General features: G+C 33.9%; 7 protein-coding genes, 1 long non-coding RNA gene and 1 pseudogene across 13 annotated transcripts; 3 read left to right on the top strand and 6 right to left on the bottom strand.

The window, feature by feature from the left end:
* Nucleotides 1-3,403: 3,403 nt before the first annotated feature.
* LOC148606592 (uncharacterized) lies at nucleotides 3,404-9,678 on the bottom strand. Its single transcript, XM_088546131.1, has 8 exons — nucleotides 9,578-9,678; nucleotides 8,580-8,754; nucleotides 6,418-6,515; nucleotides 5,910-5,992; nucleotides 5,354-5,365; nucleotides 5,132-5,143; nucleotides 4,688-4,699; nucleotides 3,404-3,550 (listed from the first exon to the last, which is right to left on the bottom strand). Exons 1-8 carry the CDS (start codon nucleotides 9,636-9,638, stop codon nucleotides 3,437-3,439), a joined length of 567 nt encoding a protein of 188 aa, XP_088402257.1. The 5' UTR covers nucleotides 9,639-9,678; the 3' UTR covers nucleotides 3,404-3,436.
* A 34,074-nt stretch (nucleotides 9,679-43,752) lies between these two features.
* LOC148606591 (lissencephaly-1 homolog) lies at nucleotides 43,753-64,306 on the bottom strand. Its single transcript, XM_088547146.1, has 13 exons — nucleotides 64,178-64,306; nucleotides 59,425-59,544; nucleotides 58,415-58,493; nucleotides 57,584-57,658; nucleotides 56,144-56,350; nucleotides 54,740-54,836; nucleotides 54,278-54,349; nucleotides 53,258-53,360; nucleotides 52,362-52,458; nucleotides 50,796-50,927; nucleotides 49,699-49,809; nucleotides 49,180-49,336; nucleotides 43,753-48,175 (listed from the first exon to the last, which is right to left on the bottom strand). Exons 2-13 carry the CDS (start codon nucleotides 59,454-59,456, stop codon nucleotides 48,102-48,104), a joined length of 1,236 nt encoding a protein of 411 aa, XP_088403272.1. The 5' UTR covers nucleotides 59,457-59,544; nucleotides 64,178-64,306; the 3' UTR covers nucleotides 43,753-48,101.
* On the top strand, nucleotides 64,281-71,571 carry LOC148606590 (RNA N(6)-adenosine-methyltransferase mettl16-like). Of its 3 annotated transcripts, none has more exons than XM_088547141.1 (8): nucleotides 64,281-64,340; nucleotides 65,810-66,145; nucleotides 66,919-67,059; nucleotides 67,630-67,888; nucleotides 68,261-68,330; nucleotides 69,530-69,619; nucleotides 70,038-70,172; nucleotides 70,719-71,571. In XM_088547141.1, the coding sequence occupies exons 2-8, from the start codon at nucleotides 65,824-65,826 to the stop codon at nucleotides 71,436-71,438; spliced, it is 1,737 nt and encodes a 578-aa protein (XP_088403267.1). In that variant the 5' UTR covers nucleotides 64,281-64,340; nucleotides 65,810-65,823; the 3' UTR covers nucleotides 71,439-71,571. The 3 variants fall into 3 exon arrangements, with proteins under 3 accessions (XP_088403267.1, XP_088403266.1, XP_088403268.1); XM_088547140.1 differs by having other exon boundaries at nucleotides 64,289-64,429; XM_088547142.1 differs by lacking the exon at nucleotides 64,281-64,340 and adding an exon at nucleotides 64,672-64,779.
* Nucleotides 71,572-73,406: 1,835 nt separating this feature from the next.
* On the bottom strand, nucleotides 73,407-88,926 carry LOC148606589 (uncharacterized). 3 transcript variants are annotated; one of them, XM_088547155.1, is made up of 8 exons: nucleotides 88,859-88,926; nucleotides 87,456-87,520; nucleotides 84,510-84,821; nucleotides 81,772-81,942; nucleotides 80,879-80,977; nucleotides 80,156-80,245; nucleotides 78,935-78,977; nucleotides 73,407-77,677 (listed from the first exon to the last, which is right to left on the bottom strand). In XM_088547155.1, exons 3-8 carry the CDS (start codon nucleotides 84,802-84,804, stop codon nucleotides 77,617-77,619), a joined length of 759 nt encoding a protein of 252 aa, XP_088403281.1. In that variant the 5' UTR covers nucleotides 84,805-84,821; nucleotides 87,456-87,520; nucleotides 88,859-88,926; the 3' UTR covers nucleotides 73,407-77,616. The 3 variants fall into 3 exon arrangements, with proteins under 3 accessions (XP_088403281.1, XP_088403280.1, XP_088403282.1); XM_088547154.1 differs by lacking the exon at nucleotides 87,456-87,520; XM_088547156.1 differs by lacking the exons at nucleotides 81,772-81,942; nucleotides 87,456-87,520.
* A 270-nt stretch (nucleotides 88,927-89,196) lies between these two features.
* LOC148606588 (uncharacterized) lies at nucleotides 89,197-95,488 on the top strand. Its single transcript, XR_015915567.1, has 3 exons — nucleotides 89,197-89,268; nucleotides 91,812-91,832; nucleotides 95,385-95,488. It is a non-coding gene; the product is annotated as an uncharacterized LOC148606588 (long non-coding RNA).
* Nucleotides 91,757-101,674, bottom strand: LOC148606587 (sn-1-specific diacylglycerol lipase ABHD11-like). Of its 2 annotated transcripts, none has more exons than XM_088547150.1 (6): nucleotides 101,459-101,674; nucleotides 97,982-98,129; nucleotides 96,561-96,734; nucleotides 95,383-95,565; nucleotides 94,477-94,661; nucleotides 91,757-92,455 (listed from the first exon to the last, which is right to left on the bottom strand). In XM_088547150.1, exons 1-6 carry the CDS (start codon nucleotides 101,536-101,538, stop codon nucleotides 92,293-92,295), a joined length of 933 nt encoding a protein of 310 aa, XP_088403276.1. In that variant the 5' UTR covers nucleotides 101,539-101,674; the 3' UTR covers nucleotides 91,757-92,292. The 2 variants fall into 2 exon arrangements, with proteins under 2 accessions (XP_088403276.1, XP_088403277.1); XM_088547151.1 differs by having other exon boundaries at nucleotides 92,283-92,455; nucleotides 94,477-94,543.
* A 31-nt stretch (nucleotides 101,675-101,705) lies between these two features.
* Nucleotides 101,706-120,692, top strand: LOC148606585 (ras-related protein Rab-35-like). The gene is made up of 6 exons (XM_088547177.1): nucleotides 101,706-101,861; nucleotides 104,655-104,705; nucleotides 104,976-105,099; nucleotides 106,043-106,167; nucleotides 109,655-109,779; nucleotides 114,020-120,692. The coding sequence occupies exons 1-6, from the start codon at nucleotides 101,810-101,812 to the stop codon at nucleotides 114,158-114,160; spliced, it is 618 nt and encodes a 205-aa protein (XP_088403303.1). The 5' UTR covers nucleotides 101,706-101,809; the 3' UTR covers nucleotides 114,161-120,692.
* Nucleotides 110,421-111,972, bottom strand: LOC148606586 (innexin unc-9 pseudogene; annotated as a pseudogene).
* Nucleotides 120,693-123,046: 2,354 nt separating the features above from the next.
* On the bottom strand, nucleotides 123,047-136,207 carry LOC148606584 (AH receptor-interacting protein-like). Its single transcript, XM_088547148.1, has 6 exons — nucleotides 136,049-136,207; nucleotides 133,032-133,211; nucleotides 132,379-132,559; nucleotides 130,736-130,922; nucleotides 127,926-128,068; nucleotides 123,047-127,150 (listed from the first exon to the last, which is right to left on the bottom strand). Exons 1-6 carry the CDS (start codon nucleotides 136,145-136,147, stop codon nucleotides 126,948-126,950), a joined length of 993 nt encoding a protein of 330 aa, XP_088403274.1. The 5' UTR covers nucleotides 136,148-136,207; the 3' UTR covers nucleotides 123,047-126,947.
* Nucleotides 136,208-144,179: the final 7,972 nt, after the last annotated feature.

Here is a 144,179-nt window from a genome sequence, read left to right as displayed (position 1 = left end):
CATGGGATCTGCTATATGTCGAAAAATATTTCTTGAATGAATATAGTGAAAACATTCTGGCGGGAAATTACCCGTCCTTTTCTGTAGTGAAATTCTCCAGTGACCAACCATAGCGTTACATGCACTATTATTGTCGAATACAGCTTCTATGAGGCCGACTTAAGGATACTATACAGGCATCTGAATATCACTTGTCATGTTGATACATGATTTGCTTCTATGTTTGAACCTAAGTAGGAACCCTTGTTTGTTAGTTAGCTTGTTCGTTCGTTTGTTAGTATGCTTTTTTTTGTTGCTGTTGTTTTCGTTTTTGTTTTTGTTTTTTTGGGTTTTTTTTTGGGGGGGGGGGGTTTGTTTTTTTGTGTTTTTTGTTTTTTTTTACCACAATTTACTCAAAAGGTTAGTTTATTTTGCATTAAACAGTTTTTTTGTAGGTTTAAACTGGTGTGGAAGTGATATGTCAGTAAATTGGTAGCCACCCACATATTTTGAACTGATTTGTAGGTATGTTTTTATTGTGTAATATTTTTCATAAAGGCCAGATTCATATGGGGAAGTTTTTTTTGTTTGTTTGTTTGTTGGGGTTTAACGTCCGAGCAGCAATATTTCAGCTATATTCAGACGATGAACATAAAATTGATGATAAAATGAACATGAAATGATGATGAAATGAAAAAGGGATGGGACACAAAGAACAATGGGATCAACAAAATGTGATTGCCACTGGAAATAGGAAGAGGTGGGTAGGGTCGGGCAATTTAGCCTCCTGTGGCGGAGCCCTATGGTTCCTACTCCGGGAGAATACCACAGTAGGGTTCTTTAACGTGCGAGGAACGTGGCATCTTTCCCAACACGGTGCACCACTATGGTTTTTTTACGCGGTTAGGTTTTCCGTATTATAGCCTGACAACCCCAGCATGTAACATGCCAGGAGTACCCCATTCAACCACCTGGGGCACACATCCCAGTTGCTCTGTGGGCAAAGTGCCCTAGCCCCCGGCTAGGGTTCTGAGCACTATTTAGTCGCCTTTTACGACAAGCTTAGGGCTGCTGCAGGCCTATTCTTCTAACACCCGGACCTGCGCGAGGCGGGAAGTTTTGTGATCACGCCATAGTACTTTAACCCTGCCGCATTTTTGCTCCTGTTCCAAGTCAGGAATTTGTAGTCTCTCGTTTAAATTTCAGGTTTACTTGTATGTCCCTGTAGTTGTGTGAAATATTGCTTTGGAGCCATTTGCATGTGGTGTAAAGGTTTCCACATAAATGTACCACCCTGTGGTGTAAAGGTTTCCTGGTTGTCCACTGAAGACCCATGGATGACCTTGAACTGACATTTTTCATCTCTGTGGGGTTTTTGTTCCTTCGTAACATCCACTATATCCATTCTTGTTATATTGTATAATTTATGCCAGCTCGATACTCCGGTTATTATTTCACTATTGATAATCATGCTATTTGTAATGTGCCGATATCAATTATTTTACCACATTACCGATTTGGTTGGTTAATTAAATAATTGTCATCAAAATAAGAATCGATTTCTGTGTATCCAAATTAATGCAATAGTATGTATAATTATAAACGTGTCCTTAGTTCTGTTTTTGTAATCAGAAAAGTATCTTCATCTAAGTCCTCTTGGTTTACAAATTTAATATTTTTAACTATGTATGAATTAAAACGATTTCAAGTTTCAAATGAATCTAGATGACGCATTTATGGATATTCTTGTTTAATTTCAGATTGAAGAGGGGAAACATAATTCGTTTCAAAGTTAAGCGATTGGAAATGTGTTGCATGTTATTTATCAACTTCTGTATTATCAAACTTTCAAACATTTAAATGAAGCAGTCATATAAATTAAAAAATATATTAAATTTCTACTAATATACTGTCTAATCAAATTACGTCTAATTTATTATGGGAATACTTTTTCCATGGGTGGCTGCAGTGACACTTAGATTCTAAAAGGTCTGAATTTCTAAAACAAAATAACATATTTACTTAATTAAACACTTTTAATTTTCATAATTTCCTGCAATGATTGTTAAATATGCTAATGCTAGAATCAACTCATGTTTCTCGTGTATGAAAGAATTCCGTTTAGCAAGATCATTTAATCTCAGTTTCCGCTAAAAAGATAACGTATTATCTTTAAACAATCCTAATTTCGGAGATTTGAATAATTGCATCTACCCCAAAGAACTTGAGAAAGAAGATACTACAGACAGTGTGAGGTCAGCCTCATACCTTGACCTATACTTAGAAATGGATTGTAAGGAAGACTATTGACCAAACCTGACGACAAACGTGATGACTTTTCATTCAGAATTGTAAATTTTCTTTCATCTGTGGCAACATCCCTTCAGCACCAGTGTATGGAGTGTTCAAATTACAGCTTGTACGTTATGCCAGAGCTTGCCGAAACTACGCAGACTTTTTGTATCGCGCTAGAATTCTAACAAATAGGCTTCTGGAACAGGGTTATGTTGCGACAAGATTGAAGTCATCACTACAGAGATTTTACTGTCCTCATCATGAATTCGTGGATCTCTACGGAGTATCCATCTGCGCCATGAAAACTAATTTGTTCAAAGTGTCATAGTTTTCCTTTCCTTTTTCCTCTACCCCGGACTTTTTATGAGCAACTCGGCGGGTATTTCTAGAAAAGCAGAGGACGCTTACCCTACCGGTGCACATGGCTTATGCTCCGAGTTTTTTTATGGAATCCGAGTTGCTCATTTTATCTTTGTTACCTTGTATGTATTATTTAAGAAACTTTATGTTCTTTGTTGTGTATGTCTGTTTTCCATGTCTGGTCTTTGTCCCTGGATTGCGTTTTTTTGATTTCCTGAATATCTTATTCATAGTCCACGTTCCCCATTCCCCATGTCCCATTGCCCCATACCCCATAACATGGGAAGTTTATCCCATTCATGTACTGTAGTTTCATCGATATATATTCAGGGAAAGTACACTATCCTTCGGATTTTGTCTAAGACATTCATATTTTTGTTTATGTTTAGGCCATATATTAGGATTTTTACGTATTTGAATCATCCCACTGCCAGCGCTTAGGATTTTTTTGTGCCGATATATAGCCAGTATCCAAAATAAAACAAAGTATATCTTTACCCTAACAAATATGATATACCAAAGATGTAGATTACTGCTCTATACAATCCATATGGAGTTATAATAAAATTATTACATTTAAATGTTACTGTGACGGGAGTTCTGAATCACTAACCAGAATCTTTGCTTGTTTAGAATGGTATCGAGTACTTACAATACCCGCACTTTGTTTTCTCTACATACCTCAAACACTACGATGTATAATCAATTCTGACGCAGTAAATAAGAATATAAAACTGCAAAAAGTATGTTTTTGTTTTTACTTTTTTTTCTAACAGTTTTTTCATGACATATACTTGGTATTTTAACAGCAACACAATCCATCATCCTGTTCGTACTTTTCACATGTGGTACAGCGGGTCTGCTTTGTTGGATCAGTTACAGGACACATCCATGGAATATTGCAACCAAGTGCTAAAGTATGTTAAAAGATAAAGGAAAAGGTAAAAGTAAAGGAATATTTACTTTAATGTCGGTAAATTGATTTGTAGATGGGAGGTATCAGGGTTTCTTACTTTCATATTGGGGTTAATGAGAGGGTTAAACGAGGGTTATCTTAACCCACGTACTCTGAGGAAAAGGTAAGATTAAGGAGTAATCAAGGGAACCAAGGTTATAGCGATAATCAAAAGAATGTAATATGGGGACAAAGACCAGACATGGAAAACAGAAATACACAACAAAGAACATAAAATAACTAAAATCATGCATACTAAGTTACAAAAGCAAATGAGCAACTCGTACTCCTCAAAATTTGTTTTATTTGATGTTGGTAAATGCGCATCGATGTTCTAGTCAACAATTAGCATAACCTATAAAGCCCTTTTTACCTTCCAACGCCCTAACCACAGGAGAATCCTGCCCCCTATGGTCAATTAAATTTGGATGAAGATATATTAAGCAAAATGCATTTCTTCTTTCAACAGAACTAAAGGTAAGCGATAATTTTATACCAGATTTACCAAAAATTTCTTTAAAATTTAAATTATGCCGGTTTGTATGTTTGTATATCTTATTTGTCTTTTTTATTCCTCAAAGCCCGTGCGGATATGGATGTCAAAAGAAAAGGCCCACAGCAGCATCCAGCTTGTCGCAGAAGGCGACTAAATAGTGCTAAGAACCCTGACCAGAGACTATGGCCCACTGCTCAAAGAGCAACTGGGTTGTGTGTCCCAGCTGGTGAAATGGAATAACCCTGACATAATCCATGCTGGGGTCGTCATGCCATAATACGGAAGATCTGACCGTAAACCCTAGTGGTGCAACGTGTTACGAAAGATGCCCCATTATTCCTCGCACGTTAAAGAACCCTGTTGTGGTATTGGTCGACCCTATTATCCTTGTGTCCCATCCCATTTTTTTATTTCGTCTTTATTCTCCATGCTCATTTTATCAACCATTACATGTTCATTGCCTGTGTATAGCTGAAATATTGCTGCTTGGGCGTTAAACACCAACAATCAATCATTCATTCAATTATTCGTCATATTACAGTGCTAAAAAGCAATAACTGTATAAATCTATGAATACCATAAATAAAGTACGTCTGACCTACCTTTTGGTATAACTAAAACAAAAACACATTAAAATTCGTTACAATAATCCTAATTCATACACGTGACATATAAATATTGCATTAGATGGTACTCTTTGTATAACGTCTCGGCTCATTTGGCTTCATATTTCGATATTTGTTGTTTTAGTACGTCTTTTTTAAAATATATCTTTTATATATACAATATATCTACGGTTAGTACTTTTGTATGTACTAAACCTATGGATGCAATGAATTTTATATTGTGATTGACATTATTATTTATATGTAGAGACACCTTGGTTTATAAATAATGAATATCAGACTTTGAAACATCATTAATATGGTCTACAGAACTTTTTTAAGACAATAAGAAATATACAAGTCTTCTTCAATTCTCATTCAAACAAAGCGATGTTCAAATACACCTTTGAAGAAGTACTCCTAGTCAAGTGTTTTACTTACCAATTCTACACTCTACAATAGAAAAAAAGTATGACAGTTTTAATTCTTTTTTACATTCGTGTCATGGATTCATTGTCGTGTCAAAAGATTAGGCGATATCAAAACAATTTACGGCATGACTTGTACATACAGATTTATTTGACGTCGATAAAAAAGAGGTGTGGTTTATCAAATATTGGTCTTCGTGAAACGAAGACTAATGTGTATTTACAGTGTACTTACCTTCTGCCTCAACTGAAAACAGAAAACAGTATAAAATTTTCGCCATTTGATAAAACACAATAACAAAGTTCAAACGACTTTGATGATAGTAGTGATTTAACGACCAATTGCATAAATGGCGGACAAAATGTTAAAGATTTTAAGAAAATTCACAATGAGGCAAAATATATGCGTTCAAAGCTTATTTTTTGTCCTTTCACATATTGTAACCATGCATGCAGAAAAGAGAAGGTATGATTGTTGCAACATATTCGATGATCCCCGAAACTAAGGTGGTTTTTGGAATAGATTGATCGAAAGAAATTAAAAATTACACTTAACTGTATTGTCTACGATGGCTCTCCTTACACTCAGCATTATCTATGATAAAAACTATGGTTTCATTCCTTACCATTTGTATTGCCTTTCTTATATATTTACCATTGACAATTCCTATAATTGCCTTACTTGCAAGTAATCAACATCGTAGGCTATAATAGTCAACTTACTGTCAGAATTGCCCTAGATAGTTTCTTTACCATTGCCTATGGTGTGCATACCGTATTGTTGCCTATTATGACTTACCATCGATATTGCCTACAACTGAGAAACCTCCACCGTTACATACATCACAAATAGTTGGCCTGGGATAATAATGTTCTGTAAATTCAAAATATACATACGGGATTAAATGTTCGTCCTCACAATTGGATGAATAATTTTTTCTATATCAGGTGTTACCTGATATCTTAAGCACCTGAATTACTCTTGGTTTTCAATATTTACATCAATTCTGCACAATCTAAAGCATCAATTCATTTACATGCAAAATTATAGATAATAAATTAAGACCTAAATAACTGCCCGGACGCTTCTTTTTTTACATAGTTCATTCAACTTTAACAGAAGTTCTATTTTTCACTAATCAGGGTGTCTGGCATTGTATTGTTACATGACAATGGTTTAAAAATTGATAAAAAAAATATAATATGTTTTCGCAAGCGCAACTAATACAAAGAGAGTTTCAGATTTTTATTTCAAAATATGCAAAAGTTTACATTTTGTAGCAATTGCTTATTACTCACGGTACTTAGTTGAGTACATAATTCTTATTGTATCATCCGTTTCGTTGTATATTGTATCCTTTATACAAACGTACTCCGTTTTCCCGTCGATAACACGCCTTTAAAAGATAAAATTCATATTTGCCCTTCCTATTCCGATTTTTTTATTTTATTAATGAACGGCTTTACCTGTTCATCTTTCTTTGAAGTATTATGTTTAATAAATTCATTTGGCACTGATACATGCTTTCTAATTAAATGTCAGTCCATGTGCGAATCAGGCAGTTGGTGAAACATGATATGAAAAAAAAATATCATTTATAAAGTTTAATGTTTAAATATGTTTTGCACTTTCAAAATTAAGGAAAAAACAATATTTTCCAAATCACTTTGATTGATTGAGCTATAACTTCATTGAAATGCACTGTAAATGACCATTTCAAGAACAGATAACTCTGTAAAAAGCCTCATTTTTCTAACATTTATTGGAAAATTACCGAGCATATCCAGTGATCTTTTCAAAAACAGAAAGCATTCTTCAATGAGGTTTTATTGTCGAATCGGTGTAGTTTTGAAATGCACGTTTCTGATTTTCCCATTTTGCTTGATTCTTACAATGACTTACTCTTAATTAATCCATACACCAATATTCGGTTTTTTCATTCGGTAGTTGTGTTTTTTTTGTTTTTTTTTGTAATGAAAAAAAATCCACCTCTGTAGATTAAGGTATATGATATTTATGCTTTGATGGAGTGTATAATTCTCTCGAATATAAAACAGAATGATACACAAATATGCCGTTTGCACAGACGGGTATTTGGGTTATTACTGGATTTTTTTTTCAATAACAGTTTCCTGTACGATTTCTTCGCATCCATTGTACTTTCATAGTTTACATAGTTTTGTTTTATAGCACTTCCCATTCTCAATCCCATATACTATAGACTGAATTAACCCCACACAAGTGCTATAAGTAATATAAATTTTTCCAACAATTGCCATGCCTTTTTTAATTATTGACATTCTTCTAGAGATTCGAATTATAAGCCCGTGCAGGTCCGGGTGTTTAAAGAATAGGCCTACAGCAGCGCTAAGCTTGTCGTTAAAGGCAACTAAACAGTGCTCAGAAACCTAGCCGGAGCTAAGCGCTCTGCCCACAGAGCAACTGGGATGTGTGCTTCAGGCGGTGGAATGGGGTACCCCTGGCGTGTTACATGCTGCGGCTATAATACGGAAAACCTGACCACAAACTATAGTGGTGCACCGTGTTGTGGAAGATGTCACGTTCCTCGCACGTTAAAGTGTTCATATAGAGTGTTCATTTCACAACTCATACGTTATGCCAGAGTTTGCCGAAACTACGCAGACTTTGTGTATCGCGCTAGAACTCTGACAAATAGGCTTCTGGAACAGGGTTGTGTTGCGACAAGATTGAAGTCATCACTACAGAAGTTTTATGGTCGTCATCATGAACTTGTGGATCGTTATGGTGTATCCATCTGCACCATGAAAACTGATTTATTCAATGGGTCATGGTTTTCCTTTCCTCGTTTGTGTACCCCGGACTTGACTTTTTATGAGCAACTCGGCGGGTGTTATAAGAAAAGCAGAGGACGCTTACCATACCGGTGCACCGGGTTCATGCGTCCAGTTTTTAGTGGAGTCTGAGTTGCTCATTTGCTTTTGTTACTTTGTATGTATGATTTTGGTTACTTTGTGTTCTTTGTTGTGTGTGTCTGTTTCCATGTCTGGTCTTTGTCCCTGGATTGCATTCTTTTGATTACCGCTATAACCCATTGGTTCCTTTGATTACTCTTAAAGAACCTTGCTATGGTATTCGATAGGAGTAGGAACATTTGCGCTCCGCCATATGAGGCTAAAGTGCCCGACCCTGCCCATCCCTCCCTTTAATCTTGTGGAGATCGAGGTTTGTCGACGCTATTATCCTTATGTCCCATCCCTTTTTCCATTTCATCATCATCATTTCATATTCATTTTATCATCCCTTTCATGTTCATCACCTGAATATAGCTGAAATATTGCTGCTCGGGCGTTAAACCCCAATAATCAATCAATCAATCGAATTGTAAAATGTCGTTTGAAGATTACAGAAACAAATTTAAGTTAAGCAGTCTCATAGTAAAGTTAAACAAATGAATATCTTAAAATAGATGTTAACATACTCCAAAAAATAAAACGGTCCTGCTCTTTCCAGACATATGATTTCAAACGTTAGTCCTCCTAGAGTAGCTGTCATTATACTTTGATTAGTAGAAGAGAAGTTCCACGTAGCACTACCATCAAAACTTTGAAATGCTCTCCCTTGCCTAATACACGGGAAAGCACATATTGAGAATACTGCAAATAATCACAAAGTCCTTGGCTTAGAAGACAATCCGAATAAACCAAAATAAATACAGTAATGGACCACAACGTTATAGGATTATGAAATTACAATTGTAAAGTTATCACTCAAATGTCATACAAATACTTTGACAAATCCCAAACTAACTGGTAATAGAGTCAGTTTGATTCGAAACTTCGGATCGCTGACTCGTATTGCCTTTTTAGCTTTTGAGAAAATTTAGAAGTGTATGAACGCCGAATTTCTAATTTGTATCTATCATATGCATCATTCATATGTTTAATATTAGTATTTCGGTTTGATAAATTGCAATATTATTGTCCATGCAAATTTCGAATTAAATATACTAGCATTGCCATATCGAAAGTGAAACACATTAAAAAATGGTAAAACTTCCATAACGCTTTTTATTACGAGTTTACCACGTGCATATACTTGGGTGGAACTATATTATAGCAATACGTTCGTAATTCAACTATAGTATTTCTTCCTTTTCAGATTGATATCGTTCCTTGTGTAGTTGTTAAATTTTGGTTGTTAATATAAAATTACGAGAAAAAGACCGTGCCATATATCCATGTATATGCACGGAATCATTTAAATGGTTGTTTTAAAAGCTAATTATCATGATTCTTTACCAAATGAATTTGGGAAAAGAATAAAAAAAACGCGTAAAGATTATAAAAAATATTGATTACGAAAGGGTTATTGCATGTATACCAGTAAATATTATCCCTAGCAGAGCTCGTGCAACTTATATGCACAGGGAAACCCTTACCAATATAAACGTTAAAAAAAACATGTTATCATTCTTACCTGTATTGATACAAATTATGACAACCAAGCCAGTAATATTGTAATGTATGATCAGCTTCATTGCATAAACCAACAGTAGTCATTTCAGAATAATGTTTTCTTATTTTGAAACACAATGACGAGACGAAAATACCACAACTTGTAAAAATAATGTTATAGAAAGTATTACAAATACACCTTAAGTTCAAAATAATGATATTTAACTTAATACCCATTTAATTTTTCACTTCAATGAATTCCTAAGTAATCATTTTTTTCAATGTCGAATTCGATGTGATAAACGTACTTCTAATAAAATAACAATCTTTTGAAATAGTTAAAACAGAATATTACCATTGGTTTTCAAAAACATTGAGATTATGTAAATGTTTGTTTTATAATAATTAAATGATAATGCATCGTAAAGACGAAAAAACAAATGAATTACGTTACCATCGATATAGAACTATATTACCTTATCACATGTTGTATATCATTTGTTAAAAACAAATTAGCGAAATGAAAAAAAACAAGGTAACTCTGAAAAGTTCTTGTTATCTGTTTTGAGTTACATGTATGTTCAGGTTACGTAAAGGTTAGTCTCTTAAAGTTACCTGAAGTCTATCTTTCTCACGACAGAAAAACAAGAGATATTGAAAATTTAACAAACTACTCCTCGATGTGTTTCCTACGATAGCCGTTTTACAAGTGACCATCAGACTTCTGGCGATCGATAATATGATTAAATTAGCATGCAGTGAGCAAATTTGAAGTGCAAATATAACTATAACATCAGAAAGAACTGTCCGAATTAGCTGTTTCGAATAAATTGAAAAAAAATGGTTTTGTGGAGTAGGAATGGACTACATAATCTATTTATTCATTGTTTTAGGATTTATTGTTGTTCCTTTACTAAATCTGGCTTGTATACTTATGAAAAAGGGCGGTTTTGTGTGTTTCAGAATTTGTTATTTTTTTTTTCTAATGTCATTCTGAGTTTGAATGGTATGGCTCTAGCACGTACTATAGACAGAATATTTTATACTTATTTTTAATACCTGTCTTAGATTTTCCGTTCTGAATTTTGCTATATTTATATTTTTTTAATACATAGTCCTATTAAATATTTTTTAAGCTTCCGGAAATTCTAAAACTGGAACCACTCCATGTTTGTGGAATAACTGGCACCAGATGCAACCTCTTAATGAAAGAATGATGACGTCTAAATGCAAATAAGTATGTTAAGTATAAGTTTAATACATGGCTCTAATTGTTCGTTCTTTTACAAACATCCGAACTCGGAGTGTAGTTATCTTACTTCGATGATTTGATAACTTACAGTAGTATCACGTGAACTTTATTACAGTTTATTTGAACAAATGAAATGCAGTCGAGGTCATATGAGAACAAAGTTAAAATATTCTGCGGGGTACAGATTTACCAAGTGTATCAATATATGTTGTACTTAAGTATGATTCGTAGTAGTTATCATATATAATATATTATGTAAGTCAATTGACGTACGTCACTAAAATATGTGTAGTTTTAGCCACCATGTCTCCAGTTCGTCGGGAGCTTTATGTTTGAAAGTATTTCATTGATGATAATGAACAAAACATATGCGATTGCTTCTATGTAAAAGTGTATTGGTTGTCATATTTACCTATGATAATACTTACTGCCATTTACCGAAAGAAACTCAACTAACTCGGGGTCATCTGTAGGAAACCAGACAAAATCATAATTTGAAAGATAAGGTTTGTTATGCCCAGAAATCAACAAAGATTAGCATCCGACTTCTTTCGGATTGGGATTTCTTAAACTTAACATTGTTTTCCTAGTATTGTTTATAGGTTCATTTCATACGTGAAACCAATTCCATCCTGCTGATTAATTTTTAAACCGTTCCTTGCACTACCCATTCGGTATAATTTTCCTGCTAGATTTGATTGAAGGATACCCATTTCTTTTCCTTCATTGATTGTTTTCATCTTTTCCATCTCTGGGTCAATTTTACTCCTTTTCGATTGCTATATAAGCAGTACGCTATCGCTCAAGGTAAAACAATGCGGCATAAATGGTCAGCCCGTGGTAAAACAATGATAAACTGGAGTTTTCGTGATTTATTATTTAAACAACTTCCGACATTTAATTGTATTAGAGTCATAGGTGTGTATTATTGCACACTAATTTACACACAATTATAGATTCATGTAATTCATCCATGGAATGGAATTAATCTAAGGAGCAAAGACGAGATCAATTGGAGCATCAATACGTAAACAATACAAACTCGAAAAATTAAAATTAACTATCAACTTCGTTAATATAGCGTCATTGAGACAAATAAGGAACTTTAGATTACTTAATTTAAGTTTCTGTTTTGTTTTATGTTTTCTTTGTGTTTTCTTGACGCGGTTAATAGTTATTGCTTTTTCGTCCCAATAAATATATATATATATATATTGTGGAATGGTGAAGGAATTTGTTTTATGCTTTTTGGTTATTGTAAATCCGTTTGTTTGTTGGGGTTTAACGTCCGAGCAGCAATATTTCAGCCTACACCGATTTTACTATTCTAAGGGCGGAGCTTCAATGTATCATGACAACAGTACAATAACTGTCTGTATCTCCAGTTATTGTACAGATATTCTGAAAATGTCTAGCTGCAATAAATTGAGAACGTGAAATGACTATTTTATCAAGAAAAAAACATGAACATTTAAACATCTGAATTACTAAAAGAAAATTAGTTTTAATGTTTTTAACCTGCTGTCCGTCACTGGGTTTTGTAATCTAGATTTATCGAAATCCGATTCTTGTTTCGGAACTTCTGGAAGAAACAATTTAAACGTTACACCAAGCGCTTCGTCAACAAATTGATTGTTTGACTTATTGAGATGTACTGAATCCCAATAAATACAGAATGTTAATTCTCAATTGTTTCGGTTATTTGGGATAATGTTGCAGGTTAATGGTGCAGTGCATTGTTTCACACATTTTTTCTTCCACCTCCGACATCATGAGGAAATATACATCGGCAAGCTTCTAAAACACTGTGTACCTGTGGAAAAAAATATTGCAATTTGATTGGACCATTCCACAAATCATTTACAACACTCGTGACATTCTGTATTTTTGACAACAACGGGGCGGGGATATGATCTCATCCTAACGGACTTTACCATAGCCATGCCCCTTATTTGCAAATTAGATACAGGCTGTCACTCCTACTATAAATAATACATTTCGTGTTACTTGCGCATTTATGTATGTTTGTCGAATTTTTAACTTAAATCAAAACACGTGCTATCGATTTGTTTCCCTTTTTTTCTTTTTTGTTTTTTTTTGTTTTTTTTTTGTTTTGTTTTTGCTTTTGTTTTAAAATAATTTAACAGATTAAATTATTTCCATGACATTCTTCACTAAAATGATCTTGTGCATACTTTTGTAGAATTTATATATGAAAATTATTTGGATGATAAAAAGTGATATTGTTACTTTTCTGTCATGATCATGTATTTTCATGTTCACCGTGAAGATTTTTAACAACTCCTTTTGTCTGTAAAATACTTAAAATATTACCTTTTTGTGGGGGGGGGGGTATTTTATCCATAGAATGCGTTCGAGTTTTATTCATATTAAGAATTATTGGTCTATTTATTCTGTTAGTTTTGAAGTTTCTACTTTTTTAAATTTTTAGCAAAGTGACGTAACCTTCCAAATCGACATACTGGTGTACTATCCGATTGGAGAAACGGTCAGCAGTAGACTTTAAATTCCTATATTTGACAGCTGTGGTAAATACTTAGTTACTTCTGTATAATTTTCAAGCCATTTAGCTTATTACCGGAGTGTAAATAGTTTAAGTTTCAAAGAAAAATGTTAAATGTCTTTTCTTTCCCGAATGTGACCGCCACCCAGGGTGTTCGTGTGTTTCGTCCCTGTGAAACACTTGCTAGAATGAAATTGCGTAAATATGAAAAACGACTATTCAGGGGATATTATATGACATGTATTATGATGTATTGCATGGATGAAGTTAAATGTGTCTCATAGGGTGCATTGTATTGTGTGTTTGTTGCTTCAGTTCGTATTTTTCTTACATTGAAGGGGTAATTCAAGACCCTACAAACTATAAAAAAAACATTGATGTGTCTTTATGTCTTTAAAGTACTTTTTAGTTTGTGATAATAAATTGCCATTGTTGTAGTTCCATGGATTTATTACTCTTGCTGTCGTAGCCTTTCTGGTGGCTTCCCTAACGCTTGGAAGTGTGTTTGCACCTGGTGATGACCTTATGGTGACCTCTGAAGGTATTTACTGTTTATGATTTAATACGATTGGGGATTTGCAGTGTTTCGTCATATCCGTTGTCCTCCCTTTGCAATAAAATTGCACGTTTCAATATGGAATGTGCCGATATCCAAATCAAATTACTTATATGGATTTTTTTTTAAATAATGTACATGAGAACTTATATTAACATATACGGAGAACTGTTTATTTAATCTTCAAGAAACCAAATTAAAGCAAAAATGTGTTTTATGTCAGAATTGTGCTTAGTTTTGTTTTGGTAATCAAATGGGTATCCTCATTTAAGTCATCTTCGTTGTTCACCACTAAGTTTATGTTTTTCTTACACCTGCCGACGCAGTTTTCAACAAACTGACGACTCTACTTATTCCATCATCTAACGTTAGCCTTCTAGTTGTGCGACTGTATTTTGCCCTCATAAAATGGCTTGCTAGCTCCACATTTTTCTTGTTTAACGGCCTCGTGAAGGTCAAAATAGAATTTTTCGTGTATTAATGTTTTTTATACGTTGGTATTAAATTGTTTCGTCCTGGTCATGAGATTGCTCTAATGAAATTTCTAATATTTCACACAGACTTATTTGGTCGATCCTTTCAGTATCATCTGATGGTTGAGGCAGTAATTTTTACCTTGGTTCAAGCGTATTCCTTATAACGTTACCTTTTTGTGTTGGTACAACAAGGCATGTCGCCTGATTTACGGACATAATCAAATCATTAATTACCATATAGATAGCTACTACAAGATCAAGAATATCATGTCATAGCCTCCCCTCATTAGCATCTAACGCCATGCGCGTCACGACTATCTTCTTAATACAAACGATGGAATGTATTAGTAGCATCCTATATTTTCGTGTGCATCTTCAAACGTTGCGAAGTGAGAATTACTTGCAATGTGAGTAACCTCATCCAGATGTAGCAGCATTGTCATGACAAAATCATTCATCTCAGTGCTGTTTACTCTTTTGTTGCCCTCATGGCGTCTGTGTTCTACAATTCTTTCCGTTACAATTTTTGACAAATATTTTGGTGATGACAATTTTAGCATGCTGTGTAATGCCTTACAAACACGTATCAGTACTTTAGCAGTAGATTTGTGAGGGTATTTTTGGAGCCGTTCTTCCTTGGAGACTGTTTGATTCACTTTTAAAGGTACTACGTTCTAAATGGAAATACACGTAACCATTTCTGTCTAAAAACTCGTTAACTATATCTTCAGATTTCAATCTCACGTCTTCAGGCAGTTTTAGAACCGGGACAAAATCAACAGAAACTATAATCGGTGTGATTTCTCATAGAGCTGGTAGACAAACTGGAGTAAAAATGCAGGAAATGTGTAGTCTAATTCCACTGAAGTATAGTTAGTTGTAACCTCCATGTCTCCGATGTGCAGGAAATTATATTTTTGGAATAACCTCATCAACCACATTAAACAAACCATACGCAATTGATTCTGTGTTGAGCATATATATATCGCTCTGCTTTACAGTAGCATTTATATCAACGTACATCTTTACTACCATTCAATGGTAGAATCCGCTCTAATTCAGGATTGTCTGATGGGAATTGTACGAAATCAAACTTGGAAAGATCAGGAGACTCTCCACCAAAATCAACATGTATTGCCATAAGATTACTTTCAGATTTTAAATCGGTCAGCATTGCATTTTTTCCAAATATTGTTTGAGTGTTGATTTCATATGTAAAGTCTTTTTCAACTGGTTTATCAATTTTCAAGCCAATATGAGCGCTTCCCATTTTATACATTGTGCCGGCCAAACTTATTTGGCAAAATGAAACATTCCCGGCACGTTAAATAAACCTGTTGTACAAGAGTAGGAGCATTGACTTCGCTACGGGAGGCTAAATTGCCCAACCCTTCCCAACTCTTCCTATTTTGAATTCATCATTGTTTCATATTCATCGACCGGATATAGTTGGAATAGTTTTTTAATCATTTTCATTTTTTTTTTTTTTTTGTTTTTTGTTTGTTTTTTTTTGGTTTGGTTTTGTTTTGTTTTGTTTTTTTTTTTTTTTTGGTTGGTTTGTTTTTTGTTTGTTTAATATATATTTTTTGTTTTTTGTTGTTTTTTTTTTGGTTTTGTTTTGTTTTTTGTTTTTTGTTTTTTTTTGGTTGGTTTGTTTTTTGTTTGTTTAATATATTTATAGATATGTTTTGAGTTTTTTAAACATCATTTATTTAACTCCTCTATTAATCTTATTGTCCAGTTTAATGATGTAATGAATGTTTTTTCTTTATAGAACACATGCAAATTTTGCAGATGTTCACGTGAAAATCACGAGGTATGAATTTCATGTGAAAAGCTAAAATGAAGTTCACGTGAAAGATCGTTTCACACGAATTCCTCGTCAACTAGATCATTGTATTTGCTCATTTAATGTGAAAATCATGTGAATATTTTTTGGTCTGTGTACTGGTAGTCATGAAAAGCCATATTCAGCGAATGATCCCGAGAAAATAAGACAATGCAAAATCACATATACAAGTTTCTTTATGGTCCAGGGTGTAATCAAGGTAACCGACATTGTATCGGTTATCACAAGAATGTGCTCTAAGGGTAAAAATTCACAGGAAGAATATTCTTAAATTTGAACATTTAAAATAGCCTAAGAAAAGCAAATAGTCAACCCAGACTGGAACAGACACACCAGTAGGATACGCGTCCTTTGCCTTTGCTTCAAACGTCCACAGAATTACTCATATTATGTCAGATCTCTGGTAGATGAAAGAGGAAGAGAAACTGAAACAGTAAACAGATTCAAGTGGGATAAATCTGAACAATTGGGATTTGTAAATGAAATTTTGCTGCCTTTTTTAAAACTATTTCAAAACTATTTTGCATATTCAACACAAAACATTCAACACAACACTCAATATGGCATCGTGCAGGTCTGGGTATCAAAATAAGAGGCCGGGAGCAGCGCTAAGCTCGTCGTAAAAGACGATTAAATAGTGCTCAGAACCCTAGCCGGAGGAAAGGCGCTCTACCCACAGAGTAACTAGGATGTGTGCCCCAGGCTATAATACGGAAAACCTAACCGCAAACCATAGTGGTGCACCGTGTTGGGAATGATGCCACGTTCCTCACGCGCTAAAGAACTATGCTGTGATATTCAATAGGAGTAGGAACCTTTGCGCTCCGCCACAGGAGGTTAAGTTACCCGACCCTACCCATCCCTCCCGTTTTCTAGTGGCACTCTAAATCTGTCGACCTTATTGCCCTTGTGTCCCATCCCCTTTCCATTTTATCATCACTATCATCATTTTATATTCATTTTATCATCATTTCATGTTCATCGCTTGAATATAGCTGAAATATTGCTGTTCTGGCGTTAAACACCAACAATCAATCAATCAATCATTCAAAACTCAGTATGAAATAATCTTCTTAAACAAAAGACTGTTTAGGCCCTTGCACCATCGTTTTTATGGACCGATGCACCTTGTCCATGCTCTCAGTTTTTAGTGGAGTCCGAATTACGTATTTTCTTTTTTACTTTGATTTTAGTTACTTTATGTTCTTTGTTGTGTATGTCTGTTTTCAGGGTCTGGTCTTTGTCCCTGGATTATATTCTATGGATTACCACTAGAACATTGGTTCCCTTGATTACTCGTTTATGGTTGTCCTAAGAGAACAAAAAATATGACATGAAAAATTCAGAGGATTCAATCAAACGTTTAATTCACATCTCCTGTCCTACCTACTTGATATTTTCTCCACCAGAAAATCTGTTTTATTTTAGCACCATATTTTCAAATGTGTTCCCTTTGACCCTTTTTAAATCAAAACCCTTACAAAAATATTAAATTTCATTGAAAAATGCAGACAGGGGTTTTTATGATATATCCAAGAAACAAACTCTTAGAAATCCTATTTGGTGTTGCTCAACTTTGAGCCCCTTTACTTGAAAATTGTCCAAAACACATAAAATCTACTGACATATTTGTTTACTATAATTATATAAAGAACACGATAGAGAGAGAATAATTAAAATCGAAACAAAACAAATAATATACTTGGGTTCTGATATAATACCTTTTTACCACTTTTTACTTATTTTGCAGTAGGGCCACAAAATCCAATTAAATATGAACCTTACTTTAGTGTAAGTAAATCATATAATTTCAAAATAATTCAGTCAACCGCAACTAAATTTATAGCATGGAAACAAAAAGTCCGCAGACTACGACTGCACAATAACATTATACGACCGCATTTTTTTGCGGTCATAAAAAACAGTTTATTGACCAGGTAGGTTATTATTGGGACAAGAAACATATTATTCGTCCATTGGATATATTTATTTATTGACAGATATAACAATCAGATCAAAATTTAAATTGAAATAAAAGTTACAAAGATGTACAAGCCTTCTGATTAGTAATACATAAACAAGGGAAAATAAAGAAAAGAGCAACAACCCAAATTACGTAAAAAAATGATAACTTCTTCAAAACCTGAAATTCAAACATAAATACAACCAGAAATCAGTTCAAATAACAAATTGATAAACAAAAGTATAAAAACAGAAAAAAAAAACCATAAAATTAATACATATTTGCATGCTAGAAGGGACTTATTTGTCCAATAATATTAATCATGCATTACTGGATTCTGGAAAGACGAATTGATACTTAAGCAAAACACAGCGAAACATTGCTAGAACTACAATAAAAAAATTCATAACTAAATGATAGGTACTTAAGTACTGTGGAGCTATTTTCGTTCGTGGATAAGGCAAGAACCACAAACTCGTGGAATATTGAATCGTGGTTTTGAGGATTTCAGTATACACATCAATGGAAATCTACTTTTTGCTGGGTACCAAATTTTGTAGTTTAGTCTGCCAACGAAAACCACGAAAATTGGTTCCCCACGAACAATAGTACTTCAACAGTATTCAACTTAAGAATATCACTGATACTTCAAGGAAGCCATGTTGAAATTAAGATCTAAATGTCAGCTTTTATAAAAGCAGTAGATGATCATTTCTTCACACCATTTTGCTCGTTCAGCTTGAGGGGGCAGAATTTGGACTTTTTTCTTTCTTTTTTTTTGTCACCTAGACAGTAAAACAAATTATTATTATTAAGGATCAGTGGCATGGATTTACTTTTATATAATATTTCCCATTTCATTTGCCATATACTATAAATATCATTGCTCTTATAATTGCTGATTTTTTTTATCTCATTTTAAACACTAATTAAATGCTAGTAATGTATAAAAATAACTAAATAAATATTGACAAAATAACTACAACACAATATAATCTGAAATGGCAAGTTTGGGTTCAAAGTGCATCAAAATTTCTACTGAATATGTGCTAGAGAGTAATATATCAACTCAGCAAGAACAAGTGTGATATTCAATAAACTTATGAGATGTGCAATTTCTGAATGGAAAATAAATTTCAGACAATTGTTTGCAGAGGAAATTCTTTTTATCATTTTCTGCTTTGAAAATGACTTCGAGTACCATTTGTATTGTTTAATACATCACCAAAATCGTGACGATAGCTGTTACCCAACAAGGTCAAAAATATTGTGTATTGAAAAATAGCTACTGAACACACAATACACTGACCAAACAAAAAATGTTGACTTTAAAAAAGCTAAGAAATAAAGAGACGTTAAGTCCAAAATTTCCTTTTTAATCTTTCATCTTCACCTCAAGCTCTTATTTAGTACAATTTATTAAAGAAATATTTCGGAGTTTCTTGATGAATCTAAGAGACAATGCAAAATTTTCATGGTTCCAAACTTTTTGAAAGTTGTTTTTTAGATACATAAAAGTTAAACAAACTGATTGTTTCTGAATAAAACAATTAACTTGTATTTGTAAATAAAAGCTTCAAGCTTCAAGCTTCAAATATAAGGACCAATTTATGATAAATGCACTCATTTACAATATTAAGGGAATGACAGATAAAGAAAATAGATAAGGGGATGAGAAATGACGTTAACGAAAGTAACTGAACGAAATTCGCACTAATAGAACCTAATGTGAAAAACCCTGAAAGAAGGAATAAATGATTAAAAATAGTACAGGTGAGAATAATATAACCATTAAGATCTATATCACCGTTCAAATCGTCTTTAGATTTATTGATTGTTGGGGTTAAACGCCCAAGCAGCAATATTTCAGCTATGGATGATAAAATGAACATAAAATGATGATGAAATGAAAACTGTGTAATGGGGTCGACAAATTGTGATTGCCACTAGAAATAGGGATGGATGGATTGGGTCGGGCAACTTAGCATCCTGTGGTGGAGTGCGCAAAGGTTCATACTCTTACTCGAATACCGCATCCGAGTTCTTTAAAGTGCAAGGAACGTGGCATCTTTCCCAATACGGTGCACCACTATGGTTTGCGGTCACGCTTGTCGTATTATAGCTTGACTACCCCGGTATGTAACACGCCAGGAGTACGCCATTCCACTACCTGGGGCACACAAACCAGTTGCTCTATGGGCAGAGCGCTCTAAACCCCGGCTAGGGTTCTGAGCACTATTTATTCGCCTTTTACGATAAGCTTAGCGCTGCTACGTGCATTTTCTTTTGACACCCGGACCCGCACGAGGCTATCTTCTTTAGAGATTAACAACATTAACACGACATTTGCAACCTGTGTTTGCATTGTATTATATAAAATACAGATATCATACTTTGTGCAATATTCCCGTTAAGCAAAGAGTAATAAAGGGAACCAAGACTCTAGCAGAAAACAAAGAATGTAATCCATGGACAAAGACCAAAAGGATAATAAACACGACAAAGAACACAGAGTGACTAAAACAATCCATACAAAGTAACAACAGTAAATGAGCAACTCGGACTCCACTAAAAACTGGGAGCATGGAATAAATGAAACAGCAGGGGCGGTTCTAAAACGGAGAAAATGATTGGCAAGGCTATTATTAGCTCGGGTTACGTCAAATTAGTGAAAATCTCTAGTATACATTTGTTTTAGCCCCGTGCAGGTCCGGTTGTTAAAAGAATAGGCCTGCAGCAGCGCTAAGCTTGTCGTAAAAGGCGACTAAATAGTGCTCAGAAACCTAGCCGGGGGCTAGGCGCTCTGCCCACAGAGCAACTGGGATGTGTGCCCCAGGTGGTGGAATGGGGTACCCCTGGCGTGTTACATGCTGGGGTTGTCAGGCTATAATACGGAAAACCTGACCGCAAACCATAGTGGTGCACCGTGTTGGGAAAAATGCCACGTTCCTCGCACGTTAAAGACCCCTGCTGTGGTATTCGATAGGAGTAGGAACCTTTGCGCTCCGCCACAGGAGGCTAAATTGCCCGACCTTACCCATCCCCCTTTTTCCAGTGGCAATCAAAATTTGTCGACCCTATTATCCTTGTGACCCATCCTCTTTTTTCATTTCATGTTCATTTTATCATCCATTTCATGTTCATTGTCTGAATATAGCTGAAATATTGCTGCTCGGACGTTAAACCCCAACAAACAAACAAACAAACATTTGTTTTATTAATTTTTTTTTTTGGTGCTATACAATATGTGGAATTAATATATTAAATATAAGGTATTTTAATGACAGTATATACATAATTCTTATATTTACATGAACCGATCATCAGTCATTTTACATAACAAAGCTGCGATCAGATCGGTCACCGGTCATCAGTTATCGATCCATCAACGATCAATCAGTAAACAGATTGGAAACAAATTATCATGGGAGTTCAAATGCTAGATTCAAAACCATAGACTGTTTTCTCATTTCTGATAAAATACTTAATTATTTATAAATGAAATTGTCCAACAAAAAAATAGGAGAAATTTAATCATATCATATAATGTACCATAATCTTAATGTCTTGTCACAAGATGGACCCAGGATTTACTACCCACCTTCATGAAATATTAGCTTGTACCCAATTATAATGGCCTATCTATAACAGATTTCTCAGAGATCTGTTAATATTAAGGAATATTTTTTTCATTATTTGTCTATAGGTACGATGATCACAAATGTATAATAACTTATTCAAAAGAAACACAAGTCATATTAGACAATATCCGTTTATATACATAATCTACGAATTTTTTTGTAAAAGAGAAATGGCCCTAGTGTATTTCATTGACCAATTAATATGAGTTCCTGTTTACAGTGTAAGTTACACACTTTACGACAATAAATGGCTATTCTGTATTAGCAAAAACAATGTCTTGTATACACTAAGAATATGAGGCAGGAATATATATGCACAGACATTTAGAGGTTTAAACTTGCCTCTCCTCTTGTTTACATTATTACAATATGACTAAATAGTGCTCAGAAACCTAGCCGGGGGATAGGCGCTCTGCCCAGAGAAACTGGGATGTGTGCCCCAGGTGGTGGAACGGGGTACCCTTGGCATGTTACATATTGGGTTGTCAGGCTATAATACGGAAGTTCTATGCAGGATACCCAAGGAATATTCATACTTAGTTTGATTCCAATGGGTCAACTAGTGTCAGAGGAAAAGATTTTGAAAAATAACATTAAAAATAGCAAAAAATAAAGCATTGAAAAAGTAATAACTCTAACATGGCTCAAGAGATTAAAATGAAAATTTGACTACAAATAGATCTCATCATGCTGAACACTTTACCACTAACGGTTTTAGAGATATATGCGAAAAACTACTGTCTGACCACTTTGTTCTATTTTAGTTACAGATGCCATATTTTTATTACCAATCCAATCCAAAATCAAAAACGGTCCTTTGTTCAGGATACCCTAAAATCTAAAAAAACAAATATCAATTTTCATTGAATTATGTACAGTAGTTTCTGAGACGAAGATTTTTTAGAGTATAAGCATCAAAAACAGCAAAAAAACGTACAAAAAAGGCAATAACTCCAACATGGGTCATCAGATTTTCACCAAAATTTGACTAGAGACAGATTTCACCGGCGGCCATGTTTTTCGACAGTTCAAAAATCCCCACATCAGTTCTATGCACAATACTCCAAGGAACATTCATACCAAGTTTGGTTTCAAGTGGTCAAGTGGTGTCAGAGGAGAGGATTTTTGAAAGAAATAACATTAAAAATAGCAAAAAACGTCGAAAAAGCGCAATAACTTCAACATGGCAAAACAGATTCAAATGAAAAAATGATCACAGATAGATCTCATCATGTTGAACATTTTGTCTAGTCAGAATTTGGCTTAACATAACGGTTTTGGAGATATACGGGAAAACTACTGCCTGACCCCTATGTTCTATTTTTAGTAATGGCAGCCATGTTTTTCAACGGATCAAAAATCCCCACATCAGTTCTATGCAAGATACCCCAAGGAATATTCATACCAAGGTTGGTTCAAATTGGCCTTCGGCCAGATGGGCTAATAAAAAGTTTCATACTGCAGTTTCAAGCAACTGTTTGTATTTTTAAGGATCATTGTCTATCCGATTAAGAATATTTTGCACTTTTTTATTATATCTATTAATAGCATACTAGAAACAATAGATTGTTTTGTCAAAATCGTTAGTCCTAAAATGTAAAGATCATAGAATGGACGACTTTTCAAAGTATATTAAAAGATATTTAAGGAATGACTGTTATATTTTTTCGGTCTACAAAGAAATAACCTCAATCATGTGGTGCACTAAATAATCTGCGAAACATAATCAAGTTTGTACCACAGGCATTGATGTTATTTAAATCGATTAAAAACATATAACAATCATTTCTTATTATTTAATTTTAGTGTCAAAATTTAAGAAATAAGCCGATGAAAGAGGTCGATGAAGTAACAGTCATACAAAATTTGGTCTAGGACAGTAATCAAGGGAACCAAGGTTATAGCGGTAATCAAAAGAATGCACTCCAGGAACAAAGACCCGACATGGAAAACAGACATACACAACAAAGAACATAAAGTAACTAAAATCATACATACAAAGTAACAAAAGCAAATGAGCAACTCGGACTCCACCAAAAATTGGGAGCATGGACCAGGTGCACCGGTAGGGTAAACGTCCTCTGCTTTTCTAGAAACACCCGCCGAGTTGCTCATAAATGTCAAGTGCGGGGTAGACAAACGAGGAAAGGAAAACTATGAATCGTTGAATAAATCAATTTTCAAGGGCCTCGTGCAGGTCCGGGTGCTAAAAGAATAGGCCTGCAGCAGCGCTAAGCTTGTCGTAAAAGGCGACTAAATAGTGCTCAGAAACCTAGCCGGGGGATAGGCGCTCACAGAGCAATTGGGATGTGTTCCCAGGTGGTGGAACGGGGTACCCCTGGCATGTTACATGCTGGATTGTCAGGCTATAATACGGAAAACTTGACCGCAAACCATAGTGGTGCACGTTCCTCACACGTTAAAGAACCCTGCTGTAGTATTCGATAGAAGTAGGAACCTTTGCTCTCCGCCACATGAGGCTAAATTGCCCGACCTTACCCACCCACCCCCTTTTTCTAGTGGCAATCAAAATTTGTCGACCCTATTGTCCTTGTGTCCCATCCTTTTCTATCATTTCATATTTATTTGATCATCCATTTCATATTCATCGTCTGAATATAGCTGAAATATTGCTGCTCGGACTTTAAACCCCAACAAACAAACAAACAAACAAACAGTTTTCATAGTGCAGATGGATACACAGTAACGATCCACGAGTTCATGGTGACGACCATAAAACTTCTGTAGTGATGACTTCAATCTTTTAGCAACATAACCCTTTCCCAGAAGCCTATTTGTTAGAGTTCTAGCGCGATACAAAATGTCTGCGTAGTTTTGGCAAGCTCTGGCATAACGTATGAGTTGTGATATGAACACTCCATACGCAGGTGCTGAAGGAATGTTGCCTCAGATGAAAGGAAAGTTGACAATTTTGAAATGAAAAGTCATCACGTTTGTCGTAAAGCTTGGTCAATAGTTTTCCTTTACCATCCATTTCTAAGTGTGGGTCAAGATATGAGGCTGTAGTGTCTGTAGTATCCTTTATCTCAAGTTCTTTGGAGTAGATGCGATGTATCGAATCCCGGAAATTATGATTATTTAAAGATAATACATCATCTACATAGCAGAAACTGAGATTAAAGGATCTAGCCAAACGCCACTCTTTCTTTCGGATCAAATCAGCTATTAAGTCAGCCTCATATGAGTGAAGGAAAACGTCAGCAAGTAAAGGAGCACAATTTGTTCCCATTGGAATGCCGACCATTTGTTAATATAACACGTCCACTACACTGGACAAATATGTTGCCGATTAAAAATTCTAGCATTTTGTAAACATATTCCTCTGTATATTTGGAAGATGATTTGGAATTATTTCTTACCAAGTATGAGGAATCTCTACCAAGAGCTATATATTTGTATCTATCTGTCTTTGGAGAAACAACGATGTATAATGTTTTAAGTCGGGATTTTAACTGAGTATGGGGAATAGAAGTATACATTGTTGAAAAATCATGTTTTAATGGTATTATATTCAGATACTAGTCTTGAACTGATTGTCTCCAAAAGATCTTTCGAATTTTTCCGGATCCACATTGAATTAATACCACTACGGGATTAACAAGTGTTGTGGTGAGACTGTACACCCTCTTTGACAGTTGTGAGTATTGAAGTTAAGTTTTGAAAGAGGTTTGGTGGTACATTTTGCAGATCCAGCTAAGAAAAGTTGTTTGTATGGATTCTTGTGAAGTTTAGGAATCCAGTACATAGACGGTAAATTACCATCATCGTCCTTGGTAGAGAGACCAAAAGAGGATAGCACAGATTTATGGTTTTCCACAATCTCTTTTTTGGAGGTGTGGTAGCAGTATAGGTCTTATCACTGTTATTATTTTCTACGTCTACCTCTGATAGTAAACATTTAATGTAAAACTTTTTGCAGACAACAACAATGTCGTTTTGGGCTTTGTCTGCTGGTACGACAACATATTTGTCATGTATAGTAGACAATGTTTTTGCTACATCGGGGTCTTTGTAAACTGATGTAGCTTTGGCACTCATTGACCTACTTAAAACTTTCATTCGTTCCAAAACAAAATTAAAGACCTCACGGCCTTTAACCACTCTGACAGAGAATCAATGTTTTCTTGTTCTCGTTTTATCCATTTTCTTGCATAGTGCTCGACGGCATCCATAAGAACTTTAAAGTTATAATTCCAATTTATGGAGCGTGGTTCACGGTACTTGGGACATTTACAAAGGATTTTACGCAGAGATTCGTTTTCGATTATAGTTAAATCTCCCGTAACGACGTGACCAGAAGGACCATATTTGAATGGAGAGTTTTGCAAGAACAGTCAGGTGGTTTAGGCTTGATGTCCACAATCTCGAGGTTCTGCAATAGCCTTTTATAATTGAAAATTTTTGATGCAATGGGTGAAGTATAGGAATATGAAATAATTGCTATGGATTTGTCTTTGAAATACGGGGAAATTTTGTTGGTGACGTTTTTATGATGGAGGATGTTAACCAAATTAATAGCATCTATACCTTTGTTGACAAAAGGTAGTGAAAGAAATTGTCGTTTTTCTTCATCTTGACTTTTCACACAAACTGGTTTAAAGAGTCTGTGGAAACAAATATCCAAAATGATGGCAACAAGTCTGTATAATGATGAGGTGGGGTCAGAAACAGGAGTGTCAAGTCTTGTTTTGTAAAGGGAGTGTAGTAGAGTGAGAGGTATAGAATAAAAGTTTGGTTCTAATGTGATGAAGTCCAAGAGGTTTTTGTATGAAAGGAAGGAGACCATCTATGGAGACATCATGTAACTTAGGTGACGTATAGTGGAGATGGCCATGACTCCTTTCCCGTCTTGGATTTTTGTCAAATAAATTCATCACATTTATGTTATTGTTATATTGGCTTGAAAGGTTTCCTATACTTTTGATATTGTCATTGCATCCGTAAGGTATTGCAGTACCTAGTCGTAGAATGGTCATATGTTTCTAAAGAGAGGATTGAATGATCTTGTTGATTAAAGTGTTGATAAACTGTCGGGAATTAGGCGGTGTCAATTCCCGAACGATGACCGCACATTCTGTTGTTTAATCGTTCTTGCGTTTCTCCGACATATACTAAACCACATAAGTTGCATTCTAATCCATATATTAAGTTTGTTGATTTGCAACTTAAGTCATCGTGACTTCTTGCATGGAAGGTTTTGTTTGTAAGGGAAATGGAGAAGAGTCGGTTATAAGAATGTTGAAAGTTTTGCAATTTTTAATTCCACATTTTGAAATGGTACAATGCGGTTCGTCACCGTTGTTGTCAAATATATCATTTAAAGTGATGGAACATGGTTTGATAATTTTGAAATAGTCAGAATATTTGTACTGGAATATATGGTCTGCAGACTGAACGTGTGATCGGGTACTTTTAGTTGAATTGATCGGGGCACTTTCCATACCAGATGTGAGTGTACTAAGATTCCCATCTGGGGACACCACATTCTTACAAGACAACAGAGTGTCCGATCTGCTGTCAGGTTTGGACCTTTTTATACTAGGCGACGTCCGAGCCAGTTTTTCTTCCATTCCTCTTGTTAAAACCATTAATTTTAAAAATTGTATTACTGGGTTGATGATACTCCCAGGGACAAAATCCACCAGCAGAGGAGATAATGGACACAAATTTTCGTCAAATTAGAAGACATGTATATAATATAATTCCATGTGCTTTAAAACACATTGAGACAAACATTAAGGACCAACATGTTCTGTACCTGTTCAATCACACGAAAACAAATTTTGCTATCATCACGTGATCGCAATACTTTACTTTTTGTCATGTATTTAATCTAAATTGTCATGACAATACCATCTTTATCAATTTTTTTATGAATCAATTTGTCAGTTCATATATTTTTTTATGTTTTCTTAGGAAGTCTTTCGCCGAGATTAGGTATAGAACAATAAACCAACTTAAACGGTTTGTATATAAAGCGTTCATTTTATTTGTTTATACACATGCAAATATTGACACTTCGGCGATATTCAACATGGACATTGCATAAGGTTTTGTTAAGACCAACTTTATAAACCGCCCTAACAATACATTGTCACACAATATTTCAATATCTTGTCCATTATATCCTGGTCCAGTAAAGTGAGCACAAAACCTCAGTTGTGTCGTTGTGAGTCCAACAGTGATATCTAAGTCCTGCATTCTTTCACCTGAAGGAAAATTAGGGACATAAGCTAAGTAATAAACAACAAATACTTAGATACCAACAGAAAAAACAAAGATTGTAACACGCAACACATAGAGGAAGGCAACCAGATAAACATCTAAATTTGTGGTTATTTGTGTTTTGCACATATATAATGATTATAAATATTTGGTAAGATATAAACATGTAAAAGAGCGTTTAAAAAAGTACGGTATGTTAACAGATTATAATGATATACTTCTTAATAATCGTAACCAGGGTCCATTGAAAGTAAAAATGAACTCACTTTCCAAAACCCGATAAACGACAAATATTCAACTGAATTAAATGTATTTCAACTCACTTTGATTGATCACGTTATCAGGGAAACACAAATTGCAAACTTTTTCTTTGGGAGTTACGCAAGCAACTAAGCATTAGCATTTTAAGAGTAGCTTCAGTACAGCGAGTTGAGCCGACATGACCGTCTGTAACTTAGTACACGTACCATACATCGTGTACTAAGTTACAGCCCTAGATTAATCCTACGAGGAGGAATGACCCGGCCAGCGAAAGCTATATTTTATATAGCCTAGCTGGCCGAGTGGTCTAGGGCGCTGGACTTGGTGCAGGCGGTGTTGCCATAGATGTCACAGCGGTACGAGTTCGAGTCCCGCGGAGGGAACGACCTAAAAGTTGCATCGCAAATTTGACAGTTCTAACATCGTTGGGAATTTTTCAGACCTATATATATATATATATATATATATATATATATGTTATGGTTTTTATACATGTAGCAAAAAATACCAACTACATATCATAGTTTTTTAACTAAGTTATTGAAGAATTACGTACAAACAGATAGATACATACCACAACAGTCGACCCTGGTGGTAATGATAATTTTTTTAACTAGAACGTCATGCAGAAGATCAATCATCCAATAAGGGTTTTCATTGTGAATGGTCTCGTTAAATGGATTTGTTTCGGTAAAGGTGTCCCGATTTCCATCAATTGCATATTTGGATTTATACAGTCCTGACATCAGCATTTCATCGTAAGGATATTGAGATGTTGGTTTTCCGCGGGCGATATTTTGAAGCTCTGGAAGATATCTTTAATTTAAAAAGTATTTGTATGTGTGACACAGGCTTTTTATAAATAGATAATTGCTTGTCACTTTGGATATTCGTATTTTAAAATGATTTTTATTGAGTCCATGAACTACATATAGCTTTCTTTATTAAAGACCATTCCCAAAAATACCGAACCACTTTTACTGATAAAACTTTGTGTTGACTTTTTTTTTAACTTCATAAATAAAAAAGTGTTAAATCAGATAAGGAAATGTAAATGTAAGAATTTAATGTTCCATTTTTGTCCTTTCTCTGGCGTGTGAAAGCGTTATAGGCCGCAAATTTTCTCAAAGGACCTCGACGATTAATGTCTAAAATAGGTGACCGGTCAATGCTTTTTCTTGCCGACGAAACAACAGAAATGAAACATCAATTTTTTTTTTAAATGTTGAGAAAAAAACTTACGCCTTTCTACAATGATGATATCAATCTTATCTTGCGTCAATGAGGAATCTACATGAAGTGATTTTAAAATATCATAAACATAAAAAACACACTTACAGTATATGTTTACAAAGCAAAACTCTTAAAGCAAATAAAAAGATTTTGCCATACTTATTTGTAATTAACATTTTAAATACTTATCATGACTGCAGTACTTAGAATAAGATAACCGTTTGATATACCAACATATTTTCTATAGAAGGGATTTACTTTGATTTTGTATTCTACATTTTATTAACTTTTTCCTGTGTTTGAATTTTTCAGATAATTGATTTTTTCGTCAGGGATATTGGTCTTGTTTCCAATTATACGGATTTTGCCTTATATTATCACTTGTTATATGGATATTCCATCTTTTGACATTACTAGTGTTGATGATGTTGGAAATTTTATATCTTTTTGAAAATTAATGATAAAACATACCAACATTAATACAGACGCGATTCATTGACTTTGAATTAACGCATTTCTGTCCTTGAAAACATGGGTTCGGCCAACACACATCATTATTCTAAAATATACAAATCACAATTATAATGACAAGAAAAAATGTTCTGATTGTTTAAAAACAAATCATATATATGATAACAAAAATTCGACATTTTGCCGAGCCAAAGTAATGCATTCATAATTTCTATCTTTTAATTTTATAAAATACCGCAAATCGTTTTTGACGTTTATTAGTCACTTGATTATTATATTGAATTGAAAAGAACAAAAAAGAACATTTTGAATATGCATTTTTATACTTTATATTTCGAGCACAAGAAGAAATTCAAACAAACCAGACTGTTATTACTCATATTTGTTCGAAGTGGGTTAGACGAAAATGGTATTTAACAATGATATAAATGAGTGTCGGTGTCTCTGTTTTGCGCCTTTTAAATCTTAACAACAACAACTGTCTCTCAAATTCTCATGATACATTGAGTAAGTTTTGATGTTACTTATATATCGAAATGTACTAAAATACTGTTGCGTTAATTTTTGGAGAAGGCAAATCTAAATAAGTTCTACTGAAACTTGCCTGTGTGCTGTTATTAAAGTGTCCTTTTCATAAAAACAATCTCGTAGTATCGTTTGTTTTCAACTTATACATTTAGATAGTGTTGAAATAAAAACTGAGGATGTTGATCTATTGAAAATAGCTCTTTTGGTTCTAAAATTACTGATAGTATATATATGATTAATCACAAAAACAAAATGATTAAAAACAACAACAGTAATACTGGTTTGAATATAAATTACGGTTATAGATTCTTCTAATTGTTCCTGATACACAATTGTTGAATTGATAATTAAAATAATGAAACACCAAATTAAATCAAATGGTATATACTACTTACTAGCTTAAAATCCGTCAAATTAAAAAATTCGAAGTTCTTATCTTCAACAAATTGTGCTGACGATATGTCTTTTATCAATTCGCAATATAAACTTCGCCGTTTAAATGAAATCGCCTCGCAATCGGAATGTACAATACATCTTTTTTCACATATTTTTGGTCCAATGTTTTGAAATACTGCAATAACGTTTGACAAGGTGCTCCTACTCCTTTCATTAAAAATTTGCCCATTCGATATACTAATGGAAGACAAACATATGTTGTAGATCAAAATTGTTAATGACCCCATTTGTTTTGGAATAATTGGTTTTATTTTCTCAGCCTCCCTTCCCTCAGGTGATCAAGAAAGTTATTGGAATAGCATAACACAATTCTGTTTTATTTAAACTATGAACAAAAACAAAATCATCAACTGTTGAACGCTTTTGTAACTCAACGAGTCAACCACGGTGATCATTAACGTTATTAAAAAACGAAGAATTGAATTTTAAATCAACACTTATAGTTAATTAACAAATTACAGATGCTTAACCAACTTTTACTAATAAGTATTTTGACCCACATTCTTAAGTTCATTTTTTTTTTATCAAATTCATTGCAATGTTTGGTCAATGTAAGGCGTTGAAAGTTCATACATTTAGATTTGCCTACACAGAACCCCCTTTTGGCCTGGCGTACTTTATGTTGTCTTGTTAAGACAGTATTTGGTTCACAGAAATTTAAACTTCAATGACCCGAATCAGAAATGGTATTTCACTCCTGGATTGCTATTTATCACGACGCTTCTCCTTGGTCAAGACGTATTTTACGAGGAAGCTGCAACAACGAGGCCGGAAATTAAATTTCTGAATTGATCAATGGAATATGTTGTCAATGACTGTAAATGTCTTGTTAAGGCTGTTCTCCATTCTCCAATGGCGGCTACTGTTTATACCGAAAGCCGACTTATTTTCACTAAATTCGCAATAGCCGTCAATCCATATATAACATCGCTATGAAAAAAATCTTTTCTGATTGAAAATATGTTAGAGTGAATGTCGTATTAATGTGTACCATTTGAATTAGACATATATCTTTAAACGCAAAATTAAGTTAGTTTAGAGTAATAACATAATTATGATAGCATAGTCACATTGTATCTCCTCATTTCTTTGTGGATATAAACCAACAACTTCGGCCTATTGGTATTTATATTTCAAAATAGTTCCGTTACTGCCGAGTCTGTGATCTTCATTTTGTGTAGAGCGTGGAAATTGCTAGATAATCTTATTAATCAGGGGTATATCCAGTAATGTTGCGGTCGAAATCACAATTCGATTGGCAAATATGGGTTTTTTTATCTCGCAGATAAGAGAATACATCTTCAATTAGATCCCACGTTTCAACTGCATCGGGACATGTAGGAGGAGCTAGATCATAAGATTCAATACAGAATTATCTCAGTTACAGTAAAAAAATCACAGTACCGTCGTATAAGTACGATACAATTCCATAGGAATGTAACTAATAACTGAAAATATAATATTGTATAAGGAACTTTGCTCGATTTACACATAGCAAAAACAGTAAATCGAACCAAATTTTTTATACAAATGATATATTTATATATTACAATTCTTATTTAATATTTTGGCAAAAACTATGATAAATTCATATTCATTCCTATACACAAACCTTTTTTCAGGCAGGATTATTTCATTGTTAAAAGTAGTCCGGTTAAAAGGGCGTGGTTTAAGTCCAAACCTTGTTTATTGATAATTTCGTATCCAAGATAAAAAATAAAAACGACGGCATCTTTTCTAACAGTAAAATGGTTATATTATATTATACAGTTATACAAGAATGGTTATGATAAATATGTCAACGAGACAACATGGTTAACTCCATTGGCATGCAAATATTAGCTCAAAGCCACTTATGGGTCTTCAATGAATGACGAGGAAACCCTCACACCACAGGGCAGCATGACCCTAACCCCAAACCCAAGTATACACAAGCACAGCGAAATAGTTGCCCTTATATACTCGAGTATCATAAAAAAAAGTATAGATGAGAACGAAACAAGTCATACAGAGACCAGAAAATCCAAACTTTGGAAGGTGCAAACAATGCGACGGAGTTACAGGTACTTTGGCGTGATCACAACAATCCCCCCTTAAATATGGCTTAAATATGTGGGAAAAACACAGTTAAGTATATCTAAAAATCAGTTCAAAAAGGTCTAAGTCTCTCGTTACAACGGCAATAAGGAAACCGATTAAAAGTTACACAATTGCACAAACTAGCTAACTGACATGCAAGCCAGCTTTAAACCTACAAAAAGTTCCCATGGTAACGGTATGTTTAACCAGACTCTTCCCTTGTGTGTTTCAGAAACATGGTACATTTTAAGTCATACAATAAGCATACAATCCATGTCAAAAGTGCTTTAAAATATAGTGTTTTGATTTCTATGTGAAAAACACTTTGAGCGAATTGCTCAAAAATGTTATTCTTACCAATTTATAACAATATCATAATTATGATTACGAATGGGCTTATTCAACGGTTTTCTTCACTTATTGGATGAGTCTTAAGCTTTACGTGCTTTGTGTTGGATATTACAAATAAAGGGTGAGGTATACACGCAAGTGTACACACATGTACATCTGTATTTGAGAATGATATGGATATGAGAGTGATATGGCCCTGGTCGCCGAAACGACAATAAAAAAGAACTATCAATCAATCTTGTATCGGTTGGCAAAATTATGTGAATATTTTCACGATCTTGTGATTTCGAAAACCTTTATATGGTAATATCTAGGTTATATAAAGATTTCTTTCGTTAAAATCCGAAACATTGTTCCAAATATGAGCAAATCAAACCAACTGTGATATGTAATCACTAAAAAACGGATAGTTATCAATAGGGAATGACAAATCGTCCCTTTATCGTAAATTTAGTTTTAAGTTTATCATTATCGATATGAATACCAAGATCAAGAAACGGACAAAGCTTAATCATCATGCAATATTTGGATTAATAGACAGTTATACAGGACATATATCTTTATTATAAATAATGAAAACATCGTTGTGCAGAGCCAAAAAATCATCCAAATATCTAAAGGTGTTAATAAATTTTTCTACCAAATATTGTTTGCAAAGGTTTTTATTACTACTAGTCATTAATTGTTTTTTTTTTGTTTTTTTGTTTTGTTTTTTTAGTATTGAATTTACCATTATTGATATAATTTTTTAGATCTTCTGAAATCTTGATTTTATTTTTGCAGGATGTCAATTATTTTTATCATGATTAATTGCTATTGATATATAAAAATCAAGATCTATCCTCGGCGATTTTTCTTAATATTAAAGTATTGTAATTTTATGACGTGTTATTGTGAACTTTAATTACTTATTAACTTACATCATGGTATTTTGCTGAAACGAGTTATATTGCCAAAGTGAGAATTTCTGAGTTGTGAATCGCGATGAGGAGCTACAATATTGTTCAACAACTATTACCGGACTGGCAAGGCAGAACATGTTCATCCCTCTAGATACAATATACCTTATGTCACTCCAGGTTTTTCGTTTGTGTTGATATTGCTGATGCATCAGTTAAGTGTTAGTTTTCAAGATATTGGCTGAAAACTAAAATAAAAGTCATTTTACAACTCTCAAGGGCAATAACTCTTACATAGAGTCGTCTGACAACTTTGATCCCATGAAGACTTTTGTAGGCCTCATGATAAGGATCATTTCAGCAATTGAAAGGTATTGGCTAAACATAACGGTTTCGGAGATATATGCAAAAACTACTGTCTGACACCTATGTTCTATTTTAGTAACCGAGACCATCTTTTTATTACCAATCCAAAATCAAAACGGTCATTTGTTCAGGATACCCTAAAAACAAAAAAAACAAAAATATAAATTTTCATTGAATTATGTTCAGTAGTTTCTGAGACGAAGATGTTTAGATTAGTAACATCAAAAACAGCAAAATACGTACAAAAAGGGCTATAACTCCAACATGTAGTGATCAGATTTTTATCAAAATTTGACCACAGATAGATTTCATCTTAGTTAATACATTTTTACCCGATGTCAAGATTTGGTTAAAACTAACGCTTTCAGAGATATATGCCAAAATCTGCTGTCTAGCCCGTATGTTCTATTTTCAGTAGCGGCAGTCATATCTTTAACCCATCGAATATCCAGACGGTCATTTTGTGCAGTGTACTCAATTAAACAATTATTTTAAGATTCATCCAAATCCATTCAGCCGTTTTAGAAGAGAAGATGTTCGACCAAATTGTTAACGACGACGACGGACGCCAAGTGACGGCAATGGCTCACATGGCCTACGGCCAGGTGAGTTAAAAATGAATGTTATTCTTCTTTTTCGAACGGTTTGATAGTTACAAATAAGTTTTAAAATAAAAAAAGATTACCAAATGAATTGAATAGAAAGCAACTATTTAAATAAAAATAAACGTATCTCTCCACATTGTTTTAAATGTTTAATAATGCATAGGCTGGTTTTGAAACTTGTATTCATAATTTAGGTAAAGTTTAGTTGGGTCTGGTTTGAAAACTATCTCATAATACATTATTCATGCCTACCCGAACAATATCGCAATGATCATTAACATTCATCTTATTAACAAACTTCAATAGCTTAGAGCTTAACTCATGTTACATGTAATTAACTGCTTAATGAATATTATTACACTTATAAAGGTAAACCGAATAATTCTTTTTTTTTTAATTGAATTTCAAATGATAAAAATATGAAAGCCTAGATGTAAACAAAAAGAAAACCATTGACGCATTTATTTTTTCTCTAATTCTCATCAATAAATAATGGAGCTCTACTGTGAAATAGTGTAACAAGTATCCCTTGAAACCATGAAATAAACGGAAAATAAATATCAATACAATTAATATTTATAAAAAGTAGAAATAAAGGACATATCAATGGTTCATCATTGTGGTACAAAGTAACAGTTTTTGTAAGAATCTTGAATTCTGTAATATGTGATACACCCCATTTTTATTTTTGTTATTAAGTGGCTTTTATGTGTCGAAGTGTATAATTATTCGTTCCAATCTGTCTGCTCTTGGTAAATAATCCACATTGAAAAATCTAATAGTTTCTGTTGTATTTTACTTTCATTTACAGAGTTATCTCCCTTAATTTTTAATTCTACAGTACATTCTATATAATTTTTACCTCCTAAGAGCATGGGTCAGATGTAAAATCACGTGTCTATTTCTGTTTATGATAACATTTGATACAAAATATCAAAATAAAAATATGTAGGCTTTTCAACCAATATCACATTTTGCATTATTCTTAGCTGTTTGTTTGTTGGGGTTTAACGTCCGAGCAGCAATATTTCAGCTATATTCAGACGATGAACATGAAATTGATGATAAAATGAATATGAAATGATGATGAAATGAAAAAGGGATGGGACACAAGGACAATGGGGTCGACAAATTTTGATTGCCACTGAAAATAGGGAGAGGTGGGTAGGGTCGGGCAATTTAGACTCCTGTGGCGGAGCCCTTTGGTTCCTATTCCGGGAGAACACCACAGTAGGGTTCTTTAACGTGCGAGGAACGTGGCATCTTTCCCAACACGGTGCACCACTATGGTTTGCGGTCAGGTTTTCCGTATTATAGCCTGACAACCCCAGCATGTAACACGCCAGGGGTACCCCATTCCACCACCTGGGGCACACATCCCAGTTGCTCTGTGGGCAGAGCGCCCTAGTCCCGGCTTCGGTTCTGAGCACTATTTAGTCGCCTTTTACGACAAGCTTAGCGCTGCTGCAGGCCTATTCCTTTGACACCCGGACCTGCACGGGGCTAGTTTTTAATTTTTAGTTTTTAACTTTTAAATTGCAATGTTGAATCAGCATTGAGTTGAGGTTTATATGATTAGCGTTGAATATACAATGTTGAATTAAAATGGAATTGAAGTTTATACTTTCAACCTTGAATTAGCAACGTTGATTCAACGTTGAATTAAAGTGAGGAAAATTTGTCGGCTAAAAGAAATAAGCATTGAAGTTCGGTTAATGCTACCAACGTTTAAACACGGTGTTGAAATCAATGTTCATTTAACTTGATTATCAATGTTTATTTGAGTGTGCAATGTTAAATCAATGGTGTATATATATTAGTGTATCAATGCCGCAGTTATAAAAGTTTCAAATTAAGATTGAAATTCCTGTGTGATCGGAGAGTCCGATACCGGATCAATTTAGCTTTTGAGTCTTGAAGCTCATTAAATTTAATCTCTTTATTTTTAGTATTTTAGTAACTCTTATACATGTTCTCTTACTGTTATATCGTTTAGATAAATACGTATTATAATCAACTCATTCAAGTCTAAAGGAATCTGCCAACCAGCAAACTTAATGGTAATCGGATCGTCCAGTCATGACGATGCAGCACAAACAAAAATAATTATATCAGTCTAAAGGATTGTACAACGATACCGATAAAGATGTTAACACACTATATTAAGTATATAATGGGCAAAATTTTCAGTCAACAAATGACCTTCTTCAGTGCCTTAAATAAACTGAGTGTGTAACGATGTTAGAACTGTCAAATTTGCGAAGCAAATTTTTGTTCGTTTCCTCGGCGGGACTCGAACTCGTACCGCTGTGACATCTATGGCAACACCGCCTGCACCAAGTCCAGCGCCCTAGACCACTCGGCCATATAAAATATAGCTTTCGCTGGCCGGGTCATTCCTCTTCGTAGGATTAATCTAGGACTGTAACTTAGTACACGATGTATGGTAGTACGGGACAGTTCATCTAGGTGTTATTATGTAGGATAGAGGATCAAATTAATGATGCATGTCACCACAAATCAATATTATACAACGTCTCAGAGTCCCGCGGAGAGAACGACCAAAAATTTGCTTCGCAAATTTGACAGTTCTAACATCGTTGGGAATCTTTGAGACCCTTCTATAAGTTTACTTTATCTTCCCTGTATCAATTTGATCCGATGGAGCATTTCTGAGACGTTGTATAATATTGATTTATTGTGACATGCATCATTAATTTAATCCTCTTAAAAATGCAGGGATGTGTAGTCTAATTCCACTGTAGTATAGATAGTTATAACCTCCGTGGCTCCAAAGTGCAGGGAATATTTTTTGGAATAATCTCATCAAGCACTTTAAACAAACCATACGCAATGGCTTCTGTTTTGAGAATGTACATATCGCCCTGCTTTTCAACAGCGCATTTGTATCTATTTAAATCTGTACAACCATTCAATGACAAAATCATCTCTAATTCAGGATTGTTTGATGGAAACTGTACGTAATCAAACTTGGAAAGAGCTGTAGAATCATCACAGAAGTCAACATATATTAACTACTTTCAGATTTGAAATCAGTTATCATTACATTTTCTCCTAACATTGTTTGAATGTTCATTTCATATGTAAAATCTACCTCATTAGGTTTATCAATTTTCAGCCTATTATAAGCGCTTCCCATTTTATAAACTTTGCCGGCTTAACTTGGTTTAATTTTCACTACCTCTTTAGCGATAGATTCCATTATTTGAGATATTCCTTCATTGATAGCATTTGCTGACATATCATCAGGGTCAACTTTTGTTTCCTTGTCCAACTGTAACATGAACTCTTGCAATCTTTTTAGGCCTTAAATCAAGATCTGAATACCACTGGAAATTGGGTAAAGAGTATTGGCTTAAGTCTGGTAACTGACTAAGTGATCCTTTAGCAAAACGTTGTGTATTGCACCATTAAATGACAATGTTCTATGTCGAAATATGTTGAGATCCATTGGTCAACTTAAATGAAGCTTGTCAAAAAATCGCCTCAGTAACCAAAAAACAGCTTAATTACCATCTGGAAAAAGCCAATTCATGAAACACAGTAGAAAATAGCTTTGACAGATATACCCCATCTATTTATATTGATGTTCTAAATTCCTTAACGTACCGTTGCACCGTTTTACTAATGCCATTCTGTTAGTTTTATTAGTCTGAAATGCGTTTTTCGTTTGGTTTTGGTGTGTTTATAATTGGTGTTTTAATGTATGATTTCTTGTTTTTTTAATTTGTGTCTGTTTGTTTTGTTACCCATTATTTCACGTGATAACGTTGTACATAGAAATATTTCTTTAATATAAACTACTTTATCGTACTTTCTTTTTTTAAATTTCTCATACAGATTAAACAAAAACTTTTTTAGTTTTAAAAAAGAACAAAGTCAATGTCAATGGTCACACGTGCACGCTGGTGCATCAGATTAATTGTGTTTCACCATATTCGTTCTTTTTTCCACTATTTCAACCCATGAACGTCAACTTCTTGAAATGAGTAGTTATCATCTTCTGATCAACGAAATATAATTCATTAATGACAACAATTAAAACTGTCTAGGTGTTCAAATCATGTAAACATACAAATTATCAATATTTTTAGACAGCGTAAGAATTCCGACATCCGAAAAAATGGCCATACACCATAACACTTGCAAATTAATTATAGAGCGTGGTCTACACGTCTGATATATAAGCAGTTTGTAGGCTGGACTTGGGTAGTACATGACAGACTGCCAGCCATATGGTGTTTGTCTTTGACCTATAGCTCAGATACCACTGCTAATCATTCCATCAACATCGGTTCACTTCAACTTCCAGTTGAAAGATAGAAACACTATCTTAAATGCCCTAATCCCATACAAGAAAATAAATAAACAACATAAATAAAATACGTGTATACAATACTTCCTGCATGCATACAAAACAACTATTGTACCAACTAAATATGTGATACGGCGGAGCACTCAATAGCTTTTTAGAACACTAAAACTTGTAGGACTTTTAATTTCCTTTTATTTCGGAGTCCATTGAGTTAAATATATTCGTGCGCAACGTTATCTGCTCTTTTGGTAACATTTAAGGAGGTAGAGCTAGGGTAAAGGATACAACTTTTAAAAATCATTCGAACGTTTGTATTCAGCATTTTACATCAATCTCATGTAAGCATCACAGTAACTTAGACTGATTTCCTTCTGTTTCAAAGGAAAGCTTGATAGGCTTTGGTGAATTGATTATGATGCAAACATATAACTGATTTCAAGAGTTATGTCTCTTACCCTAGGTCTACCTCCTTAACCGCTTTCATAATTCCTGTGGCATCATTTAGTTTTATTGTTGAAGCTTTATTTTCCCTCCTGACGGATATTCTAATGTTTGAAATCCACTTCATCGCGCAGGCAATTTTGAACCTTTTCCGATTTTCAATGCTGTTTACTATATATTATATTTCTTTCTTTATTTGATTGTTTTTTTTTATTTGTAGTTAGTATTGTTGATATTTGTTTTTATTTTATTCTCTTTTTTTTTTTGGTTTTGAGGTTTGTATTTCTTATTTTTGTTGAATGGTTATAATTGTCTAGTTTAATCTTATAACTATATAATATGCATTGTCCAATTCAATGGTGTTTCACTTTAAGTGTAAGTTTTTTGTAAGAATCAAGCAAATGGGAAAAAATCAGAAGCATGCATGTCAAAAACTCACCGATCTGAGAGTGCGGTTTCGTCCAAGGATGTGCTTCTTTATTTGAAAAGACTTAATCTTCGCATCACTGGATTTGCTCAGAAATTGTTAATAAAATTTTAGAAAGATGAAATTTTAACACTTCTGAAATGTCATTTTCAGTTCATTTCAATGAAATCATTACTCAGTTTACCAAAATGATATGGAAAATCTTGTCTTATTTCCTTGATTATGATGGTGCAAATGGTCAAAGAGTAATCAAGAGAACCAAGATTCTAGCGGAAGTCAAAATAATGTAATCCAGCGACATAGACCAGACATGGAAAAATGATACACACACAACAAAGAAAATAAATTAACCAACATAATATAAAATAACAAAAGTAAATGAGCAACTCGGACCCCACTAAATCTGCCAAAATGTTCGGTATCATAGTTTGAAATACGCAAGATCTACGGTATATGTTTTTAATTTTCTTTCTTTTTTTCTGTTAACCAAAACATTATTTTCATCTAAGAGCACTTTCTTAGCCACACTTCAATAAGATTATTTTTCTAAAATCGCAAAAAATGAAAACCCATATCGTTGAAAAAGTGCTTCTTTCAAAATTCCCCTCTGAGATAGTTTAAGAACAAACGTGTCGAAAGCGCATTTAAAACGATTTTTGTTGCTGAAATTGTGCTTTCCTTCATTCTGTGTCTATTCAAATTTTCATTTTTATTATCAATAAGGAATTTTGTGAATGTGCTTTTCTACCTTGAAAAGATATTTATTTCAATCGGCATTGAAACAACTGGATGTGCAAAATCATCACGTATACAAGTTTCTTTTTTTTTCGAGTGAACATTTAGTGTGACATGGTAGATTTGGTCCAGAGAGAGCCGAGGTTCGAACGGTAATAAAAAGAATATATTTAAAGGAAAAATACTAAACAGGGAAATTGGTATACAAAACAAAGAACATGCAGAAATTCCCCGACTCCCTACAGAATGTGGAACATGGACCATAAGGATAAGCGTCCTCTGCTTTTTTCCGACGCAGTCGGTATAGCTTCGCTGTTTACCCTTTGACCTTAATGACGCTTTTCTATGGAAACGCTAGTCACCTGATCGCAGTTCTTTTTCCCGATTGGCCAAATACTGATAACTTAGTGGGGTTCGAAAAAGGAAATTGATATTGCGTGACATACGTTATTTCCTGATGAAAATTATAAGTAAAAAGAACGAATTTTACTGCATCGGCTACCTTTTTTTAAGATAGTACTTGTTTCAAATACCCGCAGAATTACTCATAAAATATGACGTCCCTGGTAGATGTAGGAGGAAGGGGATGTAGGAGGAAGGGAAAACAGAAACAGTGAACAGGCGAGCTAAATGGGTTTGTTGTTTCTTTATTTGTATGGATAACCTGAAGTTAATGTATTCAGTACAAAACAAAACATCACAATCATCTCCTTACCAACCAGGAGAAACTCATGAAATTATTTTAAAATCTTAATAGCCTAACAATTTTTATGATCTTTTAAACAGAATAAAATCTAACCAATTGGGATTTGTAAATGAGATTTTGTTGCCTTTATTTCAAAACTATTCTTTATTTTGCATATTCAACACAAAACTCGACATGAAATTATATTCTTTAACGAAAGACTTGCATGCCTTTGCACCATCTTTTTAATGATGTCCTAGAATGAGGTAAAATTCTTAGATAATCAAAAATATAACATGAGAATCAAAAGATTCAATCGATCGTTTAATTTAGAGCACCTGCCCATGGTACATCACCCAGTTAATTATTTTTCACCAGAAAATACGTTTAAATGTAGCGTCGATTTCTCACTTTGTTTCAGATAACACAGTCATTTTAAATAGTATCGCTTACGTAGAAAAATAAGACGCTCCACCAAAGGAAGCAGTGGTCTAATCCCGAACAGTTGTGGAAAGTGTGGACACACTATTAGTTTTTGACACACTTAAGCATATGCATGGATACAACAAATGGTTTGGGCACTATATTGCATAAAATATAACATTCAATTCAAAATTTTCAAAATCAGACAAAAAATAAACGAGAGGCTCCCAGGAGCCTGAATCGCTCACCTGGTTGATTTTTGCCTTTCAAAGGCAATAAGTTTAACAAGAAGTTGTCCAAACATTTTGACTCAAGAAGACTTTGGTAGGACTTATCATAAGAATCATTTCAGCAATTGAATGTTTCTTTTTGTCTATCATAGTTTTCAAGATATTGGCTAAAAACTGTAAAGAAACCAAAAAACCCGTCATTTTTGCCCTTTCCAGGGCAATAACTCTTACAAGGAGTTGTCCGGCATCTTTCATCCCTGACAACTTTTGTATTTCTAATAAGGATCATTTCAGCTACTGAAAGAATTTGGCTAAACCTAATGGTTTTGGAGATATGTGTGACCCCTATGTTCTATTTTTAGTAATGGCTATGTTTTACAACGGATCAAAAATTCGAACACGGCTTCTATGCAAAATATCCCAAGGAACATTCATACCAAGTTTAGTTCCAATTGGTCAAGTAGTGTCAGAGGAGAAGATTCTTGAAAAATTGATTCTAAGCAGGATACCCCCATGGAATTCATACATGTACCAAGTTTGGTTCCAATTGGTCAAGTAGTGTCAGAGCAAAAGATTTTTGAAAAATTGTTAACGACGACGATATCGGACACCAACTGATGGCAATAGCTCATTTGGCCATTGGCAAGGTGAGCTAAAAAGTCATTTTTTCGGGTGACACCCTTATAACTGGAAACCGTAAGAGATATCTGAAATCTGATTGAAAAATGCTGGCAAGGTTTTCAAAGATATATCCAATTTTAAAAATCACCTAATTTGACCCCCTATAACTTGAAAACAGTCCAAAACACACAAAATCTGCTGATACATTTGTTTACTATAATCAAATAAGGAACACAATAGAAAAAAGAATAATTAAAATCTACTTGGGATCTGATAAAACACCTATTTCACCCTTTTTAACCTATTTTTCTTAAACAGTAGGGGCAACAAAGTCCCAATTACATCGGAATCTTACTTTATTGGTTACTAAAATCATATCATAATTTCAGAACAATTGGTCAACCACAACTAACTTTACAGCTCAGAGACAAAGTGTCTGCAGACTAAGATGACTTCCCCATAAAATAATACCCCAGCTGCAGTTTTTTTGCCCTGTGTAAAAACAGCTAATCGGGCCAAAAATTACAAGAAACACATTATTCGTCCATTGGATATATTTATTTATTGACAGACATAACAATCAGATCAAAATTTAAATTCTCTGAAATAAAAGCTACAAAGATACACAAGCCTTCTGATAAATAATTGACAGACAAGCTGCTAAAAAAGGCCATTTCTGGAATGATTCTAATACATGTACATGTATGAAAAAATTGCCCAATTTGTGGGCAATGATCTTTATTAACTCCCCTTGTACTTATTTAAATATTTACTTGGACGATTCTTGGACAAGATCTCCGTATACATGAACATTGGGGAAAAAAATTCTATTTAATTTATTTTCTTCATTCCTTTTGTTCAAAGGTACATTATCCAAAATCTAGCCATAATAGGAAGGAGATTTATTTTCCTACAGTAGTATATTGCAGCTTGTTCATCTAAGAGAGATGTTTTGTGACAACAGATGATTTAAACCTAACCCATCTTAGCACTTATATTGAAAATACATGCAATTACTTAATAGCTATTTATAGCAAAATTCTGTACACACTGAAAATAATTTTATCAAATCTTACTTCTCTTTTTTTTTAATATTTTCCTTAACACTTATAATAATTTTTAATATAAAATCTTTTTTTAATTTTTCTCTCTAGCTTTTTTTTCTTACTCTTTTCCTTTGATTTTGTAAGAAAAGAAAATTTACAACTTGCTAGAAAATTCCCTAATTTCAGTTCTAACAGCAACATTATAACAATGGTGTTGATAGAAAAAAATTGAAAAGAAGGATTTTTCTGCAACAGAGATATGCCAATTTTCTGACCCTGTAGCATGCCTTTGAATTTCTACTAGCTCTTCTAGTACAACTACATAATACAAAATTGAATTATTTTTCAATTCATTCTACCCGAAATGTTATATTCCATGCTACAAAATTCAGGAAAATTGACATATAACCAGCACTCAACAACACAAGCATTAATATATATATATATTACATCCATCTATCATTTGTTTAAGTGTTCTGAAGTGTTAAATGAAACAGCTTAAAGAGGGTCATACAATCCTCTACGAAAAAATAGTTTGTTCCATTCTCTACACTTCTGGATAAATGTCGAGAATAAACACCACCCCCCTTTTTAAATCTGAAGGAAAAAAACAACATATATATTTATCTTTGGTTTCCATCAACGAGCTCATAAGACATGCAAATATAACTCATTTGCAATACCAACATTTTGCAAAAGATCAAAAACCATTTGGTTTACACATCCAATTAAAATCTTCAGAACCAATTTTGTAGAAGGCATTAGTTGAATCTATAGGCGAAATAAGAATTTCATCTCCATTGTAAAATGGGTGCCAGTCTAAAGTGAGACGTCTCGGATTTCAACCATTGGCAGGTTATAGCTTAAAATGTCATGAATTTTGTGTCTGTCAATTTGGAAAGCCATAAAGTATATTCAAATTTAATGCAATCATTGCAAATTAGAGAAAAAATATATAAAAATCACAACACGATGAAGGCTAGCATGTTATTATAGTGAACAAATCGAAAGTAACAAGTCAACAAATGTTTTGAACAACATGTAATGGTTCTTGGCACAAAGTGGTTTTGTCAATGCATATTCAATTATTAAAACAAAACAGCTTGGCTGCAAAAAAACAAAAACTAAATAAAAATTGCAATTACATGGGGGCTACTTGACTAGAAACAGGGGAAGGGGGTTCCAGCACTATAAATCATATTTTTGTCAGAAATGAAATCAACATTAACATGTATGAGATATACATATCACAGATCAGCTTCAAGCGAGGCTCAAAAGGGGAAATAAAAAGGAAAAAAATAAAGGGGCAACAACCCAAATTACGTAAAAAATGAAAACTTCTTTCCAAAACCTGAGATTCAAACATAAATGCAATCTAACAAAAAGGCCTAATTTCATCACAAAAGTTCACATAACAAATTGATAAACAAAAGTATAAAAACAGAGAAAATAGTCATCCCTACAAGCATGCAAGTACATTCCGATTTATAACTGAGACATATTTGCATACCAGTAGGACTCTATATGCATGTACATGTGAATGTATAAACATTCAATTACATGTAAACAAATTTCTTGTGTACCTGAAGAGATCCTACAAATATACAATTAATACATATTTGCATGCTAGAAGGGACTTATTTCTACAATAATATCATGGGTTACTGGATTCTTTAAAGACAGATTGATACTGTGGGCAAAATTGTGCTAGAACTACAATAAAAATTCATAACTAAATGATAGCTACTAAAGTATTCAACTAAAGAATGTGACTGATATATCAAGGAAGCCATGTTGAAATAGAGATCTAAATTTCAGCTTTTATAAAAGCAAGAGATGATCATTTCTTCACACCATTTTTCTCTTTCAGCTTGAGGAGGCAGAATGTGGACTTCCTCATTTGTCACCTAGTCAGTAAAACAAATTGACATGATTAAGGACCAGACTCACCAGTATCATGGAGTCACTTTAACATAATATTGCACATTTCATTCCACTATAAATACAATTGCTCTTACAATTGCTGAAATTTTTATCTCCACTTCAACCCCAATAAAATGTCGACAGTTTATGAAAATAACTAAATAAATATTGACAAAATAACTACAACATAATATAATGTGAATTGGCAAGTTTAGGTTTATAAGTGCATCAAAATTGCTATTGATTATGTGTTAGAGGGTTGAATTGCAAATCTGGACAAGAGCATGAGTGATATTTAATAAACTTGTGAGATGTGCAGTAAAAACTACAGACTATTGTTTGCAGAGGAGGCTAGTTTTCACAGAAGAATTTCTCTCTTAATGCAAAATAAATTATCATTTTTCGCTATCTTCAAATTTGAAAATGACATTGAGTACGCTCTGCATTGTTCAACACATCACTGAAATTGTTACGATAGTTGTTACACACCGGGAGTAAAAATATTGTGTAGTGAAAAATAGCTAATGAACACAGAATAAACTGGTCTAACAAAAAAAAGGACCTTAAAAACTTTTAAAGAGACTTTAGGTAAAAACTTTTCCTCTTACATTTTCTCACCTTCAGCATCAAACACTTCTTGTACTATAATTCATTAAATCAAAGAAAGCTACCAGAACTTTTTGGTGAGTGTAACAGATGATGTAAATTTTCATGAATTCCAAAACTTTTTGAATAATTATATTGATACAATGTACACAAAGGAACACAAAGGTTCAGCAAACTGACTGTTTCTGAATCAAAAATTTGAACTTGCATTTGTAAATAGAAGCTAAAAGCTTCAAGCTTCAAATATAAGGACCAATACATGATAAATGCACTCATTTACAACATCAAGGGAATGACAGATAAAGAGAATAGATAAGGGAGATAAGAAAAGAGAAAAGATAGATCAGAAAGAAATGTATGGAAACAGGAATTGGGGATAACAAAAAATATATATATTCTTTGATATCATGTAATACTGTTATTTTCTTTCAAAAACATTTGTGCCTGATGCTCTGCATCACATCACGGATGGTACAAGCAGGATCAGAAGCTTCACAATTCTGAACGTGATGACTATGAAAAAACATTCTACTAATGTTAAAATGATGTGCATGGATTCTTGAATAGTTTGCTGACACTAACGAAAATGAAAGAACCTTCCTACAAGTATATCTTCCTCTATAAAACATTTACTGTAACAGCATCCCATCCCCTTAATATGATGATACAGAAAAAAAATGCTAGAAGAGTTCATTTGATGTGCATTATGGAAGTATTCTGTGTGTGGTGTGACATCTTTCACATGTACAACAAAAATTTGTATTTAGTCTACTACATACCAATACATCAATATTATAAATATCCTAAGGAATAAATGGACCATTGATTTAAGATACCATCCTTCTAATTCAATAAGCATTATAACAATACATTACTTCTCGTCATGTACAAATGAAGTTTCTGTGACAATTGAATATTGTCAACATCACCATGGTAACAGTTGTCAAGGAGAGCCATTTCTTTATTTTTCCTAGCAACCATTTTACTTCAGTAATCATCCATAGAAGTTGATCATTACAAGACAACATCAGCACTGGAAGCGAGCGATTGAGTGTAGAAATGTATTCCATTCAGGGGCAATAACCCTTAACGCTAGTCATGCATATGCATGAGATTGATATATGATGCCAGCAAATGTTGAGATGAAAGAATTAGCAATGATGACACATAAATTGGTCAAATGTTTTATGAAAACAAACAACGCAGAGCTGTAATGGTTTCCACAAACATCACAGTGAGGGGCACACTTAGTGCCCGAAGGAACAGCGCTATATTGGTGTTGTCACTAAGAATTTTGTAGACTAATTATCCACGTCATTAACGACACTCCCAGACTTTCACACTCTGATCAACAGAGCCGGTTATCACAAATGGTGCTGTCCTATGCATGTCTGGAAAATATTTAAATTAAAGAGAAGTTTGAACCCAAAACTCTGACATTAAAAAAAAAGAACACATTGAAAGATTCCATTAAATAATAATGTAGTTCAACAGATATTACATACACCCGTGATGATAAATACTTATAAGATTCTTTGATTCCATTACAAGCATGGCAAATCTGTTCACCCAATTATATCATGTTTGAACTTGTAAACATATAATTTTTTCACCGTATTTAAAGGTAGAAAATCACTCTAGTAGTTGAAATGCAAGATTCAAAGCCCACAAACATGAAAGTTTTTTCCTGCTGATAAAATACTTACTTGTTAATGACTGATTATGTAAAAAAAACTTAAGACAGGAGTTACTGGATCATGATTTAACTATGAAAATATTGTATGTTTAAAGGTTTGCATTCCTTGTATTTAAGTTTAAAAAATATTTCTAGTTTTGTAACTGAAGTTCAGTTTGCTTAAAACTTAAGCATTTTCATGTTATGTTGTGTCATTGCCAAAGCTTTTTTGAGATGTATGACCAAAATACTGTGAAAGGACTATTGTTCCTGGGGTACCAATTTTCTTGGTTTTGTGGGTAGGCCAAACCATGAAATTCGGTTCCAAAAGAATAGTAGATTCCCCTGAAAATTGGTATCCACGAATTAAAGTACTTTCACAGTAATAGAAACAGAGCTTCAGTGACATATTTCAGAAATAAAGTATGTAGTAAAGGAGTGATTGTTTGAAACTATTAATGCAGGTGAAAAGCCTGTCTTACAAGCAGTCTTGCATATTCCTGTTTGTGGAGACATCAGCGATATATCAACATAGTTTGGTATCATTAACAGTCTCAGTGGTTTTTTATTTTTTGTACAAAAAGCCCTGTACCTCAAAGGCAAAGCCTAAAATCATGTAAGTACACAAATCCAAACTGATAGGAGGGCAAGTCATCAATGTCACTCATACATAAAAATTGTGAAATTGGGTACTCATAACTAAATTCCGATATACACTACCTAAAGATGTGACAAAATGTGTGTGGGCTTCCAGTGTCTTGTGGTTTCTCTTGTTCTTAATGTCCCATATTCTTAATGTCTTGTCATCAGATGCACTCAGGATGTACTTCCCACCAGGATGAAAGATAAGTCCTCGTACCCAATTATCATGGCCAATCTATAAATACAGCAATGTACTTAGTAAAATAACTATATATAAAATGGCTGTTTTCTAAAGCACTCTATGGTTATATATTAGAAGTTCACATAGAAAAGACACATGAAATTTATTGAAATTAAGATCAAGAATAAAAAATATCTGTGTTTCAGCTAACATACTTTAAAATACTAATGGTTGGTTGGTAGGCAAATTTCTTTAATTTTAATCTTTTTTACTGGTTTGTGTTGTAGACACATTCAGACTTTAAAAGTGCTTGTCAAAAAATAGCAAAAAGACTTAAGGGTAATCACAAAAACAATAGGGTCAGTAAGGTTAGTGGAAACATAGGTAATTTTTTTTAAGCTTCAACAACCACTTACCAAAGTGAATAGACAAAGTCCTACACTGATGTCCCACATTTTGATGGTCTTGTCTCTGGATCCAGAAATAAGGAATGGTCCACTTCTGTTGCTACCTTTCCCCTTCTTGGACTGACAAACAAAATGACAAGTCAAATCAGTTCGAATTTAAAAAAATGTAACAAACAATAATTTTCAGCACATCTGATTATATATGTATACCTGTAATATCTTTCGTGGCTGTAGTGATTATCATTTTGTTTTTCAAAACTTTAAATTGATTATTCCAAAAAGCTGGGTTTTTTTTAAATTTTTGTTGCATGGGGAAATCATTTTGTTTTATCAATGCAAGTCCTAAACTGACCGTGAAAATATTAGGGCTGGAAGAAAAAAACTTGGCAAGTAAAGAAACCCAACACACATACTAAAAACCTATTTTAATACTTCCATGGCTACTTGTCATCACATTTCAGACCATCAGGGTATCCTTTTGAAATTCTAATGCAACTTTCATTGTACCAAAGAAGTTTAATGGAATTTCAGGACGTAAATTCCACATTTCATTGAATAAGATTTTCAAGGCATGCACAGTTTTATTGTATTATTAATTCAGATAATCTTATTGCATTAGAAAATCTAGTTTGACACCTTCAATTCTTTCAATACAATACATTTTTATCTCCTAATTGCTAAAATTCATTTTTGGGACTACCAATCCGATTACAATATTTTCTGTAACAAAAACATAATCACTGGAATTTATTTTCAAGCTTTTTTTCCTACTTGTGCAGTGATTAGGATTAGAGGGGCCATGCACCATTCAACACATTCAAATTGAAAATGTCTCATATAAATTTGAAATTTTTACAATCAATGTTAAAAGAATATCCCATTGAAAAATCTGAATTTAATAAAAAATGTCCCACTCTCAAAATTCTAATCCCAATCACTGGTTGTGTCAACAATGAAAATTAAGTTGCTTGCCAAAATAATTGGGTTTACAGTATACAACCCACATTTCTACACTGCAAACTTCTACCATAAAAAAGTTTCAAAGTAAATATACTAAAAATACAATGTGTTATATTGATTGCTTGCTCATCTTAAAAGGTACTTACATCACTATTAACAGCATCATTGATCTCTGGATGGGCTATTTCTGGGGCCCATGCAATACATTCTACAACATGCTCATGCTCTCTCAACTCAGCTTTACATTCTTTGGTTGCTGTCACCCAGACTCTGACAGTCTAAAAATAATCAACAGGTACACTGTAGAAGTGTGTAACTTGTGTTAAAAATTTTCACAGAATCGGGTGATGTATGTTATGAATATTAAAAATTCAAGAATTTTAAATTTAAACATCAAGGACATAGGTCATACAGAGGTCATGCACCAATAATGGTATGCCTATGTTAAAGAACAAAGATGTTATGGCCCAGACCCAAATCTGCACAGACAGACAGATTCCTATATAACCCACTGAATTTTGTTACCAGGGGTATAATCAACAGTTCAAAATAAGATGTCAAATAAAAGGGTTGTACAGTCCATGAACCGATCCACGCAACTATTTGATGGATCGATGACCGTTGACTGATTGATCGCTGAAGGATCGATGACTGATGACCAGTGACCAATCTGATCGCAGTTTTGTTATGTAAAATGATGCAGGATCTGTTTTGAACAAAAGCAATGTAAAATAAAAGTATAAATTGATGTTTAAATGTATTACATTATATAAATATGTGTAAAACTGACAAAGAAAACAACAGAATCGTAAAATACATTGACCGCTCTGTGGTCACGTGATGCAATCACCAGTTAAATGGATCGGTTTGACAGATCAATGACCGACCAGAAACTGATCGGTGATCAATGACCGCTCGCAATTTTTGTTGCACGGATTGGTTCAGGTGCTGTATGCCTAGAACCCATGAAAATAGTCATCATTTAATTTATTAGTGGAATTCATGTTGTCCTGTGTGTACTTTTATGGAGAATTTGTTTTTAAATATCCTTTTGGTGCTGTTTTTTACAAGAACTTGCCAGTGTTTGTACTTCTGAATGAGGTACTTTAAAGGTACAACTATGGGTGTTTGAAGCTTCTTAAATTTACCCAAATTTTAGTTTCCTTATACTCAGTTCAAAAATACAGGTACTTGTATATATATAATAAATGCAAAAACAAAGAAAAATATCAACTGAAAGTTATACTTACAGTCCGACAAAGCAGATTCTGATAAGTTTATATTTTTAAAGCAAAATTAAACAAGAGGCTCAAAGTAGCTGAAATCCCTCTCAGGACCGGGTACAAGCAATCTTTATTTACTACAGTTAATATCAGGTAAGAATTTACAGAGAAAGCAACCAAAAAGTGTTTTGAAACTGGCTTTTGATAGAAACTAAGTGACCACAGCCAAAAATAAGATTGGCAGAGGGTTTCCAATTGTAGAGGGTTAAGGTTAAAGATCAAAGTCATTAGCCTGAATGGTGTCAGAGATTCTGGTAGTCATTATGTTTAATTATGCAGAACCCAAAGTAAACCATGAGTAGAAGTAATCCTGATCAACATTTCTACAACACGTCACAGTACAATACCAGCTTATACAAAACAAACTAGTACCAGCTAGTCTGAAAGCTTCAAATTAAGTTATTTTCCTGTGTACAATCTATTCTTTACCTGGTCATTAGAAGCTGTTGCTAGTAAAGATCCATCATGGTAAACCCTTACCATCCTCACCCACTCTCTATGTCCAGTGAAAGTCTTCACACAGTACCTGTAATATAAATACAAAGTAGGAAATGCCCCAAGGGCATCAAGTTGACTTTTTAGGAGTGGAAATTCCAGTACTTCTCCAAGTTTCAAATCAAGTTCAAGCACCCTGGTAAATGAAATTGCACCTCTGGCGATCGCTAATTTAAACCCCTGCCTTCAAAACATCAGTGGGTCATCAATACCTGAATTACTTAATTTATCATTTACCGACTCTACATATCATGCAAGCTTATTATAACATAACTTCCTGTAGCAGATCATCAACCCTGCATGCTGCAAGTTTATTTGATACTTTCCTTATGAATCCTCAAAGCTTCAAAGACTAAAGGTAAGGAAATGTGGAAGAATAAAAGCAATAAAAGGGAAATGTTGAGTTTGTCCAGCATTTTCTTAAAAGGTCTGGGGCCAAGCAGTTGATCATTGTTATGTTCATTTATCTTGGTCTGTTTCCACAAAGGTCTGTATCTGCAGGATCAAATGTACAGTCCAAAGCAGTGACTGTCATCACATTTCAGACCATCAGGGTATCCTTTGTCTGGTTCCACAAAGGTCTGTATCTGCAGGATCATATGTAGTCAAAAGCAGTAATTGGGATTACAGGGGGCAATTTGTCATTCATCACATTCCAGCTGAAAACAAATATTCTTAAAAAGAATGTAAACGAATGGCCAATTGAAATTCTTAAGACCATTAAAAATGGCAAATTCTCAAAATTTTAATCCCAATCACTGAAAAAAGGTATGAACTGTCCAAAAAGCTTTTGAATACGATAAGGCATTAAATATACTCCCTGGACTAACCCTGAAGCTATTTCCCACATCTTGATTGTTTTATCTCTAGAACACGAAATAATGAAGTCTCCACTAGGCATAAATGTAACACTGGATACATTGTGGTCATGGCCTGAAATAAAAATGTATGAACTAATAAGAAGTTTCATGTGCTATTTTGAATAATTTTCCAAAATAATACAGGTGTCAAAATAAATTTTTTTGAGACCATTAGCCAGCTGAGCTTTAGTACGAAGACTTGAAAATTAATTATCATAGACAAAAAGTTAGTAGCCCAGGATTTTTTTTGGCTAGAAGTAAGGGTGAATACTAAGAATGTAATTTTATGTTTTTGTTGTCCTCAAAGCTGCATGTGCATGTGAAATTGTAAACCTAAATGATATTGCCATTGGTAATGCAAGATTTCTAATTTTAAGAACGTGTTTCCCATTAAAATTGTAATGACAGTGCTAGGCATATAATTAAAGGTAACCACAGAGATGTGGACTGCAAAATTTGGCTACAATAATTTTTACCCAACTACTTTTTCACAATCTGATACTAGGACTACTACAACTATAAAAAGTAACCATCCAGGTAAATTTCTGGTTACCTAGGCAACCATTAATTATTTTTCTTGCATTATTGTGATACTAAGTTACTCAAAACTTGAAATATTATTGCAATAAAAGTTTTGTTTCAATAGAGAACTAACTACTCAAAAAAAACAGGAATTCCTAAAGTGATTTCGCTTTAAATACAGTTAAAAATCATATACACTACTCATTTGATAATTACCTAGATCTGTTTTAATGAGTTACTTCAACATAGTTTTTGTCAAAAGAAAAAAAAACCAAACAAACAAACAAAAAAAAACCCATTTAATTCACCTAAAAGAAGATAAATAATATAACTTCTGGGTAAATATATCTGTGCTCAATCCAAAGTCAGTGAAGAAACAAAGGTCATCATACTCATCAACTTATATTTTAAAGTTATCAAAATGTGATAAACGATTTCATGAGATCTTCTCATCAGTTTTTCACCTACCATACAGAGTTTTAACACACTCATAGTCTGTGAAGTCCCAAAGTTTGATTTTCATATCAGCTGAACAAGATACTGAAATGAAAAACACAATCACTAAGAAACACATTACAAACTTGGGTTGAATCATATGTAAAACAACAATTGTTGCAACTGAACACAGCTTACGGTTTGCACAAACAGACTTATGTAGTGGTTGGCATTGAAAGAATTATTGTCTTACTGTATCAAAAAATCCAACAATACACTTTAAACTTCACAGCTAACTACTTTTCACTTACATTTTCTTAGTTATTAATATTCAAACAATTTAACTGTACAGAGCGTGATAACAAGCCAACAAAAGTCTAAATTAAATTTTTGAAAATACTCACTAACTTCACTTCAATTCATTTTTGTCTGCTATTCTCTACTTTCAAATTTACCAATTTACAAATACCATAGTATAAACCAAACTGTATTTACCCAAGTACTTTCCAGTATGATCGAATGCTATGTCTTGTACAGAATCTGTGTGGCCTTTCAGTGTTCTCTCATAGTCACCAGTCTCATAATCCCACAGCTAAAAACAAATACAATGATAAATAAATTATCACAGTAATATAAGGCTTCTTTACAAATTATCAATGATTACATTCATTTAGTTACCTTACATTTATGATGGCATGCTATCCATTCAATACCAAAAGATTGCACTGCAGTGTACAATGATTCCACTTTCCAATCACCACGGGCAAGTGCAAATTTGATGTTGAAAAGTTGGCAAGTAGAAAACTTGAAATTTTGAAGAATTTGTTTAGTTCAGAAAGCAGACTTTAAAAGTGGGAAAGTTAAACCTTATTTGGACTTTTCCAGTGGAAGCCTAAAATTTTCTAAAATCCTAGAACACTGTACATAACATGACATATATATATTTAAATTGATGTTCTTCTTAAAACTAAAACAATCAAGTATCCCAGACAAAATTTACCTTACTTAATTAGCAGCTTTGCTACTTTACTTAGGTATTATTATGTTGACATTAGACTTTGTGCAAACTTTTCTACAGTATATTCTAAATATATGTATAAAAAACTTGTACAATTTTTTTTGTGACATATATACATGTACAGACATTATTTTCTATAAGAAATTTGAAAGATATTGGTACTAGTGATGTTTTGATGAACGATTTAAATCGAAAATCAATTGATTTTCCAATTTTCAGCAATGACTGATTTTTTGTCAGAACTGATTATCACAAATCCAGATGAAAGCTATGTTTTTTCTGCATTCTATTATTATTTATCAAATATTTGTAAATCAGCCCTTCCTTACCTTATTTTTTGTTTCAGAGACAAGATCAGGCCACATGGCCACGGGGACAATCAACAACAATAGTTGTTAAGACTATCAAAGCAAGAAAAAAGATGGGTCATTTGAAAATATTTCGGGTTCATTAAAATACCATGAGATACCATATTTACATACATAAAATGGCAATCTACAAATCTCTTATCATCTTAAAAAAAATACTGAATACAATAGGTTTAAACATTTTGAACTCATTCATTATAGACCTAAATCTTCCAGCAAAAATATGATTTTAATCGAAAATCACATCGGACAGATGAATCTAATTATACCAATTAAGTGATTATGGATTTTCATCAGATTCCAAACACTCATTGGTACTCCCACTCATCCCTTCTGAAACTTTGGTATTTCATTCTCTTGTTCAACTGTACTCTACACATAAAAATGAATTTCTAACTCCATTGGAAATAGTCATAGATCTTCAATACCAGTATGGAGTTGTGTAGGAATCTACAAATATGTATCAAAGCTTGGGCACATGACTATAGCTATATACATGTACTTTGAACAAACCTTGATTGTGGCATCCTCACTGGCAGACACCATAATGCTGAATGTTGGGTGAAATATGACTCTGGTGACAGGACTTCTATGTCCACTAAGAGAGTATCGTTCTGGTGGGCGAGGGATCCATTCTGTTGGGCTACGCTTGTCACGTGTGGGTCCTCCTGCATTGAATTCTTTTTCAGCCTCGGATAACTTAGCCTCAAGGTCAATGACCTAGAAAATAATATCATGATGAGAAGACATGAATAAATAAATGAATCCAAAGGAAGTCAATTCACAGTTTTGTTATGTTTAATTCACTGCATGTATCAAATTTAAAGGTCAAATGTCAAGAGTTCATCATAAACACCTTCAAAATTAATGACACACACACACACGCACAGTAAGCCAGCAAAATGCCAAGAAATTTATGTTCCTTACCCACTCAAAGTGTCACCAATTAGGCCTAAAAAAATTTGTGTTTCCAGTAGCATCTTCAAAATTGGGTTCAGTAGGTAGGTTTTTTTTTAATGAATTTTGAATCTCCACATTGGAGAGCAAGGCAAATCTAGTTGAAAAATCGATGATGAAAATGCCAAAAATCTGTAATTTTTGTTGGTGTTTTTTTTCTTACACCAGGAAAAAATAGGGTCAGTTGGGTTACCCGAAACACAGAAGCCTTATAGTTACATCAAGCTCTTCCCCTTTTCAACAAAAATGGTTACACTCATGTATCAATTCAACAATCTGTTTCCTGCTACCCTAAACATTTTAAGTAGCTGTCTTGGTAAGAATCATGCAAAATCTGAAAAATGTGATACACCCCAAAAAAAGCCAAATATTTTTATTTTTGTAATTAAGTTGTTTTATGGGTCTATGTTATAAAATGCATAATTATTCACTCAAATCGGTCTGCTCTTAGGAGATAATCAACATTGAAAATCCAATAGATTCTATTGTATTTGAGTGCCATTTACAGAATTATCTCCCTTAATTTTTAAATCTACAGTGCATTCTATATAATTTTTATCTCCTAAGAACACAGGCTGTATGAAAAAAAACTGAATGATAATTTCTGTTTACTATGGCAATTCAAACAAAATATCAAAAATAAAAATATGTAGGCTTTTTACCCATAAATCACATTTTGCATGATTCTTAGCTGGAGTGCTATTTAAGGCCATTTTGAATCAAGCACTGTTAAAGTCGAGATTATTTTTCCAATGGCTTAATGTAAAATGTTTTTGAAAAATAAAACAATTTCCCTAACGACCTACCATATTTTTCTTGATGGTAGCAGAAAACAAGAATATTATTTTTTTGTGCCTACGCTGTTTTCAGAGGACACAATGCATGATCTCCTGGTGTCTTGTATCTTTTGTAGATTCTAAGGTGTCCCCTCTTCAAATATTACAAGCATATACATGTTTTTATATACTATTATATTTTTAAAACTACATGATGTACCTTTTTCTGAAGTCTTATAACAGATGTCCATTTCTTCTCTAATAATCCAGCATACTTTTTGTCAACTTCACCAGGCTAAAATAAACACAATTTCATTTCTAATTTGAAAAAAAGAAGATCTTCCTGTATTTCCTTTTTCCTATGTAATATTTCATGTCTATGTAATGCATTTGTACCATAACTGCAGACGCTAATCAAACAAAGTTTATATTTTCAGATCAGGCGTCAATTTCACAAAAAGTCGTAAGTGTGAAAGTGATTGTAAACTATGACGTCACAATGCTATTTTAGGTTGTGATGTCATAACTTACAATTTCACTTACGACTTTTTGTGAAATTGACACCTGGTGTCCAACTTACAAAAGTAAATTTATTTTGTGTTGACCATGTTGAACTCCATGATCAAAGATCAGAGCAAGACAATAATAAGCATGCACCTGCTACCACATGTCAGACCTGGCGAAATCATTTTTCAACCTGTCTGACATTTGGTACGGCAACCTAACAAAATCTGCTGGACCGAATTTAAATTTGCCTCGATTCAGACGCCATCTTTAACCCGGAAGTTTCGGTTGAGGCGTGTCTAATAAAAAAAAACGTACCGGACATCTGGTCCGTAAATCATGCAAATTTTACAGGACCGGCAGCTAAAAGTACCGGTCAAGTCCGACGAATTTCTCCATGACTGCATGTACAAGGCTTTTCGTCAGTTTATTCACCAAACACCCGAGGTTCAAATGACGCAGAAATTAAGATGAATTTGATTATCGAGTACAGCAAAATCCTTTCTAACATTTTATAATATTTTTCATATAAATTATAGAAACTGACCATGCTGGTTTCCTTTTGGAATTCTGTGAGGGCATTGAGGTATCCATTTGAGGCTAAGTAGTCGGCAATTGCACGGTTCCTGTTAAAAGATAATGATACCAATCAATTAACACATTACATATAAAAATGGACACCTAATGCTCACAAACCTTTGTTTTTACTTTTGATCAATCAATTCATCAAAGAAGAAAGAAACAAATGTCAACAAACCTTCAATTTTAATGTAGATCAAAATGTTCAACAAGAAAGAAGAGATACAATTGAAAAACATCCATTACTAGTTGTAAGTACTTTGTAACTGAAAAATAACAGCCAAAAATGTAATTAACATTTGGCTATCCACTTGGCCTTAATTCAGCACATTTTGAAATTAGGAAATAAGAAAATACACACAACCAAACAAATATAATATGCTTCAGTTTGCTTCATAGCTTGACATTCGGATTTATCATTTAGCCTTTCAACTACTGTTAGATAAATTCACATACATGTATTCCATTGAAAAGCATAGCTCCAAATAGCAACTGGAAGTTTCTACACAAAGCAATACACTAAGGCCAAACAAAATTATATGTTGGTTTCCTGTTACCCTACCTATCTCATTTTTTTTGTGCCTACCCAAAACATTTTATGGCCAAATTGGCTCAAGCACCATTAAAGTCTGGACTTCTTCCTGGTAGCAGGAATCAAGACTAATATTATTTTTAGTCTTAAAGTACCTATAAAACAGGAACCAATCAGGAATCATGACCAAAAGGACCAATGACACTCCCCCATCCCTTCAGATTGATTAACAATATAACCTGACAGAGAAAAAATATGAAGAAAAATGATAGTTTACAAAAGATCTTTCATTCTTAATTTAGTAACCTATCTGGACTTCTGAGTCATTTCCTTTTCTTGTGGGGATGTACATGTACATGTTACCACATACAAAAATGGTTCTTCATGAAATGTCCACCTCGAAAATGATTAAGTAATCTACATAATGCAGTCCTTCTAATACTTACAATTCTTCTCTTTGCCTTTGTGATAAAACCATGACTGGAGTTAATGTGATAAGTCTTTTTTTTCCCCTTTTTAATTTCTCTTCTCTTGAAATCTGTACTCAGTTCATTGTCAGTATATATCTAAAATCAAAAAATAAATATTGTAGAATGTACATGTATAATATCAGTGTGGGAAACCATTTTTTCCCCAACTTGCCATACTGGCTAGTGGAATATTGATCTTGCTAGCCAAATAGAAATTCAACTAGCCAAATTTTATTTTTGTTTTTTGTCTGTACTATGATCTGTTTTCTCTTGGATTTGACTATCTTCTGCCTTTCTTTTTCTTTCTTCAACTATCTTTTCATTTGTTTCTAAATTTATCAAAAACTTTTCCATTTTCGAATGTTCCCTCCTGTCGAAGTTTTTCAAGTACTTAAAGTACTCCATTTCTGAACTCATATTTTAAAAATAAAATTATATTTCAACAGATGCATCATTATGAAACAAGAAAATGTTTATAATTTGCTTCTTGTTCATCTTTATTTTGACAATAAACAACTAATTTGCAAGGTAACATATCATAAATTACCCAGATAATTTCGTTTGAATACTAATATGAACGAGATCGGGACTGTTGCGTAGAATTTGGCACATCCTGTTTACCGGAAATTTAAATGGCAGATTGTAAACAATACTTTAAAAGTCAATAAAATTGTGCAAAATTCACTTGACATATTCAAGCTAAACTTCTTAATATGTAGGGAACATATTTTTCATGTATGATGTTAAGGGATGTTTAACTTTCCTTGGAACTCACCAATCAAATGACAGTCGCAAAATTGACGAGTATAAGCTAATGAGAACTTGCCAAATTACACATCTACTCATATTTGGCAAGCTGGCGAGCGGTGGTTTCCCACACTGTACACAAGGCCAAGAAAAAAATATATCTATTTAGGGTAAAATCGATGATAAAAAGTGGGTGGGTAAATACAAAAATAATTTTTTTTTCAAATTCTCTTTTAGACCAAAAAATAATGTTTTTCTGCTACCCTACCTATCCTAGTTTTTTCCTACCCCACTAGCACTTTTAAACCATATCAACTCAATGTAAAAAGTTTTTGAAAACTAAAATAATTTCCTTACCTACATGTACCTACACTATTTTTTTCTTGTTGGCAGCAGGAAACAATAATATTATTTTGTTTTGCCTGAATATGACTCTTTTTTAAGGATTTCTTGACTTAAATAGTGATCAAATAAAAAATGATAGTTTTGTGACATTTCATAAAAATACCAATAATTGGTGATAGGCAGATAGAGGCAACCTTTCAGACATTTTTTTATCTGGCCTTATGGATACATCAGGGTAAGACAGGACTGCTTTCTATTTTACAAATTTACAATGTATGAAATATATTATAACCAACTTAAGCAGTGTACACTTATGAACTTCAAAGCACTAAAAGAAGTTTTATTTTTCCAAATGTTGGTATGTAAGCATACATGTAGCTTGAGAATACAATTCACACAATTCTTTCAGTTTTTATTTAACATGTGTGTATTTCTATTGGATTCCAGTCCATAAAGTAAAATTATCAATTCTTAATCAGGGATAAAATTAGCAGTAGCCCATGGCTACTAGATTTTGAGCAACCAAACTTTTTGAGTATAATTTAGTTGAACACATAGAAAATATTAAACAAAAATATGGTCTGGGCTACCAGGTTGTATTTCCTAATTTTTACCCCTGTTAATTGAAACATAATTTTTGAATTATCAGAAACTGCAACTGTGGACAAATAAATATTAATAAAAAATACAAAATATCACTGTTTGCCCAAATACAACCAAAATATCTGAAGGCATGTTAAAAATCAAATCAAATATATTGCATGAGACAAATGAAACAATACACAATGAACTTCTGACAAATGAATATTCAATTTTATATGTACAAAATGACAGCATCAATGCCAGGAATTAACATATAGACAATAACATTAAGGCAATCTTCTACTGTAAGGCATTTGGGAGAAGTTCTACAAGAAAGTTCAAGTCTATACCATTCATTGCATATGGCACATCTGTATATGCCATGGCCTTCTGAATTACCCTCTGCTTTAAGGTCTACAAACCAGTAAAAGTTTTTGATCAACAACTTTTAGTTTGGAACAGCACAGTCAGGGTGAAATTCGTTGGACACGACAGTACTTTTAGCCCCCAGTCCGGTAAAATTTGCATGATTTCCTGACCTAATGTCAGGTACATTTTTTATTAGACACGCCTCAACCGGAACATCCGGTTCAGTGTTCTAGCTAGGATTTGAAAATAGAGGGGCACAGGGAAGAGAGCACTTTAACGCGTAGCATGTTTTTTTTTCAAGGGACATTGATTTTATGTAGGTGTTAAGTCAGTAATTTGTATTCTTATTGCTTACCAACCAACTTTTGAAAATAAAGGTCACATCATAATAAAAACTCAGTAAATTTGACTGCATGATTAATATACATGTATTCATGACATCCTTATTGTATTGAAAGACCTTTCTCAGATGACCAAGTGTTTTTAGAAATTTAACATATATATATAGAGGTGATTAAGCTGAAAATGTATTACTGTAGCCTTCAGATATCCTATGAAAGAGTTAGGAAATCAGTTTTGATTTGATCAATTGTTGTGTGAACAAGACTTGTCATTGTTCTTGCAGTGAGAAAACAAGTCAACTAATAGAGGTGATAAGGGCAAGTGATTCTTAACATTTATGACATACTATGAGGTGAAATGTTGCATTAAATGTTACAAATATTCAATATCAAAATCTTAAGTAAGTATAAGAAATATTATTTCCTATAACTATTGTAATTACAACTTACAGAAAATGCCCTTTACTGATGAAGATATAGAAAATTTTTAAAATATTGAAATTATAACTGACATCTTAAATAAACAAATATGTGCAACATGCAATTGTTTACACCGGTAGTTCTACAAAATTTAGACCTGTTAACTTGAAAATACAGGTATTTGTAAAATTAGTTGTGCAGTAGATATTAATTATTAACCAATGATTGGCTGTCCATAAAATTGTTCAACATGTAGATCCAATCGGGATTCATTTTCTACTTGTCAATCATTATCGGATAACCCTGGTCAGCTGACTGATCACTGATAATTACCAGGTTTACCTGAGGGTTAATTACGACAGGATGTAATTAATGAAGGTGACACCTCTTAATTGGCTTGGGGTAATTTATTAACAAGAGTGGAAATCTTAAAAGGCCATTCTGATAATTGTAAATGGGCACTAAAGGGGTGCTCAATAGGCGCAGTGGGGCGCGGGCATGATAGGGGCGGGGCATGGCGCTCCTCCATTTTGCCCTAGCTAGGACACTGTTTAAAGATGGCGTCCGAATCGAGGCAAAATTAAATTGGTCTGGCAGATAATTGTTCGGTCCAGCAGATTTTGTTAGGTTGCTGGACCAAATGTCCGACAGGTTGAAAAATGATTTTGCCAGGTCTGAGAGCAGACCTGATCTCCAACACTGGAATCTAACAGAATATTTCATAATTACGGTAAAACATTATGAGTCTGCGACTGTTCTGTTTCAAAAGAAACTAGCTACTCCTACTCTCTTCTTGCGCCACTTCGCATGTACTATGATTCAAAATGGCAAAAAAGCAGGGTCTATCATGAAAAATTATCAAAACTTCAATAAATAATGTAATTTTTAAGCAAATATAGTACCAGCATACAGGAAAATGATTCCAGACTCTAACTATATACATGTACATATAGGTGTTACATGCATGATTTGAACTTGTGAGTTGTTAGAAGAGGTTGAAGAACGGTACCTCATGGTAAAGCTGAATCTCCAACTTTTTGTATGGCACATTGTTCTGACCTTAACCCCACATATCCAAATATAAAAAAGGAGGGTTGCAGGGTCAGGGGAATTTTGGACTAATAACCAAGTTCCAGTTCTGTTAATCTATAAATAGATGACAAAGTCCTCATAATGTTATTTTATGCAAATAAGTTATAGCTTGGAAGCACTGAGAACCTGATTTCCGTCTGATAGGAAGTCACGTCTTTTGGACCTTCCATAGAAAGTTTGGTATTTTCATGTTTTCTTGACCTTTATTATATGGTCTGCAAATTATTATGCAGATATTTTTTGTTGTTTCCATCAAACCATAAGAGTAGGCCTTTCTGGCTTTTGCCAAAAAGCCTGTAATATGAGCACTTAGTAATGCCCGTTTCACTTATTAGTGGCAAGAAACGTCAAGAAGTGATCAAGAATAGTGACAGAAGATTCTTAAACCAATCTGTATATTCAACTCCTTCCATTTACAGGTTATAGCTGCCTCATATTAAATATCCCGAGAAATATGACCAATCCTGTTCAGATTTCAATGTGTACATGTACAAGTATTTCATGTATTCACTGTGAGAAGAGATGTATTAACATTTCTATTTGTAAAACTACTAGGATATACAAACGGTGAATATACATTGCAAAATGACACTTCAATTCCCAAAACAAAGATCTAAAGTATGAGAATGCCAAATATTTGAGAGGATAACATAACGGAATATACTTAATGAAATGCTAATTTTTGCATGAAGTCATTCATTGATCTGTAATGACAGACCGCCATTACGACGCTGTCTGGGGCAAATTTTCTGTCTCAAACCACGCGATTTTCACTTGTTCAATGTATTCAATGGAAATTTGGGTTATCCTATCATTTTTCTATGCAAAATTACCTGTCAAACCACTTAATTTCCTTAATTTAAACGAAAATTTTATCACTTGCAGGACTCCACACGTAAATTCGTCCGAAAATAAATATATTGCGCATGCGTTGAAGTGGACATACGGAAGTGGCGAGTCCGAGAGTTCAACGAGAAGAAAGATGTCAGCGCCCAGGTGGGTCGTTTTCAAAACGTACTCTTTTGTTATTTCACTGTAACACGACTCATGTAACTTGACATTTCTGGACAATAATTGTCAACGAGGTAAATGTGTCTTCTGATGTCAAAGCTGTTTGATTTTTTTGCCGAAATACGTATACGTTTTTACTTTGCCAGTTTGGGCTAATCGTGTTCAATATCATCAGATTTAAAATGTTTAACTTCTAACTCGTTTAACTTCAAGGCCAATAAGGGACATCACGTTTATCTTTCTCAGATAATACGAGGAAGGCATTTGCCTTAAGTGCTGGTGAAGCATTTACCATTTTTGCTTAATTTTATTTAGGGTTACATTGTATGTCGTCTGTGGCAGCCGGTAAAAGATATTCCAAATATTTGTAATTTTACTGGTCAAGCAGCTTTGGGATCGGCCAAGAATGTCTTGTTTAGCTAAGGTAGAATTTCTTTTTAAAATGTCCGAGGAGTTCCAGTCAAATAATTTGTGGGTCTTTGAAATGTTTTGTCTAGTATGTTTGTTTTGAATACATTTCATAGATGATAGTCATGTAGCTTTGATGTAATCTTCTCAAGTGGTCAATAAGATATTTTTTTAGATAAACTTTTATGCATTGAAGAGTGAGCTCAGCTTGCCTATAATCTGTATTAGCTTAATGTCATCACAAATACTCCTTAATGTTGCACTTCATCATGGCTACATTCAAATGCCGTTGCACATTCACGATATGTCATGTCTAATTTTATAAAATCATTTGTCAGATCATGAAATGGGATCATATTCAATTGTCTCAAAGAAAAAAAATAAGATTATTAAAATCAATTTTTTTTTTTGATAGAATAATATGAGGAAGGCAATGGCCTTACATGTATGTGAATGAAGTCCAAAGCAAAAGTATCATGTTCCCTTTTCAACAAGTTAGACTTGATGTCATGTATCATTTTTCCACGTTTGGTTAGGAATTTTTCATCAGTAATAAGTGGGAGTTTTTTTTAGTAACATGCTATCCAGGATGCTTTTAGATATTAATTAGTATACAGGAGGCTTTTAGTTAAGTACAATGTATATAAAAAATTATCCTGGATGTTTTACATACAGTTTTTCATAACAATAATTCTGGATGTTATTTCATGGGTTTTTTTACACAGTTTTTCATCCAAGATATTATTTAATTGATAAATATCAATTTTATCAAAAGTATGAATTCTTGTTCACTCTATGTGAACTATTTTCAGGATATTACTGTAGTATGAAATAATATTCTGTGTACAATTAGGAATACCTCTAGCTTTTTTATAATAAATTATAGTAAATATCATCATTTAAGTAGTGGAAACAATTCAATAGGTGTAGAAAATAAGGAAATGATATCCTCTGGAAATAAAATTAATGTGAAATAATTTCCACAGGATACTATTATGTCTTACATAAGTATGTGTAACCAAGAATTTTCAATCATTACATTTCAGATTAAACAGGAATCATGGCATTGAACAAGTTTATGCATCCTAGGAATCTGTATAAAAGTAAAAAAGCCAATTTCCAACTATTGGCAATTAAATATCCCGAGTTCAGAAAGCATGTTTTTCCAGATGTCAGTGGAAAGCTGTTTTTAGATTTCACTAATCCAGAATCATTACGACAACTTTCCACAACCTTAATGAAAGAAGACTTTGGATTGGATGTTGTGTTACCACCTGACAGACTAGTGCCAACAATTCCCCTTAGACTGAACTATATTTTGTGGATTGAAGATATTTTGAAGGAATCTGATATCACTGGAGATATTGCTGGAATAGATATAGGTAATGGTATCGGGCAATTTTTGTAGGCCTGGGATATATTAATTAACTTTCTTGGGTCTAATTTGACTCTAACAGTGGAACAGCCTTTTCTATAGTTATTTTCTAATTTTACAAGTTGCAGACAATTTACTATGTGAAACATCCACTAGCCAACTTTACAAAGGTATTGCATTTGGCTAGTACTAATTGTTGGTAATTTTCTGATTAGTATAATACTGACCTTGGATAATATCGTTATATTTATTGGAACATGCCAAAAACATTTCTACCAACCTAACACTTCATGTTTAGTGTTTGTGGGTCGTGGCTAGTGAAATTTTATTTTGGCTTGTTGAAATGAAAAGTTTTTTGGAGACTTTGGGAGAAGTGCATTTTCCAAAGAATAACATAAATAAAGCAACAATAAATTATATGCATCATACTTTATTTCATATAAAGCTTACACAGTAATAATTATTAAATGAAGATGTATCTAATGAAATGAAAAGTTGCCATAGTTGTAATGCATGTTCTATTTAAAGAGTACATTCCCATAAAATTAAGAGCTAAACATTATGCAGTATTTTTTCTTCTCTTTATCTTTTAAATGTGCTCCTCCATAGTGTGGGTTTAAAGAAGATAATAAAGATACTGAGGAATACTAGAAAAGAGTATTCATGAGGATGGAGGTAAAGTTTAGGTAACAGAATTATGACAGTCTCATGTTATTTGTATTTTCTTACAAATGTTGGGTTTTTTTTATATAGAAATTAAATTTGTCTTGCTATTTATAGGGACAGGTGGAAGCTGTGTCTACCCTCTCCTGTCAACCAGTATCAACAAGTGGAAATTTCTTGCCACGGAAGTTGATGATACTAATTATGAGTATGCTGTGAAAAATGTCTACAAGAATAATTTTACCGAGTTAATCAAAGGTGAGTTATTGAGGAAATTCTTGTTCACTTATATATTGTAGCATCATTCATATTACAAAGTTCTAACTCCCAACATAATGGATAAGACTCCTTGGTGATTCATTGTAAGAATTTACCCTTTAGCCAAGTTGATGTAGGCCAGAGAAAAAAAAAATTGTCTGTTTAAGGTTACCCTGCTGGACTACTATCATGATTTATGCATGTACCTCTGAAAACTGAAGCTCCATGTCAATGTAATTTTGTAGACACACCTAGAAGTGAAGTATATATTTTTTTATAAAGCTAATACTGTGAAAGTACTATTGTTTGTGGGGAACCAATTTTCATGGTTTTCATGGATAGGTCAAACCATGAAATTTGGTTCCCACCGAATAGTAGATTTCCTTTGACGAATATACTGAAAACTTCAAAACCATGAATTCAAGAATCTACAAACTTGTGTTTCTTCACAGATCCATGAAAATTGGTATCCACGAATTAAAGTACTTTCACAGTACTCTTATTACAAACATGAACATTCGGAATGCTTGAAAAGGGGAGTTAATTCAACTTACACATATTAAATTTCAGTTGTAAAGGTAGAAGAATGTGCCATTTTGCTAGATGTTTTGAAAGACTCCAGTGAAAGCTACCATTTCTGCATGTGTAACCCACCATTTTTCTCTGATCACCTAGAAGCACAAGGTATAACAAACAGCAGAACAGATGACAGACCAGAGCCAAATTCTGTAAACACAGCAAGTTCTACAGAGAGTGTAGCATTTGGGGGAGAGGTGGAATTTGTTAAAAAAATGATCCATGAGTCATTGGAGTTGAAATATAAAGTAAGGTAAACTAACTCTGATTAATTTGATTTTTATTAGGAGTTTGATTTTTTTTAATATAAATTAACCAATTTTATTTACATTTCAGTAGAAGAGGTTGTTGGTCCCATACCTAGCCAAGACACACCAAAGACTTTGAAATTGGTAGTCCACAAACAGTGCGCCATATTGGAGATAGAATTATGTCTCAAGTCAGAATAGCGTGCCTGAGCAGGCTTTTCTTCATTGGTTAAAATTTCATTTGTTCCTTATTTTTCAGAGTAACAATGTTTTCAATGAAAATTATACATTTCATTTTAAATACGAGTTCTTGGTTTGGTTGAGCCACAGAAACCACTGATAATGGTAAATATATGAAGATCTGTCTCTTATTTCAGAGTATTTACAAGCATGGTTGGTAAAAAATCCAGTCTGTCACCATTAAAAGAGGAACTAAGACAACTAAAGGTAAGGAAAAACAAACATTGTGTCATGAAATCTTAAACAGAAGATATTTATGTTAGAGATTTTCTTGAGTAACATTTTTAATGATGCACTTTTGATAAGACATTTAATAGCAGCCAATAGTAGGGCTGGCTAATTATCGGACAGTGCTCACCCATTTTTAGCTCACCTGGCCAAAGGCCATGTGAGCTATTGCCCTCACTGGGCGTCCATCATCATTAACAATTATACAAAACTCTTCTCCTCTGAAACAACTTGACTAATTACAACCAAACTTGGTATGAATGTTCCTTGGGGTATCCTGCATATAACTGAAGTGGGGATTTTTGATTTGTAGAAAAACATGGCCATTGTTATTAAAATGGAACATAGGGGTCAGACAGTAGTTTTTTCACATATATCTCCAAAACCGTTAAGTTTAGCAGGGGAAAAGTGTTCAGTATGATGAGATCTATCTCTGATCAAATTTTGGTTTTAATCCACAAAGCCTTGTTGGAGTTATTGCCATTTTTCAATGATTTTTGCTATTTTTAATGTTATTTCTTCTCCTCTGACACTACTTGAGCAATTGAAATTAAACTTGGTATGAATGTCCCTTGGGGTATCCTGCCAAAAATTGATGTGGGGATTTTTGATTTGTCGAAAAAACATGGCCACCATTACTAAAAATAGAACATATGGGTCAGACAGTAGTTTTTCGCATTTATCTCCAAAACGGTTAGGTTAAGCCAAATTGCTAAAAGCTGAAATTATCCTGATGACTCTTTGTAAGAGTTATTGCCCTTGAATGGGGGAAAAAATGACTTTCTTTTTTACAGTTTTCAGTCAATATCTAGAAAACTATGATATATTAAAAGAAATTTTTAATTGTTGAAATGATCATTGTTCAGGGTTTGGTTTAGACAGTTTTTAGTTGATTCAGGGTTTGGTTTAGACAATGTTTAGTCAGTTCAGGGTTTGGTTTAGACAGGTTTATGTTGGTTCAGGGTTTGGCTTAGACATGTTTTAGTTGATTTGGGGTTTGGTTTAGACAGGTTTTAGTTGATTCAGGGTTTGGTTTAGACAGTGTTTAGTTGGTTCAGGGTTTGGTTTAAACAGGTTTTAGTCGATTCAGGGTTTTGTTTTGATAGACTGTTTTCTGTATTACAAAGTCGTTTTTATCCTATTTCTATTTAATGAGTTTAAGGTTTTACATTTTTTAGATCACCAACTTCTCAACAACTGAGTTCTGCCAAGGAAAAACAATGAGATGGGGAATTGGATGGACGTTTGATGATAAAGTTCAATTTCCTGTAAGTTTGGTTTCAAACAGTGCTTAGGCCAAATTAATGTATTGTTTGTTTCCACAATAACATACAACTCAGACATGTCAGAGCAAAGACAGTGATACAACCATATTGACTTGCCAGATTGATTAACATTGGTTCCACTTTTTTGAAAAAAAAATGATTGCCCTACCTACATGTACTTCCCCATCCTGAATTTATTATAAGTTAGCCTTATGTATCAATAGATTTAAATAAAATGTAGGATTCAGAATGTTAAATATAAAAATAATCACTTTCTCCAATCAATTATTCTACCAGTATATTTTTTTGAAACAATATCTATCATTATGTGTGACAATATTGTTGTACAGTTAATTAAAGTGATGGAGCATTATCAATGTTAAATATAAATTAAGTAATATTTCAATTTTTGTCCCCATAGAAATCTCACTTCAAGGAAAAAAAGAAGGAAAAACGTCCACCTCTGTCTTATGTGGTTCCAGAGGAAACTGCAAACCTTATGTACACTATAGAGGGCATTGCTTATCAGCTTAAGGAACTTCTGAAAGAGTTGGAGGTATAGACTTTCATCAACAATTTTATCCTTTTTCTATTTTTCTTAATGCCTGATATTTTTTTATTTCATAATACTGCTGTGATATTAAAAATATTAGCTATTTCAAAGGACAGTGTTACATCAAATCAAATGTGATGACAAATGTATACAATACAGAATGCAGCAGTTTTGAATGTCTTTACAGGTCATCCCATTTCGCCCTGTCAGGCTCGCAGTCATATTATCTCTTTTGATATCAAAACGGCTACCCAGTTGCAGTTAATTATTTCTGCTTTATACATGTACCATACATCAGTTGTTGAATTGATAAAATATGATAGTGTGCATAATGGATGGTTATATTGATTGGTGTAAGAAGGGGCCATGCATGTACCATTGATCATATTCCAAATAAAAATGTCCTGTTGAAATAAGAAAGTTCACAACAAATGTAAAACAAAATCAATAGAAGCTCTCATTGAATTAAAATTTATTAAAATTTTGCTTCTACAATCTACTTTTATGAACATTCATAAAGTCTTTTTCAAGCAGAATTTTGAATTTTAGATGAGATGGGTGGAGAAAAAATCTACAGATGTTAAGGTTGCCATGGTGATCACTGCTAAAAATAATACATGGTCCCATCAAAGAAGGAAACGTAGAAAACAAAAGTTGGAGGGAAATGCACAATCAGATGATATTAATCAGAATAAAAAAAGAAAAGTTGAAGGAAAATCAGAAAAAGATGAAAATATTCACAAATCAAAGACAAACTCAACTAACTCTGATGGTTCTCATGAGCAAAGCAGTATGGGTAATAGTTGCCAAGCAACAGAGAGTAGGAAAAGAAAGCACTCAGGTGAATTAGATGATAATGAAACAAAGGTTCCTAAAATAGAATGTGCATCAGGGATCATAGACAGAAATAATATGAGCACCACCGAGATGGATGATGCTCGAGAAATTGAAGACTGTCAGAAGAAAGCTGCTTTTAATGGGGCAATCACTGTGATTAAAACTGGGAAAAATGTTGATTGTAGTTTAGTCACAAAGGAACAAAATCCTGTATCTGAACAAGTGAAATCAGGGGCTAGTGAGTTAATGCAAGGATCTGAAATTGCTTCAAAAGACGAGGAGTGCATTTTGAAATGCAACTTGAGTGTAAAACTTATTGAAGATGAAAAGGTTGCCATAGAGATGGCATGGATTGATGGGACATGTCGTGAATCTATGAACCAAGTTTTACAGTACTTCAAAAATCAGTTGCAAAAGATTATTCCAGAATGAATATTAATGCTGGGCAATTTTATGGTAGCCCAAAATTGTTTTTGATAAAATATGAATTAATCCTAATACATAATTGTAATACATAAGTGTGAATGAGATACTCTTGGAATTAAATCAACAACAAGAAAATTAACTATTGTTAGTTTTTCTCCTTTGAATAGCAGGTGTCTTACTGCACCCACACTTGTGTTTTATTTTGTAATATTTCTGGTAACTGTTTGCCCAAATGCAGAATTCAAACCAACATCAAAGAAGGTGTGAAACTATTTTACAATTGTCTATTACACTTTTTAACAGTTCTCTTTGCAATGACTTAGTGCTATTACATAAATAAATGTATTGGGGGATGGGGAGGGAGGCACTTTTTGTTTGACCCCACCATGCATACAATTTAAATTGATTATTTTCTTTCATTGTTAAGGCTAACTATCTTAAATTACAGCCACCCATAAAATTTTAATGGAGGTGTCGCTGGGACCCCTTCACAATTAATTCTGGAATAGCCCTTGTCAGATCCACTTGAAATTTTGACACAAGCTTTATATAGGTTTCTTGTATTTCATGTCTTGTTTGTCTTCATTACTTTACTGCAATGGTCATATCATAAGGCTATTTTTGTTTGAACAAATTACATGTTGATTTTTGTCCCATTTTCTCAATGCTAGAGATACCTCCATAAGCACACTTTTTACATCAAGACACTACAGTCTTCAGTGCCACATACTGTTAATGTATTAATTTTCTTGGTTGCTAATTTTTCACAGATTCTCTCAAGTGAACATATTTGTAGGTATCAATTTTCACGGTTGCTAGTTTTTGCAGATTCTCTCAAGTGAACATATTTGTAGGTATCAATTTTCATGGTTGCTTGTTTTTGCAGATTCTCTCAAGTGAACATATTCGTAGGTATCAATTTTCACGGTTGCTAGTTTTTGCAGATTCTCTCAAGTGAACATATTCGTAGGTATCAATTTTCACGGTTGCTAGTTTTTGCAGATTCTCTCAAGTGAACTTATTCGTAGATATCAATTTTCATGGTTGCTTGTTTTTGCAGATTCTCTCAAGTGAACATATTCGTAGATATCAATTTTCACGGTTGAGTTTTTGCAGATTCTCTAAAGTGAACATATTCCTATGTATCAATTTTCACGGTTGCTAGTTTTTGCAGATTCTCTCAAGTGAACATATTTGTAGGTATCAATTTTCACGGTTGAGTTTTTGCAGATTCTCTCAAGTGAACATATTCGTATGTATCAATTTTCACGATTGCTAGTTTTAGCATATTCTCTCAAGTGAACATATTCGTAAGTATCAATTTTCACGGTTGCTAGTTTTTGCAGATTCTCTCAAGTGAACATTTTCGTTGGTATCAATTTTCACGATTGCTAGTTTTTGCAGATTCTCTCAAGTGAACATATTCCTAGGTATCAATTTTTGAAGTTTAAAAAAAAGTTATTAGTGTTATGCAGTGTTAAAATGCATTTTTACTGGTACTATTTTAGTGCGGTTTCTATGCACCACGCAAATAGCGAAAATTCGTACCTTTATAGTTAATTAGATAATCATAGTATTCTCAAAAATGCCGGTATATATTAGCTTGGTAACATATGATATACACGTATAAACGAGACATATGTTGATCATATAAAAACTGACACATGTTGATCATATATGAACTGACACATGTTGATTATATATAAACTGACACATGTTGATCATATATAAAGTAAAACATATGGTAATCATGTCATCCACAAATCCTAAGGTAATCATATGTTGCACTTTATATAATTTATCGTGTGTTGGCAAATATGTAGTATCTTTATCTTCCAACATCCAGGACTTTGTGATGGTGCATTCTAAACATTTTTTCATTGAAATGGTGAAATGATTTGTATGGTTTAATTTTTAGTTTATATTTTGATTGAATACCACATGTACACTGATAATAAAATAAGTCAAATTTAATTTTCTTTTATAAACTTTATTATGCATTTAAATGCTATAAAGCTGTAAACAAATAAAATTATCAAACCTCACTAATATCAATATTTACAATGCCAATATGTAAAATCTTAATGGTTACAGTGAATTGAGTGAAACCTGTCTGAATTTAATCCAGAAAAGTGAAACCCTGTCAAACCAGACACTTTTTGAAGTACCTTTATATCAGTTTAGGTTACACCATTTGATTTTGAAAGGGAGGATGTTTAAAATAAATATTTTAATCTTGAAGATGGGAGAAAAAAATATACATTTTGAACTTATTGAAAATAAATAATTTGATTCAATGCTTGCCAAAAATAAATACAATGTACATGTATTTTAACAATGAATATAAATATTGTGATATTTGATAATGTTCCAAGCCCGACCACCCCCCACCCCCCTCAAAATCAAATGGTCATCCCCCTTGAATGTATTTTGAACCTTGATAAACCAAATGTCTGTCTAAGCCAAATGAATTCTACAGTAACAGGGATTTGGTTTAGATAGATTTTACTGTATAAAACTTTATTAAATTTAAATTCATGCAATATTCAAACTGATCTGTCATACTTTTTTAAGGTTGAATTTTATGACTAATAGCACCTTAAAGTAATGCTAAGTTTCGTTTTCACTTCAAATTCACATGATTCCCAAGAATTCAATAAAAAAGTTTCATACAATCATTCACATGCTCCAATTACTGTTAGGAAAAAAAAATTGTATGAAATTTACATAAGATGTGAAAATATACTTCCTGTATAATAACAATATTCTAAAAATAGTAACAGTTGGTAAATCATTTTTAGAAAAACTTACATCAACATCTGAATAAAGTTATTTTAAAAATAATATTTCTTGTACATGTTTTTTAAAGTTTTGATAAGCCAAATTGAATTTCAATAAAACTTCCTGCATAGTTTTTTTTAACAAGTTGTACACTTTTATGTGTCCAATAAAATTACAATTATATCTGGTAAAATACCAAATTAAATTTTTTGATTAGCCAAGTTACATTTTGGGTTAAATTTTCTGCTCAAGTATCAGTCTTTATAAAAATCAGACAGGAGGTGATTCAAGCAAGTTAAAAACCCACCAAATTCCGTTTTTCATTTGGTTGTTGCGCTTTTGAGATAAAAATTATATTGATTGTACATGAAATTGGCACTTTGCAAGAGTTATCGTTCTTGATTTGGTTTTATTTGGTTGATTTTAGTGGTAGATTATTTTATGATTCCATAAAGTGCATATCTGAATGCAGAAAAGCTTATCATTATGTGAAAGTATAGCGTGTATAGACTGAAAAATCATCGTTTGTTTGGTGGGTTTTTCTATACCACGAATCTTTTTACCATTGGCAGTGTCTGAATTTTATATGGACTGGTACTTAATATACATTTTGTGTATTTCTTGTGGAAAAAAAACAATAAATAGCAAGTAGCAAAACAATCAAAACAAAACTGCCTTGAAATGAACAGCTGGATTATGATATAGAGGGAGAAATGGGCAAAAACTTCTCCTTGATTGTGCTTACTTCTCCCATTTGTCTTTGAGAGGGAGAAGTTTTTGTAATAGAATACACAGACATAAATGTCAATATTGTTATTTTTCAAACAGAATTTACAAAAACTTCTCCTTGTTATCAGTAGTTAAATTAGGCCCTGTATATATTTACCCCCTTTTTTGTATTAAATAAATCACAAAAATATGAAACAGAAATTTAGAATACATAGAAAAATGAAAGAGACTAGAGATTCTTTCCTAAAGTAAATATTGCAGTAAAAATATATTGAAACCACTGGAAGTGTTTTGGAGTAATTGTAAAACTTGTTGGCCAAACAAATGGGCAGTGTTGACTAAAAATGTAGGTTAAAACAAGCTAAAAAAAGCTTATAGAGATTATATGACTCCGTTTACTTTAAGGATAGGTAAATAAGACCATTCGAAGTTGATTTCCTGGTTCTCCTGCAATTTTTCATGACCACCAATGAGGGGAGCTCATTTTGACTTTTCTCTCTCCAATATACCAATATTAAAGTCTTTGGTGTGGGAGGACGTGGATCAAAACAAGTATGCTACCCTGAGACGACCCAGGTGGCTGGGATGACTTGAAAACCAAGAAATTAGCATCAGTTGGTCTAATACAATATAAACAAGCAATGCATTGCAAATTTTCCAGCACCATCAAAGTAGCAAAACACTATTATTAAAAAAATGAAAAAATGCAAACTACATGTACCTACACAATACACTAAGTAAATGCCTTCTAACTTGCAAAGGAATGATAAAAAAATGTACATATACATGTACAAAATAGAATATTGCAAGTATCAATACATAAACAACCATTGTCAGCGTACTGTCAGTTCAAAAATTATTGCTAGCAATTATTATCAAAACCCATTTGATTTTGGCATTATCAAAATCTGTAAGGGAAGAACACCTTTACATGATAAATATCTGTAACATTATAAGCATATATGTCCTTCCTCTGTGGAAAAATCCTGCTTCATTTAATATTTAACATTTTCCCAATTTTTGCAATAATGAAAACGTCACAATATTTGAATTTTTAGTAGCTAGCCTATGTACAAAGCTATTCAACACTCTAACAATGAAAATGCAGATGGTAGCCAAAATGAAAGTCAGTTTTGATTCATGGACCCTAACTGAAATAATAAAATTGGTAACTAATAAACTGAAATGCTCAAACAATTGCCCATCATGAAATCAAGTACATATGTACTTAGAAATGAGGAGTTATTGTGTGGTTATTAGGGGTAGGACAGGATATTATTCTCCAAAAATTATACAGAAACTCTGTCAGTTACTCAGAACATCACTCAACCTTTCTTGAAAATAGGCCAAGTGAAGACAAAGAATTGGTTGGTATAGCTACCAGAAGTACATTGGTCCCAATATACGTTTGGTTGTGGCAAAACTAAGACCTTTAGTAGTAAAACAGGAAAAATGGCTCCAAAAAAGGTATTTTTATGATTTGGAATATTTTGGAATTTAGAAAATTACCAAAAAAAAAATAATTGGTTAAACATACCCTTACTAAGGGGGTAAGCCATGCTGTCATGGCTAAGGGGGAAGGTTAGTTGGATAACAAAAGGCGAGAAAAACTTACTAACCCCCGTAGTCATGGGGACATGACTAACCCCCTTAGTAGGGGTAAGTTTTATAAATAATTTTTTTTCTTGTGTTTTTTTTTTTTAAATCCAAATTCAAATAATACCTTGTTTCCATACAATATATGTATTAAGGTTTTGAAAATATCTGAAAAACATATGATTTTCATGAAATGTTCAAATGGTTAGGACCACTATAAAAAAAAATGGTAGTTTAAAACTTAAGAATTAAAAAACGAAAAATCTTATTTTATTACATGTATATCATAACTATAGAACTATCTACCTGTAAGTGTATGGTTTTTGTATGATTGAGAAACATAATTCATGTGCGTTTTTTCTGTACAAAAAACATGTCCTTCTAGTTGCATTTATTCCTGTGTACATTATGCTGCTGATGACTTACTTGACTAGTCTATTCCATTCTCTCTTCTATACATTAAAGGTTTTTATTTTAACATCTTTTACTCCTTTTTAAAATATCTGCATGTACTAACTTTTCCACAGCAAAAAGTGTATGTAAAGGGAAAAATCTACAGAAAACTATATAAATTACTTAATTATTCTTAAACTTTCAGGCTAAAACTATTTTTCAATTCATGTAAATACAGATTTCATAATCTACATTTAAGGCCTTTCAAAAAATTTCCTTTTTTTGGTACTCGGGCCATTTTTTCATGAAACACAAATTAGGGAGGAGTGGGTTCTTTTTTTTGCGTTTTATTACTACGTAAAAGCTTCTTACATTGTTTGTGCTAGATTAAGGGCAATGAAGGAATTCTTGATATATTGATTAAATTTTGTAATGAAGCACCCTTTTAAGACACATTAGGAGATGGAAAGGGTCAGAGAAAAAAAAAACTATTTTTGTTGGCCTAATAAAAATGCAGCTTTTCAGCCTTTCAGCCAACTTAAAACACCTGGCTATGTGTTGATAACATTGTGATATAAACTGTTCATGTGTAATGACAGGTATCTGATATGAATGAGCAATTACATATACATGCATAAATCTGTTGATTACATGTATGTCTTAACAAAACTTCCTTCCAACTTCTTTAGGCTTTTTTCCCAGAATCCTCAGAGGATGACACCAAAGGTTTTCTGGCTTCTACATAGCTGAAATAAAATAAAACAAAGAAACATTAGATATCCAGAAACCTGGAATCTATTTATTCTTAATATTGGAGATTAGTGTAATCTTGTTACATTTTTTATTTAATACAGTGAAACCTGCCTTAACTGACCCCCTTTATGATCAAGATATTTGTCCAGTTAAGGCAGGTTTTAGGTTGAGAAAAAATATTGAAACTGATATGTAAGGACTTAGGAAGATGTTTGATTTCCACAGGTTACTGGTATATCAAGGAGTTGGTTTAGACAGCTTTCACTGTAGAAAAGAAAACTAAGTTTGGGCTGATTTTACTCTCCAATTAGTTTGCCTAGAAATTGTAATTAAGGGAACCAAGATTCTATCAGAAATCATAAGAGTGTAATCCTGGGACAAAGGCCTGACATGGAAAACAGACAAACACGACAATAAACACAAAATAAAACCAAAATAATACATACCTACAAAGTAACAAAAGTAAATGAGCAACTCAGACTCCACTAAAACTGGGAGCATGGACCAGATGCACCAGTAGGGTAAGCATCCTCTGCTTTTCTAGAAACACCTGCCGAGTTGCTCATGAAAATTAAGTCCAGGGTAGACAAAAGAGAAAGGGGAAACCATGGCACAAATCAGTTGTCATGGTGCAGATGTATACACAGTTACAACCCATGAGTTCATGATGACATGAGAACAATGAAGTCATTATTAGCCTTGTTTTCCTATATTTTTGTTTCTGTTACAGGTTTTAAATGCCAAAATGCTATTTGATCATGCTATTTTTGACTAACTGTCTAACATGAAATACTTTTTTTACCATGCTGTTTATGACTAACTCTCTAAGTGATAGCTATTTTAGCATGCCGTAATTTACTTACTCTCTAAGTGATAGCTATTTTACCATGCTGTGATTGACTTACTCTTAAAGTGGTAGCTATTTTACCATGCTGTGATTGACTTACTCTCTAAGTTGTAGCTATTTTACCTTGCTGTAATTGACTAACTCTTCAAGTGATAGCTATTTTACCATGCTGTTTAAGACTAACTCTCCAAGTGATAGCTATTTTACAATGCTGCAATTTACTTACTCTCTAAGTGATAGCTATTTTACCATGCTGTAATGGACTTCTCTCTAAGTTGTAGCTATTTTACCTTGCTGTAATTGACTTACTCTCTAAATTGTAGCTATTTTACCTTGCTGTAATTGACTTACTCTCTAAGTTGTAGATATAAAAGCTATATTACCATGTTATTCATTGACTTACTCTGTAAATATGGTTGTTGCAGCCTCCTTTGTTTCTGGTGAAACTGGAAAACAAGAAAAAAATTCAATTTATCTAGGTTCTGTAGGTTTTTGTTTATCAGTTTTTCTAGTAGATAAATATTTAATGGACCAATATTTCAATGAGACATGCCTAAGGGCAAATTTTTTGTGCAGACGTTGAATGCACAAGAGTATAACCAGGATATGTTTTGAATGTATTCAAACTGAAAATGATGTTTTAATACAAAAATTCTTAGGCATGAAGTTAAAAAAAGTTTTCCACAAAACAAAAAATCCCAGAACCCCCTCAAGAAGAAAATGATCAGTGCATGGTGTGAGGACCAGTTGGTAGGGATGTGTTCATGGACACAGTTTTTATGCTTGATGGTACATGATAAGGTCTTGATAGTCAGATAGATCCAGGGTGCACTAGGGGTGCTACACCCCACCCACAGCCCAAACAGGAAAATTTTGTCAACTCTGTGCTACATGTGGGCAAAAATGAGAAAATACTAGCCTGGAACACCCATTTTCAAAATTTCTTATCAGTCCCTGCATTGAGTGTTTTTAGACAGCGCTGAAACTGTTACATGAAGATCTAACTGATAAGAGAACCCAACATGTTCCCATCAACTTGCATTTTGGTAAAATTCTACTACATTGTATAGTTCCAGATAGTGATAGGTGGTTTCAGAGTACTCCCTATTTTTCCCTAAAGGAAAATGTTAAAAATATGCATTTCATCATACTTATTCTCGTTATATTGTATTAATTTGTGTTAGCAATACTAAATAACAAATTAGCCTGCGATTTTATTGGATTACATATACATGTATATTGCTTTTTTAGTAAATTTTCACAAGCCCCTCCCTATAAGATTGACAAAATTCAAATGTTTATGCAGGTTGTGCTAATTACAGTGACATACCCATAGATTGAAAAAAGGGGGTTCTGGGTGCTCCAAATCAACATTTTCAAACAAAAGGAGGCTGAAATCCCCTTACCACTAAAACCAAGCACTTAATTATGTAAATAGTTGAAAAGACATAAGAACAATTGAGGACAGTGGCAATTCTAATAAGGAGAGGTTGAAACCCCCTTTTGTTAGAAAACTTTGTTAACAATGACTATGGGTATTCTACATGTTCTAGTGGGAAGAGGTTGGCACCCACTTTTGTTAGGAATTTGTTTTTAACAAATGATGACTGTCTTAGAACACTACCTTGAGCACAGACTCTCTCTGCTTCTTTCTTCCTGTCAACACCATCCTTGAATTTATGAGTTGCTTTATGGTTAGGGTCATTTATTTTGACTGAAATAATAAGATTAATCAAAATAACTTGTGGCTACTTCTCTAAAATTCTATAAAATGCTCACATTACATTTCATATCCCTGCTCAGGTCCGTCCTTTATAAATTTTTTTTACATCCATACAAACACCTGCCATCACGAGGGTCACATGGTCCATCTTTATTTGAATGTCTGTCTATAATCATGTTCCGATTCCAGTTGATGCGTAAAAATTTCAAAATTTAAACTATACAGTACAGAATAAGTTCTTTGTGTGTGTTGCAAGGACCATTCAGGAGACACATGTATTGCCTTTTTCCATAATTTGAAATGCATGTAGGAATAGACATTTTGGAGATATATCAAGGGATCACTGTCCCACAACATTTGTATTTTGATACATAATCAGGGGCAGATCCAGGATTTGAGTTTAGAGGGGCATAAATTGAATTAAATGCCGTGCAAAGTAAGGCCAAAAATATTATGGGGTGAAACTTGTGGTGATTTTTTTTTTGTTCATATTTAGGGGGCGTACGCCCGGTACGCCAGTCCTTGGATCCGCGCCAGATAATTGATTTCATATTACTTACTGAAGTAATCTTTATGTTGCCCCTATAGTGTAGAATCAAATTGTATTGTAGAAATTGAACTTACAGTCTGTTTTAACTAGTGGGTATTTTTTGCCATCATAGCCTGTTTTCTTGGGTTCTTTCTTTGAAAAGCAAGGACAACATATCCTAGATTCTGGGTCATCTACAAAATTAGTGCATAGCTGGAAAATTTCTTCTAATATTATAAACAAATGTTCAAACAGTTATCTCACCCATTTGTGAAGTTCTTTTCATACTTCTGCATGAGTTAAAATTCTTAGCACTAGCATATCAACAAATGTTTATTTTCCATATTTTAAAAGTACAGCTCTGCCTTTAAACCAGACAGGGGCTTAAAATTACTTTATCCCACATCCTCCTGCAGGCCCCATAGAAACTGTATTAGAAAATATCAGTGCAAATAAAAGTAGTCCACTGGAGATACTAAAACTTAAAATTGTGTTCTGTTCTACACAGTAAAAGTACAGGAAAACAACCTGCCAGAATTTTTGCACTATAACCAGTCAAAAAATATTTCAGGATAAGTAGCCGATCCAAGGACATGAACCTATGAAGAGTTGTTTTAGAACTAAGAGACATGACACAAAAAAAAATTTTTTCCAACTTTTGGTTTATTTGATTTACTGACCTACTATATATCATAAAAAATGCCCCTTGTAGTCACTTACGTCATTTAATTGAAGATATATTGATTCAAAATGTATTTATACAGTTTCATTGATTATCTCAAGATATGATGAATCACCCCTGCCTGGTTTTTATTTAATTCCACTGTTTATCATAGTTATAAATATCATATCATAATATAAACTTATTTACTTTTTTGGTTATTGTGAAACCACTTTTTTTACAAATAACACGACAACGGAAAACCTTAAAGAATTTTATAAATCTGAAATTTCCCATTTTCGATTGTAGTGTAGAACAAACAAATACCGTTTTGGCCACTTTCAGTTCTAGAACGTCTTCTCTTTCTTCGACAGCAACAAAACCGTATCACAAGAATAATCATGAATACAAGAATACACAGGACGACTAAAAATGTCAGGAGATCCAACAAATTAATTTGTTTTACCAACTGACCTAGTACAGTTTCTTTTGCAGCACCTAATTAAAAATAAAACAAAAAACTGTTTGTATTTTTCTACACTTCTTTATTTTCTACTTCCAAAAGTTAATCGTACATTTAGTTAGAAATATCCCCTTCTCTGTTTACTGCATCTTACTGGCGTTAAAATGCAAACAATAGATTTTTTTTTCTCTACATCATTATTGCCTTCTCTTTTTCGAGATTTCAGAGTACACAAACCCTTTCTTTTTACATATTAAATTAGGTAAACAAGAAAATAAAGACTTTGAAGATTGTTATCCAAGGCGTAAGAGCTAGAGAAAGATTCTCCCAATTTCATGATGAAATTGAGAATGTGTTAAAAGAGTCTATGACAATAAAAGTTCAGATCGATTCTACACAAGTGGTTTATCATAGGTCAACCTTTTGGGTCCAGTAGTAAACAGTACAAAAAGATTGATATATAACTGGTTATGATATTTTCAACATAAATACAGTTTTGAAGACCTGGGTCTATTATCAAATTCTTCAGGTGATAACCTTGATATATTTATAATGTATCTTATCAGAACCGTGTAAACTTTCAGATATAAATAAATGCAATACAATATGTAAAATCTTCCCTGTTGGAAATCGGAGTATCACTTTAAAATGACAATGCTATCATTTATTTTTAGTCGCTTTTTTCTTATTTCAAAAGTCCGTTGCGTAAAGTAATATGTTAGGGTAACCAAAAGTATGGCAAACCAAAGTGGACAAAAATGAGTATTTTCTAATATTACAAATTCGATTTTTTTTTATATCATAAAACACTTTTTTGATACTAAAAAAATAATTTTTGATATAAAAAAAATCATTTTTGATATAAAAAATTAATTGAATTTCTAATATTAAAAAACGGTTTACTAATATTAGAAAATGGGTTTGTTGCATTCAATTACGATTTTTTAATATTACAAAAATCATTTTGTAATATTAAAAATTGTGACTGATTTTGCAATATTGCAAAGTGATTTCTAATATTACAAATTCAATTTGTAATGTTACTAAAAGTGAAATGTTTCATAATATTACTAAATCAGGAATTTATAATATTAGAAAATTAACTTTTAATATTAAAAAATGAATTTCTGATATTAAAAAATGATTTTGTAATGTCAAAAAATATGTTTTCTAATATTACAAAATAAGTGTTTTTCAATATTACAAATTCATTTTCTAATATTACAAATTAGATTTCTAATATTTCAAATTAGATTAGATATTAGAAAATCATTTTGTGATATTAAAAAATGTGACTGATTTTGAAATTTTGCAAAGTGATTTTCTACTATTACAAATTCATTTTCTAATGTTACATATTCATTTTCTAATATTACAAAATGTCTGATATTTTATAATTTTACTAAATCAGGAATTTGTAATATTTGAAAATGAATTTTTGATATTACAAACATCCTCCCAAGTCAGGGTTTTGAGTCCACTCTAAAACCCCTGACATTTATATTTAGCGGGTATCGTTCAATGTCATCTAGTAAGTTACTTAAATTTAACCCGGATCTAAAATCCAATCAAATCACTCGTAACAGAACGTCTTCGATATAACTTACAAAGTTGCAACACATAACGTCATTTTTTTTTCAGTAAAGACTCTTAACAGAATCTACAGTTATCATTTTTGCTCATATTGCATCATTTGTGACATCATACAACTTTCAGTTACTATATCGGATCGTCCATTACCTCGTATTATTGTTTACCTTTCCACAGACAGGAATTGGCTGAACGATACCCTCTAAATATGAATGAGTGATGTCAGGGATTTGAAGGAGCGAGGGTGGACTCAAAACCCTGACTTGGGAGGATGTATTACAAAATGAATTTCTAACATTAAAAAATCTTTTCTATTAATAAAAAAATGATTCTGTAATATTACAAATTCATTTTCTAATATTACAAAATATTGATTTTTGTCCACTTTGGCTTGCCATGCATACAAAAGTCATTACAGCGACTGTTACTCTTTCATTTTTTTACTTTTAGAAAATGTTTTCCCCTTTGAGTGCACAGAAAGCCTCACATTAGTTCTAGGCGCCAGAGACATGCTTTCATCTGGCTCCGACCACTGAACAACATGTGTACAAACTGAGTGCATATATATAGAGAACGGATTGTCTGATATCCTGTCGTCGCAAGGAGGCAAAATGTTTAATGTTTACACTATCATTCATCGAATCCATAATTGGCTGATTAAAATAGCGTTTGCTATCTTTATCTCCTCTCTAATTAGAACTGTGTCCCATCTATAAACGACCATTGATGGACCGAAACTGAGAATTCCCCTACACGTATATGCTTAAGTACTTCAGGAAATTACTGACATCGGCACTGCTCAAAACCACAGCTATGTGTACTAAAGTACAGGGGTTGATCCGAAAACTAAAAATGGGGGGACTCATCCAGAAATTTGTAACAGCAAATGGAGGCTCCAGGATACCATTAACTCATTTCTGCACAAAATCAACAACAATTTTCCAACAAAAATGGGGTTCTAACCCCATAACAACCCTTAGAATCCAACACTGGAGTATACTACAAGACTTACGAAAGTATTTGAGTTTTAATGTAGCCGTTTTAGACCCAAGTACGCAAGCCCAGGTGTTGCCTTCGTAAAACAAATCCATGTCTTTGATTGTCAATTCAGACTGCCCTTTCATGATGGAAGCACTATATTTGTCAACTGGCGTTGTACATTTCATGTTGTCGTATTTACACTCAGCTAGATCTAGACCATCGTGGGTCATAGAAATCTTATTCTGGGCATTCTGTATCTCGTCGTCGGTAAACTTGCAAATGATTGTTGTCGGTGGATTTCGACTCGTCGACGATTCTTTCTCCATGACATCTATCGACAATCCTAAAAAAATAAGTATAAGGAAGGATGATGCTATCCTATGGAAGTCTATTTCTGTCATCGTGATAAATAAATGTCGCGAAAAATTATCTCGAAAAGTCGTGGTAATTTGGGTATTTTGTCGACATAAATGACAATTTCTATGGAAGTCTATTTCTGAAATCGTGATAAATAAATGTCGCGAAAAATTATCTCGAAAATTCGTGATAATTAGGGTATTTTGTAGACATAAATGACAATTTCATCTCAGAAAGTCACGATTATTTTTCGCATTAGTTGAGATTATTATGTCGACCGTTCGATATAATTACATAAATTATCGCGACTTTAAGGGAACCGACGACAACTTGTGCCTTTGACATTAAATATTTTCACGATAAATTATGACAACTTTATACGAATACAACGACTTTAAGTGCTAATTATCATGACAAACCATGATATATTATCTCAACTGGTATATATCTGTCGACATAAATTATCGCAATCGATAATTTAAAGTAGTGAAAATGCCAAGTAGTGTCAACAAAACACGTGAATTGCGATATATTATGTTGACTTTTTCGAGAATTAACTTGACTTATTGACTTTATATCTCGACAAAAGCTAGTTTTTCGTTGTAAGTTACGATAACTTATCACGAAATTTCGCGTTCGTCGAAATATTACGTCAACAATTCAAGTTATTTCATATGGAAGTCTATTTCTGTACGGAAGCGTATAGGTATCATTTTTTGTTGTTATATATTTCAATTAACCGATTTAAATATATCAACATCCTGTGATATAATTCGTCATTTTCAAGTTTACTTGTCGTATCTTAAAATTATGTTGATATATGTAAGTCAATATCTTATTGTTGATAATTTTTGTCGATATTTAAAAATCAACATTTTATATTAAACGATTGTTTTATTGACAATTTATTTTTATATCGAGGTATAATCGGTATTTTGCCATAATTTTGATACGAGATGTCGACTTTTATAACAACAAAAAATGATACCTATACGCTTCCGTAATTTCTGTCAACAAGATAAATAAAAGTCGCGAAAAATTATTTCGAAAAGTCGTGATAATTGATGTATTTGGTCGACATAAATGACAATTTCATCTAAAAAAGTCACGATAATTTTTCGTGATAGTTATGTCGACGGTTCGAGTTAATTATCACGGCTTATAGCGAGTCATGCCAATATGTAGCCTCGACATAAATATTTTCGCGATAGCTTTTTACCAAAATCATGACATTACAGCTAATTATTGTGACAAAATGGAGACAAGCTATCTCAACTTGTCGTGAACGTATTGTAATCTGTCGACATAAACTATCGTAATTTTATAGTTTAAAGTTATGAAAATGCCAAGTAGTGTCAGCTACAAAATGTATTTGTTTGTTTGTTTGTTGGGGTTTAACGTCCGAGCAGCTCAAAATGTATACATTGTGATAAATCATATTGACTTTTTTTGTGAAATAACTTGAATTGTTGACGTAATATTTCGACGAACGCGAAATTTCGTGATAAGTTATCGTAACTTACCACGAAAAACTAGCTTTTCTCGAGATATAAAGTCAATAAGCCAAGTTAATTCATGAAAAAGTCAACATGATATATCGCAATTCACATGTTTTGTTGTTGACACTACTTGGCATTTTCACAATTTTAAATTCTCAGATTGTGATAGTTTATGTCGACAGATATCTTAGACATCATAACTATTACGACCAGTTGAGATAATATATCACGATTTATCATGATAATTAGCACATAAAGTCGTTGTATTAGTATACAGTTGTCATAATTTATCGTGAAAATATTTTATGTCAAAGGCACAAGTTGTCGTCGGTTCCCTTAAAGTCGCGATAATTCATGTAATTATATCGAACGATCGACATAATTATCTTAACTATCACGAAAAATTATCGTGACTTTTTGAGATGAAATTGTCTTTTATGTCGACCAAATACACCAATTATCACGACTTTTCGAGATAATTTTTTCGACTTTTATTTATCTTGATGTCAGAAATAGACTTCCATACTATCCTAAAAATAAATAAGACCCATTGGATGGTGCATTTATCTGCCTCGATCACGTCAGGTCAAAGGTATCTTTGATAAGGCATAAACACTACGCAAATTGGAAACTTAGTGAAGGTTATTAACTGTCTAAAATACGTAACTATGATAGCATATGACTTTCCATGTTGGTTACGCATTCTTCTAAAATTTTGTACCAGAAACTCAAATGTTGTGAGTTTTTTTTTCTGTTCACGAGAAAATTACCAAAATTAAATTATTTTATTTTAGTTGTTTTATTCTATTTTAGTATCGAGATTCTTTTTATAGACGTTGCTAAACATAGAACTGCGATCGATGATATTCTATTTAAGGTAGATATTTCTTTGGTTTGGTTTTCCAATTTCAGTAAGGATTTTGCCATTTAAAAAAAAATATTCATTATCATTGATTGTACAAAAATATGTAATTTGAAGATTATTCGCAGTCAACATTTTTAACCCACTCAGTCTCTTGACATTGTGGCTTTTACCCAACATCCATACTCAATTTATCATTTACATTATGTTGTTTGGCGTATAAGTTTTTTTTATCATAGTAGTCCTAATTTCCTCTTACCATGCACTCTTCCATTTTTGTGAGCTCCTCAACATATACCAAATAGTAGCAAGTGGATCATACAGCTAGATGAACATAGACATTAAAAATTGCTATTGGTCAATTTGCTACTTAATGCTTTGTGTATACAGAAAAGTGTCTTGTAAATCGATAGAATGGGAAGTTTAACATGGCAAAACCAAAAATCTAGTCCAATCGTATGAACCGACGTATTTAGCAACTTAATTCAGACCGTCGGGATTGTGTTTAGACGGGTTTGTCTGTCTTATGTCATGGCCCAATTAATCACACGTTTCACCAACTTAGAATATAAGATATTTATATATATATATACATGTACGATTTATTAAATTACCCTTGTAACTGATATTTTTCTTTCACTTACTCCATGCCTGTAGGCAGGAATTTGTGAGGGGGAGGGGGGTGGAGTTACATCGACTCGCGAATCTCGACTTTAATATAGTCAGACTTCAATCTAAATGCCGAGTTTAATAGTGCTTATTGGTTTCCAAAGTGGGGGTTGTCCGAACCCCTTGAACCCCTGGCTACGGGTATGTACTCCTACAACGTTACACACATACATCACAAGAGATCTTATAATATAAGTAGCACTCCAGCTAAGGATCATGCAAAATGTGATTCATGGGTAAAAAGCCTACATATTTTTGATATTTTGTTTGAAATGTCATAGTAAACAAAAATTAACGTGGTTTTTCATATAACCCGTGCTCGTAGGAGATAATAGAATGCACTGTAGATTTCGAAATTAAGGCAGATTACTCTGTAAATGACGCTCAAATACAATAGAATCTTCTGGATTTTCAATGTTGATTATCTCCTAAGAGCAGGCAGATTTGAATGAATAATTACACATTTCATAGTATAGACCCATGAAACAACTTGATTACAAAAATAAAAATATGTAGCCTTATTTGGGGTGTATCACCTTTTTCAGATTTTGCGTGATTCTTACAAAGACAGCTACATACAAACTCAAACGACATACATTACTTCTTTGGACGATACTTTAAACTTCATGACCAAATATTCGTTAATTTTTGGGACTTTCTTTCAAACTTTAGTTCGGCAATACCGTCATTTAAATCATAGACCGATAATTAATTATAGTTGTATGTTTAAACCGAATATGTGTTTGACAAGTACATCCTCTACTAAAATCCTTACAGGTCACCGTCAACTCGTAAGGATTACGACACATTGATTTTTTTAATGTTTTAAATGAACTGAGTGAACGCGCACGTGCTTATTTGGGCTTCTTAAATTGTTACCTATAACTACATACAATTTATATCTATATTGATGTAAAACTGAAGTACAGGTATGCAGATATCAGATATCATATATGACATTTATTGAACATTCCTTGTGAACTAAGATCTTACCGTAACATACTCCTATAGAATATATTCCAAGAACTAATCCAAACATTTTCACGCCCATTCCCTACTGCAATGAAACGTTGATTGTAACTCTAAATATAATAGGCGACTTCCGTTTTGCAAGTAGTATTTCCACCTATTTTCTTCTTCCTTACAACATTTGTTACCTGTCACTTTAAAAATAGAACGGGTATTTCACACAGTCCTAATTATAGAACGAAAAGGTGTATTTTCCAGCTATTATTTTTACCAAAAATTGCGTTTGTTCTCGTAAATAGTTTTGCGCGTGATTTAGGTCCTAATATATTGGTAATATGCAATTATTCGATATCATGAGTCATTTTATTCGACTAAACGACTTGTACAAGTAGATATACAATTTCACACGTAATTTCTAATGTTAAAAATTACTGGTATGTTATAATTAAGTTCTATCGTTTAATGTGGTAACAACATCGTGCAATTGAAATCCATTTGCTTAAAAGCGTTAAGTGAATTTTATCATGTCAGGTTCAATTTTATTAAAATAATTTAGATGAGGTTTGATGGGTGCTTTATAAAACTTGTCTTTTTTAAATCAAATTAAAGTTGTAGTTCAATGTTGTGAAAAATGATGTTGCACGGCACGTGCAAATGCATGGTGAACACAAAAATAGGTACAGGGAATACATTATAAAAGAATATACTATTCAGTTTGATATAGGTTATTACAGTGAAAACTGCATGAACCGAATCTCTTTCGGATTTTAACAATGGTTCGATATAGACAGCTAGGTGTTCAGGAAGTTCAAAAATACTTTCAGGAATAAGAGACTTGATAAAGTGCCTGGCGGGTAAAAACATGTAATCGGATTTATCAGGGTTCGGTTTAGACAGGTTTCACTCTACTTATAAACTGAGACGTCATTAACGTCGACTAGTTTACACTTCACTTAAGTAGTACTCAACCTAAGAATCATGCAAAATGTGATTCATGGTTGGAAAGCCTACATATTTTTATTTTTGATATATTGTTTGAATTGTTATAGTAAACAGAAATTGACATGTGGTTTTTCATATAACCTGTGCTCTTAGAAGATAAAAATAATATAGAATATACTGTGGAATTCATACCTAAGGGAGATAACTCTGCAAATGACAGTAAAATACAATAGAAACTGATGGATTTTCAATATGGATTATCTCCTAAGAGCAGACAGACTGGAATGAATAATTATACATTTCATCATATTGACCTATAAAGCAACTTAATGACAAAAATGAAAATATGTAGCCTTTTTTGAGGTGTATTGCATTTTACAGAATTTGCATGATTCTTACAAAGACTGCTACTGAAAAATTTACGACTTTGTGCTACATGAATCGTTAACTTCCCGAGCCTAATAGCATCGTACGAATTTGTCGAATCATTCTACAGGTCTTCAAGTGGAGTTTCACCGAAAAATGAGGCTTTATATAGGGCATATTGGGCATTATGTAGAAATTTCCGAAATTCATATGGGAATTATAAGGTTTTTTTCTTAAGATATAATATGATATACATAATAGTCTGTTTTGGCAAGAACAATCATACCAAGTTTGTTTTCAATTGGTCAAGTAGTGTCAGAGGAGAAGATTTTTGAAAGAAATATTAAAAATAGCAAAAAACATTGAAAAAGGGCAATAACTCCTACTTGGCTTAACGGATTAAATCCACTATTTGACCAGAGATAGATGTGGTCATGCTAAACACTTTTATCTCATCACAATTTAGCTAAACTTAACACTTTTGGAGATATATGGGAAGAACTACTGTCTGACCCCTATGTTCTATATTTAGTAATGGCAGCCATGTTTTCGGACGGATCAAAATTCCCCACATCAGTTCTATGCAGAATACCCAAAGAAACCTTCATTTCAAGTTTGGTTCCAATTGGTCAAGTAGTGTCAGAGAAAAAGAGTTTTGAAAAATTGTAAATGACAGCAATGAATGCCAAGTGATGGCAATAGCTCAATGGCCTTCGGTGAGGTGAGCTAAAAAAGGATGAACATTTTTTCCATTTACGATTATCAATTTTCTATATATGTTGATTAATTGTCTCAACCTCTCTTACGGGCCTTTTTAGTTTTCACGTAAAACCTACCATATACATGCCCTTGTCTGTCACAAAGTTTGGCAAGAAAATGTCCGGTCTATTTGTTTTATTTCCAACACCATTAGAGATGCCTTATCATATCAAATACAGTGAAACCTGTCTAAACAGAACCCTTTACAGACTTTAAAATTGGTTTGTTTTTGACAGTTGTTCATTATACCAAGTTTTAAAATTCATTTTAATTTGTTTAAAGGGACTTAATTTAAATAATTTCTGGTTTAGGAAGGTTTTTTGTTTATTCAGAGTTTGGTTTAGACAGGGTTTTCTACACTTGACAATAAACTCCTATTTCTACAATTTAAGCTGTTTCTGTACAGCAGAATAAAGATTGTTATTATGCTATGCTTAAGCTGATTGACACTTCCTAATATTATAAGGCGTCACTTTTTACCATGGCAACCAAATTTAACAGCTTGACAGTATACAGCAACATTTATTAGATGTTCCGCCAAGTGCAGCTTGATACTCCTACAACCATGGAAAGTGTTCTGTCAAGCCAAGCTTGATACTACACGGTACCACGAATACAACACAAATAACCTTATCCTTAATCACAATGCATTTGCAGGCATAGTAAATCACAAATTATTTTGTGTTCTGTCATACTTAAATTGACACAAATGCAACAATAGAAACAGCTCTGCAAAACACATTTTGATACTACTACATGTAATTTCTATGCTGACATCCAATCTATTTAGTGCTCTGGTGCTAGATTTAGGTTCTTAAAATCAGAAACACTTTAAGAATAAGAAACGCAGGTATCTTAGAATTTCATTTTTATTATATAAAAAATGCAATATCAATCCTTCATATTCCAGGATTTCCACAAGGTATTTTAGGTAAGAATTTTTACCGCTCCATTAAGATACATATACTAGCACTTCCCATAAAATAACTAAAAAGGCCCATTATTTCTGAACATAAATATGATGATATATAAGGTGTCAAATCAACAATTTTTAATGCCCCACAGCACTTTGTTAAAGTTTGGAGCCATTTAGTTCAGTGTTTTTTAAATTTATTATTTGAACACAGAAAAACATACCAGAGAGACAGACAAACAGACACGAAATCATTGCATACCCTGACTTGGTGTACTGGGGAATAAAAAACTCCTTACAACATATGCCCCATCTATATCAAGGCATTAATTATATTAAAAATCAGTCCATTCATTGAGAGTTGAGATAACTGCAATGAATTTTGGATTGACTGACAGATGGACAAGTTTATTCCAATTTACAATGTACCACTCATTCATTCAGGGGGGCATAAAAAAAACAATAAAATATGTAAAACTTAATATTGTACTATACTACTATTCTGACATTCATTTAAAAATTTGTTGACAACTTCAAGAAAGACTGAGGGTTTATCAGAGTGAACCCAGTGTCCAGCACCAGGTATATGTTCTATACGAGACTTAGGAAAGAGTCTTTTTATTTCTGGCTCTTCAGAGTCACTGAAAAAAAGAAAACAAACATCTTACCAAAGTCTGTTTAATTCATTCCAATTAGGCCTAAATTAAATATATATATCAGTGTTCTAGGATTCCTATTTCCCGTTACCCGGGGCAAGTGAAATTTGGGTCAGGGAAAGTTAGGTACTTAGTTACACTTTCCCATGGCAAAACTTCATATGCTGTTAGGATTTGTTTTGTTAGGAAAGCAGTCATAGACTGTGGGAAAGTTGATTTTATATGGATTTTTCCTGTGAAACCTCAATTTCTGAAAAATCCTAGAACACTGTATATATATTAGTTTCCTGTTCCTTTACATAGTTTAGTTCCATAGTCTACTCTAAATTAAATAGCATTTTTAACTTTTAATCTATAATAGTCATAAATTAGTTGTGTCTTCATGGTAATAATGACTTTTGGATGTTTGTCCATAAAATAAAATTTTATTCCCAACTACCTACACATGTTCTAAGATTAGTAACTATGATAGCATCAAACAAACATAGTATTATGTTTGGCCTAATACTCAATCTAAACCACGTATTTCTATTTAATATTCACAGAATTGGACAACAAAATAAAATGTGCTGAAAATCAAACTTGATCTGTACTTGTATTGTATATACTACATATATAGTAATTGTGAACTTTGGTCTGTTCACAAGATGGATTAATGCTTATTAAATACTGAGAGGGGATCACACAGTGATTCAAAAGGTTCTTTGGACATTAGCAAAAGTCTGCTGAAATTGGCTTTGGTCCAGTAAAAATGCACAGAGCATAGAACAACTGTTCTACTGACAATTTTTAGTGCACTTCGGAAGTGACCAGCAATTTTGTCAATAAAAATACATGAAAAAATTATGTAAAACCCCTTTGATATTTTTAGTTTTCAAGTAAACAAACTGTAAATAGATTTTTTCAAAACAATTTTTTTTTCTGCCACACAGGGATTTTCTTTATCTTTACCAATTGTGCTTTGTCAATGACTTTTCTAGAGACTAAACATGTTTAGTTATTAAAATAAAAGTTTACACAAAAAAATTAGTTTTTTGTTTTGGTCTGGTAATAACTGATTTGGTCCAGTAATTCCACTATCATTACCGTAATGTAACAAAAACCTTTGGAATGACTGAATCACATATAACAAAATGACATACAAGGATAATAGACTGTTAGATTATTGGTGAATTCAGGGGGGTTCTTGAGGGGTAGGACCCCGTTTTTTGGTAAATTTTAAAAGTTTTGTGAAAAGTTTGGGGCAAAATTGAGCAGAAAATAGCCTGGAAACTCAACCCTTTCAAAATCTTTGAATTATAAGTATGCCAGAAGATCTTCAGCATTGAAATTTTTCATATTTTTTAACCCATTTAAATGTACAACACCTGTGATATTTGAAATTTTATCTAAAAGTGTAAGATTGCAAAAAAATCCTCACAGTGAAGTATTTCAAGTATGAATGAATTTGGATTTTTTATATAACTAAGAATTAAATGACCTTTAAGTAAAACTTTGACAGAATTGAAACAACAAATGCTCTAAATATATTTTGGATTGATTGATTGTTGGGGTTTAACGTCCGAGAAGCAATATTACAGTTATATTCAGATGAATACTTTGAATTGAGCCATACAATACACTATGTATTGGTATAATGTAATACTTTTAAATGTTCAAAAAGTATTAAAGGGAAGATAACTTAAAAACCTTTATGATTTAGTGCTGTGCTACTTCAAGTTTATTGAGAGACCAAATAACAGCTTCCAAAACAATTGTTTTCCTGATAATGTTTGTTTTTGGCAATTAAAAGTCATTCTACCATACTCTGCGATAAAAAATCCTAAAAATTACATGTTGCCAAAATGCTGAAAATATATGGTTCTCAACAGAAAGAATGAAGTATTTAATATGAGTAGATCAAAGTGGATTTTAGGTTGTTTTTGACCGCTGAAGGTAACAGAACCTTAACTCTGATTTAAATTACGAGAGGAACCAGATAGTTAAATTTCTCTGATTAGACTTACCTAAGATAGTTAGATTCTGATCCTCCAATGAATAAGGTAGGACCATCATACTGCACATCTTTAAATTCTGGAAAGCCACAAAGTTCATTGTAGTTATTTATTATACTGTCCAAATTCACTTTCCACCGATAACGATTTTTTGCTTGAATCAGATTAGATGCTAAAAATGATCTAACCATTGGATCCTGCAAGATACAATATTCAAAGTTCTGAAAAATTAAGAAGGTTTTGTAAAATAACTCATAACAAGAACGGCCATTAGAATTTTATTCTACTGGCCATAGCCAAAGGAAATACATACTACTAATTTGTGTCGACTTCAGGAAACAATTGTTCATGAATTTTTTCCCCTTTCCTGACATTACCCTTGAAAATCATTATTTTGTTTACTGTTTCTCCTCCTTACTACCTGATGGACAATAGTTTTATTAAAAAATTCAGGTGAAAAAAAAAAACCACCTATTCTTTAAAGATTTTCTTTAGGGATGGAGCATCAGCGTTGTCCTAGGTATGATGCTCTGAAACACGAATGGCTCAAAATGTCGGAAGTGACGTAAATCAGAAATGATGTATGCAGTTAGGAAGTGATTGTTTGAACTTTTAACACAAGGGTACAGCGTATGTTACTGGGAGTCTTGTATGTTCCCATTGGTCGTGAGATCAGTGATATAACAAGATAGTGGTACATTATTAACAAAGTAAAATGTTATTTGGGTAAAAGTAGTTTCTTCCCTCATAAGCCAAGCCTAAAATTATATTACTTGGAACTAACTACTAACTAACTTCCATTTGAAAACCAATAAACACCAAGAATTTTTGGGGGTAGGGTTCATAGATTTAAATTGCAAACCAATATCTCTTTTTTTAATGGTAGTTATATAGAATATATATAGAAGTACTAATTACAGGTTCTACTGCTTCAAGTTGTTTCTTAGCAATCTGTCTTGCTGTAGATATTGGAAGGTCTTGCTGCTGGTACAACTGTACTTGAGTTTTCAGCATTTGTTGAAGGTAAGCAGGGTATGTCTTGGCTCTTGGACTTACTCTTGGAGCTACATCAACAACTATTAAACTTTCTACTCTCTCAGGCTGAAAAAAAGCAATGTTTGTTTATGTCATATATGAAAAGTTTCAACTCGTACTATTGCCAGAGCTTGTGATAAATATACAGACTATTTGTACTGTGTTAGACATTTTACAATTAGGTTTTTGGAACAGAATTATGTTGGAACAGAATTATGTTGCAACAATATTTAAGTCTTCACTACAAAGATTTATGGTTGTCATCATGTTGTGGAACATTATAGTGTATCTATCTGCACCATGAGTACCAATTTCTTCACTGTGTCATAGTTTTCCTTTCGTCTACCTCAGACATGACATTTCATGAGGAATTTGGCAGGTGTTTCTAGAAACGCAAATGACTCTTACCATACTGGTGCACCTGGTACATTGCACATTTTAGTTAATTCAGGGTTTCTCATTTACTTCTGTTTCTTTGTACAAGTTACTTTGAGTTTTTTTTGTGTTCTTTGCTGTGTGTGTCTATTTCCCCTTTACAGTCTTTATCCCATGTTTATATTCTTCTGATTATCACTCAAATCTTAGTTTCCTTCATTACCCTTTGAAAAATACCTTAATGATGAAAAAATGGAATACACACATTTGTACTGTTTGTGTTGATTGATGTATTATAGAATTTTTCTTCACCTTTCTTTTATCATTTACTTTTATTTTTGTTTGCATAGGGAGAATTGATTTGATTAAATAAGTCTAGAAAATTGACCACCTAAGTCCGACAGCTATGGCTTGTTAAAAATGCCGGTGGGCTTGCAAAATATGGCAAACATGCCAATGATTACTACATGTATATTAATTCATTAAAATTGTTTAACTAAGGCTAGTTGTTGGAAAGATATATGGCAAAGACTATAATAGAACTACATAAATATGCTGAACTCACAATGATACCAATGACTTTACAGCAAACATTCTGATCCACAGGCCCAAAACATATTTTGGAGAGTTTTTATTACTGGCCATATTAATGGAATTTTGAATTTCAGACAACCGGTTTATTGTACCTGTTGCAAAGCAGCAATCATGGACATTTTTCCACCCATACTGTGACCAAGTAAACAAGCTTTTTCTATTTCTAACTCATTCATCAGATCTATAATGTCATGGCTCATTAAAAAATAGTCCATTTGAGGAACATGTGGGCTTTCTCCATGGTTCCTTGCATCAACTGCAACAATCTAAAATACAGAGATAAAAGTATAAACATAACTTTAAAAAAGAGATTGGATAACTTTCAGACAAAACTGTTAAACATCTTTTATACTAAACAGATATTTTACAGTTTATGTGTTTAGTTTACCTACAAGAACAATGCTTCAAATCGATTTCAAATTCAAGGTTTCTTGAAATGTCCAAATTAGGAGAACTTTCATAATGTTATGTAAGTGTAGATTTTTGATTTTGGTCAATTATATATCTCTTTTGTATTTTATAACTTTCTGTTCAAGACTAATAAAACTTATATCAACAGTGTAAATTATTTTACACACATCATACCAGATTCATAAATGCTTTGAGGTTTTTTTAATAGTTTTGGTTGAGGGTTTGTTTTCTGTGAAAGATGGTTATTAATAATGTTTTATTTCAACCTTCTGTTATTAGAATTGAAAGGAAGAACATATTATAGTGAAACCTCTCTAAACTGAACCCTGAAATATCTGTTAACTTGTCAATATCAGACACTTTTTAATTTTTTTTTAATATCAGTATAATTTAAATGTATTTTGAACCTTCATAAACTGAACACCTGTCTAAACCAAAACAGAATGGGTTTAGTTTAGACATGTTTCACTGTAGATGTATATTAAAATGATATTTCAGGAAACACCTCATAAAGGTTTGAGGTCCACTGTTTCATACATAAACTCAATTCAGTAAAAATAAAAAATGAAAAGTAGAAGCATTGATTGTGATTAGTAGAGCATTCATACAATGTATTACATAGATAAAGGCATTACTTGAAAAGAGGTATGTGCATTTTTCAAGCTAGCCAGAAAGACTCAGCTCCTCTATGAATGGGGTTCTCTGTACCAGTTGGCAGTTTTTCAAAAGTGCATAATTTGGCATGAACTTTAAGAATTAAAATCATGAGCAAACTAGCAGGAAAAGGCACACATATTTTTTTGTTCTTTTTTTACAATACTATGCCAGCTTAATTTCCCTGGCAATTTAATGGTGCCTGATATTTTAGAAAACATATCTTTTAGTATGTTACCATAGCTATGGATTTTAATGACAAAATATAGAATATCTCTCATTTTGATGGATCTCCTTAATGTAAGATTTGAAAAATGTCTACTTCTTATTGGAAAAAAAAATGTTGGATTGCTTGTTTGAGTGTCTCAATATAGCTTGACATAAAATAATTTACACCACCTATCTATTGAGCAGAACCTTACCATGACTTTTTTGGTTATGTTCATACCTGTCTTCCAGTTTTACTTAAAATTTTGGATAACGAGTGCCAGTTATCCTTGTTTCCCATCATCCCATGTGTGATTATAATAGGTGTGGTTGTACTTGTAGTCTCTTGGTATGTTCTGTATGCCAAACATACTGGCGGTGGGGGTTCACTGCAAGAAAAACAAAAATATACAGAGACATTATCATAGACTGAAGTTCTAGATATAGAAAAAAATCTGAAAATTCCCTGTGGTCTCAGACCTAATCATTTTATACATGTTACCATATGGCAAGATATTTTCCAGGGTGTAAACTTTGGAGATTTAAAGGCCAAAATGTATAAAAAAAATTACTTTCTAGATTTGGCAGATGCCAAGTGGTGAATTAAGTACTTAAGTACAGAGTAAATAATCTGTGGAATTTATTTTAGCATTTTAGACAGACCACTAAAATATGCAAAAATTTTTACCCCTTGAAAATTAACATTAATATGTCTCTGAACATAGTATAGAAAAGGATTGACAGTGGTTATAATCTAGCTGTCACAGGGCAAACAGGGCTTAAGACGGTCAGAACCTATTATCATCATAATAACAGGTAATACATTGTATTGTCAGTTCATCCTAAATTGTATGCATGCATATGAGTTAGTGTTTTAGACATGTATTAGCATTTTCAGAAATTTAAGAAAAGTTGATTTACTGATCACTGAGGCACAATCTAAATTAAAAACAAAATGCAAACTTGGAAAGTTTAGGTTTCTATTCAGTGAAAAACTGGTTAAACTCCTGAATAGTAAATGCAGTATACATCATCACTGAACTTGGTTTTGTTTTAACTAATTTTATATCCAAATAATGAAATATAAGTTTGAAAAGATCTGGTTCAGCAATATATAATTGTAAAATTACCAGAATTGAATGTTCAGGTACTGAAGTGAACTAATTATTATTTTTGTGGTAGTATTTCAGATATGTGACAATACAAAATATTGTAGTTGCCTATTTCATTGTAATGAAGTTAAAATGGACTTAACAAATCTCATTTGTTTGTTTAATTATCTAGTTGAAGCATCTACAGCAGTAAACACTATTAGTAATACAAACGCCCCGTGCAGGTCCGGGTGTCAAAAGACAGTGATTTAGCTAGCGCTCGCCATTTTCGCCATTGACGAATGATTTTCTAAAGTGGCGAATTTTTCTCGTGCATTATTCGTCACTTGATATTTCGCTCCCCCCATAAAAAAAATATCGGTAAAAAAGCCTCTGATGTTCCCATGACCCCATAATTGACACTTTATTACCTTTCCCAAGCCAATTAGGGTTTTACAATAAACAATCATGACCAATGTTTTGATTGCATCACCTTTGATCACACCTTGCTTGATCACCTGGTTGAGGCTAATTATCACGACAAACAAATTAATTAAAGGTAATGATTTGTTTGTTGAGCGCTGTGACACGTTCTCAAAGTATTCAAAGTGTCATCGTATGTATTTGAAATGGAAAGATGTTTGGATTTTACAATCACAGTTCGAATCGCAACATTACGAACTATTTTCGTTGGTTGTCACATGACAACGTACCTAAAGGTCAAAAGTCTAAAAATAAGTCAACTACTGCAAATAGTCGCAGTGATCGACTATTAAAGTCAAAATTTAAACCAGAGTGGCCAAAGATATTTCCATGCATATACTACATAGATGGGGTGATGTACTGCCGTGACTGCCAAGATGCTGGACTTACCAATACATTTTCTATCGGAAGCAACGCATTCTTAAAAGATAATATACAGAGGCACATCAACACTGCTGATCATAAACTGGCAGTTCAGTTCTGATATGGGTTTTAAGATAGCTTTCACTTTGTGGTGCATGGCTAAGGACAGGAGGTTTATGCATTACTGATCAAGTAAACAGTGCTTTACATTCTTAGACACATGCCAACAATAGTAGCTGATGTATATCATTTTTAGATTTTTACACAATGATATGTATGACACAGTAACAAAATATTTTTTTGCATTTTTTATTCATGAATAGTTGCTAATGTAGAAACTGCATGTTATATATTTTTTATTAATATGAATTATCTGTTATTTATATACCAGTGCTGACATAGAAATAAACATGTTATTATTTATAATATAGTTGTTATAAGTATATGTATATACATGCATGCTGATAAATTTGCGACGCGAAAAGAAAAAAACAGTATTGAGATTTAGTCTTACGCAAAAGTGACTAATGGGTTGAAAATCCCGGCTAAATCCCTGAAAGAATAGGCCTGCAGCAGCGCTAAGCTTGTCGTAAAAGGTGACTAAATAGTGCTCAGAAACCTAGCCGGGGGCTAGGCGCTCTCCCCACAGAGCAACTGGGATGTGTGCCCCAGGTGGTGGAATGGGGTACCCCTGGCGTGTTACATGCTGGGTTTGTCAGGCTATAATACGGAAAACCTGACCGCAAACCATAGTGGTGCACCGTGTTGGGAAAGATGCCACACTCCTTGCACGTTAAAGAACCCTGCTGTGGTATTCGATAGGAGTAGGAACCACTGCGCTCTGCCACAGGAGGCTAAATTGCCCAACCTTACCCATCCCTCCCTTTTTCTAGTGGCAATCAAAATTTGTTGACCCTACTGTCCTTGTGTCCCATCCAATTTGTCATTTCATCATCATTTCATGTTCATTTTATCATCAATTTCATGTTCATCGTCTGAATATAGCTGAAATATTGCTGCTCGGACGTTGAACCCCAACAACAACAACCACAACAGTATTACAAACTGTGCTTTACCCTTACACTTGTGTTGCATAATGATTGTAAGCCTATAAAGTGGCTAAAGTTACACTGTATATTGCATCATTTACATGTATTATTAGCAACTGGGATGTGAGCCCAAGGTGGTGGAATGGGGTACCCCTGGCGTGTAACATGCTGGGGTTGTCAGGATATAATATGGAAGACCTGACCGCAAACCATAGTGGTGCGCAGTGTTGGGAAGGATGCCACGTTCCTTGCACTTTATAGAACCCTGCTGTGGTATTCGATAAGAGTAGGAACCTTTACACTTCACCACAGGAGGCTAAATTGCCTGACCTTACCCATCCCTCCCTTTTTCAGTGGCAATCAAAATTTGTCGACCCTATTATCCTTGTGTCCCATCCCTTTTTTTTTTCATTTCATCATTTCATGTTCATTTTATCATCCATTTCATGTTCATCGTCTGAATATAGCTGAAATATTGCTGCTCGGACGTTGAACCCCAACAACAACAACAATTCTTTTTTAAATGTAAAACAAATGTTTCTTCACGATATTAATACATATAAGGCCAGTTTTTCTACTGAATTTCCGTATGAAAACAGTAATTTAAAAGAAACTGAATTTTCCTACAGGGACCTTAGTTAAACCCCAATATAGGCATGACCTTGTCAGCTTGAAGCTTGTCATTAATTTAATGTCAACTTGTAGAGCCAAGAAGTCAAGATACCAAAATACCTTTTGTTCACAGTTGATTTACACCGTTTGGATAAAAGGAATAGCTTAATTGTTGTATCAAAATGTTTCCTAAAAGCCATTAAATGCAGGCAAATTAATTTCCTGTACAGTTGCTTGATAAAAGTCAATTTCCGTCTGAAAGTTGTCTGCTATTTTTTTTCTAGTCAATGTCAGTTCGGATGTTTCAAATACGCTCAATAGTTGATACATTTTACACGCTTTAGCGACCAAGACACACTGACGCAGGCGCAAGACGCTGCATACGCCTCATTTCCGGATAACAAAATCCCTTACTTCCGACTTGAGATTCGCTGATTGAGCCACAAGTCCAATTTCTCGTGACCGAGAGCTATGGCTCGAGAATATGACCATTTGTTTAAGTTACTGATTATTGGTGACAGTGGTAAGATTCATTATCCCTCAGAAATTGAATATGTTTTCTAATGAAAATATTGAAATGTCAGTTTACATGGTGACTCAGCCATTGAGAATCAAAATATAGCTACATGTACTTAAATTTTAATGTAATTCACTACATTCCTTTTAATGAAGTAACAAATATGTTGATTTAGTATATATATACATTGAGCTTTGTAACTATGGCTGTGAAATCAGCCTTTCACAAATTACAGTAAAGACAAAGTGTGCCTTTGCAAATTTATGCTTTTTGCATACATGTACCTTGATGCTAACCTGTTTTCCCAGGGTTACATTACAAAGAAACTTAATAACTGAAACAAATACTCATCTTTATGACAGTTTTATGTATCTTTTAATTGTCCTAATTAGTACTGTAAATTGTATTTATATGATGTCTTCTTGCTTTCATGATGTGCACAAAAAAACTCAGTCTGGGTCTGGATGTCAATAGAATAGGCCAGCAGCAGTGCTAAGCTTGTTGTAAAAGGCCACTAAATAATGCTCAGAACCCTGGTCGGGGGCAAGAGTGCTATGCCCACAGAGCAACTGGGTTGTGTGCCCCAGGTGGTGGAACAGGGAAACCCTGGCATGTTACATGCTAAGGTCATCAGGGCATAATACGGAAACCTGACCGTAAACCATATTGGTGCAATGTGTTAGGAAAGATGCCACATTCCTCGCACTTTAAAGAATCCTTCTGTGGTATTCCCCCGGAGTAGGAACCATAGGGCTCCGCCACAGGCTTAATTGCCCGACTCTACCCACGTCTCCCTATTTCCAGTGGCCATCAAAACTTGTTAACCCCATTATTCTTGCGTCCCATCCCATATTTCCTTTCATCATCATTTCATGTTCATTTTATCATCCATTTCATGTTAATTGCCTTAATATAGCTGAAATATTGCTGCTCTGGCATTAAACCACAACAATCAATCAATTTCAATGTCTCCTATATAACTGATACTTTTGTTGTCACATTTTTCTTGCACAAGGCACAATTTTTGCCGCACTGTTTACTGCCATTTTCTTTCTTGTAGAACAAGAGGTTGTTTCTTGTGCACAAGAATATCTTTATCTCTTAAAAGACACCACCGTTAGTGTCTTTTAAGAGAGATAATCCTTGTGCACAAGAAACACAACCTCCTATTCTACAAGAAAGAAAATTGTGACAACAAAAGTATTCCATGACAATTTTGGCAAGAAGTACACAATCCAAGGGGATATTAATTGTAAAACTATGGGTGTAATTTACTTGATTTACTGTAATAAATGCAAGAAAAATTTGTATGTCACCTTATACCAGAAGATGAACTTAAATTTATCAAAGATTAGAACTGAAAAATGGATGACTCCATCGCTGAACAATTTATTCAAAACAGTCACAATGCGAAACACATGCGAGTTACAGCAATTGAAAAGGTGAATGGTTCTACAACATTGTAGGAAGTAAAAGAATCATTTTGGATGAAGAAATTGAACACTAGAACCCTATGGATTAAATGTTAAATATTTACATGTACATTAAATATCTTCCTTTTTCCGAATCGTAACTATACACGCTTAATTATTACTTCTGTGTTCTATTCTTAGACAACTGTTTACGTTGTTTTCATCTAATTTTGTCTTATTACGTTAAGTTACAATCAACTTTTATGACCTTTGTTCCCATGGTACTAGTAAAATAAATTTCCTGAGGAAGGTGGGTACACCACCAAAATGTTGGAAATATGTGTTAGAGTTTTTATGTATTCCAATAGTACCTTGAGACTTTATGTATATATATAGGTTGTATTTGAAATGTACTTTAAATAAGAAATGCCTCAGAGTAAACTGGAAGTATTTTTGGTAGTTTAAAACATCTGATCAAGGTCACGGTCTCATCCTCGTTTGGACAGGGTATTATAATATATTACCGACATTGTTCGCAGTCCTGATTACCTACTTTTGTGAAACTTTGGTGCATTGTTCATATCTATTGATGTAAGCTCCCTTTCGATTTTTATAAATTTAAGATTTTTCATTTCTGTGTTATGAATTTTTATACTTAAAAAAAGGGGGAATTTTCAAGTTTTTGCACAACTCAAAAAACTTTCATGAAACTTTGGTGAATTGTTCATATCTATTGAAGTGAGCTTCCTTCCGATTTGTATAAATGTCCAATTTTACATTTCTGTGTTATGAAGTTTTACTCTTAAAAAAAAGCCGGAAGCAGCCAAGGAAATTTTATCCGTTGAATAATCATTTAAAACGGACCATTTGTTATGATGATCGACTAATAAATATAAAAGGTACTTGGTAATCTTGTCAGAAAAGTATGTTTTAAACAAGATGGAAATGTTTGGGTGAAAAATCAAGACAACAAACTTAGTTTAACTTGAGGTAGCCTTGATAGTGCCAAATGTTTTGTGCATTTTTATTTACTTTTTTTTTTTTTTTTTGGGTGAGGAGGGTATTTGACAGGGCTCACAGTATTTCTAGTTGCTCATATAAATTCATTAAAAGCATAAGGACAAGTTCAAAAGGCAACAGGTGTATCATGCGCTTTAAGTGCAGCTCTATTTATGACGACTAAATTTTCATTCATACTGGAGTACTCTGAATTAACAAAGGATATACACCTGAGAAACAGAAATAGATTATACATCATGTCTTATAATGAATTCCTGTTATGTCTCATTGAATTTATTTCTGTTCAATCTCATTCTTGTGTCATTTATTTCACAATGTACAGAGTCAGTTTTGTTAAATTGTTAAATTTGATTCAATTATTTTTTAGGAGTTGGTAAAAGCAGTTTGTTACTGAGATTTTCTGACAACACATTTGCAGGTAAATTAGCAGAGTTAATGCTTCCCTCTGATAATTGGGTAACTAGATTTGCAAGCAAGGAGAACTATATTTTTTCTATACATGTTTTTGTTTGGCATTTTTCTGTCACTTATATTTTGTTACTCAAAGTTTGGTTGTCTAAAAGGATCATATTGATACATGTAAGTTAAACAGTAACAAATATTGTACAAGATTAGATAAGTTTACTGATGAAGTATCCATCAAATTTGAACCTTTAGTTATACTTAAATGTTGAACTTTATTCCTCAGGCACATACATAACAACTATAGGCGTAGATTTTAAGATCAGGACTGTAGACGTTGCTGGAGAGAAGGTTAAGTTACAGATATGGGATACTGCTGGACAGGAACGATTTAGAACAATCACTTCCACGTAAGAACTTGGTCCCATAAAAAGGTCTGGTGCTTTTAAATTAATTTGTTAAATCTTTAGACCAATAGATCTGTGCATTTTCAATTTTATATCAATCAATTTAAACAATTTTGATCAGTTCATTTTATTACATGTGTGGTAGGACAGGTTTATAACATTGAAGTATTCAGTAGATTTAAATAGCCGTTAGTTGATTTGGCTAAGGGATTAATTCTTTGGGTGGTTGACCAGTCCTTTCCTTCAAAATTCTCTGCAATAATAGAGGACTGTATAGGATTCAACTAGCCCGAAACAAGAAATGTACGAATCATTTCACAAGCCCTGGGCTATGGACTGGTAGCTAAAGGCGAGCACTGTGATTCAGTTTGTTGATAGCATATCACCGAGCATTTTAGGGTATGATTCTTCATGGCAACAGTGTATAAAGAGTCAAATCAAGCTTTCCAGTTACATATAGGTCATGACTCAACACCAAAGTTTATATGAAATTAACTTTGTATACAAATATATATTGCACATATTCGTTAAAATGTGTATAATGTGACTATGAAATACTGTTAAATATCAATTGACAGCGTCGTGCAATAATATTTGTCTTGGAATTATAGTTTAATTTAGAAATGTAAGCTACAAAACCATATCATTCACAAGAACTGAAAATTAAGATTTTATTCTTTGTACAGTAAAGTCTGTTTAAAAAGAAACTAAAATAAGCAGAAAATGTTTCTTATTCAAACTGTTAAGAACCTGTCATATTTGGTTTAATGGATATTGAATGTGAGATTTGGGTTTAAACTGTATGTAGTTTCACTGCATAAGATGCCAAAAAAAAAGGGGGTGTTTTTAATCAAGTTATAAAGGCTTAATAATACATTTTTTTGTAGTTGAGTAAGTTTTCATATTAGATATTCATATTTTAATGTGACTAATTTTTTATCTGCAGATATTACAGAGGAACACATGGGGTGATAGTAGTGTATGATGTTACTAGTGGTGAATCATTTGCCAATGTAAAACGGTGGTTACATGAAATTGACCAGAACTGTGATGTGGTCAACAGAATTTTAGGTAATTAATTGTCAGATGGATTTTGATGAAAATTGAAAAATTAGGAGGCAAATTTTATGAAGAATTTGTGTCTTTTCCTACTTAATATATGCAGCCTGTTGGAAGACTTTGTTCTGTTAAAGGCTCGAACCATGAACTGCAACATTTACGAAGTACAAGCAAACTTTTAAAGGCCTTAGTTAATCTTATATCATTTGACAAATGTGGTTGCTACAAGAAAGTAAGACACTTAATCTTATATCTAAATGCTATGGAACAATGTGAAAGTACTATAGTTTGTGGGGTACCAATTTTCATGGTTTTTTGTGGGTTTGCTAAACCATGAAATTTGGTTCCCAATGGAAATGAGATTTCCCTTGATGTATTAATTGAAAACCTTAAAACCACGAATTTAAGAATCTTTGAACTTATATTTCTTCCCTTATCCACAAAAATTGGTATCCACCAATTAAAGTATTTCCACAGTATTTGTTGTCTGTGGTCCAATTGTTGTGCTGTTGCTTTTTAAGTATTTTTTTAGCTTTGGTCAGTTCATGTTAGTTTAATTCTATGAAATGGAAATTACTGTATACTTTATTATGAGTTAGGCTCAGAGTACAACTCAGCATCACACTTAAACATTTTTTTAAACTTTTGTTAACTTGTTCAGAAAAGGGACGATAGGAGTGAGATAGGATAGGCTGGGTCATGTACCTGGAAACGGTAAAAAATGCAGGTCATTGATTGACAAATTCTGCAAATGACCGACGACAATTTTCCAATATCGGACATGAAAAATCACCAACCCATATAAGTTACAGTCTGCATGGTTTTATAAGTCTATAAACATGCCATCTACCGGTCTCCTAATTGTTTATTGGAAATTGACAGGTGTATATCAATTTTTGCCGATGTGCAGCCACCTGTACCTGTACCTGTGATTTACCTGTAATATGTGCATATATGAATTAACAGTACATGTGCAGCCCCATTGCCTATACGAATTAATTGAAGTAACTTGGACAATCTTCATACATTTATTAGCTGATCAATTAAGTCCACCATTTTCCTGTCGATCTTTCAGAGGTAACGAAAGCACTTGGAACTGAAACTGCAAGTCATAGTTTTTAATTATTAATATGTCGATTGAATCGTTATAACACAGATATCAACAGACCATTTAAATCAATATACAAAATGTGTTTGCGATTTTCTTTTATAAATAATCAACATTTTTTTCATCACTCGGAAGTTTTCGGCTGTTTGCCTATGTAATGAAAAAGTCCGAGAGATATGATGTTTTATTTACATGTTAGAACATCCACGTTTGGTCGAAACCGAACTTGTTCACTTGCTCTGATACTTTGTAAAAGACAGAGTATGAGATAAAATAACACACTAATATTTATCTTAAAATAAGTACATACAAACATTTATTTCAGTTTATTTTCGATCTGAGCATGTACAAGACTGACAAAATCGTTTGCTGAAGTTTGATAAAATGTCCGGCATGGGCTGTCAAAATTTCCAAACTCTTGGGATGGGTAAACGGTTGTCCATTTTAAAGAAACTGTAAATGATTTAAAAAATCTTTTTCCTTGTTTATGAACTGCATATTTTAATTTTGAATCAATTTAAAGGCTTTTGTACTTTCACTTTGAATTCTTTTCTCTGACCCATTTCTGTGCAATAACTGCTACCTTCCCTGGTTGGCTGGACGTTTATTGTTGATAATGTGATGCTCTGTATAATACTCATATAACTAACGAAGTCCGTACTTAAAAACTTGTCCAACAAAGATTCATGTTAGCTATATCATGCAGAGTTCTCCCTAGGCCTTTGAAGTGCTGCACTGTACAGCGCTATCAAGTTTTAGTGCGGCAGTACTGTGCTATCTAGCTGCCAGCTCTGTGCTATAAAGTTGAATATGAGGATTAAAAATCAATTACAACAGGAAATGTATCATTTACGGCAACCTTCAAGGTAATAAGCTCTTGAAACCGATAGCAGTAAACAGACTATGGTCTGTTACCACATGAAGCCAATAATAATCATGGCATTGCCAACAAGATTCTTTATCAGTCACCCCACCTGGCCACAAATTAATTTTAAGGAAGGTGTCAATCAGATACTAATATCCTTTACTGAACCAATCAAAACTCAACCCTGGCTAAAAACACATGGCTATTTCTAAATTCATAGGTGTATAATTGCACAATCACATGATGTTTTCAACATTAAGAAGCTGATTTACCTTATAAAAGAACATATTAAATTCCCAAACAATATTTATTCCATGAGATACTTCCAAAACACTTGGAAATGAAAAAGGAAATGGCAGTCTTTTGTTTACATTGCCATGTTGTTGTGTATCAAGAGCACATGGATTTTGGCAGTAAATCAGTTAAGAAATTGATCATAAAATCCCCCAAGTCTGAACATAGTACCACAGGTGTGAAAAAAAATATGGACTTACATTTTTTGTAAGTCATTATATGGGGTTTCTTCATGAATAAATTTCAGTTAACACAATAATAATTAAAAACAAACAAACAAACAAAAAATACAAGAATAAGATTTATGTTTTTTCCTGGTATTGCTAAGTCAACTCCACACTACTGACTTCCTGAAAATTTTTGGAAACATGAATTAAGACCAGAGTAGTCTATTACATGTACCTGATTAGATAATTCTAAATCTATAAATATATTGAAAGTTACAAAGACTAGAAAAAGAGTTTAATAGAGATTGCTCTTAATCAAATGAATATCACATTCAAATGAGCCATTGAGGCCCCAAAACAAATGAAAAATTGTAATTTCAAATGGGTCTCCTGTTAGCAAAAATTTGCAGGTAAAAGATCAATGAAGAACAATGGGTGTGTATGAATTAGAGAAAAAAAATGAAAAATTACTTATCACAATTTGATAGGATATCTTTTTTAATTTTTGTATTAAATATAAAAAGGAAAAATAGAAAAATGGTATTAAAGTTATAACTACTGCAAAAGGAAAAAGGAAAAATATTTACCTACAAATAATTCATGTAAGCATAAACATCAATGTACATTTTTAATACACAGATAAATTTTATATATTACATTAAATGTGCAGTAGTATGTTTTGACATGGGACCTATTAATGTTGTGTCATGTGCGCTGTATACAGCACTATCCAAAAATTCAAGGGAGAACACTGAGTATATGATGTCATTGATTTGAATATTCATTTTTATTTTACTTTAATTACTTCTTATACTGCTTTCTGTCTAGACAGAACATATAATGGTATACCAGTGTCTGTCCTGTGGTTGTTCACACTTCACACAATAACTAAAAATTGCTGCCACTAATTTTTGTGAAATTTTGGTGAATTGTTACTTTCTAGTGATGTGACCTCCCTTTTGATTTTTATAAATTTCTACTTTTTCATTTTTGACTTTATTTGTACAAAAATGGAGTGATTTTATGTTTTCTGACTAATACTCAAAAAACACTTGTTCTTTATAGTTGGGAACAAAGATGATGATCCAGATAGGAAGGTTGTATTAACACAGGATGCTCAGAGATTTGCAGAACAGATGGGTATACAGTTATATGAAACCAGTGCTAAAGAAAATAAAAATGTAGAAGAAGTAAGTCGTATATATGAGGTCATTGTCATAGGTCATTAAGTAATAATTATGAGTCATAAGCTTCCTACCACAAATTGCCAGGATGTGTAGCTTTACTGGTACTTTTCCTTTTGTCATTCCACATCCAAATGGTTTTTTTTAAAAACCCTTTCAGACCATTTCAGCTGATTTCTGGTATGCAAGTTATCAGGTTACAGGTCAATCTTTCTACTACTAAACTGCTTTTTATCAAAATTACTGGCCTTTGACATTGGAATAGGTGTTCTCGTAAAGTAACTTATACATAGGAACATATATCTATGTGCTTTTCTGGTAGTGTTTGAACTGTCTTTTTATTGTAGATTGTAAATTTTATCTTTTTTTAAATAATAGCAACCATTGTTTTTCTAAGCATAGATCTAAAAATATATATATATGTAGGAGTCATTTTATAACAGTAAAACAATAGTTGAATGACTGTTGTACTTGAATAGAAAATCTAAACAAATGTGTATTCTTGATTAGTTCATGCATATGAGTATGTTATAAAAAAAAATCTATGTCTGTGACAGAGATATCATCTCAATCAATGTCTGTGACAGAGAAATCATCCCTTCTACAATTTCTACAAGTAATTCATTTGCAAAAAAATTCCAATAGTATTATACTGACATTGCAATGTCAGCATACTCATTTTCTACATGATTTATCATCTTAACTTTTTCATGCTGTTGCTCACGAAACAATGACCACAAATGAAACACTAAATCCTTTGTTATCATGCTTGGGGCATTTTTTTCCAACACTCTCAGAATGAATACACCATCATCCCGAAGATATTTCTTGGCAAAAAGTCGGGCAAGGATGGTATCGTTCTGGCAGTGAATTTCCTTACACATTTTTAAGTGATGTTTAATGTATCTTATGTTGTTATCTCCGCACGAGCCATAATAGACCCAAGATATAAGATTTATAAATGTTAATATTGTCAGTAGGAAAAACCAGAACCATTCAAATATGAATATCTTCTCGTTCAGGAGGTTAAGAGGCATTACACATTGAATTGTATATCGTTGATGATTCTTCAGCTGTCGAATTGTAAAGTCACAGAGTGTTTCCCTCGGAAATCTTGGGGAAGGCTTCCATTCACCATGCTTCATGTAATAGTCGATAACCTCAAAACCAAAATTATTGTAATCCATTCCCATGAAAGCATTTAAGAGAAAAAATTGCCCAACACAATTTATACAGTAAAGGAATTTGACAAAAATGTAGAATCCTGTGAGAAATTTTCCATCTCTCTTCCCAATAAAGAAACAAAGCAGACAGGACAATTTTTGTCGTATGCATGTGAAGAAGTTTTGTCTGTAATCTTTCTCAGAAGATATCCAATTGTGAATATATTTGGCCATCTGTTCAACTTTCTTTTCTCTTTCTTCTGGTGAAGACATTAGAGCATCATCTGTAAGAACACTCATCTTTTCTATTTTTATCCCTGAGTACCCATTCAATAGCCGCCATAAAATATTTGGTGATTTAAACAGTAATGCTTGAAAAAGTAAGATTATTGGAACCCATTGATAATATGTCACCTCTTTATCCTGTTTTTCTGATATATTGTCTGGAATGTCATCATAAATGGGAACATAATAAGTGTTTGATATCCAGCATATGGAATGGGTGTATTTGTTGAATTCTTCTTCAAACTCAACAGGCGTCCAGCACTGTATTGGCGATCCAATGATGTATTGTCCAGATGTGACAATTATTGCACAAATGCCCAGAATTGCTACAGTCCATAGGTGATTAATTCTGTCAATCCAATCCTCGTCTGTCGAACCAAGGAGTAGGTTCCATCCTATGTATCCACCTATATCACCAAACCTGGAAACAAAATGTGTTCATTGGCTATTTTTTCATTATTCAGTTGTTCTTACTGCTAACTGCCTGATATTTTCTACCTCAGGCTACTAATGTCATTCTAAAAATATTGGTAATATCAAAAGACAACATAACATTAAATCTCCTATGATGTTGCTGGTAGACAGAATAATGGCAGTTTTGAAGTCTCATCAGAACATCATATCTTGCCCTATTGGGCTCACTGTAATATTTTTTGTCAACTTCAAAACTGTTGTTATTCTGTATGTCAAATTGAATCATTCCAGTGATTGCCCCTTTAGGGCTCTAGAATTACCATTTCCTGTTCCCCATGGCTAGTGAAATATAGTAAAAGTTACAAATTTATCAGGTTGATTTTTGCTGTTGAAGAGTTTGTTTTCATGCCAGGCTTTCTTTTTGAAACCCCAAAAATCTGGGTTTCAAATTAGTAGTTTTTGGAGGTCCTGAACCTTAAGTTGTTGACATTGGGACCTTTGAAATTTTACTTAAATATTGTAGGTCAGTGACCTTCAGCCATATCAATTGTCATTTTATTGAAGACTTTCAGTTTCCTTAGACAGGTGGACCATTGATTTGAAACTTTGAGAAGGATAGGACCATCCAGTCTTGTAAGGGGATTTGGAAACCCCCCCTCCCTCCCCCAGGAAAGTTTTTAAAGTTCCAAAGCAACAAATAGTACATTTTTTATTGCACTTTTTGCTTCATTCCTGGTAACCTCAGTATTTCAAAATTGCAACATACATGTATGTTTTCTTAAGTTTTAAACATACAAAAACATATGTTTGGGATCACTATAGTAAAAATATGTTTGTGTGCTTTTAAATCATATGTACTTGAAAATCATACAAAAACTGTGCACATTTCATATTTTAAATCCTATTGATAACATACAAATTAACTAAGTGAAAACAATTACTGGTCAATAAAAATTATATGGTATTTCAAAGAATAATCAAAGGAACCAAGATTCTAGTGGAAATCACAAGAACGTAATCCAGGGATCAGACATGGAAAACAGACAAACACAACAAAGAACATAAAATAACCTAAATGACCTAAATAATACATACAAAGAGTAACAAAAGTAAATGTACTCCACTAAAAACTGGGTACATGGACCAGATGTACTGGTAGGGTAAGTGTCCTCTGCTTTCTAGAAACAACCGTCCAGTTGCTCATAAAAAGTCCAGTCCAGGGTAGACGAAAGAGAAAAGGAAAACTATGACTCGTTGAATAAATCAGTTTTCATGGTGCAGATGGATACAACATAATGATCCATGAGTTCATGATGACGACTTCTGTAGTGATGACTTCAATCTTGTAGCAAAAACATATGATAACCTAAAGATTTTCAGTTGTTTTCAAAACCATGTTACAATTTTTTGATGACTAAGTGAATAAAAATGTAAATTGATAACAAATGCTTTGGGTACAAACTTACATTTCTCTTCCACCCTCAAGTTTTCATATATTGATGTTGTATTATTATCCAACTAACAGAATTATTTAAGATTTAAATTGAATCAGAAACTTATTTATGTATTTAAATCTTTTGTTTGAGAACTTGCACTCCCATTATTTTCAACTTGTGAACATTTACATCAAGTTGTAAGGCCAGAACAAACTGTTGATTCAACCACTAATGCTAATTTATGAATTGCACTCCTTAATTAGTGCAAGCAGGACATTAAATTACAAATTTTAATTTTTATTAAATCGAAATCATGTTGGATTTTGACTGCAATGGGAATTTATATGGTACATGTACCTTTTTATATTAAGGAATTAGTATTTTAAACCATTTTAAGTAGATTAAAAGATTTAGGATTTTATTCAATATAAGTATTCTCACAGTTGTGTCCCAGTGTAGGTTTGGCCTATTAATCTTTCACATGTTTTAAGAATGGAAAAAAGAATTCGCCTAAAAAAGTTTTTCAGGTGATATAACATTTAGAAATTGTTCCATAAGGCTATTTCTGTACACGACATGTTATTTGTTAAAACTGTTGCACCATATTATGTGTACGATAAATTAATACATAAGAAACATTGATTAAACAAGTTTTCAGGGTATTGGTTTACCAACTAAAATATTTCATAAACAATATTCCCAATATTTTTTAATGCTTGCACTAGATCCTTCAAAATGTCATTTACTGTTGAAATGTAGATTCCTGTGCTGTTTCAGTCTTAATGAAAACACCAAAGTACAGAACTAGCATACAAGAGATGTGTAATGTTCATTTAATCTATATTTATACATGTTTTTCATCATTTTGTTCACTGTTTTGAAATAGCTGTCTTAATATACTGTACAGCTTTGAAATGATGGAATGTACGTATGAATTCCTATTTTCAGATGTTCCTTGCAATTACCAAATTAGTATTACAGTCCAAGAAAGAACAAATGAAAAAACAGGCAGACCAACCGTCAGATTCTATAAAAATAAATGGAGGATCTAAAACAAAACGGACAGGGAAAAAATGCTGTAATGCATAGAAATAGTTTTGTTATTGTTGTTATGTATATTGCAATCCATGTTATAGTGTAGAAGGGGAGGTCACTCCATAACAGGATTTACTGTGACTTTTCTCTCCTCTGCCAAAGGGGATCTCCCTACTGATAGTGAGACTGGACTCATTTTATGTCACCTTCATGATGTTCCTCAGCAGTGATTATAATCTATATATTTTGTTTTCATGAGAATTATTTGAAATTGTACAAGCTCAAATAACACATTCACTTATAGAAGTACAGCAAAAGGATTTTCCATTTGATTTGGTGTGAAAGAATTAAAGTGAGTGGGAGACTTGCTCATTCAATTTCCCAGTTTTATGTAAATTTTCAACCTGTTTTGATAGTTTTTACAAGCTTGTAAATTCATTGTTACTTTTTTTTACGTTTTCAGTTTTTTCTATTTATACAAATGTAGTACTGATTGACAATTAAGTTACAAGTTATTGGTTTAAATTGCTATTAAAACTAAAAAAATTGTAACTTGAAAAAAAAAACAAAAACAAAAATGTATTGCTCATGTGTGTTGAAGATGGGTAAAATTCAATCAACAATTTTATTGAAATGAAGATGAATTAACAATGATCATGATAATATTTTCCTGTGTATACTTTATTACAGGAATACTTACAAAATTATAGTCTTGATTCCTGTAAACATAATTAGACAGAGGTGTTAGAGACATACACTTAAGTTTGGACAGGTTTTGCTGTATCCACTTTTTTATTCTGGGTGGAAAATATAGAATACACTTTTAATTCGAATGGCTTTTTTTTGTTGTTCACAAGGAACATGTAATAGTCAAATTAGTGAGGGCAGAAAATCAAACATTTATGAAATCAATGTGAACAGATATACACATGTATGTAGATGGTATGATATTTATACATTTGTTATAATATGTGATCTATTGAAATTGACCCAAATTTAAGTGTATGGTGCTACACTTTGCAATTTGCAAATGTACAAATAATATTAGTTTTAGAATCTAGCAGAGTGTTTCAACACTATATGCATGTATGTTAGGTATTTGGTGGTGTTTTGAAGGCTACCTGTATACATTTGAGCATATTTTTTTTTTCAAAATTTTATGTCCTGTAGTAATCATACAGATATGGACGTTAGTAAGGCTGATATTGTTTCACAATGTTAAAACTTGCAAGGAAAATATGTGGTTTATAGATTTTTGTTCCTGAATAGGCTGATGTTTGCAATCCAGTTTTTTTAACAGTCAAGTGAAACTTGTTAAGGAGCCCTGAATAAACAAGACGTCTTCTGAGGTCTCTTTTTGTCAGTTTAAATATAATTTGAACCTGTGTAAGCTATTCACCTGTCTAAACTGGACAAAACTTTCAGTTTGAATGGGTTTGATAAGGACAGGTTTCAGCATGTATACAGATTAGGTCTTATCAATATGATTTATGGTACACATTGACTGTGAAGACTGTAATATGAACATTCAGGCCCTTGCATCACTAAAGTTGAAAAATAAGTCTTAGAATTCTTGGGGAACTCCAAACAAAGTCTTCAAAGTTGATGATGTCACAAACAGTTACAAGTTTTCTTGGACTAATGTATTTTTTCAAGTATTGTGGAACTTGGGACAAAACTACTGCCAATTTTTTTAGCTGACCTGTTAATACTTAGAGGTGTATTGGAGTTATAGTTGACAAACATGTTTTTGTAAAGTGCTTTTAATTTGTTGATACTGTTGGGCATAATATAGAGATTTTTATGTTGATGCAGTGACCAAAACTTGTTATGTTGATTATATTGGACAAGGTGATTTTTTTCCTTTTTTAGAGTGGGTATTGGGATTTTGTTTACCAGAATGGTTGTTCACAGGATACCTATAAATAAATCTAATGCAACAATGTCAAGCTAATTTTGATTGGACAACCTACATGTATATCTATAAATAAATCTAATGCAACCTTGTCTATTTAATTTTGATTGGATAACCTACATGTAAATATTTCCAGATATAAATTATATTATTAAAACTTGAAGATATTTAACAAGTAAATACTGGAATTTACTTATGAATATTTTTTGTTGCATTTGAAAGAAGGTACACATATTACTGTATTTTATTTGAAGATATAATTGTTATCTGTGTGTATGCCTTGCTAATGAGTAGTTGTTACATTACATGTGCTGTTTTCATTCTCCAGTTGGTTCAAAATGCGTAACCCTTTCAACGGTTCATGTGGGAGATATACCTCTGGCATGTGGGAGATGTTTACATAATAGCTAATTTTTGATGCAAAAATTTAACTATTTAGTATTCACAGAAAATATAGCCATTTTATCAAAGACTTCCTACAAATCTTACATTTTGAAGTGGAAATGCTAATTGTTTATTGATTTTTTGGGAGTCTCCCCCCTGATGTCGGAGGGATAATAGATATGACAAATGTACAAAAATATGTACTTGGCTGTCTCTGATCACCTGCTGAGGGAGAGCATAGTTATTGTCATGTAACTTTATTCTTACCAAGTATTTTGAATTTTAAAACCTTGCATTATGCTGCTGAGTTGCATATATTTTATTTGATTTATTGTGTAGATGTGTTGGCTGTACATGTATGCTGAACTTAATACATGAAATTTAATATGACAATTTGGCTGTGCATGTACATATTTGTATGTGTTTTGGTTTTTTTTTTTTACTTTTTCTTTGTATGATGGTATTGTGTAATGGTTCATATTTTGTACGAAATGGTGTTTTCTTGATTTTTTCCAGCATTCTTTTGTTTATTCTGAGCTTTCTATGTTTTCCCCATCTTGATAGAAACAATCTAGTGCCTATTTATTCTAGATGAACTATTATGACCCTTAAATTGTTATCTTTCACGTTCAGCTGAGATACAAAAATTTTTTTTCAACCTTTGGTATTGGGGTATTCATGGGGGTTTTCTGGGGCTCGGAAACCCCCTTTATTAGGAAATTTTAATTCATGTAATATTAAGGCAAAGCTTGACTAATTATTGCCTTGACCCCCTCCTTTTTTTCAAAATCTCTAAATCCTTACTTGTCTTGTGTCCCTGGCCTAAAGCAGTTGTTCCCGTTACCATCATCTTTGGCAAGTGAAATTTGCTTAGGAAAAGTTATGTTTGTTAAATTTGCAGGTTTCTATGGTGGGAAAGTTTTTTTAAGACTGACTAGAATATGGAAGGCAGATATATTTTTTAATAGGGCACTGTAGAGTAAGTTTAATGAGAGCAACTTAGTGAGTGTATGGTAAGTATTAAAATCTTCAAATTGGCAAATAATGTGACAATATGTTTCTGTTGTTAATCTGAAAGTAAGTTTAAAGCACCATGACATCACTCATAATGTCATTGTATTTTGAAATCCAGAACCATCTAGAATCATACTATTCAAGTTTCATTAAAACAATCTTTTTTTTTATAACTAGAAGTGAAATAAGTTTTTTTTCTGTTTGATTTTTACATGTATTTCATAAAACATACTTGTAAATTTGGAAAATTTCAATGTTTCAAATTAGTGGTGGTCCAAGTTCTTGGATCCTGAATTTCTGATTATAGACCTTTGAAACTTAGACTTCCCACACTTGGATCATGGACTTTCTACTCTGTTGATTGAGACTATAGTGGTCAATTGATTTTACTCAAGTGGACTATTGATTTGAAGTTAGAAAAAGTCCAGGAATTTCCACTGTTGAAGATAATTTGAAAACCTTGAACTTTACCATTGCTTTTTATGTCAAATCACATTATTTCAACCTCAACACCAACAAGAGGCAGATATAGAGTTGGAAAATTCTGGCAGATATTGATACTGCTGGTTCTTCATAGACTAAACTCCTCCAAAACACAATTTTGATTTCGTACATGATCTTTTGGCGAAAATTTCAATACTGTACATTTTATTGGTGTTAAAGGGCTTTGAAAAAATTTGCATTTATAAACATTTCACCAGTGTCAGGATACATATTGCTGATGAAGCAATCTTGTAAATATAAGAAAATAATTCTGCATTTTTATATAGTATACATATTGTAGTTTAGGATTTATTGACTATGACAAATATTATAATCCTTATTGTCATGTATATTGATTTAATAAATGAAATTATCTGCACTTTTATAAATGCTCAGCTAGGTAATATTGTTTTTTTTTTTTTCAGGAAGTGTGTTAAGTAGATTTTTTGAAATGTGAAATGACAACATTCTTGAAGTGCTACATCAGTGAGAATGAAAATTGGCTATGACCATTGTCATGGTTATAAGTTGTCACAATAAAAACTATTGTTAAAATGTCATAAAATTCCTAATCTTTCAGGTTTGTGTGACAAAATTGATCTCTACAAAAAGTACAAGATTGAGGAGGTAAGCATGGGATAAGGGACATAAACTCTTGAAATCAGCGATATGTTTGTATCATATTCAATATCACCAAAGCCTTTCAAGCTTTCCTATGAAACAGAATGAAATCAGTCCAAGTTACTTTGATGCTTACATGACATTGCTGTAAAATGGTTAATACAAACTTTTCAATGATTTGTAAGAGTTGTGTATTCCCTAGGTCACGTCCTTAATATAAAGCAGAATATATGTTATAGTTGATAGTACAGTGAAACCCTGTCTAAACCAGTGCTAGAATTAATACATAACCTGTCTAAACCACACACTTGAAAATCCCTATATTTCAGTTGAAACATTTTTGAACATGGGTTTTCCAAATGCAAGTCAGTTCTACTGCCTGACAACGATTCAGTTAGATAAGCTTCAGTTATCCTTTTATACTAAGCATTTTTTTATATTATGGTGGTATTGCTTTTTATAGATTGTTCATAGACTATGATAAAAATAGAAGTTATTTCAGTGGTTACTGTTTGGTATAAAAATTAACAACCTCTAGTCTGTTTTAAGTGTTGGTTGCTCTGTAAAAATCAGGCAGTGGGTGAAACATGGTATGATAAAACCATTATTTTGAAAGTGTAATTTGACTCTTTGCACCATTAGAATAAAGAAAAAAGACATTATTTTCCATATCTTGTTGGTGCATTGAGTTAAAATTTCATTGATAGGTAACTCTGTCAAAAACCTCAGTTTTTCTAACATTCTATTGAAAAATGTATGAGCAAAGTCAGTGATGCAGAGATCAAATAATGGTCTTCAAAAAGAGAAAGTATTCTTAAGTGATATTGGTGGGGGATTGACATGCATGTATCAAAATTTTACCCATTTTACCTGATTCTTACAAATACTTAATATTTTCACTATATTGGTTATGGAACTTTTATGATTGCTTTGACTGAACTTATAATTATTTGTTGAATCAGGTATTCACTATATGATAATTCTAGGACAATATACAAAATGGAATCTTGCCCAAGTTTGAAACATAGGCACTTTTGGCAGTTATTTTTCATATATACATATCAAATCTGATATTAAGTACTGTGAAAGTATCATTGTTCATGGGGTACCAATTTTCATGGTTTTGGTTAAAAAAGAAATTTGGTTTCAACGAAAAAGAAGATTTTCCATTTGTTTGTATGTTGTCATATCCACAAATTTTAGAATCAAACAACTGATAATTTTCCCCTAAACCGCGAAAATTGGTACCAACGAATAAAGTACTTTCACTCTACACAGCCAAATGTGCCACATATGATAATCATATGGTGCTCGATTCATATGATAATCATGAGGTAATCAAATGATTCTCATGTGTGGCACATTTGCCTTTGTATATATGGAAAAAGTTATTAAAACCAACACCTGTGTTTCAAACATAGAAAACCCTTTCTAGATATGATTTTTTTTTTGCTTTTCTGATTTTAAAGTGACATTCTCTAGTCTTGGTTATGTATGAGTTTGTTTATTGAGTAAATTTCTGATTTTAGCCTATTTAGACAGCCGCAGACTGTTGTCTGAACATTTTCTCTTTAAATGGGAAAACTTGCTTTGGTTTCTTAAAAAAAATGTATCTCTGATATTTTCCTCAAAGTCTTGAGTTTTTCATCAAATTTTCAATAGAGATAGATCTAATTGGTCAAAATTTGAGCTTATAAACAATTTGAGAAAAATTTCAGTTAAATAAATAAATGAAAACCCAGTTCTTCAAAATAATTTTGATTCTCCAAAATATTGGTTTACACAACTGTTTCTGTTATGATCAGTGTTGCATTTTAATAAATCAGAAATATCTATCTTGACATGAGACAGTTGTTGAAACAAAACACATGCTCATTTTTAGCCATGAAAATTCCAATTGTAACATTATAAAGTTATGGAGAAATGTTATTGTTTTATTTTAGTTACGTGTACATGTATAAACTCAATTATTTTAAGTATGAATTATGGAATAAAAATTCAGCTTTGTTATTTTTGATGAAGTATATTGTATATACAATAAATTGTAAATTGTATAAATGATTAAATATTGTACATTTGTTAAAGCAATAATTTTTAGATTATGTATGATATCAGCTTCTTAATGTCAATGTTCATAGAAAAATGACGTAATAAACATGCCATAAAGTGGACAGTGTTTCTATTTCAAAATGATATGCTAGGGAAAATAAATCATTCAGGAAAATAATTCGGTTTGCAGTAAATGCATTTGACACATTATTATATTTTGGAGTGATGAGACAAAAACTACATGTATTAAATTGAAGAAAAGAAAAGGAGGAGAGACAATTGATGAAATTTAGTCACAGAAAACATAATGAAGATGAATTTACTTACATTTGCATGTTGAAACGTGCCTTGCCTGGTTCCAAGAAAAGTACCAGGTAGCCCTTTTCAGGGTGGATCCAGGATATTAGGTTGAAGGGGGGAAGCCTGAGAATAATTAAATGTAAAGCAAGACAAGAAAACAAAACTTGAGGTTGACTTAATGAAAGTTTAAGATATCTTGCAAAAAAAAAATATTTTCCAATTTTAGGGGCGTATGCCATCTTTTATGTTCCATGTGGTTAGGTGTCATTGTTAGTAATAGACTGTAGGTGCTCAGGAATTTATGGGTCCTTGAAATGTTGGCTTTGTTAACAAGAATTAGCTTATGTTTTAAGTTTGTATATAAAATTCCAAATCCCATCCTTTACAAAAAACTTAACAGTTTCACTACAAATATTTCCACAATCACTTGATATTTTGACACAAGCTTCATATGGATGTGCTGTACAGTGGGATTTGTTTTTGAACATGTGCAACAAAAACTTTGTATTTCTGACTCATGATCACATTGTTTTGCTGTAAAATATTTGCACAATTTAACAGGTTCAAGGAGGTAGACCTAGGGTAAGGGATATAACTCTTGAAATCAGTGATTTGTTTGTATTATTCTCAATATCCCCAAAGCCTTTCAAGCTTTCCTTTGAAACAGCATGAAGTCAGTCCAAGTTATATTGATGCTTACATAAAATTGTTGTAAAATGGTAAATACAAACTCTCCAATGATTTGTTAGAGTTGTGTCCCTTACCATAGGTTTACCTCCTTAACTGCAAGTCAGCCCATCACAATCACTTCAAAATATAAGTGTGCTGTATCATTGGACTTATTGTACCTGCGTATGGAGTGTTCATATCACAACTCGTACCTTATGCCAGAGCTTGCCGAGACTACAAATTCTAACAAATAGGCTTCTGGAGCAGGGTTTAATGTTCCTACAAGAAAGAAGTCATCACTACAAAAGTTTTATGGCCGTCATCATGAACTCGTTGTTCATTATGGTGTATCCATCTGCGCCATGAAAACTGATTTGTTCATGTCATAGTTTTCCTTTCCTCTTACCGGTGCACCTGGTCCATGCTCCCAGTTTTTAGTGGAGTGCGAGTTGCTCATTTGCTTTTGTTACTTTGTATGTATGATTTTCGTTACTGTATGTTCTTTGTTGTGTATGTCTGTTTTCCATGTCGGGTCTTTGTCCCTGGATTACATTCTTTTGATTACCGCTATAACCTTGGTTCCCTTGGTTACTCTTGTACAAAATTTCCTGACTGCTGACTCCATTTATATTTTAATCACATATTAAGATGTTACTTGTTGAAAAAAGAGTGGACATGGTAAAAAGCAACAAAAGAATAGTGGGCAGCACCTCTCAGATTTTGTGTTTGTAAAAAAAAAATCCATTTATTTGTGTGTCCATTGGAAATCACATAATCAGTTTTATTGATAATTTGATTATAAACAGGAAAATACAAATAAAAAATCAACAACTTTCACATTCACCATATACATCAAATCTGGTGAAAACTGGTTTATGTTTGTATACAAGTCAAAGAATAGATTTGTGATTTGAAAAAGAACAAACAAAACCAGTAAAAAGAATGTAAAAGTTGTCTGTTTTGGATTTCGTGTAGTTGCATATAAAATTAAACATTAAATCATGTATATTGTACCTTATTAGAAGTGTTCTAATAAAAGTGGATCAGTTTTTGTCTCTTAGGCCAAACACACTAATAATGTTGTTTACTGCAACCACCAAGAAAAGTACTTTTTAAAAAAAAAAAAAGATAGGGGACACAATAATTTTTTTTCTTTTTACTTATAACTTTTTACATATCATTCAAGAAAATAATACATGGCACACAATTTCAATTTTCAATACATTTTTTCCCCGACACCTCTGAGTTATCAGCATATTTTGGCCGATTGCAATCAGGTGATCTGCATTGTTATAGAAGAGCATTTTTAAGGTCAAAGGGTAAAAATTAAAACTACACTGACTGCGTTGGAAAAAGGATAGGTTGGGTAGGTAAATGGGGGAAATTATTTTATTTTTCACCAACATTTTATATTGAGTTAATGGGGAAGCAATCTAGATTTCAACAGTGTGTGAGCAGAAATTGCCATAAAATGTTTAAGGTACATTTATAACAAAAATAAGGTAGTGGAAATAGACAAATTATTTTATTTGCCTAACATGAAGACAAAGCTGGAAAACAAACAATAAAATAATCTCTATAGAAAGCTTAAACTGTAAACACCATCTCTACAACAGAAATACATTGTACATTTATCAGCATACATGTACACGACTACATATAAAAGTCTACTTTGTTGTACCTGTATATACATGTACACTTTACTACTTTTATATTGTTCAACATCAAGTCAATTTATCAGGATATTGAATAGTTGTGCTAAAGCACATGATACAGTACATGAATTGGTCCTTGCAACAAGAATTGTGATCAGTCATAGATCAGTCAAACTGATCCATTAAACCGGTGATCGCATCAATATGTTTTACAGATTCCGTTGTTTTGTCAATTTTACGCATATAACCATAATACAGCAGATTACAACATCAATACTTTTATTTTACATTTGTTTTATTTTTAACAGATCATCCATCATTTTACATAACAAAACTGCGATCAGATTGGGCACCTATATATCAAAATAATCAGATGTTATAGCCTTCCTCCTTTCCTGTATTTAAGTCCTTTAAGTACATGATATGCTTATATCTGTAAATATGTCACATCTCTATTAAAGTCCCATAACTTAGAAATGAAAAAAATCAAAAAATAATTCAAACAAAGAAAGCTTACTTCTATAAAAAATAATACTTTACCCAAAAAGGTATTAAGTATAGGTATTTGTAAGAATCAGGCAAAATGGGAAAAATCAGAAACATTCATGTCAAACCCCCACCAATATCACTCAAGGATACTTTCTCTTTTTGAAAAAAAACATTATTTGATCTCTGCATTACTGGCTTTGCTCAGCAATTTTTCAATAGAATGTTAGAAAATGAGGTTTTTGACAGAGTTATCTGTCCTTGAAATGTTCATTTTCAGTGCATTTCAATGAAATTATCACTCAATGCACCAACAATGTCTTTTTTCTTGATTTTGATGGTACAAATAGTCAAATTACACTGTCAAAATGATGTTTTTTCATACTATGTTTCTGCTACTGCCCGATTCTTACAGGGACTAACATTTAAAAATCCATCGTTATTGTAATCAAAGTGTTGTTAGCACTACAGGTTTTTAATTCTTGTGAAATTGTAATATAAACAAAATTTCAAAGATTACATGATGTGAAATAAAACTGTGATCATACATTTGCAGTTTACAAATTATTAAGAACTGTTTTTTCCCCTATTATGTATAAACTGAATGTCAATATATACTACCTCCAACCTAACATACATTTACAAATTTTGTTCCATTTTACCTTTTTCCCAAATTTTTAAACCTGTCCAAAAGTTAATGCACATTTACAGAGTATTTATCCTACACTGTGATTATACTCAGAAATAAAATGAATTTCAGCTTAAGAAAATAATTTTCTTGATGAACAGAAGATTTTCAAAAACTAGACACTTTTATAAATTTGAATTTTCCCGCCTATTTTACTTGGTTTAAAGCACTGCTCTTCACTTCCTGTTTCATTTTACACTTGACACATTACAGGTTACAGACCACCAATTCAACCAATGAGCATTTGGAACGTACACAAAAATAGTCCTACGCAGAAATTACCCCTGTCCCTCATAGTGCTGTGAAAAAAGTTCTCATCTTATTTAAAAAAATTAAACAGTTTCTGAAAGGAAAAACATTTCTGTACATTTTATAGGTGCATTTTGCTTCTTGTGATGTGAAGCCTAATCTCCATAATGATTTCTAAATATACCCCTATCTTGTGAAAACACTGGGATTTCCTATGCTATTTATAGACACTTCACTTCTGGTGACCAGTATTGCACTGCAAGTCTGCTTACCCCACATGCCATTCTGAGGATTGTGAGCTGACACATGTAGAATCATGCTGATATATAGTCCTCTGCAGGTTAAAGTTAAAGTAAAGTCCAGAGAAGCCACTGAATATTGTGAAATTTGCATAGAAGCCTATGGGAAGTGAAATTAGTGGTTTCTAGCCTTACAGCAACAACTCAATTACCTAAATGCAAATTTATTACTGAATATCTTTCAAGGTCAAAAAGGAGTCCCTAAAATCTTCAGTTGACTTTGTTTTATTTGCAGATATATTACAATATTTTTGGGCAGAATAAATGCAAGAAACATATTTACTGGATATAAAAGACGTATTGAATGATATAACAGGAAATATCTTTGGACTATAGTAGGGAAGTTCCAGTGATGGACCAGCAACATAAGGTGTTTTGATCCTAAAGGATAAAAACCCATAAAGTGTAAACTAACAGATAAATATTGACACTGTCACATTTATATAGTAAAAAATCAGTTCTCTTGACAGAGTTGATGAATCGCAGCACCAGCATTTGTTTTTACATATTTTCAGAACTCATAAAACCTTGCTCGATCAAATTCAAAATTTTTCATATATCAGTCATTCAGTAAGAAACTAATTTAAAAATTTCACAGACATGCACAAATCCCGGAGATTCTAAATAAATCATGCTACAGTACACTCACAAAGTAAGCTGAAACAATATTTTGTCAATGTGTACATCATTAAAAAGAATTTACACACTGAACTTGATATATAGATTCCGTAAAAAGTTGGTAATTTCACAACCATACTACATACCTTAATAGCTAACTTAAAACTTATTCTTGGGTCACGCTCATGCTACATGCCTACAATAAATTAGTAACTGCCTAGTCTCACTTAAATAACAAGTTTTTTAACTAATATTACTGTGAAAGTACTTTTATTCGTGGGTACAAATTTCCGTGGTTCAGGGGAAAATGATCAGTTCTTGGATTCTTGAATTCATTGATTCGACAACTCCATTATACAAACAAATGGAAAATTTCCTTTTTGTTGGGAACCAAGTTTCGTGGTTTACCAAACCCACAAAATCTACGAATACTGGTACCCAAGGAACAATAATACTCTTACAGTATACCAAAATATATCAAGTATTCAGCTTGGCTTTAGCACATAGTCCTGTAAAAAAAATCCCAATCAGTACCAGATAAAATGTCTGGTAGTTTTGACAAAGAGATTTAAAATTTCTATCAAGTGCCTTCCGACCCACTATAAATTCATTTTTTAAAATAACATTAACAATATAACTCGCTGTAAAATGTCAAAAAGTTACTGACGCATGCACAGCAGGAAACTGTACCTTATTTTCATCAAAAGATTGATTGATTGATCATGGATTAACTTCCTATGGTAAATACACAATTTACCAATCTAACAGACCCTTTGTACTAGTCTAACACACTGAGTTGTATCTATATTGTGGTTATACAGCTTACAGAAGGAACAGACCACATGACAAGGGGAAGTTTTTGTATTATAGATTACATAGACAAAAAATGTCAACATTGATATTTTCAAACAGAATTCACTCAAACTTCCCTTTGTTGTCAATGTCTAGTTTTGGCCCTTATGTTTACACAAACTTTCTATCATTAGATGCTACAATGTTTGTCATCATGAAACATTTCTGAACATTTAAAAAAAAGTTGTGATGCTCAAACCAAAACAAAACCCCACATTAATGTAACTGTTTAAAATACTCCATGTAGTTTTAGGGCAAATCAGTCAAGATTAACCAATACTGTTGGGTTGCAGTGATAACATTTGGTGCATTTAGGAGGTAGACCTAGGGTAAGGGACATAACTCTTGAAATCAGTGATATGTTTGTATTATATTCAATTCACCAAAGCCTATCAAGCTTTTATTTGAAACAGAATGAAATCAGTCCAAGTTACTTTGATGCTTAGATGAAATTTATACAAAATGCTGAATACAAACATTCCTTTTGATTTGTAAGCGTTATGTCCTCTACCTCCTTAAATGCAAGATAAGCTATTGCAATCTAACTCCTTTAACAGTATCAGCTGAACAAGCCTTTCATTTTTTGTTTGTCACTTGCATTTTTTGTCTTTTCTTTATCCTCTAATATTTTAAGTTCTTTCTTGACAGCATTTGTTAATGTAGAATCAAGTTCCATAACTCTATTAAAGTCCTCCCGAGCTTCTTCTGGGTTCCAAGCTCCAACATGTGCTCTGCCCCTTCGGAACAATGCTTTTACATTATCTGCAAAAAATATAAATATAAGGATGCATTGAAATTACTCAAACAAAGATATGAATTTCACAAAAAAGTCAACTCATTCATTGGAAAAAAAAAAACTAGAAGGTGTATAACATGTCTGAACTTAGTCTATGACACGTTAGTCAAATTCTAACCACCACAGGAGGTGCACATCTTATGTGTATTGCCTACTTGCGGAGCTGGGGATGCAGCCATATTTTATCCTGTTTTTGCAGAGTTACCTCCCTTTAAAGCAGGTATAATTTCGAAGTCTCTCTAGTCGATGTTCGGATTTGGGTGCAGAAAAAAGAGGTAACTCGAATGAAAATGGTATCCCCAGCGGACAAACACAACGGTGTTTCTAAAATTTACAGGATGTTTCATTTTGTTGGTAGGTTACATAAGGACGATTGTTGGTCTGCAAGTCGGGAATAAATACAAAGCGAAGTACTGTAAATATATAAATTCACGGCTGCTAATTTTTGCGGATTCTATCAAGTGAACATATTCATGGGTATCAATTTTTGCAGTTTCAAGTATGTTTAGCATTATATAGTGTTAAAATCAATTTCAAGGATACTTTTTTTCACGGTTTTCTGTCCACCACGAAAATAGTGAAAATTAATACAAATAAAAAATAAGTACATTAAGAGTATATATAATAATGGTTCAATACTTTCTGAGTTAATGATTGTGCAAAAAATGTATTAAACAAAATTTTAATAAAATTCTGATAAAATGGAAACAAAACAATATGAGTACCAAAGCATTGAGATACCTGAGTCTCGTTTTAATACAGTGGTGAGGTGTTCTATAGCCGGGTAATATTCCTGAAGATTAAGTTTACACTGGGCAAAGTTCAGGAGGTACGGTTTCTTCATGTCTTCTAACCTTTCCCATTCCTGGTCGCCTGGTTTTTCTCTGAAATTAAACAAATAATAATAATCCAAACAAGACCTTCCATACAGCTGGATGATCACTATTACCAATGCTCGTTATTTGCTACACTACAAGGCACTGGATATAATACATTATAATGAATTAATTTTCATAAAGATGATTGTAAAAAGCAGCTTATCGCAATATTTAACATACATAATTTGAGTGCTATTCTTGGGTATAATTTTGAACCCAAAGAAGAGCCCAAATGAAAATTTCTGTGCCAATGACTTCAAATGGAGCCACCAATTAACTTCAATTAAAGGTCAGAAAGTTTGTCATGCTGTAGTGCAGACCTTGGGTAATTAAAAATGTTAATTAATCAGCTGTTATTAATTACAATTTGAAGTAATTTAAAGTAAGGAGTAATTTAGTGTAAAGTAATGCAGTAAGGCTAACAATGAGTAACTTGTGTAACTCATTGTCTTCCACTTTGGTTGGATGATGCTTTTCCATTGCTGGGAAGTTGTAAAGGCAAAAAGAGATGTTCTCTTTGTGATGAGACATTTTATTACCTTTTGACAATCAAATGTAACAGTTACATTTGAAATTCATCTTGAAATTGGTCTTACAATAAATTGGAACTATCAGATTCTCACTGGATTGGGTTCTCTTCCCTGAACCAACTAGCTGTTTTTCAAAAATGCAAAATTTTGCACTAACTTTAAGAATTAAAATCATGAACAAATGAGCAGAAAAAGGTAAGTGCTTGATATTTTAGAAAACCTGTTTTTTTACAAATGTTTTTGGGAAGGCACCCAAAATTTGTTATGAAAACTGATGTATAATTTCATTATGTTACCATTGCTACAGATTTTCATAACAAAATAGAAAATAATATCTATCTTTTTTTCAAGGATCTCCATAATGTACGGTTTTGAAAAATATATACTTTTTACAGGAAAAAAATGTTGGATTTGCTTGTTTAAGTGTCTCAATATGGCTTTATTTCCACAAATTGTCATAAAGTTGTCTGCATTGACCTATCTATATAGTGGAACCTTACATGTGACCAACTAGGGATAAAACTGGACGCATAATATGTAACCTAAGATGCAATTTCTATTTTATATTTGATAAACTGTTCCTCTTCATTCTTTTTAAAATTGGATTAAATCCTACATTTGTAGTTCAGTCATTAAACCATTTAGAAAAACCCAATGATTGCTTTAATAATAAAAGAACAGCATTCCAATGTCTCCCGTATAAAAAGATACATTTCAAACTTTAAATTCACTGACATTTTCTAAGTCCAAAGGCCGTAACTTCTGTAAAAATCATTCAACCATAACCAAAGTAAAACTCAATCTGTAACTTCTCATAGTAAGACTACATACAAAAGATAAAATCAATTGGTAAAAGCATTACAAAAAAAGTGCGGAAAACTTTAAATTCACTAAAATTCTATATAGCCAAGGGCCATAACTTCTTTAAAAATCATACTACCATAACAAAGTCAAACTTTAATTGTAACTCTGTAAAGGCTTCATACCAAAAACAAACTTATTATGTAGAAGCATTACAGAAAAAAGTTGCAGGAAACCCAGACGAATTGCTGGATGGCTAGCTTTTCCATGTCCGGTCATGGCGCGTCGCGGGGGCCAATAAAGTGGCGGATATATAATTCACAGGTTTTGTAGTGTAGAAAAAAATGCATCAAAAGCGCTGATTGATATGCACACAGAAATCAAACCCTAAACAGATGGGGCAAATATGGACACAAAATTCAATTGATACAGCTCTGATTTTGATTGTGATAAAATATTTGACACAAAATAAATATAAATAAAAATGAAGCTTACATTAATAAATGAAAAAAACAACAACTACAAAAAAACAATTTAACAAAGTTTCATGAAAATTGCTTGAATCTTTTTTGAGGATATTGTGCAATTATAGGAAATTCCCTGTTTTTAATGAAAAAAGTCTGAGTCCTTGAAAAAGCAGAAAGTCAATAGTCAAAAGGAGATAACATCAATAGTAATAAAATATTTCCCAAAGTTTCATGAAAATGGATGAAACAAATGCTGAGTTACAGTCCAAAAACTGTGAAATTCCACTTTTTTTAATGAAAATTGTTAAATTGGAACTTTACAATTGAAAAGGATCTTTCAAAATATATATAAACAATTCACAAAAGTTTCACTGACATTGCAACAAAAGTTATTGAGTTACAGTCTGATAACATATACCCTCCCCCCATTTTTGGACAAATGAAGTCCCATAACTCATAACCAAAAAGGATGAATTTATAAAAATAAAGAGTAAGCTCACATAAATAGAAAAAAAAAACAATTCACCAATATATATGAAAAAAACTTGTAGCAGCATTTTTAGTTATTACGGGGAAGTGTGGAAGGCGGACACCAGTATACCACTACACATCCTGTTTACTGACGGGTGTGATCTAAAGCTTAGCATCTGAGAAATTTTCATTTTTACAACATGTAGAACTATAGCAAAGTAAAAGTTGACAAAAATAAAAGTAAGTACTGATATACAGAAAAAAATCATTCAGGAAAAATCTAAGTGTGGGAAAGCGGAACTCCATAATAAAACAAAAGAATCCCAATGGAATACAACGATTTTTTTCTGCTTCTGTCTGTGTCTGTCTAATCTTTTAACTGTAACTGACTTATAAGGACTTACTTCAAAGTCTTTTGTTCTAACAGTCCTAAAGCTTCAGAATATTTCTCGGCTGCCTCAGTATATTTCTTTTGGGCATACAGAGCATTTCCCTCTTCTTTGAGTAGTGGTATTTTATTCGTCTTTTCATCCTCTGACATGGCCCATGTGTCTTTCTCATACTCATTTGGCTTCTGAATGCTTAAAATTTCTGGGGAAAAAAACTGTAAGTTCATTACCAATTAATTTTTACAATGTAAAGGGTATTGTATGCTCCAACCACATTAACCTGTGCTTTTTACAACAAAGATATTTTTAAAGATAAAACATTGAAAAATGCTAAGAAAACAGTATAGATTGAAAAATAATAAAGGAAATTCAATAAAAGCATTGCTTTTAAGAAAAATGTGAATAAGATGCATATCCCCCACCCCAGTTACTGTTCCCCTTTTTAAACCACTGGATCTGCCCCTGGTATGATAATTATCCTTTAAGTCTGATAAAATGTATTTATGAAAACAATGAAAAAGACATTTCAATAACAACAATTCTTTTACGAATTCCAAAGTTGTAGCTGGTGCAGATTTTATTACTCTCTTTGTGTCACTATGGTTTAAGGAGGTAGACCTAGGGTAAGGGACATAACTCATGAAATCAGTGATATGTTTGTATTATATTCAATTTCACCAAAGCCTCTTAAGCTTTCGTTTGAAGCAGAATAAAATGAATCCAAGTTAATTAGATGCTTACATAAGATGGATGTAAAATGCTGAATACAAACGTTCCAATGATTTAGTTATGTTCCTTACCCTGGGTCTACCTCCTTAAGCATGTGATCCACAATTAATGAGGCACTTGTACCAAAAAAAATTGATTTGTTTGGTTAAGACAGTGGTGTGGTATACACAGGTTCATAATACATTTTAACTCTTATAAAGGGATTTTAAAAAATGTCTGTTTTAGACAGGTTTTCGGTTTATTCAGTTAGGTTATTAAAAATATGCGAATTGGTAATGACACACTTAACACGAATATTTCTAAAGTCATATTTTTTTTTAAAAGCAAAAATATAGCATCTAATGGGACACTAAATGATATCCAGCAACACCAGATCAAACTCAAATATGAACTTTATGTAGATGTCATAATCTTAAAGGAACTAAACCATTCTAGGAAAGATAACTCCAAGTAATTAAAAAAAAAAACAAAAAAAAACAAAAAAAAAAAAACCACCACCTTATACATTCATAATCCAATTAAAACAAATTTTAATTTGGCAAGGAAAATAGAACTTAAAATGAAATTTTAAACTTTACTTGTCAAAGAATTAACTTAAAACAACATAAAATGGCTGTAACTTTTCTGTTGATCTTCTGATCAAACTGAAATTTCAATTTTATTTGTGTTTAAATTTATAATATTCAGTAAGTATATAAAGATTGAAAAAGATCCTTCAAAATCTTCTTGAGTAATCATCCAGAAACTGTTTAGGGGGAGGGGGTGGAGAAATTGATGGACACGCAACTACAATATTTTTGGAGGGTATTACACAATACTTGGCCATTTTATGTGGCAGGGTATCAGAACTAAAACTGTGTTTTGGTCTTTAGTATCAAAATCATGATAATAAATCTACACATTTGTTCCTAAATTTACATTATATCAACCTATAGTGAACTCCAGTGGTTGTGGGTTTTTAGTCAAATCATCTAGGTCAGCATAACCCAAGCCTTGTTCTGCCATGGCCATCATACCACAACAATGCCGATCCTCATGGTGATGGTGGTTCTTATCTTTACCAAATATCCCTCGTAAACTTTTAGATACATGGGGATAACCCATTACATGCTACAAATATTTAAAGATTTTATTTGAAACATATAAATGTGCACAAGTTAAAATTGTACAGTGCATAAAGATTCAAGTATATTATATTTAGCAATTGTTGTAATATTTTAATGTTGATAATGGAAATCAAAACAAATTTATGGTACTTTCTCCACAAAGTGGAGTAAAACCCAACCTAAAATAGAGGGATCCTATATGTCTCAGACTGCTCTTTTATGTTTTCAATCATGTAATTCCTTCAATAAGTGCACAAACAAATTTTGTATGTCATAACTCTTAAGTTTATTAACATTAAGATATTGATGAATGAGATAACCATGATTTTACTCAAAAGTGTACCCGTATTGTTCTGTATTGGAGTGCTAAACCAGCTTCTTTCAAAACAGTAAGCAGTATTATGCATTTTATCCTAATTTTCTAGCTGAACCACTGAAGTGAATGTATATTTTTCGTAGTAATTCACTGCACTTACTTTAGTATCACAAACAAATGAGGACACTTCTTTGTCCCTCATAGTCTTCAGGCAAGTTTCCCATACATCCAGTTTAAATTTCTTCCCAATGATAAGTTCCATTGGCTTCTCATGTTTCCTGCTGTCATCAATAATGGTCTTGTCATCATCACATTTCGAAGTTTTGTAGTGGAAGTAAATCTAACATAGAAAATGGAAAGAGTTTAGGAATGATACAGCACAATGTATTTTAGTTTGATAGGTTCATTTAGAATGTTTCCATTTTTTTCAAGTGTTTCTCTTTCTTTCATTTCCACAACATTGGGAAATCTTTCAAAATTTTTTTAGTTTGCTGCCTATTGGGAGATTCATTTAAAAGCCACCTACTAAAAATTTTGTTTTCTTACTCTGAGAATTATTATTTTTGTTGTTCCATTTTTAGCACACTGCTTTTCAAATAAGGATATTTGTGCACGTTTTTTATCTAAAAAAAAAAAAAGAACTATAATTTACCTACATGTACATGCAAATCATTTACTTACAATGTGCATGTGCATGAACAATGTACATGTACATCCAAATCTGTCAATAAGAAAACACAGAACTTAATTTTTTTCTTATAGGACATATACATTGGTACGTTGTAGTGTACATGTATATGACTAAGTGGCTTTCTTTCCCAAATAATATATAAAAACAAAACAAGGGACAATTGTGAATTCTGCAGCAAAGCAGACTCTTAGGTGTATTTGTACTAGCTACATAAAAAAAGTATGGCAAAACAGGCCTTTAAGCATTTGCAACATTTCTTTGCCACATAACCTATGATAAAATAGGGCTTTCTGGAAATTTTCTCCAGAGTCTGTGGAGACAAGCTCTAAAAAGTAAGGATTTATAAACATAGGTCTTACAAAGTAAGTCTCCCACCTTTGACAGGAGCCTCCCAATATTTCATGAAAAAAATCATTCATCTCCCTTTTATGTGCCCATGTTGAAGTGGGAGATTTAACCTCATTTGAAAATTTCTTCTGTCTTACTTTTATTTTTGGCTGAAAATAGTAATAAATTAGTTCAATTCTTGCCAAAACAAAGTGATCACTAACCTTTGATAGAGATCATTTAACTATCATTGTACATATAAATCGGGAAAAAATGTATGTCATCTTTCAGGGGAAGGGATGTCACAAGAATTGTCGTAATGAAACTGGAATTAAGTTCAAATGTCTGTTGCCAATCATAGATCACATTGCAAAAACAAAATCTCAACCTACTTCAGAATTTTTGAAGGTTAACACCTATGTTTATACAGTTTTGATTTTGTGGGTCTTATCTGTAATTTTCTTTAGACTTTCTGAAATATAACAACTTTAATTGAAGTAATTAAAAACTAATTCTATTTGGTGAAAGGTGCTTTATTAATTGGATAAACTTAAGTCACAGCATTAATGCAATTTACTTATTGAGTACATGAAGCAATGACAAGCACCTGTACAATAGGGAAAAAAAAAAGAATATACAAAGCTGACTACATGTACATGCTGCCTTGAAATCATGGACAGGTAGCATGTTTCATGCATGTAACAGGGAATGATAACCAACAGCATCTATATCAATTGGTACAATGAATTATCCCCCATTGTACAAAATTTAATTCAGATATCCATGACCTTATACAAAATGTTATCTCAGTAACACAAAATGTACATGTATTCTCCAACTACCGAAAATCATGATGCCACAACAGGAAAACATGTGATGGGTGGGACTTAGCAGCTCGGAGACTTATAGGGGTTATAAACTATTTTTTTTTATCTCATATTTTTTTAATCTTCATATAAGGAAGTCTCAATACTGGAATGTGTTAAGTGGCTGATTCCGAGTTTTAGGTAAGTTTGGGCCCCAACAAAAGAAATTCTTGACAGGATCACGGGTGAGGATAAAGAAATCATACTAAATAACTAATCTGCTGGATTACCATTGAATCATACATTGTACTTCTTCCTGAGTGTTTTTCATGATTTAACACACACAATTTTTCAACAATTTTTAAAAATTGCAATTTTCAATTTTCTAAGGGGGGAGCCAGGCCCCCCCACTCTGGATTTGCCAAAGTTCGAAGTTTTGATTATTTTCCATGAGAGACCCTGTTTTGTTGACATTTTGAATCGTAATAGAGAGTAGACGGAGCTTGTTACTTTTGGAAGGGAACAGAGCAGAAATGCTTACCCTACCGGTGCACCTGGTCCATGCTCCCAGTTTTTAGTGGAGTCCGAGTTGCTCATTTGCTTTTGTTACTTTGTATGTATGATTTTAGTTACTGTATGTTCTTTGTTGTGTATGTCTGTTTTCTATGTCGGGTCTTTGTCCCTGGATTACATTCTTTTGATTACCGCTATAACCTTGGTTCCCTTGATTACTCTTTTAAAACTGGAATCTAACAGAATATTTCAAAATTCCACTGAAATATTCCATGTCCGCTACCTTTCCGTTCCAAAAGTAACAAGCTCCACCTACTCTCATGGAAAATGTTCAAAACTTCTAGAAAAAATGTAATTTTCGTAGCAAATAAATTTATGGTATCACCATGCAGGAAAATGATTCCGGTATTGAACTAGGTATGTGGAATGACTGAATCTCCAACTTCTTGTATGGCAAATTGTTCGGGCCCCAACCCGACATATCAATATCCAAATAAAAAGGAGAAGGGTTGCAGGTCAGAGGACATTCAGACTAGATCTGCCACTGGTGTTTTAATAAAGTTAATTATCATGTTCTTATTAATACTCATAATAATATTGCTTGTGATGCCTGTAATAAACATGTAAGTTGTTATGGGGTCTGACTGTTGCTTTTTCCTGATCATCAAATTCTACCATGGCTGTGAAATTGCACGTTAACTACGGGCAAAAGACACATTTATACATATTTAAACAAATCAGTTTCATGGATGCCCGATAGAAATTATTTGTGATTTTTCGTCGCGTTAAACCCCCACACACTGCAGCACAGTTAAAGCATATTATGTGAAAAAAATCAACCTTTGTTCCGTCTGCATACTCTGGTTGCTCTCCCTTCCCGCAGTGTAATAACTTCTTTACGATTCCTTGCTGAAACAACTCCGAAATGAAATTTGTCATTTTGTTTACACTGTCCACGGAAATTGTCACTGTTGTGTCCCTTTATTATTTGGCCAGTTCATACCAAACGCTACTCGTACCTTAAACAACCGTCTCTGTAAAATAGTATTACACCAAGTGACGAGATTTATTATTTATTTATTAGTATTTTCAAACTTCAATCTCGGCTGAGAGAAATAAAGACCCGTCGTCAAAAATAGTGGAAAATACATGTTTTATAATTGATGCTAAATTTGGTTAAATATTTTCCCACCATCTGTTCGCGGTGGGGGGTCATAGTGGGAAGACATTCAAAAACATCCTAAGCTCTCCAAGCACTTTCCTGGGGCCCCAGTCCTGGCATTCCGTAGATCCAGGAGTCTAAGATTGATTGATTGATTGTTGGGGATTAACGCCCGAGCAGCAATATTTCAGCTATATTCAGGCGATGAACATGAAACATGATGGGATGATACATGAAATAAATGATGAAATGAAAAAAAGGATGGGACACAAGGATAATAGGGTCGACAAATTTTGATTGCCACAAGAAAAAAGGAGGGATGGGAAGGGTCGAGCAATTTAGCCTCCTGTGACGGAGCCCTATGGTTCCTACTCCGGGAGAATACCACAGCAAGGTTCTTTAACGTGCGAGGAACGTGGCATCTTTCCCAACATGGTGCACCACTATGGTTTGCGGTCAGGTTTTCCGTATTATAGCCTGACAACCCCAGCGTGTAACACGCCAGGGGTACCCAATTCCACCACCTGGGACACACAACCCAGTTGCTCTGTGGGCAGAGCGCCTAGTCCTCGGCTAGGTTTCTGAGCACTATTTTGTCGCCTTTTACGACCAGCTTAGCGCTGCTGCAGGCCTATTCTTTTGACACCCGGGCCTGCACGGGGCCCTAGGGGTCTAATCTAAGAGATGCCCCAGTAAGAGCAGAGATTCCATCTCAGCCCAAACAAACATGATACAACGAGCCAGTGTCGACTATGTGGAGATAAAAGATGCAAGACCTGTACTCAGGTAATGCACACCAAAACGTTTAAAAGCTACTGCACTGGAAAGGAATTTGCCATTTTTAGCGACGTGACTTGCAAAACCGAAAATACCATATACCCTCTCCAGTGCCGATGTGGTATGCAATGCGTTGGTGAATCAGAACAACCTTTCAACAGCATAAATGGTCATCTCAGTGACTACAAATGCAAACCAGACCTCCCTATACGTCACCATCTTAGATCTGCGGACACACCCAGGAGGATATCCACAACATTAATTATTGTTACGATCACAAAACGTAATAAAAACTGAACAAAGAGTAAAAGAGTGTCTAAGGAAAGCTTTTGGATGAAAACAAAATACAAACAACTTCTCCAGATGGAATTAGCGAGAAAAAATAATTCATTTTTAGGTCTTGGTCTTTTTCGTTTGTTTATTTGGGGTTTAACGTCCGAGCAGCAATATTTCAGCTATATTCAGACCATGAACATAAAATGGATGATAAAATGAACATGAAATGATGATGAAATGAAAAAGGGATGGGACACAAGAATAATAGGGTCGACAAATTTTGATTGCCACTGGAAATAGGGAGAGGTGGGTAGGGTTGGGCAATTTAGCCTCCTGTGGCGGAGCCCTATGGTTCCTACTCCGGGAGAATACCACAGTAGGGTTCTTTAACCTGCGAAGAACGTGGCATCTTTCCCAACAAGGTGCACCACTACGGTTTGTGGTCAGGTTTTCCGTATTATAGCCTGACAACCCTAGCATGTAACACGCCAGGGGTACCCCATTCCACCACCTGGGGCACACAACTCAGTTGCTCTGTGGGCATGCAGAGCGCCCTAGCCCCCGGCTAAGGTTCTGAGCACTATTTAGTCGTCGGACCTGCACGGGGCAGGTCTTGGTCTAAGACTGGTACATCAATACGCCGTAAAATTATGTTTTGACTTTTCTTAATTGTTTTCATTCATATCTTAATTTTGATGAAAACACCCCTTTGTCATTTTCACTCACTCTTTTATAATGAGGAAGGATATCGGTTATCCGAAATATTCCATGTAAATTTTACCATCTTTCGGTGATGTTAAACATATTTAGATGTTTATTTAATTTATTGTTATGTTTCGTATCGTTTTTAACGATCCATCACCCCGTAAGAGTTTGTCTGTTTGTTGGGGTTTAACGCCCGAGCAACAATATTTCAGCTATATTCAGGCGATGAACATACGTGAATGATAAAATGAACATGAAATGATGATGAAATGATGTTTGTTTGTTTGTTTGTTGGGGTTTAACGTCCGAGCAGCAATATTTCAGCTATATTCAGACAATGAACATGAAAAGGATGATAAAATGAACATGAAATGAAAAAAAAGGATGGGTCACAAGGATAATAGGGTCGACAAATTTTGATTGCCACTGGAAAAAGGGGGATGGGTAAGGTCGGGCAATTTAGCCTCCTGTGGCGGAGCGCAAAGGTTCCTACTCCTATCGAATACCACAGCAGGGTTCTTTAACGTGCACCACTATGGTTTGCGGTGAGGTTTTCCGTATTATAGCCTGACAACCCCAGCATGTAACACGCCAGGGGTACCCCATTCCACCACCTGGGGCACACATCCCAGTTGCTCTGTGCGCAGAGCGCCTAGCCCCCGGCTAGGTTTCTGAGCACTATTTAGTCGCCTTTTACGACAAGCTTAGCGCTGCTGCAGGCCTATTCTTTTAACACCCGGACCTGCACGGGGCATGATGAAATGAAAAATGGGATGGGACATAAGGACAATGGGGTCGACAAATTTAGATTGCCACAGGAAATAGGGAGAGGTGGGTAGGGTCGGGCAATTTAGCTTCCTGTGGCGGAGCCCTATGGTTCCTACTCCGGGAGAATACCATAGTAGGGTTTTTTAACGTGCGAGGATCGTGGCGTCTTTCCCAACACGGTGCACCACTATGGTTTGCGGTCAGGTTTTCCGTATTATAGCCTGACAACCCCAGTAGTGAGAAAATGACAGTTCTGCCCCATCGGCTATTTTCAAGCAGAAATCCTGCATAAACCCCCAAAATTTCGGGCTCCGGGTGCAAATGGATCTCGAGCGAGTCAGGATGCTGAAAAGTGCTTTGGGGCAAGGCATCAGGGGCGTGGAGGGTCCGGCCACCAAAAATTTGGATTCCAATAAATCATGGATTCTGAATCTCAAAAGATGGATCGGCACGTCCGATTGCTAGGTTCCGGGCGGGAAGAGAGCGACGAGGAGGTGAGAAAGAGGGCACAGGCTCAAAGGGAGGCCAGACGCGAGCCGATTCTAAGGTGGCGCGACCTACCTTGGGAAATATTCCAAGTGGTGCACGTCCAGGAGACGAAAAGTCAGTATGGGGAGGGTATGATTCTGAAGCTGGAGAGGAAAGGGGTAAAGACCAAGGTCAGAATGATCCGGGAGATGGGTCGGATACCGCGGAAAAAGTGGCATTGCCTCAAGATCGATAACTATGGGATGAAGAAGGCAAAGAAGAGCGGGCATGACTACTTCGACTTTGAAGTGGTGATTTGAGGGGGCGTGGGAGAATCCTTTTCTGATGGGGAAACCCATCGGAAAAGATATTTGAGGTGGGAATCAGCGAGGGCCCTGGGAATGCTTGGCTAGATCTTCGCTGAAAGGAGGCGAGGGCTGGCGTAACCGATCCTTTCCATCGTAGTAATTCTTCAGGCAGAATGCGGGGGCACCATCTTCACCCGGAAGCTGAGACTGATAGGACCTGGCCAAGCGGAGAGTATCAAGATGCTTCTTCTTAGCGATTCGCTTGGCGATCAGCGAGAGCACCAGTATGGTCGTAGCACTTAGGCAAGCGAGGGATCCAAGGGGGACGGAAGCAGCAGCGCCTACTCCGGTCAAAGCAGATCCCATGGTGCCGCTGGTAAGCAGCAGACTGCTGATGGAAGCCGCGGATAGGGCAATGGAGGCCACTTTATCCAACCGCTTATAGATGCGCAGCATGCAGGCATATTTCTGGACCTCAGACTCTAAGAAATCCTCGAGTCTAGCATCTACTTCGTCACTCATTTATCTAGGGGTCTAGAGAAGCATGCCAAGGAGGGGGACGTCCTTGAAGGGGCTATTGGGACCTAGGATCAACCCAGAGCCATCGTAGATCTTACCGCCGCGCTTCAGATATAAACCGTCGCCCTGGACGGTCTTCGGCAGTCGGGCTGGGGAGAGATATAAGCCTTTCCCGTGAGGTTCCACGCAGCAGACCTGACCACCCTTCTTGGAAGTATAATCCAGATCCCAAGGCTTTATTGACTGCGACGCCACCTAGACCGCTCAAGGCACCCACTCGCAAGGCTGGAAGGACGGTCTTCGCTACCATGGGGAGGGCTCTCATCGCCGAGCATGGGGAGGAATCCACCCTCTTTCTGCAAATTTTGCTTCAGCTGGGTGGTGCTCATCTCCAAGATCATACCACCGTCGCCGGTCCTCTTGAGCTTATTGATCTTCTGGATCTGCCGATTCGTGAGCAGCAACTTATCGTTGCCCGAGAGATTCTCGTGCTGCACGCCGTCGACGTAGCTTCCGCTGACGATATCGCTATTCACCAGGATGCTATTGACGTTGATGATATTCACGAGGCTCTCGCTCTCGAAATATCCGTGGGTGTCGGCATCGTAGATATAGATCTCCTTGTTGAATCCTAGGACGGCCCGGATGCTATTGGGGACGTCGAAATTTACTTCGTAGTGCTCTCGCAGGATGAGGACGGCCCTCAGAGTCGCTCGGTTTGCTCCGATGGTGATCTTGGCACCGTGGCCATTCTGACGCATGCGTCTCTGGGTCTCGGCATTGATATAATCGATATCGTAGGACCCGACCTTCAGTCCGATGGAATACCAGTGCGCGCCGTCGTCGGGAGAGTAGGAGAAGACTTGATTTCTCTCGTGAATATTGGGAAGGAGTAGTAAGTCTCCAGGTTGACCAGGGCCATCTCGTAGCTCTTGGTGGGATCCAGACGGATGGGCTGATGAAATCGCGTGGAGATACGGCCGCCCCTTCCGGAGACGACCAGGGAGAATCCACGCTTTGGGGCCGTATTTCTCGCAATCTGCTGAAGTTCGGTCATTTATATATGTCTCTCTTCGTGGGCTCTGACGGGTGCGGATGCCCCTCTCTCCTTAGCAGGCTCCGACGGGTGCGGATGCCCCTCCCTCCTCAGTAGACGACGCTCATCTTGCGGCCGTCTGATTCGAATTGGAGGATGCGATCGGAGATGACCAGTGCGTAGGCTTGGGTATTGGCGGCGACGTTGCGGTCGAATTGGGCTCGGATATAGACGTCGATCGTCGAGTCCTTGAGGCGCTCGCTCTGCTTGGAGACGTCGAATACGAAGAGGGGATGGAGATCGGTGAAGTCGGCGGGGATGATGCCGGGATTGCTCACCAGGTGATCCATATTGAAGAATTTCCAGCGGAAATCGGCAGCCTCCTTATAGAGCCTGGAGATCTTTTGGTTGGTGAAGGAAGCATTATAATCCACGGCGGAATATCTCTGGGAATTCAGGGTGACGTGGATATTCTTCAGGCGGCAGTGATCGAAGATGGCGGGGTTGGCTTCTTGATCGTTACTCTTATCGGTCTGGAAGGCGACGATTACCCATCGGGGTCTCTCCGGGCTGCTCCGGGTGGAGAGTCGCCAGGTGAAATTATCGCTTTCGGGGACGGCGATCGAATCGCACTGCCTCATGCGGAAGCCGATATCTAGCTTCACCTTGCTCTCGATGGTCTTATAGAGCCGCAGCTTCTAGTCGTCCGAGGGCATCACGTGGGGGACGAACCAGGAGAGCTTGCTGAGGACGATCTTGCCAGCATCGTTGATATTAGCATTATCTCGAAAGATCGCGTCATTATCCGATGCGCGGACGAGAGTGAGCTCATGCTTGAATCCGTAGACCAGCTTATCATAGTCCTGGGCAAAGCCGAAGATATGCTTCAAGGGGATGGTGAAAGAGAAGGATCCCTTATTGGCGGGCTTGGCGATGACGCAAGCCTTGCGCACGGCAAATCCCAGATTCTCGACGGCGGCGGTGGGGGCGGTATCCTTCACCCATAGCTGGTTGAGACCTTAGGACTTGGAGAAGTCGTCGGGATATGTGAGAAGGCCCAGCATGGTGGTCGCGACCCCGGGATCGTTTAGATGCTCGATCGTCTGCCCGGAAAGCTTGTAGGTGATGGATCTGAAGAGGTAGAGCATCGCATTATTGATGAGGGAGATGAGATCGGCATAGGCCGTCCCATCGTTCTTCTGGAGCCTCCCTTCCAACAAAAGGTAGCTTTCGGTGGGATGGAGGAAGAGATCCTGCGTTTCGATGCTGAGTCGGATCTCGGTGCCGGAGCTATTCATCTGCGTCCCGGTGATGGGCTCGTACTCGTGGAATTCGTACTCCTGGATGCTTTCGTCGAAGACTAGGTCTTCACGGAGATTCATGATCTGGGTCATTTTATTTATAGGAATGCACGCGCGCGAGGCCTGCTCCTGCGATGAGGTTATGGATATTTCCCTCATGCTTCGATAGGATGGCGGCGGCTTTCGGTGGGAGCTTGGACTTAGACTTGGAGGGGATCCTGCTCACAAGATGATCTACGGCTTTGGTGGCGCCCTTCTCCACTCCCTTGATGGCTGCATTGGTGGCGGCTGTGGCAGCCTTCTTCCCGAGAGTCTTGGCGGCGGCAGATGTGAAGAATCGCCAGAGCAGACTCCTGACGGTATCGAATATTCCTCGTCCTCCAACCGCATATTTGCGGCGATATCCGTGCTTCATGACTAGCATAGTTTATTTAAGGATATGACGATGAAGGCGCTTATACCTGCAAGTATCGATATACCCCCCCCCCCCCACTTCAGAGGGCGTCGAGGATGGCTACGATCTCATTGCGGACGCCGGTATTTCCAGCTGTGAAAGCTTCGGCGCATAGATCTAAGCGCTCGGTCAGCTGCGTCGGGTCTGATGGGAGGAAGAGAATCCCGCTCCCTTTCTTATCTTCCTCATAGATATGGGATACGATGGCCTTCCACTTGTGGCTGCGGTTGGACTTGGGAGTCTTGGATAGGGCATCGTTATGCTGGTAGATCGCATGGGTCTTCTTCAGGATATCGCCGTAAGCCTCCAGGTCGTCCATATCGAAGTCTTCGGGCCGCTTCATCACCATGAGCTCCCATAGCCCAGGCGTCCCCTTATATCGCTGGCAATTGACCAGGAGATCGTCGCCGGCGAAGGTGACCGGAGCATTCCCGATGAAAATTCTGCCGCTCTCGGATCGCAGCCCAAAGGTATGATCCGCCTGACTGGTCATGCTCAGATGGAGATAGTGCTGCGTCCGGGGTCCTAGGATGGTGCCGGGATCCTCTTCGATAGGAAGCGGGTCTGCAAAGTCTGGAGGAGGGGGCAAGGCAGGGGCTGGAAGCGGCGGCGGTGAGGGAGGCAGATTCTTGGTGATTTGCATGGCGGCTTTCTCCTGGGCTTGCACCACGGGCCTGAAGAATTTGCCGAGGTCTCGACTGACTCCCAGCTTCTCCAAACGATTCTTCAGCTGACTCGCCTTGATATTCTGCTTCAAGTCGTGCAGCGACTTGGTCAGAGCATCGCGCTGCTCCTTGCTCGTGATCTTGATGAAGCTCATTTATATAGGGATGCATACGATCATGGCTTTTCGGATACCCTGGAGCATCCGAAAAGGCAGATATCACCACCACCGGCCAAACTTGGCTGCCCAGGCGATATGCTCCGAGCGGGTGAGACCTTAGGGAGGAGGGTTCGATCGAGTGGGGGCGATTGGGGGAGCGTTCGGAGGGGCGATTGGGGGGCGTTTTTGGGGGCGTTCGGGAGAGCGTTTGGACGTATATGCAGGCGGCAGCTCCCTCTGGGCTCGTCTTCATGCAGACTCTCCCAGTCTTGCATACGTGCTGGCAGCGGACCTTCAGCGATAGGTGGAAGTGCTTCTTGCACATATCCTTCCCCAGGCTGCAGGGAAGCTGGCATGGATGCCCTCTTGCCACC

This window comes from Perna viridis, chromosome 9, assembly GCF_037379345.1.
Source record: "Perna viridis isolate PV_CMFRI_1.1 ecotype Kerala chromosome 9, ASM3737934v1, whole genome shotgun sequence".
NCBI classification, from domain to species: domain Eukaryota; kingdom Metazoa; phylum Mollusca; class Bivalvia; order Mytilida; family Mytilidae; genus Perna; species Perna viridis.
This window is presented reverse-complemented; position numbering and strand designations above follow the sequence as displayed.

Excerpts from the sequence above, each read along its gene's own strand:
- LOC148606590 (XM_088547141.1), top strand. The coding sequence starts at position 65,824 with ATGGCATTGAACAAGTTTATGCATCCTAGGAATCTGTATAAAAGTAAA. Across the intron at positions 68,331-69,529 it reads AGGAACTAAGACAACTAAAG|ATCACCAACTTCTCAACAAC; the intron begins GTAAGGAAAAAC and ends TACATTTTTTAG. Across the intron at positions 69,620-70,037 it reads ATGATAAAGTTCAATTTCCT|AAATCTCACTTCAAGGAAAA; the intron begins GTAAGTTTGGTT and ends TTGTCCCCATAG.
- LOC148606591 (XM_088547146.1), bottom strand. The coding sequence starts at position 59,456 with ATGGTTTTATCACAAAGGCAAAGAGAAGAATT. Across the intron at positions 50,928-52,361 it reads CAACAGCTTCTAATGACCAG|ACTGTCAGAGTCTGGGTGAC; the intron begins GTAAAGAATAGA and ends GATTATTTTTAG. Across the intron at positions 48,176-49,179 it reads ACATTTTGTCACATCTTTAG|ACATGCATAGGACAGCACCA; the intron begins GTAGTGTATATC and ends AATATTTTCCAG.
- LOC148606587 (XM_088547150.1), bottom strand. The coding sequence starts at position 101,538 with ATGGCTTTTAGGAAACATTTTGATACAACAATTAAGCTATTCCTTTTA. Across the intron at positions 98,130-101,458 it reads AAATCAACTGTGAACAAAAG|TGAACCCCCACCGCCAGTAT; the intron begins GTATTTTGGTAT and ends TTTTTCTTGCAG. Across the intron at positions 95,566-96,560 it reads TGATTGCTGCTTTGCAACAG|CCTGAGAGAGTAGAAAGTTT; the intron begins GTACAATAAACC and ends GCTTTTTTTCAG.
- LOC148606589 (XM_088547154.1), bottom strand. The coding sequence starts at position 88,916 with ATGGGCGTGAAAATGTTTGGATTAGTTCTTGGAATATATTCTATAGGA. Across the intron at positions 84,822-88,858 it reads TTCTATAGGAGTATGTTACG|GATTGTCGATAGATGTCATG; the intron begins GTAAGATCTTAG and ends TTATTTTTTTAG. Across the intron at positions 80,978-81,771 it reads AACTGAAAGTGGCCAAAACG|ATGACCCAGAATCTAGGATA; the intron begins GTATTTGTTTGT and ends CTAATTTTGTAG.
- LOC148606584 (XM_088547148.1), bottom strand. The coding sequence starts at position 136,147 with ATGACAAATTTCATTTCGGAGTTGTTTCAGCAAGGAATCGTAAAGAAG. Across the intron at positions 133,212-136,048 it reads AGTATGCAGACGGAACAAAG|ATTTACTTCCACTACAAAAC; the intron begins GTTGATTTTTTT and ends TTTCTATGTTAG. Across the intron at positions 128,069-130,735 it reads TTAGAACAAAAGACTTTGAA|AGAAAAACCAGGCGACCAGG; the intron begins GTAAGTCCTTAT and ends GTTTAATTTCAG.
- LOC148606592 (XM_088546131.1), bottom strand. The coding sequence starts at position 9,638 with ATGAAGCTGATCATACATTACAATATTACTGGCTTGGTTGTCATAATT. Across the intron at positions 8,755-9,577 it reads CATAATTTGTATCAATACAG|TATTCTCAATATGTGCTTTC; the intron begins GTAAGAATGATA and ends GATTATTTGCAG. Across the intron at positions 6,516-8,579 it reads GGACCGTTTTATTTTTTGGA|GCGTGTTATCGACGGGAAAA; the intron begins GTATGTTAACAT and ends TATCTTTTAAAG.
- LOC148606585 (XM_088547177.1), top strand. The coding sequence starts at position 101,810 with ATGGCTCGAGAATATGACCATTTGTTTAAGTTACTGATTATTGGTGAC. Across the intron at positions 101,862-104,654 it reads ACTGATTATTGGTGACAGTG|GAGTTGGTAAAAGCAGTTTG; the intron begins GTAAGATTCATT and ends ATTATTTTTTAG. Across the intron at positions 106,168-109,654 it reads TGTGGTCAACAGAATTTTAG|TTGGGAACAAAGATGATGAT; the intron begins GTAATTAATTGT and ends TGTTCTTTATAG.